Here is a 115697-nt window from a genome sequence, read left to right as displayed (position 1 = left end):
AGAGACTGAAAAATCAACCCAAGAGGGTGAAGCCAAAACGAAATGGGCTGGCTCACCCAAGTGTAAAGACCATGTGTAGGTTTGCTTCAGACAGGATGACATACAGAGGCTCTGCTCATCAAGGTTGGTCTTCACTGTCTCCGCTCTCTGCCAGCTCTGTCCTGGGGCAGGCTGTCCTCTCAAGGCTCTGTCTTCCCAGGTTCTTGCACAGCAGGGCAGAGAGAGAAGCTTTGTCTCAGCCATTGCAACAACAGTCCCATAGGCTGTAACGGAGTTACACATCCGTCTTTAAATAAAGTACTGTAGCCAGAGAAATGCGATAGGCTTTTGACCCAGGCCTAGGTCAAGTGCCCCACTGAGTCATGTTCCCCTACTGTGGGAGCACAGGGGCTGAGAGTGGCAGAAAGGTGGCCAAGATCAGGGTAAGAGTGCCAGAAGAAAGACAGTAATTGCTGAACAGTAAAAACTGCAGGCATGCCCAGTTCTAGGAACGATGGAGACACTGATGATGATGACATAGCCTAGTGGTAATGTTAAGATGTTAGTTGTAATGCTATGGTGATATAAGAGATGGTGCTTAGAATGCCCACCTCCTGGGGTGTCTGCACAGCCCTCAACCTTCACCTTCTCTAGAAAATGCCCTCCTCACATATAAAAGGGTAAGTCCTCACGGTTGGGTATGTTCAGTGTGACACAACATCTCCATGACCACAGCTCAGTGCTCCCCTTACAAGTGGCTAGAGGGACTCCTGCCCATTAAAGGGCCCCTGATATCAAAAGCATCCAAAAAGTCATTTAGTAAGGACCACCTGGGCATCTGTCACTCGGGACCCAGTGCTCAAGACTGCACAGTGTAAGCCATAATCCTCAATGTCTGCTGAGACCTAACACCAGTCAGTCCCAAAGAAACAAACACTTCTTCACATCTCTCACCATGTCCTCGAAACAAAAGAGGTTGTCATCCTAATGCCAGAAGATGTGCATTGCTGCTGACATTGCAGACAGCCACTGTCTGGAGTATGGGAAAGACTGGTGAAAGCACTTAGGTCAGAGAAAAATACAAATTAATTAACGTGTCAAGTCCTTCCTCTTGGAGAGCATGAATGTTGTGGATTCATCCACGAGGGAGTTTCCCAGCAAGTGCTAAGTGTCCATTTTCTTGCTTCACTTTGTGTTCCAGTGTGTAGTATTTGCCATAGTAGCATATGACGGCTGAAGGACCTCCTGAAGGTGCTTTTGGAGTCGTGGTGACGGAGGTGTAGGTGATGAGGCCTGGAGCAGAATATAGTGGGGGCTGCCCTCCTTCCAGTCCTTGCTTGGGTCCAGAAGACTTGAAGTCCAGCCGAGCCAACAGAGAAGCAAGGCAGGAAGGCCAGTGGGTAGTGAGAGCAGCCTGCCTGAGCCCCACACGAGCGGCAGAATGGAGGCAGGCAGTGCTGCTCCATGGCTAAGAGCCAGCTGGAGTCCCAGCTCTGCCAACTGCAAGCTGTGTGACCCTGGGTGAGTGGCTGCCTCTCCCTGCCAGTTTCCTCACCCACTTCACAGAAAGTTTTGCAGGAGTAAGCAAGGTACTGAGTGTAAAGCACTTAGCATAGTGCCTAGCACAGAGTAAGCACTCAATAAATGTATTTGGTTTTGTTGTTCTAACGCTAGGTCGTAAGCTCCTGGAAGCAGAATCCTATCTATTTTGTTCCTATTGTTCCTTGGCAACACGTAGGTGCTCCAGGAAAAGATGTTCAATGATACTTTCCTTCCCACCCCCGCAGCCCCTTCCCTACCCCACCGCAAGTACCGGGCAGTGGGTGCGCCTGCCGGCTCTGCCCAGAAGCCACACCCCTGCCAGGGAGAGTGGCGGGAGCCAGGCTATTGTTGTGGCCGAGATTCTTTCCGAAACGGAAGGCCCTGAATTAGGGGAGAGCGGCTCTAATCTCCGTGGGGCTCACACGTGGCCAGCGGAGGGGGGCTCTTCCTGTGGTGCTGGGGCTCACCCCTCCCCCTCTCTGAACTCTCCTCCTCTCACCGAACCCACGTCCCCTTCTCCGATTTGATGGAACCCCTGCACCCCATCTTCTCTCTTAGCCCTCCTGAGTGCCTCTCTCTCTCTCCCTGGCGCCCCTTCCCTGGCCTCTTGCCCTCACTGAGACCCTGGCTCCTGCTGTCCTCCTGGCCTCTTGCTCTCACCAACCCTCCCCCAACTCCCCTCTCCAGCCTCCCTACGCCCTCCCTCCCATCGCACCCTCATCAGAAATCCTCTTCAGACTCAGCTTGGATACTCTCTCCTCCTTGAAAGCTTCCCACCCTCCCTGAGGCAGAACAGATGCCCCCATGTCCCCTGCTTTGTTCGTCTCTGTTGCAGCAGCACTGCTCTCACTTGAGCTGTGATCAGTCCTTCACACCTCTGTGTCCCCCGACACCCCCACCCCTGCAGCAGGCCAAGCTCCCTGCCAGTAGAAGCCGGGTCTGACCCATCTGTTGACCCCACAGCATGGAGCAGTGTTCAGAATGATTTGTTGACAGCAGATGAGCATGAGACTGCTGGATTAGAAAAAAAAAAGACTTAGGCCCACGGTGTCAGGAAGGTGGTGAAGATCTAAGAGGCAGACTCCTCTGATGGTTACCAGCACCTGAGCCACTTCTCTGTGCCACACAAGAGCTGGTCTTATTCCCATCTTACACAGGAGGAAACTCAGAGATGTGTAGTTCCAGCTCAAAGCCACACAGCCCACAAGTGGCAGACCAGGGTTAGAATCAAAGGCACCGAGGTGTGGTTGGCTGTGGCAAGGGACCTGTAGCTGTCTGGTAAGGGGGGTAATACACATTTCTCCTCTGTGATGATGTGGATCTGGGGTCTGAGACTGGATCTGAAGGGTCTCCCTGACCTGTCTCATTGTTCTGACACTGACCAGAGCTGCACCCCATACATCACCCCCTCCTGGAAGGAGCCAGTTCTGACTCAGGCCCATTCCCGTCAATCCTAATCCTCAAGGTGATCTGGGAATGAGCTGGAAATAGGAAGGAAACATCCATCAGATTTGGCCTCCCCTCTCAACCGAGGTCCTGGCTCTAGGGCCGGAAGGAGCCACTTTAAGGATCTCCCTGGGGACCCATGACCAGAAAGACAGATGATCTGGTTCAAGGCAAGTGTGGCCAAGAGGCAGGCAGGCAGGCAGGCAGCTAGAGCTCCACCACACAGTCTCCCTGGCCTCATGCCGTCCTCTTTCAGGGCTTACTCCTTCAGGGATCTCTCACCCGAAAAGCCAACCCAGTCTGACCTCGCCCTCATGACCCTGCTCTCCAGTATGGTAGGGGTCTGTGTCTATTGACATCCTGGGATAGGGTACTGCCACCCCTCAGTCTGGGAGCTCCTGAGGGCGAGGTTGTGTCTCCCTGCTCTGACTGGGGGCCCCAGGGCTAGGGCTGTGTCTCCCCACTCTGATGCTCCTGACGAGAGGTGAGGTCACTTCTAGTCACCCTCATCAGACCAGGGGCTACCCCAGGCAGCACCTGTGTTGCACTCTGAATCCCCTCTTTGTGTCCTAGGTCCCTAGAAAAGAGCTGAGATGGAGGCCCCTGCTGCCCTTCCACCCAACCCGGATGCTCCTTTAAGACCAAAGGGATGGGGGTTGTATAAAAGTCAGACACAACAGCCCCATCCTCCCCCTTCTTCACAGGCCAGGTTTCCTGCCATTGACAGCATCCCAGCTGGGCCCTGCCCAGCCTCATGCTTAACCCCTTCATGACCCAGATCTCAGGGCTACTGGCCTGCACTCCCAAACTTCATCTAGAAAATTAGAATGAAAATACATATTTCATTGGGTTTTCAGGATTAAATGTGTTAATCATGGTGTGAAGTACTCAGAAGAATGCCTAGCATGTATTAGGCTCTCAATAAAAGCTAACTATTATTCCTAATTGTGTGAGCTTAGATAAGTCATTTCACCTATCTGAACCTCTGTCTCTTCAGTAGTCAAATGGAGAAAATAATAAAACATACTTCCCAAACATGGTCCTGGGGGTGAATTGTGATGGTGTACATGAAAGCATTTTGCAGAGTGCTGTAAGAACACAATATAGGACCATCATGGATGGAAAAAAAAAAACTTTCTTTAACTAGGTAATAAAAATCTCTTACCCAGAGATTGGCTTTCTGGTTTTCAGACTTATTACCTTACTTGATAGGCAGAGGGTGCAGTGGAAAGAATGGATTTGGGATTGGAATTAGGTAAAGCTCTCCCCGCTCCAAACCTGTTTCCTTAACTATCAAGTGCGGTGGTCACCCCTGCTGGGTTCTGTTTAGGGTCCTTGGGAGGAACAAAGATCAGAGAACACAGGTGTGAATGCGTTTGCAAACATTAAAAAGTGCTAGAAGGGAGGAAAAGGGATTTGTGAAAAGTGGCCAGACTGGGGGGAGCAGGGAGCTGCAGGGAGATGCCCTTTGGGTGGGGGCATTGATCTTTGAGCTCTGGATAGTGCAGTTTACCTGCTGGTACAAGGGGAGGAGTTCTCCTGACACCAGCACTGTGAGATGGGACTCCTCTTTGAAACATAGAGTGTCAGATAAGAAACTGTGCCAGCTCTTAGAAGTCCCCAGCGTGGGCAGAGAAGGAAGGATATCCTTTACCCAGGCGTGGCCCCAGAATCATTCCTTCATCATCTTCTTCCCAGCCAATCCCATTTGCCATCAGAGGACCTTGGGCAGAGGCACCTCCAGTAGGTTCTCTTGTGACCTTCATGTCAAGACATGCTGAGAGGGGCTCACCCTGCACATCTGCAGCACCACTGTCCCCACCCTTAGGTTGCAGATTCCTGGCCTCACCCCTGGGGAGAGCAAGCTTGATACCATCCACACACCCAGACCAGGACAGGTCTGAACCTGCTACAGAGGGGGAAAAAAAAGAACAGTTAACTAGAACTCTGCTATGCTTTCCCAATCTGAACTAAAAGGATCTGCCAAGGCCCAGCAGAGGGGGCTGACCCCACTGAATAGCATGTCCACACCCCAGGCCTCTGGAGGAAGCTTGGGAATCAGGAGACCTTGTTTGAGGTCCTGGCTGTACCCCAAGCTCACTGTGCCTCTGTGCAAATCACTTAAACTGCAAGGGCCTGTGTAAAATAAAGGAGCTGGACTTGATCCAAAAGCCTTCTCCAGCACTGAGACTTTGATCAGGAAGGAGTTAACGGAGGCCAGGCTCCAGGTCAGGAAGGCAAGGGTTAATCTGGTGTGTGTGTTGGGGGGGGGTGGAGGCTCTCTTGGCTTTTCCTGTGGAGAGTGAGGTTTGGCTGCCACCAAAGTTCCTTCCAGTCCCTGCTGTCCCTCCTGCCCTCAGTCAAGACCTGCCCAGAGACCCAGGCATTCAGCCTCCCTAGGCAGAGGTGAGTGTATCCTGAGCCCAAGACTGGGGTGGGAGGGCACCCAGGGACCCAAGGGCAAGGAGTCTGGCACCAAGCCAGTGAGCACTGTCCCCTAGCCTGTTTCCAGAGCCGAAGGCTTGGGCAAAGTTTGGACCACTCCCCAGTACTGGGAGAAGATAGGCAAAGGGATGGAGGGCACAGGAATGTCTGCCAGGCTGCTAGGGTGGAACGTCTGTGGTCAGGTACCAAGGCAGCCCGGAAGGCAGGGAAGAGGCAGTAGACAGCAAACTATTTTGGTCCCTGTGTTTAAGAACTTTTTATAGCCTCCTGCTCAGGGCTGGGAAGAGAAGGAGGGGATAGGAGGATACCCATGAGGTCAGACAAGCACAGTGCCCTCCTGGGACCTTGGAATCTGACCTATTGCTGGGTTTAGTCCTTGGGAGTCAGGAAAGAGGGCACTGCCAGGCTCTCCTTGCTACCTGGGTTCCCATTCATCAACTACCTATGAGGCTGACTTACCAAACACTAGATGGGTGTGTGTGTGTGTGTGTGTGTGTGTGTGTGAAGACTGAGCAGGGTGCGCTGGGGTGTGTGGGGTTGTTTGGCAGAGTCTCTGCCCCAGGGCTCCTCACCAGGGCTCCTCCTCCTCATCCCTGGCAAGTTCTGTTCCTTTGTCGCCTACAGACCTGAGGTCCCCTCAGCCCCTAGAACTGATGTGTCCCTCTCAGCTGAATGGAGGATGGGGGGAGTAGGGGAGCAGGGGTGGGGCGGAGTGTGCTGAGCCATGTGGGTGGCCCATTCTGTTACTACCAAGGGAACTGTCAGTTCTTGATTTACAACTCTTCCTGGCCCCCTTCCTCAGCAGAAGGGAGGTGGAGGAGAAGGGTCACGGGGTCTCAGGATGAAAAGGGGACAGGGACCCTGAGGGCAGATTTCTGGGAGTGCAGATTATTGGGAAGAATTAGTGGAAGGAACTTCTTACTGAAGTAAGGGGCCCATCTCTAATGGAAATTGCTTGGTTTTACAGCAGTAGGAATAGAAGCAAAATGTAGAGGAAAGTTCTGATATACAAGTTCATTCTGAACTAGTTATGGACCACAAAGGAAGAGACCTGGGTTCTAGTCCCAAGCCCTAACTCTCAGTAAGACCTAAACAAGCCCCCTCCTCTCCCAGGGCCAGTTTTCTCTTCTATGAAATGGAAATGCAGAGGTAATGTTTACAGTTGGGCATTCTGGAATTCCCTTGGCAGAGGCACAGAGTGGGTGGCAGCTAGCTGACATGACCTGGTGACCACCTCCCTCTCCTTTCCTGATGGCCCTGCTGGGCCTGGGCAGGGCAGTTGGCTGCAGTTACTGGAGGCTCCTACCCTGTGGTTATATCCCTGACCTCTGTGCTTGGGGGCGGGATGGGTGGAGCCAGCCTGTGGCTGGGAAGCATCCTTGTCTTGGACTCAAAGTTGCTAGGTTGGGAAGAGGTATTTTTTCCGGTTGAGGCCACTTTCCGGAATTGGGCTGGGAACAGCTGTATTTCCTTTTCCAAGTGTCCTACTTGCTGATGCCTGCTTGGCATGGCCCTGTGGCCATTCTGGGGCACCCTCAAAGGGGCATATGTTTCTAGGTGGCCAGGGAGCCCCTGCCCACTGTTTTTGAGGGATGGGAGGAAGGGATACCTGAGCCTCTGCCCTCTGGGTATGGCACTAGCTGACTTGGATGGGGGAGGGGCAGCTGGCTGATCCTATTCCCAGGAGTGCCTGCAGCAGAGGGGCAGGGACATCTACTCTCCCCCTGACCATTCCTTTTTCCCCCAGCAGGCCCTAGGGAGCCCCAGCCAATTTCTCTCTGCTCCTCAACTATCTGCCTATCTCCAGTTGCTTATGGAGCACTGTCCTGCCCAGCTCTGCTAAGATGCTCCTAGCCTCTCCCTCTACCCCGTCCAGGGGACGGACCCCCAGCGCCGTGGAGAGGCTGGAGGCCGACAAAGCCAAGTATGTCAAGACGCACCAGGTGATAGCGCGACGCCAAGAGCCAGCTCTGCGTGGAGGTCCCGGGCCGCTCACCCCGCACCCCTGCAACGAGCTGGGAACCCCTGCATCGCCCAGGACGCCCAGGCCCGCCCGCCGGGGCAGCGGCAGGCGGCTGCCAAGGCCTGACTCTCTCATCTTCTACCGCCAGAAGCGGGACTGCAAGGTTTCGGTGAACAAAGAGAACGCCAAGGGCCAGGGGCTGGTGCGGCGCCTTTTCCTGGGCTCCCCTCGAGACGCCACCTCGAGCAGCCCGGGCTCAACGGAGCGACCCGCAGCTTCTGGAGGTTGGGCCGCGCCCCAAGATGCCCCGGAGGCGGCGGGAAAGCGGGCATTGTGCCCCACATGCTCGCTGCCCCTGTCGGAGAAGGAGCGCTTCTTCAACTACTGCGGCCTGGAGCGCGCGCTGGTGGAGGTGTTGGGCGCCGAGCGCTTCTCTCCGCAGACCTGGGGCGCCGACGCCAGCCCCCACCCCGGAACGTCACCGCCGCCTGGCTCCGGGGACGCCAGCGACTGGACATCCAGCGATGGCGGCGCAGATCGCCCGGACGGTGCAGAGGGCGGCGGCTCGGAGGCTGCGGGCTCAGCCCGGGACGGGCGCCCCCAGGTGTCGGTAGTGGAGCGCAACGCGCGCGTCATCCAATGGCTATATGGCTGCCAGCGTGCCCGCGGCCCGCCGCGCGAGTCCGAGGTGTGACAGCTGCTGTTCGGGAGCGGGCTCTCGTGGAGTCTGGGATCCCGGGAAGCGCAAGGGGCGAGCGCGGGGCTGGACCCGGGCACCGGCAGGGACGCCGTGCCTCTGAAGCGCCGGGTGATTTGGGGCAAGCCCTTCCCTCTGGATCTCGGTTTCCCCTCTTGAACCTTGGGAGGATGGGACAAAATGATCCCGAAGGCCCTTCCCAGCACAGACGGCGGAGGGGGAGGGGGCGGGGGCGGCCTCTCGGCCCCTGTGGAGGCCGGGTCTGGCGAGTGAAGACAGGTGGGAGAACAGAGAACCTGCTGAATAAAGTCACAACGTTATTTAAAGGAGTCAGGAGGTTGGATTGGAGAGGAGATGCACGTGAATTTTGGAATGTGGGTTCCAGTATGACTGTGCAACCCTGGGCAAGCACTCAGCCTCTCGGAAACGCAGCTACACCCGTAGGTGATCAAAGAATTTTTGAAATGGTGATAAAGTGCTTGGCAAAGTTCCCAGCACATAGGAAGTGCTCAATAAATGAAGCCGCTGTTACCACAACCGACCCCCAGGTGGGTCCAAACTAGGGCTGGGAGTCAGGAATAGTGCTTTTGGGGAGTTTTGGCGAGGGGTCTGTTTCCGAATCTGGGGTTCACCGGCCCCTAAAAGGCTCCTCCTCCTGGAGTTTTGCTGTCCCTTTTGATTACTAGGTATTGTAGGGCTGAGATGTGGAGGATCCAGAACTGAGGACAATTAAGAAGGACCCTTCAAACTAGGATTTTGAAAACCCACAGCCTCACATCCTGTCACTGCTTCCCTTTCCCTCAAAGAAGCAGAAGGTCCCCTGTTTTCCTCACACATTTACACCTCTAAGTCTTTATTCACTATCCTCCTCCCTTTGCCTAGGTTACCTTCCCTTTTCTCTCTACTCATCCTTCTAAGATTACATATATGCATTCTCCCTCAGGAACTCTTGAATTTCTTAGTGGGCCTCATCTCTGAGCTCCCAAGTACAACCTTATTTCAGCCAACTAGTCATCTTATGTGGGGTCCGTTGGTATGGATCTGGGCTGCCGTTAGCCACTGACCTTCCTCTAGTCATGGGACAGCGCACGTAGCAGGGCCACAGACAAAGTTTGTCGACTTAAAAGGAGCTGAACAGGAAGGCGGGACGTGTCCTCTGGGGTTCCCCAGATTCCTGAAAAGTTGTACCCTAAATCGAGCACAGCCTATCCAGATACCTGGGATGTCTCTGCATATTTTATGCCTGTACGTTTGTAGGGGAGAAGGTGAGGACCACTCCAGCAGAACCCCGCCCTGAGGTTGTCCACCCCAAAGCAGCCTTTCCCGCCGTCTGGACAAAAGCACGCGGTCACACAAGGTGTCAGGCCAAGGTTTTTATCGCGGGAGGGGACAAGCGGGCGACCAGTTCGGCTGGCCGGCTAGTCGCCCTTGGGCGCAGCTTTCACTCTCATCTCGGCCAGTTTGTGGGTGAGGAAGCCCCACTTGAAACCAGCCGCGGGATCGGCTTCCCGCGGCTCGGGGCGCTCGGCAGCCTCGTCCCCGACTTCAGGGTCCGGCTCCAGGGTGGGTTCTGCGCCACGCAGCATGGACACCGCCGCCGCCTGCTGCTGCTGCCACCTGCTGGCGAACGAGTCCCAGAACCCCGGTCCGCGCGGCTCTGCCGCCGCCACCGCCGCCTCCGAGGCAGGCTGCGCCGCCAGGGGGCTGCGGAAAGGGGGCGTGGTCAGGGGGCTGGCCAACAGGCCCCAGAGAGGACAAAGGACAGGAGGCGGGTTCGATGGACAGTGGGGCCCCGGCGAGGTCAGGAACTGGAGGGGCCCGGGAGAGAGGGGGCCGGTCAGGACCTGGAGGCAAGGGGAGGGCTCAGAGGCACTGAGAAAGGGGGCTGGGGTGGGACAGGGTCAGGGGAGTAGATGAGGGATCTGGGAAGAGGAGGCCGGGATGAGTATTCCTGGGAAGAGAGACGGGATCAGGGGTTCAGGGAGGGAAACCCGGGCGAGGCCAGAGGAGGAGAGCCGGAGGCTCCGAGTTTGGGATGCTGGGGGAGGAGCCCTGGGAGAGGGGCGGGCCCGAGGATGCTGAGAGACAGTGGGACTGGATGGGGAGTTAGATAAGGGGGAGGGGGCAGGGTCAGACTCTGGAGGCTGTAGCCCGGGAAGACAAGAGTGAAGCCTTGAGGAGAGAGGCGGGGCGGTAACAAGTTTCTGGTTCTGGGATGGAGGGGTAGAGGGTTCAGAAAAATGAGAGATCCTGGGGAGATTGACAGGTGGAGCGATCCCAAGGGAAGCAGAAAAGCCTAGATCAGAGGCCTAGGGGAGATGGGGACTGGGAGGTAGCAGGAACATGTCGGGGGAAGGGCAATCCAGGAGTAGGAGCAGTGATAAGCCTTGAGGCTGAAGCCTCAGGTCTGAGGAAGTCCTTGAAGAGCTGGGAGGGAGAGGGATGAGCAGGGAGGGAGAAAAGGAACCGTGGGGCAGGGGAGATGGGAGAAAGGAATAGGGGAAGATGGACTGGGCTGGAGGAAAGGGCAGAGATGAAATGTGTGTCAGAGTAGAGTTCGGAGGAAGACAAGGCCCTGGGTCCGACGCCCCCCAAGACCCCAGCATAAAAGACCTGCTAAGACAGTCCCTAAACTAGTGTGCCTTGAGTCCTCAGGGAGCTCACTGATAATATACATCCCAGGACTCAGCCAACACCTGCTGAATCAGAATCTTTGAAGGAGGGTCTAGGAATTTATGTTCATCACAAGTTCCCTGGGAGGATGAGGGTTTAGACCAATACTTAGGAACCATTGATCTGAACCTCCCTCTGTTCAAACACCTAAAGCTTCTCTCCTGGGTACCCTGATTCTGGGCAGATGACCCCTCCCACGTGCATGGGGAGAGAGAGTCCATAATACCTTCTAGCATCTCAATCCCAACAGCTAGTAAATTCCTCATGAGATCTAACCTTATCTCCCAGATATGCTGATTTGGCCTCTTTCCTGCTGAAACAGAAACAGAAACAGCCAGGGGCTGGACCTCTCCTGTCCTCCCTGGTCAGTAAGACTAACAGACCAGAAGGAAAGGACATGGGAGATGGGGGATCCCAGGCCTGTCCCAGACTTCCCCACCACCACCACATATGCATAAACACACACACATACTGGTCAGCACAGGGCTCTGGTGGCAGCAGCTTGTCCTCATCTTCTTTGTTAAACAGAGATGACATTGTCAGCCAACCTTTCACCCCAACCCCTTGAACCTGGGAGGAAGGGGCTGGGAATCAGGGAGCCGCCCCAGCACCACCTCCCAGGACCCCACAGCAGCTTCTGCCAGGCTCCCCAGGGCAGGGGTGGATGAAGGGCGAACTTACCCGGCGGGCCAGCTGTGACATGGGATTGAAGGCCTCTTCAGTCGGTTCTGCCATCTCAGACTCCGCTAACGCTGGGTTCTCCCTCTGGGACACAAGACCGCTAACCAGCATAAGAGAGGCCCCAGAGGAATAGGACCTCTCTCCCCCACTACTAGCTTGGTACACACAGATCAGACACCTCAAACTTCACAGACAAACACACATATTGTGGCCCACTCACATCCTCCAAAAATACATAAGGTGTACCTCTACACAGTTACCAGTCACACACACACATTACCTGTAGAGGAAATCCCTGCAGACGCCCTTGAGCTCACATACGTGCCCACCCACAGACACATTCATACACACCCCAAAACGTGGACAAGGGCTTGCATGCCGACATGGCACACACCTGCACATGAGCAAGCCTCTGCATGACTACAGCCCTTCACCTGTACATAGATATACCTGCTGTGAGGCACCTACACAAGGACACTTACACAGTTACACCATTCACACCATTCACACCTGTGCACTTCCACAACTGCAGACAGCTGCACAGAGACCCACCTACAGCACACAAAACCTCTTCACCCCTCCACAGACACCACAACACAGATGCACATACACACACCCAAACATTATACCTGCAGGTGCCTGCATACCTCCAGAGACTTCTGCCCAAAATAGACACACCTGAAAGTTCACACCTGCACATACATCTTAACTGGGGATTCCACACCAACACCAGCCCCAATACTGACCCACAGATACTTCTATACAAGCTCAGCCCTGGACACCAACCTGTGTAGACACACACTTAATTCACACTCACATACACACACCCCAGAACTAGTTCCTGTCTCTGCCATACCTACTTGTGCAATTGCCACTTATCACAGCCTCCAGATATAAGACTGTTTTGGAGCCTTTTCATTTTTTTTTTTTAAATGTCAGGACAAATACGGTCCAAGTATGGCTCTGATCTGGTGCTGCTACAGTGACCCTCTGTGTACAAGTGTCACTTCCCCAACCTCCAGTACCAGGGGGCTTGCTTTCTCCCGAGGCAAATCATCTCATTTCTGCTCAGCTCTGCCCATTAGAAAGCTGAGGCAAGCTGAGTGTATCTGTGTGGGTTCTGCCCACAGGTCCTAAAAGGATTTCTTCCATGTGGCAGCACTTAAGATCTTTGGAGGCAGTGACCACTCCTCCAAGTCTTCTCTTCTTCCTTGGTTTCCTTAAATGTCCTGGCTTTCTGACACTGCACGCATCCCTCAATTGCCAGTTGTTTCTGCCCAAATCTCTTTCTCTCAGAGCCTGTCCCTTGCCCTTCTTTGTACCTTTCACTCCTGCTGCCCCTCTGCCATCCAGCAGGCAGGACAGTACCCACCTCCGCTGCCAGGTCCTCCTCAGATTCCCCACTCAGGGTCTGCAGTACTTTAGACTTGTAGGTTTTCCAGAAGGCCTGGTTCATGGCTGCAAGGGAAACGGGCCTGGCACCCAGGCACGGGAAGGTGGTGGCTGAGTGGACACCCAGTAGGTCTGGCTCCAGGAACTCAGTGAGGCTCAGAGCCTGCCCCAGGGATCAGATGACTTCATTAAAGATACACCAGCCTCCCCAGATGGCACAGTGCCCAGCAGGCAAACCCAATCCAAAGGAGTCTGTGGTAAAAGTCGGTGTCTGCCAACTTAGCCCCTGATCTTGACCCATATTGGCCAAGAATAATGAAGACATCTCTCTCCACAGAAGCCTCCTTCCTGAGCCCAGGAGTTCTTGAATTTGATCATTTGGAATGGCTCCAGAAAGATCCTCTTCCAGTCATGAAGTCCATTTACAAAGTCCTTAGGTTCAGGACCCACAGTGGTGCCCCTCTGACTATAGCTATATAGCTGTGCCCTCAACAGGGCCTTGCTCTATGTCCACACTCAGCCTCTGTGAAATAGAGTGGGAAGGTCCCAAGGCCCCCAGTCAGTGCCTTGGGCTTACATTTCACTGCTTTGTCTGGGCTGGAAACTGATTCCTCTCCCCAGGGATGCACGTGCCTGTCTCCCTGTTTCCTGGCAACACATTCCAAAAAACTAGGGCCCCTGAATTATTGCTGAGTTCCTTTGGTCAGCCTGGAAGGCACCAGGCTCTGGTGCATGGGGAAAAGCTCTCTGGCCCTCTCCCCACTGTGAGCACACAACACCTAGGTTGTACCTCTGCATTTGATGCTAGCCCATGCCTGGAAGCCCAGGGCTGAGAGAAAGGGGTCAAAGATAAGAGGTCTTTCTGTGAGTAGCTCCTTTTCTTGTGAGAGGAGCTGACCCCTCTTGAGTCTGACAGGATTCCTGAGAACTGTGATCTTTGGGGAGGAACACCCCTCCCTCCCAGATTTGGCTGAGGGGTGGGGGTGGATGAACGTTGGAGACCAGAGGGAATAACTGGGGAGGGGAAAGAAGTGGTGAGGGCTTTATGAGAGACTAGAGGTATCTCGGAAAGTGCTGTAGGGGCCGGGATTCCAAAACTTTGGAATATTCACTCTCATTCATTTATTAATATATTCGCATCACAGACATTTTTCAGTGCCTTCCAGAGATGTTCAAAGCACGCCCTCTCCAACGCAGAGTCTAAGATCTGGGAAGGGGTGAATAGGCCAGATTGAGATAGGTTGGGCCAGGTGGAGCGGGCAGGGCAGCGGACTGGCCTGAATTCCCCCAGAGCACGCACCACGCCCCTGCCCCTCCAGCAACGGAACAGGATTCTCTGTGGGGCCCCGCCTCAGCTCCATCACTGCCGTCGACGGCCGCTGGGGGGCGCTCAAGGAGCATCCCGCGCTAATGACGTCATCAGAGGCGGTCTGGCGGAGTCTCATTAGTCCCCCGGCGTCACTTGGCGTCATTGATCAGTCCGGAAGCGTCCACACGTGTTCTCCTAACTAGGATCTGGGACCCCTGGTCCCGCTGTCACCCTCCATGGGTCGCTCCCGCCGGACCGGCGCTCACCGAGCGCACTCCCTGGCCCGCCAGATGAAGGCGAAGCGGCGGCGGCCGGACCTAGATGAGATTCACCGCGAGCTGCGGCCCCAGGTTGCCTCACAGCCCCGTCCAGACCCGAGCAACGAGCCCGACCCTGACCTGCCAGGGGGCGGCCTGCATCGCTGTCTGGCCTGCGCGTGAGTCCCAGCCGGGCCTGGCCTGAGGAAGAAAAGGGTCCGCGGTACGGGCCGGGGGTGTGAGGTCCGGGCCCCGGGGCGCGCAGGGTCTCCTCTCCTGGGACCCGTGGGTCTGCCGGCACCCCATCCCTTCAAGCCTGGAGTTCGTCAGGGAACGAACTGGGGTCAGGGAGATAGGCGTATCTGAGAGGCATCACCTTCTCACTCTCCTCCTTACCCTCCATCCCTACAGGAGGTACTTCATCGATTCTGCCAACCTGAAGACTCACTTCCGATCCAAAGACCACAAGAAGAGGTATGAAGGAGTAGAAGAGGATTGATGGATGGGTGCCGGTCGGACAGGGCTGGCTTCTCGTTAGTGCTCAACTCCTATTCTTTTTCCCAGACTGAAGCAGCTGAGCGTGGAGCCCTACAGTCAAGAAGAGGCGGAGAGGGCGGCGGGTATGGGTTCCTATGTGCCTCCCCAGCGGCTGGCAGTGCCCACAGAAGTATCCACTGAAGCCTCTGAGATGGACACGTCTACCTGACATGGCCTGAGGATGCAAAGCAGAGGAGCTGCCCATGGACAATGATGCAAGGGCCAGGCTGGGAGAGACTGTGCCAGTCTCTCTTGGCCCTGGGTCTGGGATTTCGATGGCCTCTTCTGGGTGCCCTCCCTCCCAATAAAAGAACTGGATCAAGAAGGCTTTCCTCTGACTTTCTAACCTCCAGGCCACTCCCCCAAACTCCTGCCCTCCAAAAATTCCTCTACTACTCCTGCGTGCAGGGCCCAGGGTGTCTCCTCCCGACTTGATCCAGCTTTGGAACCTGCATCCTTCCCTTCCCTCAGGGGTCCTGGCATCTGAGTTGAAGCCCCCAGTTGGAACCCAAGTGTGTGGAGGGGTAGGATCAGGTTTATACTATCCTGCTTCCAATGAGGGCAGGGACTGACCCCCAGAAATGGAGATTCCTGAGATTGTAGCCTCTGCTGAGTCACCTACCCCCCCAGGACCCAGGTGAGAGGCCGCCCGCTTCATCATGGAGCCTGTGGCGGCCGCCGCTGCCCCACCATCTTCCAGACAGCATAGCAGGAGCCGCCCAGCCCAAGGACAGCCAGCAGTGCAGCCACAATCCCAGCCAGTGAACTCCGGGGCTCTGCCTTCAGCTCCCCGGCTATCTGCATCTGGAGGTGCACAGAGGGTCCGCTTGAGGGGTCAGTTGAGACCACTGGGAAGGTGGGGAGTGGAAGGGGGCTGAGAAGCTACTGGGGGAAGGAGATACAGATGCCATTGCTGGCCAGGGAGATTCCACCCCAATCCCTCTCGCTTCACTGCCCATCTGGGCCCTGGCCGCTCAGGCGGCAGGGAACGTGACAGCCTGGTTGCTGGGTGTCAACCTAGCCATGGTAGGGGGAGAAAGGGGTCGGTGCCAGAAACCGCTGGTTAGGGGCGCTTACCTGTAGCACTCGGAAGTAGCCAGGGGTCAGGCGCCGAAATCGCATGGTGGGTGCTGCTAGTCTCCCTGGTGTCCTGTGGGGTGGAAGCGGTAATGAGGACCAGGGGCGTTCAAGGTACCAGGAAGCGGAAATTGGGGCATAGAGTTTCCTGACCTCTCATACACAAGAGAGCCATGCCCTCGGAGGATGCTCACCAGTGTCTGCCTTCCCAGGTCTGTCAGGGGGCGGGGCAACTAGACCTTTAAATCTGTCCCTTCCCCCGCCTGCCCGCCCTGCCAGCCTTAGGAGCAGCTGTCAGGAGAGATCAGCATCAGGCCTGAGCAGCACCTCCCCCACCCACCAGGGAGTCCAGGCTGGGTAGGCAGGAGAGGCCTTGCCTCGTAGCATTCAGAAGTCTCAGACCTGGACCAGGTATGGAAGGGCCTCCCCAGCCCTGCTCCTGGCCCTATCCCTACCTCAGATGATTGGATGTCACCAGTTGGCTCTCAGCAAAGGAGGGGGTGGGTGCTTCTTAGTACCCCCCAGACAGGAGTAGGCCTTTTTCACTTGGTTTCTGTTAGGGCAATCACACCTGCCTTGGAGAAGGGTGCATTCCACCTCTTTCCCCAAGACGGAGTTCCTGTAGAGATACCCCTACCTCAGTTTGGGGACTATAATAAAAGATCTGAATCTACTGATTAAGAATGCTGTCCGAGGTGCGCTAAAAAATAGTAGCTGACTGTGCCGGGCATTGTTCTAAATACTTTATGTGGGTTATTTCACTTGGTATTGATTATCTCATAAAATGGGGAAAAAAGCATATTTTCAGAATAGCAGCATGTAGAGTATCAGCTTACAGAGAGAATGGAAGGACACCCAGAAAACTTAACAGTGGCCCACACTGGGGAATGGGATGAGGACATGCTGGGGAAAGGGCACGTCCTCCTTACACTTAATGACCCACTGTTACCTTTGAAATTTTTACAGCATATATGTCCAAAGAACTTTTATAAACTCATAAAACTACCTTCAAAATAGAAGCTGCAGTTTACTCTGTTCCTAGCTGCCTAGCCCTGCCAGTTGCTGGGGGCCAGAGTAGAGGCACTGGTGTAGTTGTTAGGCCCCCAGTCCTTTTGGGGGCATATGTGAATACAAGTGGTGAGTTCTTGTTCGTTTCTCTCCTACAAGATTGTGAGTTCAGGGAGGGTGGAGGCTGGCTGATTTCTCGCCTCTGTATCTTGTGCCAGTTCAGGGTCAGTGTTGAATGAAATCAGGATGGTGGAGATGGGTCTGTGTTTACTGGGTTTCCCAAGAGCGCCACAGGGAGGCTAATGTAGGAAGAGGCAAAAACATTAGAGGAGGAAGCAGCAAGGAGGAGTGTTGAAGGGATACACACCGTGAAGTGTGTGAAGTAAAGGACAAAGCCAGAGGTGAGGGCCGTGTTGCAAATTTGGAACCCACTTGTTTACAAATGAGGGAGCAAAGCCTGTGGGGACCTGGAGTCCCCTTGAAGGAGGCAGCCAATGATCTGCATTCATGTTTGATGCCACCTGTGAAGGGGGAATGGGATCAGCAGAGCTGGCCAAATTCCAGAGAATTCAATTTGTATGTGAAATTGTTAAATGATGACCATTAAAACACATTACATGGACATCCATGAGCCAAATTCAGACTTTGGGTCTCTGGGTTACAGTCAAGATCTTGACAGGCTTTGAAGGCCAGGTATTGGGGTGCCAGTAGAGATTCCAAGTTAGGTGACAGAGTCAGAGGGGGCAGGACTCTCAGACCCCTTCCTATGGAATTAAAGCAATAATAATAAATCAGCCTCATGTTATAGATTCCAAAATACTTAAAAGATATTGTCACAGAACTGAAGTCTAGACACCCCCCTTTTGGAGAGGAAGAAACAGGTTCAGAGAGGTGTAGGGGGTAATCTCAGTCACATAGCAAGTGGAACTGATTCTGTCTGATTCCAGAGTCCTGGGAGTCAGTCCCCTGGCCTGGGATGATCATGATGATAATGGCAAACACTTAGTATGCATCAGACACTGTTCTAAGAGGAAGGCTCTTAACTTGGGCTTCCCGATTCAGGGGGCCTACACACTTGGGTGGGAAAGAAATTATGTATTTATTTTCGCTAACCTCTAACCAAAATTTGCCATTTCCTTCTATATGGATAGAAGTATTAGCAGTATCTGTGGCTTCATCAGGAGAAATCACAGATATTTTCATATCAAATGGTAATTATTGAAAGTCTCTCAGAATATTACCTATGCTCATAACTATTTCAAAGTGGTGACAGTTATTAACACACTGCTAAATTTCACTCTGTTTCAGACACTCCAGAGACATAGCTGCTGTTGATTGTGCACAGTAGAGGGTCAGTGACCAAATGGTGAATCCATCTGTTCCCACACTGGTGACCCCAGCTTCTCCATTACTCTCTTGCATTCCCTGTCTTTAGTTGTTTGCTGATCAATTAGTGTGAGGAAGTGAGTCAAAGGCCACCCCCACAGTTCAGTGTTATTCATGCTGAGCAACAACACACTGATATCATTCGAAAAGGAAAATTTAAACTTGCCAGTCTTGTTATTTAATGCTAATAAATACATATTACTATGTCATAAATTTGTGATTTTTAATATATTTTGATGGTAATTGTCCTTGTAATCTTTAGCAGTTTGCTTTGTGCTTTTAAAAGCATCATTCTGAGAAAGGGTCCAGAGATTTCCCCAGACTGCCAAAAGGATCCCCAGTACAAAAAAAAAGACAGGGCTAAAAACCAGTTCTGAAGGTTTTAGAGCTGTTAACGCAGGTACTCTACACAGCAGCACTCTGAAATAGGACTGATTATATCCATTTTACAGATAGGGAAACTGATGCCTGGTGGGTAGCCCTTGGTCCCACAGCTAACAAGCTGCAGAGCCGGATTTTGCACCCAAGCTCTGGCTCCCTAACCTCTGTGCTTTGTTGCTCACTGCTCATTTTTTGGCCTCTTTTTGAGGAGCCTGAAGGTCAGGGTTTCACTTTGCCATCTGAGGTCAATTTTGGGCGGGGATCCCAAGGCCAGTTCCGAGGTCGCCTGGGTCACACACCAGTGGCACCGCCCCTGGTTGCCCTGGGATGCCTGAAGAGCTGAGCAGTAGGAGGACAGGCAGTAGGCCAATGGTTGTTGCAGCTCCTCACTTGGGCAGCCACGTGGGCTCAGGTATGCCAGTGGCTCCGCCCTGGGCCCAGCCCAGCCCCTCCCCAGCCAGGGCTCTGGGAGCGGAAATTCCTGTGTAGGCCAGACGGAACGGGTGTGGATCCCAGCTGCCGGACTTGGCCATGGAGCCAGTAGCGACCTGGACCCCCAGGAAAGTGGCGGCTTGGCTGAGAGGTGGGTGGGGCCGGGGCAGTGTTGGGCTTGAGAGGCAGTGGGACAGGGAGAGGAAAAGGAAAAATGACCTCTTGTGTCCGTCAGTTGGTTAGCAAGTCAACAAGTATTTATAGAGAGAGCTTCTGCCACGAACCTGGCAGAAGGATAGACGAGAAAACCTCGGGGTCCCTGGAGGAAACAGAAGGGGTCTCCCAAGAGGCTGCCAGGGTGGAAATGGGGAGGCAGTGGTTGTGTAATGAAAACAGAGGGTGTCTCCCCAGCAGGCACCACCCCCACTGTACGTCCTTCATCTTCCATCTACCCCAGGGCTCAGGGGGCTGTTACTAAACCCACTTTTCAGAAGCTGAAACTGATGCACAGAAACTGAGCCAGGAAGTGATTTGCTCAGGTTTTGGAAAAGGGCCGGCCCTGGTGTCTTTTCCCTTCTCCCCACCTTGAGGCTCCCAGTGAGAGAAGCAGAAGCCCCAGCCAGACTGAAGAGTTTGGTACAGCCCCATCCTAGGTCACAGGGGGAGATGAGCCTAGATGGATGAGAAAGGGCCTAGACTGCCGAGAGACTCAGAGGAGTAAAGACTCTTTGACATGCAGCTGGGAGGGCGTAGGTGAGTCAGGACATCCCTCCTCGAGAGGGGAGCTGGAGTACACAGATGATGAGGGGCAGACTCAGGGTGATCAGCCTCAGTAAAAGCAGGGATTCAGGGCCAGAGTCAGACTCTCAGACTGGGTTCCAGGCCCAGCCCCTCCACTCAACAGTTCTGTGACCACAGGTCTCAGTTTCCCTATCCATAAAGTGGAAAAGTTTCCCTACCCATGAAGTGTCTCATTTGGTCCACTTCTCCTGACAAGGGCCTGGCACGTGTAGCTCAATGTCAGGGTCTGTTTGGAGGGAGGCGACCCGGCACATTCACCGTACACAGGAGATCGTGATCATGTAGGAGAGGTTGATACTCTGGTGCAAGAGTTTATGGAGGTGCAGGGAACAGTGAGAGCAGCAGAGGCCCCCAACTGAGACTGGGGAGTTGTGGAAGGCTTCCTGGAGGGAGTTAGATGAAAAAGGACATGAAAAGCTGGAAGAGCAGTCCAGGCAGAAGGAATAGCACATGCGAGGCAAAAGAGCATTCCAGGAGCTGCAGGGAGTTAGCGCTCTGGTTCTGAAGTGCTGAGTTTGAGGGGCTGGGCCAAGAGATGAGGCTGAAGAGGCAGGTGGTGGTCTGATCAGACAGGGCCTTGTAGATCATGGTAAAGAGCCTGGCAATAATAATATGGGGGCTGTTATTGACTGTCTACCATAAACCAAAAGAAGAGGCCAAGTGCTTGACATGTGTCATGACATTTAATACATATGATTCGAAGGCAGGGGTTTTTACTACCCTCATTTTATAGGTGAGGAAATTGAGACACAGAGTAACTAAGTTACTTGTTCAAGTGCTATCACTTAGGTCTCCTGACTCCATAGTCCCCTCAAGCATGACTTGAGCAAGCATCAGAACACCTGGAGGATCTGTTAAAACGCAGACTGCTGGGCCTTGCTCCTGAGTTCTGATTCAGCAGGTGGGGGGTGGGCGTGGGCGGAGAATTTGTATCTCTAACAGGTTCTCCAGTGAGGCCGCTGCTGCTGGTCTGGGGACCATCCTTTGAGAGCTGCTGCCCTATACTATCCTACTTCTCAACTCAGTATCCTTATCCGTGAACTGGGTCTCAGAATTGTCATTAGGACAAGAGCTTTGCAGGAGTGAAGAAGTGACTGGAAAGTCCTTGACACCCCCTGGTTCCCCCTACGCTGACCACCCTCCCACCCCTCCAGGCCTCGATGATTCCCTGCAGGACTATTGCTTTGAGGACTGGGAGCTGCCTGGCAAGTACCTGCTCCAGCTCTGTCCCCGAAGCCTGGAGGCTCTAACTGTGTGGCCTCTGGGCCACCAGGAGCTCATCCTGGAAGGGGTGGAGCAGCTCCGGGCCCTGGTGAGTGAATGGTGGCCACATTGGCTGCAGCTTCTACCCACCTTGGGGGTGCTGATGGGGGGCCGGCCGCTGCCAGGAATTAACCTGCCCCTTCTCTGGCACAGAGCTCCGGGCTCCAGTCAGAGAACCTGCAGAGCCTGACAGAAGGGCTGCTGGAGAGGATCCAGGCATTTCAGAGCTTAGTCCAAGGTCACCTGGGGGGCTGTGCCGAGACCCCTGCGAATGTCCTCAGCGCAGCCGTGGAGCTGGTGCAAGAGGCCCGTTCCCTCCTCTTCTGGCTCAACAGGTACCTTAGGCTTTTCCCAGGGTCTGAGTTACTGGTAAGAGGACCTGTTTCATCTTTGGGCTCCTCCAGGCCCTGGGAGAGAAAAATAGAGTTTGGCTTTTGTTCAGATATGGTGCAGCTGGGCAAAGAGGCTAATTGGTCTGTGCAGGAGCATTGGGATGCCTGGGTTCCCAACCCATCTCCAGCTTGTAATCATGACAGTCATATCAACAACACTGCATAGAGAGCTTCTCCATTCCCTTCACTGGCTGCTGCTTGTCTCATAAGTCCTAGCGCTAATGTCACCTCCTCAGGGAAGCCTTCCCTGTTGTACACTCTCAGAGCTCCCTATGCTTCACAGCAGAAGTTAAATCATTATTGATGTAACTAGATGTGTAACATCTGTCTCTCCAGTGCCTAAAACAGGGTCTGGCATGTAGTAGGTGCTTGACAGATAAGTCCTATGCTAAAATCTTTAGCTGTATCAGTCATCTTTACCCCAGACCAAAGCCCATCAGAGTGGGTATTACCCCCAACTCTCAGATGCATAATCAGCTCAGAGTGGTTCAGTGACTTGACTGGTAAGCTCAGTCCCCTAACCATTGCTTTATCCTTCCCCCTGCCAGGTACCTCTTCTCCCACTTAAATGACTTCTCATCCTGCCAGGAGATTGGGGAGTTGTGCAGGGAGCTGGGCCAGGCCTTGCAGGAGGTAGGAGAACCAGGGGCCAGGCTTGGCCCTGACCGTAGAGACCAAGTCAGGGTAGAGCTTTTTATAACTTGTGAATCAGCACAGGATTGAATGTGAGAGCAGAAAGAGGAGAGGGCAGAAAGGGAGGAGGCACAGCCACTGGGTAGGGGGCGTTGGGGGGGTCAGTGGCTCCTAACTGATAGGGCAACTCAGGAAGTTTGTCTCTCAGGAAGGGGAGGGGCCAGGGAGGGCATGTGTGGTGATTTCTGGGGGCCTGGCATCAGGGGGAAAGAGATCTTGGGGCCAAAGCTTTGGGGCCATGTCATTCTGGGAAGGGGGACAGGGTACAGGATGCAGGGAGGGACTGCAGGGACTCCCCTGCCCTCGGGGGAAGGCAGTGCCCCCTACTCAGGGTAGGCCTCTGCTCTCACTCTGCTTTCCAGGACTGTCCAGCGGCTGAGAAGGAGAGCAAAGTCCTGAGGATTGTGAGTATTAGGGGGGTGAGTGGGATGTGGAGATGGGGTGGGATGGGGCTCAGGCTAGACACACTGCTCTTCCCATGCCAGTGCAGCCACGTAGTTGGGATCTGCCACAGCATCCTGAGCTACAGCCCGGAGGAGCTGCGGGAGCAGAGGGCTGTGCTGGAGCGCGTGCCGCTGGATGATCCTTCGGTGAGCCTGACCTCTCAACTCTCACCTCTGTCACCTCAGCAGCTATGTCTTGGCCCTGAAATCTGGTGCTAGGTTTCCAAAGAATCCTATACCGTTATAGCTGGAAAGCCTTTTTTATACGAATGTTAATGGCCCAGAGGACTTCCCTGGGGTCTCGCTGTCATAACCCCCTTCTCCAGTCCTGGGGGGCTGCAGCTTGTGTGGTCTCAGGTGACACATCCCAGCCGTGAGACATGCACCTGGCAGGTTAGGGGAGAGGGAAAAGGACATGACCTTTCTCTGCTTTAATCTTTGACCAGTTAGGAAAACCAGAGGCCCCAACCCTGCCCTGTCCCACTCCATCCCTGCTCAGCCCATAAGAACGTGGAGAGGGAGCTGCTGCGGGAGCCAGATGGGGTTCTGAATCTCATACCTTGAAAGTCAGCAACCTGCTCCCCTTGGCCCTTGTCGGAGGAGAGGGCAGAGCCCAAAGAGGAGTGGCAGCAAGTTGGAAGGCACACAGCAAGTTGGGTGGTGCCACCCTGAGGCCAGCTCTCCGCTGTCCCACCCACCTACCAGTCTTGGTGCCCAGTGAGGTCTGGCCGTTAATCCTGAGGCCCCTACACCCTCAGTGACTACAGCTTCTATCTCGCAGGGCCTGGAGATCCACACCACCAGCAACTGCCTGCACTTCGTGTCTCGAGTGGGCCCCCAGGTAAGAGCCCTGCACCCTTCTCAGCTGCCCACCCCCACAACACTCTTATATGCCGGCCAAGCCAGCTTCCGGCCCCCCGAGGGTGCACCTTCTGAGCCCCCCCACCCTATACCAGGTCCCGGACGACTTCCAGCTTCAGATTCTTCCTGGAGACGAGATTGTCCAGGTCAATGAGCAGGTGGTGGTGAGTGAGGGAAGGGACATGATGGGAGGAAGGGCTTCCGAGTAGAACCCAGGCTGGTGGATAAGGAGGTTCCCTGGGGGAGACCAGGGTTATGGGAGCTGCCGTCCATGAGGTGAGCCACCTTACACAGGCCAGAGGGGCTCGTGGAGGCTTCCTGGAGTAGGACGAGGGGGAGGCTGAGAGAGCGCTCTGTGGGCAAGGGCTGCTGGGTTGCTTCAGAGCCTCCTGCCAAGTCCAGAGTCCCTGCCCTGCCCCCTGCCCTGTCCCCCAGGTGGGCTGGCCCCATAAGAACGTGGTGAGGGAGCTGCTGCGGGAGCCAGACGGGGTCAGCTTAGTGCTGAAGAAGGTCCCAGTCCCAGAGACACCCCCACAGGTACCTGCTGCTGAAACCTGTTCCCTGCCTGCTTTCAGGCCCTGTCTGTTGCCAGCTCCATCACTCTGTTTCTGATTGTTTTTTAGACCCCTCCTCAGGCCCTGAGCTCCTCACACCCAGTGAGCCCATCACTGGCTCCAGCCCCACTGTCTCCCAGGTAACAGGCTCGGCCTGGGGTGCGTCTTGGTGGGTGAGCCATGGCTCACCTCATCTCTCCCTGATCTCTCCAGGGCCCTGTCTGAAGATGTCTTTGCCTTTGACCTGACTTCAAACCCAAGTCCTGGGCCCAGCCCTGCTGCCTGGACAGGTAACTTCTGAGCTCCACCAGTTGGCAGATTCCCCAGGCAAGGCATACGGGGTGCCTGGCTCTGATCCTGGCCCCTGACACCCCCACCTAACCACTGGGCCTGGGGCTGAACTCATAAACCCTTCCTCTCTCTCCTCTTTCCCTGACAGACTCGACTTCCTTTGACCCCGAGCCCCTGCCCGGCCCACCAGCACCCCCAGCCACACTCCCAACAGGGGTAGCAGACACCCCGGAGCCCCTAGAGCACCTTGACAAGGTAAAGCTCAGGGGCTCAGCAAGAGGGGGTGTGTGGCTCTGGACAGACCCTTCTCTAACCTCCTGCGGTCCTTTCAGAGTCCTGTCCTTGGTCGCAAAAAATCAAAAGGTATGAGACACTTGACTGGGTGTGTTTGGGCGGGGGGGCCCTGGTATAGGAGCTCTTAGAAATCTGCAGTGCTGAGCAAGACTACTCCACACACACACTTCACACACAGCCTCTCCTGGAAACAGCTCTGTTTCTGGGGTCAGATAGACCTGTGCTCCAGCCTGGGCCTCTCGCCAGTTCTGTGACTTTGGGCTAACAGCTCCTCCTCTAATCTTTGGTTTCCTTGTCTCTAAAATGGGAAGAGGCATCCCCACCCAAGAGCTGACACAGTAACATTCCAAGCACAGAGCATGGGTTCAGAATACCAGCTGAGGGTGCTCGTGGAGGGCAAGGGAGCAGGTCTGAGGGTCTGGGTTGCCTCGCCAGCCCCTCACCAACCGGCTGTGCTATGCTGCTGCAGGCGTGGCGACACAGCTGAGCCGCCGGCGGGTGTCCTGCCGGGAGCTGGGCCGGCCTGACTGTGACGGCTGGCTCCTGCTGCGCAAGGTGCCAGGGGGCTTCATGGGCCCGCGCTGGCGCCGCTGCTGGTTTGTGCTCAAGGGACACACGCTCTACTGGTACCGCCAGCCCCAGGTGAGACCCCATACACGTACACACACACACAGAGGTAAGCAAGTGAGTCACCTCAGGGCCATGGCTTTTGTCCCTCCTCCACCATCCACTTCCATCTGTGGTCACAGGTGGATCCCAGACCCTCCTGGGCCCCAGTGTTCCTATCTGTAAAATGCAGGCACTCTTCAGAGAGAAATGAGTTACTGTGTGTGTAAAAGCAGCCTGGAAAAGGTATCAGAGGCCGTGTAGAATCACTTTAATTCTGCCCGCCTTTCCTTCCTCTTCTGTTAATCTGTTCATCCTAGTGATGGGCTGTTCAAGCAATTGTTTATTCATTCAGTTAACATTCAGGGGGCTACTGTGCACCCAGCTCTGGGCTGGGCACTGGAACACAGGGAAGCATTGGACCATTCCTGTTACCCAGGCCACTGGGTGAGAGGGATGGATACACACCCGGGGACAATACCAGAACACAAGCTATGATGGAGGAAGAGTTCAGGGGTGGGTCGGAGTCCAGCAAAGGTGGCCAGTCCACCTGAGGCATTACAAAGACTTCCTGAGAAATCCATACCTAAGGGTTAGTCAGATGGAAAGGAGAAAGGAGACCAGGCAGGGAGAAGAGCATTTGCAAAGCTTAGTGGTATGAAGCAGCTTTGTCTGTGTTGTTGATGCAGCAAATGCAAGAGCAAGCTCCTCTTCTCTGGCTGTTTCTCTGGATGTCTTGGGCTCCCCTTTCCAGGCTCAGAGGCACACCATGGTCACCATCTTGCCCCCACCCCAGATTCCTGCCCTGAACTTTGGGCACTTAAAGATTTGTAGTTAGAGAGCCCAGGAGAGCCCTCTCCCCTCCCCTGCACTCAGGAGCCTGATCAGGCCTCAAGGGTGTTCGGGCTTCAAGCTGACCCTCACACTGTGATCCCTCCAGGATGAGAAGGCTGAGGGCCTCATCAATGTCTCCAACTACAGCCTGGAAAGTGGACAAGATCAGAAGAAAAAATAGTTAAGTCCTGGGGTGTGACAGGCTAGGAGTGGGGAGAGAAAGGGAGAGGTGGGTGTCAGGAGGGCCAAGGTGAGGGCAGCAGGTAGCTGGGATTCCCAGTCTAGCCTCTCTGAGTTCTGGGTGGGCACCCCCCGGTGAGTGAAGCCCCTCTGCTCCTTGGCAGTGTGTTCCAGCTCACCCATGACGTGTATAAACCCTTCATCTTTGCTGCTGATACCCTGATGGATCTGAGCATGTGAGTGTTACCTGCTTCAACCTGCTCCCCCACTCCCAACTCCCAGCTTGGGAGCCTGAGCTTAGGAGCCTGGATTCGGATCCCAGCTCTCTGACAGCAATTGGTCAAGACACTCACTTCTCTACGCCTCAGTTTCATCTACTATCAAATGGACTAATAAGAGTTCGTATCTCTCAGGGTTGCTCTGAGGATTAAATTAGTTGATACAGGTGAAAGGTCCTGGCATACTTTAAATGGAAACTCCCTGAGACCCGTTTGCCCCTCTGCAGGTGGGTGCGCCATCTCATTACTTGCATTTCCAAGTACCAATCTCCAGGCCGGACCCCCCTGCCCCGAGAGGAAGGTGGGTATCTCACAGGGGTGGGTCTCACCTGGTTTCACCTGAGCCTCCGCCTTCCCTGGGATGGGGGCTGGGACTTAATTCCCCAAGTCCACTCCCTTGGTTCCCAAAACCCTATGAAGCATAGTAGCTCCCCAACTGCTCCTGTCCACCCCAGACTGCTACAGCGAGACGGAAGCAGAAGACCCTGACGATGAGGCTGGAACCCTCTCTGCCTCTGTGAGTTGGGGGTTGGTGGAGACTGGCGGCGGCGGGGGGCGGGGAGGGGGTACGGCTGTTAAATAGCAGTGCATGGAGCTCAGACTGATAATCTCTTATCCTTCCGCCCTGTCTGCAGCCCAGCCCGGCCCAGGCTGGGAATCTACTCCACAGAGACACATCACCCGCCACCACTCCCACGCAGGGCAGCCCGCGGACCTCCTTTGGCCCTCTGACAGGTGCCGTGTCCGGGTTGGGAGCAGAGATGAAGGGCTGGGGGCTGGGGCGGGCACACACTCATCCTGCTCTCCCCCTCCCACAGACAGCAGCGAAGGGGCACTGGAAGGAATGGTACGGGGCTTGAGGCACGGTGGCGTGTCCCTCCTGGGCCAGCCTCAGCCCTTCACTCACGAGCAATGGCGGAGCTCTTTCCTGCGGCGCAACCGGGACCCGCAGCTCAACGAGCGAGCGCACCGCGTTCGGGCGCTGCAGAGCACGCTCAAGGTCAGCGGGGGGTGCTGGGGCTTTCGGCTGGGTTCCTGGCCCTCGGCTCTGGGGTCTGCTGTGGTCCGGGCCAAGTTCTAGGTTCCTGGAACTGGGCTCTTGATTTGAAGATGGGGGCTGGACCAGGCCAGATGCTAGATTCTAGGCCCTGGACTCCAGAGCTAGCTCCGGACTCGAACTCTCCCCACTCGCTGGGTGATCATGGCCCCTTAGGCCCTACTTCTCTTCCAGGCAAAGCTGCAGGAGCTGCAGGCCCTTGAGGAAGTACTAGGGGACCCCGAGCTGACTGGAGAGAAATTCCGCCGCTGGAAGGAGCAGAACCAGGAGCTCTACTCAGAGGGCCTGGGGGCCTGGGGAGTGGGGCAGGCTGAGGGCAGCTCCCAAGTCCTGAACTCTGACTCTAGAGAACAGTCTTCCCACCCCGTGCCCTCTGACCCTGAGGAGCACTCTCATCTGTGCCCCCTGACCCCAGAGAGCGACCTACGACCTCCTGACCTCTAACCCTAGCCAGTACCCTAATTCCTGATCTCTGGCCTTGATGACCACCTCAACCCCCAGCCTCTGACAGGTCTAGGACCCAGCATCCCTGGATTCTCTTCCAGGTTGGAAGTAGTGCTAGTCTATGGTTTCACTCTAAGCTGACCTCCTTTGCCTGAGCTTCTGCCATTTCTGTTCCTCTCGCCCCTGGAGTAGGGTGAAATGAAGTGAGCTTTGTGCCAACGAAGGAGCGGGAGGCTGGGCTGAAAGAACTCTCTCCCACCCCGTGCTCTGACCTGTGGGGGCACAGACATTCCCCCTCCATCCCTCGGCACTTCTTCCTTCCCCAAACCAGTCTGTGTGGGCATTCTTCACTTTACACAGGAGACTCTTTTAACCAAATAAAGTCAGTTCCTCTAACACGAACCTATGCATGCCTTTGACTTCCATATTATAATCTGGAATCTGCTTCCCAGAGGGCTCTGGGGTGAAAAGCTGTCAGATAGGGGTGAATGCGCTTGATAACTAGCCCACTGCACAGCCCACCAGCCTGGACTCTGTACCCAAAGCTTGCCAGGACGGATTGCTGATCTGTGGCTGGTGAGGGCTTCTCATGCCCATCTCTCCCTAACTCTTCAGAGACCAGACGGTGCCCTCCTCCCCTATCTCCAGGAGCAGGACAAAGTGAGAAATTGAGACCAGCTTTCACTCTACAGATGGGGAAACATACCTCACATGGAAATGCAGGGCGGGCAGCCCTGGAGATGGGTGGTGGGATGGGTAGCCTGTGGGCAGGGGTGCAGGCTGAGGTCTGCTAGGAAGGCCCAAGAAAGAAACACCTTTCTCTTCTCTCCCTGGCCTAGTCTCACCTCCAGCTCCTCGATGCAGAGCAAGGACATACCCCTGTGTCTCCAATTAGGCTGCACAGGAGACGTAACCTGCTCTCATCAACCTCTGACCTCTGACCCTACCCAGCCCCATGGTGTCTGTGGCCTTATCTGTGGGGCATGGAGGGGAGGCAGTGGGAAGATCTTCTCTTAGTATGGGAATTCCTTGGTGGAATGCAGACAGATAGAGGTCACAGAGTCCTCTATGATATCACTGCGAGGGGAGCAGGACTGCTTAGAATGAAGTTTCTTTGACGAGTGGAGGTAGACTAAGCAACTATGGCAGATAACCAAAGGATGTGGTGGCAGCATTGGACAGACACCAGCAATATCAAACCTTTGAACCACATGGTAGGCAGCCCCTACCTGGCTCCACTGCCCCAGCTGGGCATCCTAGGGTGGGTTGGGGCACTGGAGGACCATTCTGGGTCCAAGAGGGCAGTGGATGTACTGATGGGCCCTCCCCACACCCTTGCAGAGGGCCATTCATGAGCCCCACAACCGGCCAGAGGAGCAGGTGTTCATCAACCGCCGAGACATCACTAGCAAAAAGGTAGGGACGACCTTAAGGGGCTGCAGCCTATGGGGGGGCCTGCAGCAATCCTCACCCCTACAGTGACCCTTCTGCAGCTGTGACCCCACCCCCTATGGTATATTAGTAACCTCCTGGCTGTGCCCCTCACAGGAGTCCCTATATAATGACAGTGACTCCCCAGCAGAGAGTCCAAAAGAGTCTGCCTTGCAATGACCCCAACAAAGATCCCCTGGAAGTGACTCACTTTTAGTGGCCATTTAGGTTGTGACCTCTACACTGATGCCCCCATCCCATAATCCCTTCTCAGACAATCTTTCCCCTAGAGTGGCCCCCAAAGGTTCCCATTCACTGAGAGCAAATGTCCAGGCAGAGGCCTCCTATGGTGATGCCTGCCTGAAGGAAGGTCCCCCGCCCTCTCCCAGGATGCCTGGGACATACAGGAGTTCATCACTTGCATGTACGTCAAGCAGCTGCTCCGACACTCGGCCTTCCAGCTGCTGCTGGCCATGTTGCTGGTGATCAACGCCATCACCATCGCTCTCCGCACCAACTCCATCCTTGGCCAGGTGGGACTCCAGCCTGACCTCTGCCCCTGCTGATCTAACAGGGGCCTGGGCAAGGCACTTCCCTTTCTGGGCCTCAGACTCCTCATCTGTTCATGATGGTTGGATTGGATGCTCTTCAAGAGGGTCTCTAGACCCTCTTCCAGGGGTCTAGTGATCAAGAAAGACTTCATGGTAGAGGGGGCCCAGCTTTGATAAATGCATTGGATTTGCAGAGGAAGGGCAAGAGAAAGACAGAGGAAGGCAAATGGGTGCCTCATGGGGAAGGGTATCCCATTTTACTCAATAGTCACTGAGAGAGAATCACTCTGCACTGGACACTGCACTCAGTGCCAGGGTTCCAGGAACAGACACAACAGACCCAGTTCTGTCACAGACAGGTACAAACATGTAATTACGAGTGCCTGGGTGTCACAGAGTATGTAGAGGCTCAAAGGAGGCATCGGGCCTAATCTGGGGGAGCCAGAGAAGTCTTCCTGGAGAAAGGGACATTTAAGCTGAGAGAAAAGAATGAGTAGGAGCTGGCCAGGCAGAGAGGTGGGGAGGAGTGTTTTGGGCAGAAAGAAACAGCATGGAAGTGAGTTCTGTGTGTCTGGCTTGGAGTCCACTATGACTTGAGTCTTATCCTTGATGGATGAGGAGTATACCACATACATGAATGCTATTGAAAATCAATATTTTTTAAACATCCAAGGTGGTGACTGATGAGTCCAGAGAGGTGGCAACAACCAGATCACAGAGGGTCTTTAAGTAATGTTAAGGAGGATTGGGCTTTATCCTACATCATTGGAAAGCCAAAGTTTAAAGTATGAAAGTGACATGACCAGAAATGTATTTTAGAAAACTTACATGGGTTGCCACAGTGTGGACTGTGGAAGGGAGAGACTGAGAATGGGGGAATATGGAGCAAGCAGGACATGTTGCAGATGCTTAGGTGAAAGATGATGGGGCTTGGATGGGGACAATGGCAGTGGAGGGAAAGAGGTTATATGCATTTGAAATTCACTAGGAGTCAGATCCATAGGCCTTCCTGATTGATTTTCTTTATAGCGAACCCTTAAAGAGCAGTTACTACAGGTTACTTTAACATTGGTCATTGTCTCACACATGGAGGAAAAGGGAGTGCAGGAAGTTATGTTTCTGACTCAAGCAACTGTGTAGGGATGGTGCTGTTTTTTGGGACGTGGGGACATAGGGAGAGCAGGTTTGGGGAGGACACTGAGGTCAGTTTGAATTCTGTAGTGTTTGATGCGCCCATGCAATATCCACACAGAGATGTTAATAAGTTGCTGGTGATGAAATCTGAAGCACCACAAAGAGCACTCGGGTAGAGGTGGCAACCTGAGAATGACCAGTATCTAGATGAATGGTTGCCAAAGCTAACGGGATGGATGAGTTTGCCTGGGAGAGAGTGTTAAGTGAACAGAAAGCCAAGACAGAGCTCTGAGGAGTGTCTCCACATAGAGAGCAGAAAATAGAGGAGAGGTGCAAAAGGATACTGAGGAGGAGTGGCCAGGGGCACAGAGGAACCCCAGGTGCACTATCAAGGAAGGGGCGCAGGGTCAGAGGTTGCTGGGAGACAAGGTACAATAAGGACCATGAAGCATCCCTTGGATTTAGCTCTTGTGACCTTGACAAGAGCTGCCTCTGATATGGTAGAAGCAGACACCTAATTGCCAAGGTTTGCAGAATGAGTTGACTAGTGGGAAGATTGCAACCTATCAGTGGATCATGAAATCAGTTCAGAGCGCAGATACCAGCATTTTTATGTAGAATGTAAAAGAATAGAAATTGTGTGTGTGTGCGCGCGCATATGAGCAAAAGAGAGAGCGGGGAGGGAGAGGGCAAGCCAGCATTATGATGTAAAATGTAAAATATATTTACGTTGAGTCCTAGTCAAAAATGCTAAAAACCCTGATATAGGATATGGGCTCATAAAGGTCAAATCCTAGAAGCCTGTGAATGCCAGGCTGGTTTTGAACCTTATCCTGTAGGCCATAGAGAACCATGGAAAGTTTGTGGGTAGAGAAGGCAACTCTGATTTAGCCATAGATGCTCCTGATTTAAAGAAGACAGGGGGACATTTGGGAAGCTCTTTCAATAAATAGTGAGGAGAGCCTATTGCCTCCAGTGACCAGCAGAGTGGAGCTGAAGGGACAGAAAAGGGGAAAGAAAGCCCTTCCTTATAGGCAGACATCCATGGCCCATGATACCCTTTGGGAATTTGGAACAGGCAGGGAATCCATAATCTTTAGCTTCCATCTGAGTTAAAGGAGCTCTGCCCAGCCTCACATTGGCCAGTGGATGGGGGTGGTGGCAAGGTGTGGGGAGCAGGAGGCTTCCACGTGTGGCTGTGAGACTTGAGACACTGTCTTTGGGCCATGAAGGTGAAGAAAAGGAGGAGTCCAGGTAACTTTGGTAACTGCCACGGTGCAGTTAGGGCTGGGAGCTGTTCATGTCACAAACTATAGCAGGGTCACAGCTTAATGGGAGATTGGGTGAAAGTGAGTTGGATTTTAAACAGAATTCAGAGTCATCCATCCATCAATCCAGCTACCCAGGGAACGTGTCTTGGACTCACGAATGGGGAGGATACCCAGGAGTTTGGTCAGGCTTGGCCTGAGGGATTTGGGAACTGGAGCAGCAGGAATGGTTGAGACAACCAGAGAAGCAAGGGTGGGTCTTGGTGTCCTCCATCTCAAGGGCCAGGACTTTCCTTCCCAATCCTGGAGTCTATTCTGCCTTTCCTCCACCTCCCTTTTCCTACTCTAGAGGTTAGGAGCAAAGATTTGTAGTCAGACAACAACCTTATCACTAGCTGTCTGACCTTGGGCACCTCTCTGATTCCTCAAGTGTAAGATGGGAATATAAAACCTACTGTATAGGCACAATGGTAATGGTAAGATGAAATAATACATTTGTGGCCTTAGCACAATGCCTGGTACATACATGGAAGGTGTGCTCTAAAGGAAGCTACAAAGATGCTCAGGATGAAGAACAGCAGGAATCCAGGCCTTCCCTCCCCTGCAGACATCCCTTCTCCCTCATCTTGCCCAGGCCCCACTCCACTGACCTCTCTGCCCTTCTTTTTCTCTGTCTTCCACATAGAAACACTATGAGTTGTTCTCTACCATAGATGACATTGTGTTGACCACCCTTATCTTTGAGCTTCTCCTTGGCTGGTTAAATGGCTTCTGGATTTTCTGGAAGGTGAGATCCTGGGCCCTTCCTGCCATCACCTCTATTCCTCCTTAGGGACTATACTCCGCCTAGGCCTAACCCCTGCACACCTGACCCTATAAACTGAGGGGGGTGTGTGTGTGTGCATGCAGAGAGAGAGACTGACTACTTGTGAGGTGTCTGTGACACGGCAGAAAGTAACTCTTGTACAAGTAGTGTGGCCTCCTGGGTTCCAATACCTGATCCAGCCTTCTGCAGTTCTGTGATCTTGGGAAAACCTTGATTTCCTTATCTGAGAAATGCAATCGAGAGTATCCATCTTAATTTACAGAGTTCAAGAGCAGGAATCAGCAAAGATTTTCTGTGAAGGGTATTGACCTTAAAAATAAAACAATTATTTTACTAGCAAAAATGGGTTTATTTGGAAATAGCAGAGGAATTGCAATTCAGGACAAGCAAGCTACAGCAAAAGCAATAGGCAAGTCCAACAAACAAAGAACGTTATTTTATGGAGAAAAAGGAGGAAGGTGGGAGGGGTTGTTTTGAACTAAAGTTCATTGGAGAAAAATGAGAGATCAAGGTGATGATGGTTTCTCATTGGCTGGGATGCTGGAATAGCTGATTTCTTGCAGGAAATGGAGTGTACCTCTTTTCCTGTTGGGGCCTGTAACTGATAATTGTTTCCTGTTGATGATTCTTCTGCTGAGGTTGGGGGCTGAAACTGACCATTCTTCCTGTAATTGACATCTAGTGATAACTGTGTGAGAGCTCCCTCTTCTGGCCCACCAACTCCACTGTAGTGAGGTTTCCTTTTATTAATTCTCACAAGGGCCAGCTTTGTGGGCCATCCAGTGTCTGTTACAACCACTAACTTCTGCTGTGGGAGCACAAAAGCAGCCATAGACAGTACATAGACAAATGAGCATGGCTGTGTTCCAAATAAAATTTATTTGTGGACACAGAAATTTGAACTTTATATAAATTTCACATCACAAGATATTGTTCTTTCAATTTCCCTTCAACCATTTAAAAATATAAAAATCATTCTAAGCCTGAGAGTCTCACAAAAAAAGGGCTGCTGGCCAGATTTGGCCCTTGGGCTGTAGTTTGCTGACCCCTGTTTTGGAGAGTATCAAAAAGCCGTCTGGGTGGGAACAGATCTAAACATTACATAAAATGAGATAAAAACTCAAACAGGACTTCTAGAGTCAAAGGATTTCTGGAGTCAAGGGATTTCTCTTGCCTTTGAGCATGTGCAAAAAGAGGCTTTAAAGGAAACCTATCAAGTCTTTATACCTTTCATAAAAGGGAAGCATCATTTAAATACCACGGCGGGGGGCGTGTATAGCTCAGTGGTAGAGCGCATCCTTAGCATGCCCCAGGTTCTGGGTTCAATCTCCAGTACCTCCATTTGAGTAAACAAATACATACATACATTACCAGGACAACCAATTAGAACTACAAGCTTTCCAGGAGTTAGAGGTGTCACTTCATAGAACACAGAGTGCAGAACAGTATTTCTGAAGTCCACATGTCTTAAAGACTGCTTTGTGAAAACAGCACTTGAGAGGATGTTTATTAACAGATAATAGAACAGGATGATTCATGTTTGCATGTGTCCACAGTGGAGACGAGAATAGGCACCATGCTGCTTTTTTTGGGAAGGGAGGCACCATGCTTTTTGTGAACATTTCAATGCACCACTTTTTCAGAACTTGTTATAGGATATTTGCAGACATTTTCTTTTTCCTTTTTTCTTTAAAACATTTTTTTACTGAGTTATAGTCATTTTACAATGTGCTGTCAAATTCCAATGTACAGCACAATTTTTCAGTTATACATTAACATACATATATTCATTGTCACATTTTTTTTCACTGTGAGCTACCACAAAATCTTGTATCAGACATTTTCATAAGAGACAGCATTTCTTCCTTCATGTAGACCTGAGATTTCTTTCAGCAGTGGTTAGGAGGGCTTGCACTTTCAAGGCTAAGCGTTTTGCTAGCATAGGAGAACTGGAGCCAGCCTGAGTATCTTGTGTTTCTTCAAGCCACTCTGCTCATCCCCTCAAGGACAAGGTTTCTCAGCTTCAGCACTGTTGACATTTTGGCCTGGATAATTCTTTGTTGTGGGGGATTGTCCTGTGCATTGTAGGATGTTTGGCAGCATTCCTGGCTTCTACCCACCAGATGTCGTTAGCGCACCTTCCTGGTTGTGAAATCAAAAATGTCCCCAGACATAGCCAAATGTTCTCTGGAGGGCAAAATCACCCTCCAGAACCAATGTCCCAAACCCTAACCTTCATCTGAGGCCAGGCTCCTAGAACCAAAAGCCAGGGCTTGTTAGAGGCTGTTTCTGCTGCCTTCCTCCCTACCCCCATCCCCTCCCCTGGTACCAGTGTACAAAGACGGCTCCCTGTTGAATGGGCAGACAGAAAGGGAAGCCAAGGGGAGGGAAAGGGAGAATGTAGAGAAGGGAAGAAAGTCTACAAGTTAATTTCTCAAATATCACCCAGCCACATGGGGTTCCCCAAAGTTTTGCCCCCAGCTCTCCCTTTTCCACTGCCCTAATGTGGCTCCTCCGTCCTCCTTATCTCCACAATCTATTAATTACTATTTCACCACCTAAATATTTCTCAGATTTCTCGCTGCCTCTCCATCTCTGCTACCCCTACTAGCTCTTGCCTTGTCTTCTCTCACCAGGATGTTGCTACGGCTTTCTGTGTACCCGACCTGCCATCAAAGTGATTTTCCCAAGGCCCAGGACAAAGTACCCTTAAATTACTGCAGTGGCTCCCTATTGCTTATAGGATCAGGTCTAAATGCCTTATTGTGTTTAAGGTCTTCTGTTATGTGGCCCTTGCTTACTTTTGCAGCCTCATCACTCTTGGCCTCACCCTTGGGTGTTCCAGCTACATCAAGCTGCTTGTAGTGGCATTTCCCTGATATGTACATGCACACGCGCCTGTGCGCGTGCACACACACGCATACACACACACACACACACACACTCTGCTGTTTCTCACCTTCATGCCTTTGTCCATGCTGACCCCTGGTCTATGAAAGCTCCCTGCTGCTTATTCACTTGCTTTACTCCTACTTACAGCTTAAGATTCATTCAGGTGTCTTCTCTTCCAGGCAGTCTTCCTGTCTCTCTCAGGCTAGGTTAGTTGTTGCTTTGTGACCCCCAATACTGTGTACTTACCTCTCGCCTGGAGTTAAAATGTGCTGTCTATCCACCTCCTTCAAAATAGTCTGTGAGCCTAGCAGGGCAGGAATCCTCTGTCTTCAGGATCTGATTCAAGGTGTAGCATATAGTAGGAGCTTAAAGCTGAATGGATAGAGGGATGGATCTTAGACAGACTTGTGTCTCCTTGTGTCTGTGATTAGGCACCAATACTTTGAAAGTGAGACACCAGGAGGGCTTGTGTTTATTGGACTGTCCAGTAAACTTAGGACCATTTTTGTCCATTAAAATGGTTTTCTTTTTGAATATTTAATGCAGCTACATATTGGTCAAAATTATATTGAAAGGCACAGACAGAATTCTTGCTTCCACTCCTGTCCCTTCATCTTTCCCCACCCCTACCCTCTTCAGATAATCTTTGTTATTTATAGTCTCTTGTTTATCCTCCTAGTGTTTATTTTGCAATCATAAGCAAATATGTATTATTTTTAGTCCTCCCTTTCCTAACAGTGGCATACTGTAGACACTGTTCTGCACTTTACTTTTGTCACTTAATGGGTCTTTTGCTATCAGTACATAGAGATCTTTCTCATTTTCTTTCTATTCTACACTGTATCCCATTGAATGAATGTGCAGTAGTGTATTCAACCACGTCCCAGTCGATTGCTGGACACTTTAGTTGTTTTCAGCCTCCTTCAAATGTCATTTTGTACGTGTACCAGAGTTTACGTGAGTTGGATTTCTAGAAGTGGGATCACTGGTGAAAGGTAAATAGAGATCATTTCTTACAACAAATTCCTCTCTGTGGTGGCTGCACTTGAATTTTTCATACCTGTGAGTTTCTTTTCTTCATCCCCATCCTAAAGGAGTTTGTGCTGTATTGGACAAAGGTCTTGCAAAATGTCTTTCTTTCTTCTACAGTGAGAGCTAGATCACCTCTGAGCTGGCTGTGGAAGCACTGCTCCTTAATGTTTTTATCAGTTTAATTTTTTTAATTTTTAACTTTTTTTAATGGACGTACTGGGGATTACTAAGCATGTGTTCTACCACTGAGCTATCTCTCTCCCCCCAGTATTTATTTTCATCTTATTATTAATGGGAGTGTGTGTTACACAAAACTGGAGCATCCAGATACTTTCAGGTCATCTGACTGCAGGGCAAGGCCATTGTCAGTAGTGTACTAGCCAAGGTGGGTGCTCAGCTTAGGAACTGACTGTGTGTGTTTGAGAGACTCCATTGTGTGTTTCAGGGACTGCACATGGCTGTTGACACGTATGTGAGACAGTGAGCACATGCATGTTTTATGGCATGTTTGGGGCCACAGCAGGATGAGTAACAGCGGTGGATGGCCTATGACTGGCCCTTCTCTGAGAAGGCCACTGATGCCCCCATCCCTGGGGTGTAGGGAGGGCAGACCCATGAAGTCCCCATGGGCAGGGCCTGACAGACCATGCTGGGGCTGGCCCACCCCCCAGGACGGCTGGAACATCCTCAACTTCCTTATCATCTTTATCTTGCTCCTGGGATTCTTCATTCGTGAACTCAATAATATCTCTATCACCTACACCCTCAGGTAAGCAGGGAACTTGGAGAAAATAAGGGACCTGCCCTGGGAAAGAGACAACAGATTGTTAGCAGGTGGGGATCAGCCCTACCTTTCTGGGCGGGGAGGGATGATGAGGAGGAGGGGTCTGGGAAGGGCCAAGGGGCGCTCCTCAGAGGCTCTGCCACAGGGTGCTTCGTCTGGTGCATGTCTGCATGGCGGTGGAGCCCCTGGCCCGGATCGTCCGCGTCATCCTGCAGTCAGTGCCCGACATGGCCAATATCATGGCCCTCATCCTCTTCTTCATGCTGGTCAGTGCCCTCCCCCACCAGTAGCTCCCTTTCCCTGGACAGGCCTGTGGGTCACTAGGGATGCAGGGGTGCCTGGAGAAGAAGAGAGGCAATGGGCCTGAGTCCCTGTGGTTCCCTCGGCAACTGTTTTGCATGTCCTATCTCTAGTGCCCTTGGGTGAAGTCTGGGCGGTCTCTGGTCTCTCTGACAGGTGTTCTCTGTATTTGGGGTCACTCTCTTTGGTGCATTCGTGCCCATGCATTTCCAGAACATGCAAGTTGCCCTGTATACCCTCTTTATCTGCATCACCCAGGATGGCTGGGTGGACATCTACAGTGATTTTCAGTGAGTGCCCATGGGCTTTGTGGGGGAAGCCCAGCTCAGCCAAGCAAGGCAGGGACTGGGGCTCCCAGGGGGCAAAAAGCTGACTGGGGAGGGAGAAGGGCTGTCAATGAGACTGCAGCTCCAGGGCTTGAGATGAAGACCGTCCAGCAGGAGGGGGGTTCCTGGGGTTTTAAACTGGAGAAAAGGAGACTCCCTGGAGCTGGGGTCTGTGGGTTTATAGTCTATTTTAAGCCCCTTCCCCTTGAAACCCCACCCATTCAAGATCCCATTGCAGGCCTGTTTTGGAGATTTCTTCCATCGTACTAAACAGTTGGACAGCTAGGCCTTGGGCAAGGGAGCAGGTCGGTGGTTGCACTGGGGTTTCCAGGGCAGCCTCGCAGCTGCACTGGAGCCCCCGGGCTGCCTGGACTCCTGGGAACTTAGGGTTTCATTTTATTCATTCTGAGACCCACTGCCCAAGGTCATTTTTGGCCACAGATGGCTACCTGGGTTCTGGTCTTTACCTCTTTCCCATTAAGTCTAAACACTATTTGTTTCCAGTCCACTCCCCTGACTGATTTCCTTTTATCTCCTTTGTGTGAGAGTAGAAGCCCAGTTGGTAAGGGGCTTCTGCACTCATTTCTCATTATGATGCAGGCAGTGGGGAAATCATAGAGTGTGCAATAAAAGTGGGCTGGGCTTTTAAGTCTTTGCTCCACCGCACTAGTCATGCAACCTTCTGAGCCTGTGTTTCCTCATCCATCAACTGAGGATTATAATACAGTATTAACTGTGTCATGGATTGCCATGAGGATTAGTAGAGACTGGCATGATATATACACACAGACACACACACACAGACACACCACAGCAAGAAAGAGAGAGAAAACTATTATTTGGGAAAATATTTTATGGGAGATTTAAAACAGGTATTAACAGTGGGTGGGCTTTTTTTTCCTGTGATATTTTTCTTCTGATCTTTCTATAATGAGCTTGAATTACTTTGTATAATTAGAACAACATAAATAAAGAGTATTACCAATAGATTAAACTTGATAATGCTGATGTACAAATCCCCACCTTGCAGGGCTGGCTTGAGGACCGCCCACTGCCTGGCAGTACAGCTGGTGCTCAGTAAAGAGCAGCTGCAGGGATTATTAGGAGTAAGGCGTTAGATCTGCACAACAGCAGTGAGGCACAGAAGTCCCAGTAGGCCTTGAGATAATTTCCCCATCTCATAGATGAGGAAATGGAGGCCCAAAGGGCCAAGGAGGTGATAGGGCCCCTGACTGCCATCTCCAGGATGGAGAAAAGGGAGTACGCAATGGAGATTGGGGGCGCCATCTACTTTGCCATCTTCATCACCATTGGTGCCTTCATTGGCATCAACCTGTTGGTCGTCGTGGTAACCACCAATCTGGAGCAAATGATGAAGGCAGGAGAGCAGGGGCAGCAGCGTCAAATAGCCTTCAGTGAGGTGAGTGAGACGGGGAAGGCAGAGGGGGGAAGAGGGAGAGTGTATATGAATGCTGACTTGAGAGTGGCTGTGTGTGTGTGTGTGTGCACGCGCGCGTGCACACTCACATGCACACTCATACACTTGAGGGTCTGGAGAAAGCAAAGCCTGAGACCTGGGGGCAGATCCCCCATCTTGAGTGTCAATTCTCCAGCTGGGGCTTCGGAGGGATGTGGAGGTCCTAGATGTCTAGTTCTATGGCAACTCAAAACTGAGCAGCTGGGTGACCTTAGGGCATTTAGTCAATCTAAGCCTCAATTTCTTCTCCTATAAAATGGAAATAACAATAGTACTTACTTTATAGGGCTATTTTGAGAATTTCATGGATAAATGAATAGCACTTGGCATATATTAAGAGCTCAGTAAATGTTAGCTACAGTTTTATTCATTCAGGGATAGAAATTCTAAAAGGCTGGGGAGTATAGGATGGAGTGCTACCCAGTGTTGAGGGTTGTGGGCTGTGACTTGAGACTAGACGGGGCTTCAGAAGTTTGCTGGGTAGGATTTATTAGGAGTGACATGAGGGAGGGGGTAAGTTTTGAAAACAGGTTATCAATTTCTAAAGAGGTGTAGGATAGGCTTGGCATTTGGAGGTGAGGTCCCACAGCAAAGTAGGGAGGCTAATATTGGTTGGAGCTGAAATGAGAGACATTAGAACCCTGCTGTCCTGAGTGTCATCCTCCCGAAAGCCAAGCAGGAAGGGGTCAGGGGAGAGGAAGTACCAGCTGAGCTGTCCTCCCCTCTCCATTTCCCCCTCCCCAGACAGGCGATGGCGAGGGAATCTGGAATAACCAGCTGTCACTGGTGCACTGTGTGGTCGCCCGTTTGGAGAAACCTGGTGTCTCCCAGGAGCCGCTTGTGCGGGGCCCCCTGTCGAACCTCTCGGAAAACACATGCGACAACTTTTGCTTGATGCTCGAGGCAATACAGGAGAACCAGATGCAGTACAAGGAGATCCGAGATGAGCTCAACACGTAGGGCGGGTACTGGGGGTACCCCCAAGTCTCATGAGTCAGGGCTGAGTGGAGCCTCAGATTCTTCTGGCCTCATGCCTTCATCATTTTATAATGCAGACCCTGGTGCCCAGAGAGGTTAAGTGACTTGCCCAGGTTTCCCCAGCCTTTCGGTGGAGGAGCTGGAATCCAGACCTCCCGGGTTCTCCCACCTCACAGGAGCCTCGAGCCTCAGTCTGGGTCTCTATCAGAGTAAAGCAGGAGGGCGAAGAGGAGTGGTCACCAGGGAAGACATGGGAGGGCTGCCCTCCAACCCCCACCCTTGGGACGCATTTACCTCTCCACCTTCAGGATAGTGAACGAGGTACACTCCATCCGCTTCAACCAGGAGCTGGAGGAGGAGCTGAAGCACAGGTATGTGTCCTGGAGCCTGTCAGAGAGCGTGCCCTCCATGGACATCCAGCAAGACTTAATCACCGCGCTCATCACCAGGGAAAAGGTTAGTCATGAGAGACAAAATTAACAAATAATACCTAGATTTGAAAAATAAAATCAAGAAAGTTATCAAATTTCAGATGTCACCAATTAAAGGGATCTCCATTATTCTATATACCCCTTAGAATAAGAAAGACTCAAAGATCTCAGAGATATTGAAATGGCGAGGAGGCAAGAATATATGGTTTAGGAATACAGCCATGTATTCCATGAGAAATAGGTAATAGTTCAAATTGGTTATGTCTATAGAGCAGAAATCCAAGTGAGGAAGGCTGCTATTTTTGTTACAGTTTTTGTTTGACTGGTTGACTTTTAAAAATAGCATGTGTATAACTTTGTTATTAAGGGTTTATTAAATTTTAAATAAATAAATAAGAAAATAGTATATATCACAACCTCCAATTAAAAAAAAAACAGGGAAAATGTGCGGCTTCCCAGCTTCCCTTTCCTACCCAATCACTGCTCATCCGACCACCCTGCCCAGTTCAGCCTCTGCCCCCATTAGCCAAGGTTTCTGTCTGTTCCAAGATCTGGTCCACCCTCTAGATTACCAAGCACCCCAGCAGTCACCGCCAGTCTGGTTAGGTTCCAACCTTGCCTTTTCCAGGAGGCCCTGGCCCTCCTGTACGGTTCCACCTACTGAGCCGTCTGGGTTTTAGGTGTCCTCAAAACCACACTTTATTAGTGGGGCTTGAGCTACTGATTCCCTGCTTAATGGCAGATACTTATTCCCACTGGGGTCATAGGACCCTCAGGTCCTGTCTAGGGTGCATAAAAGCAGCCTCCTCCTGAGGGAGGAAGATTCTAGGGAGAAAAAGGACACACTCCCACGTTATTTAGGTTCTTTCTCTGCTTCCCACACCATCTGACTGGGAGCATTGTGAATGTCCACAGCCTGGGTTCCCACACTCAGAGAGGAGACTAGGCAGGCTAGAGTTAGACATGAAAAACTTCCCTGGGAAGCCTCAATGGGCAGCTGTTGAAGCCAGAGGAAGGGAGTAAGAGTGCATCTGCCATGTCAGGGTTGGGGAATTGACAAGACCTCTTGGTTTGCAGGTTCAGGAATCCAACACAAATTTACTCCTTAACAAACATAAGGCCAGCCGCTGAGAGCGCAGGATTGGAGCCAAGGGGCATGAGCACGCACATCCAACTGCTGCATCTCCCTGCATCACTAGCATGACTTGGCACAGCCTGGCCTGAGCCCAACCTCTCCCTTATACCTAGGCAGATGCCTAGGGATGTAAAGGGGGCGGCATCTCCAGGGCTTGTGCCTGTGAACCCCAGGTCCAGAGGAGCCAGGTTGGAGAAGGATGCTGGATGAGAGTGGGAGCCCTACAGCAAGGATGAGCACAGAAGGGGGTGTTGACCAAGGCAGCCGGGGTCCTAAGGATGAGCATCCCTGGTCCCTTGCCAGACCAGAGTTAGGTAGGGTCTAAGTGGGCCTAAGCAGCAAGAAGAAAAAGGTGAGGCCAGTGTGGCCAGGTATCTGTGTGTTGACAATAAAGTTTTGTGTTGGGATCAATGTGTGTGAGTGGTGGATCTCTCTAAGCCCTTGGGGCAACCTTGCCCCTCAAAAGCCTGATATCCAACGGGAGAGTCACTGGCTGTCCTCCAGAGCTTCCAGTCTAGTGGGAGAGAGAAACCACACCCTGAAAATTTCTGACTTTAGTGATAGAGATCTAGTTCCTGTCCTTGGGGTCCTAAATTCTGGGGGTGAAAGCCTGGGCCTCATGGTTGGAAATGGCTCTCTGTTGAAGGAGACAGCTCTACCCTCTCTCTCTGTTTGGAGGTAGAGACCAGTCCTCATTCTGAGGAGTTCTAGTCTGATGGGGTCACCATTTTCCAAGTCATGCATGTACAGGAAGCTCCATCCTGGGACAAAAGAAGAATGACTGGGCAAAGTGTGGATCCTGGCAGGCTCTCTGGAGGAGAAGAGCACTGAAGCTTCCTGGAAGGCAGCAGGAGGAATTTGAGGGTCAGGTGAATGAAATCTGGTGGAGAACTTGGGACCTGTGAGACCTCTTCAGAACCTTCACACCAAAGACCATTGAGAACCACAGCAGGTTCCTGAGGCAGGCAATGCAGAGTCTGAGGAAGCTGTGAACAGTCCTGGGCACTACCAACAGCTTCCTTGGAGGATTCCTGTCCTTGGGCAAGTCACTGGGCCTCATTTTCCCCATCTGTGCAATGGGGAGAAGATAAGATTGATCACCAGCTCTAAAATCAAATGGCAAGCTCTCAGCCCCCAGAGTTGGGAGACTGAAGAGATCAGCCCTATGGCTGAGACTCAGGTTCCCTGATGTTGGGTGAGGGGAAGGGAAGGCTGGAAGGCCCAGCTGTTCAGCAAAGACTAACAATTAGAGACCTTGGGGATATTCACCATCTGGAATGGGAGTCCCCAGAGACGCACTGATTGCAGCTGGTGGGAAACTCCACCCTCCATCCCTTCCCACCAGCACTGGTTCCAGCCCTGCAAAGCCCCCTGGGGCCTGCTGGGAAGGAATCTGGACAACTGGGGATGGGGTGGTATATTCAGCAGACAGGTGAGAGGTGGCACCAGTGCCAGCAGTGCCTCACTGCTTGGAGCTGCTGTCTGTTCTCCTGTTCCAGCCAGGACCCCTTCCCAGGACCTTCCAGGACCATCAACCGGCAGAACAATGGGCAGCCAGTGGCTTTTGCTGCTGCTGCTGCTGCTGCTGCTGCTGCTGCTGCTGCTGCTGCTGCTGCTGCTATTTATTGAAGATGGAGCCCTCAGTCTGCCTGGTGAGTATCCACATACACTCTTTCCATCCGTCCTTCTCTGGGAGCCCTCACAGCTCTTCTTCTGGCTCGCCAGGGAGGGGAAGAAGGTGGTGGAAGATCAGGCAGTGTGCCCAGGAGGATCTTACAATGTGAGCACAGCTATCCTTCACCCCACCCCTAAATTGTCTGAAAGGCTTGGGGCACCAATGAGTTTAGAGGCAGGAACATGATGGCATGAACTCTCAGGGGTTTCTGGCTTTACCCATCCATCCTCATCCAGGATACTGTCTTTTTCTGTCCACTCCCTCCATTTTGTCTGTCATCTCAGCTGTCTCCCCTTTTCTGTCTGTCCTTTCTACTGGGGCTGGGCCAATAGCTCAAGGGTTCAAAAGGCTAATTCCCTCTCAATCTGGCCCAGAACTGAAGGCCCAGGGGCTTGGACCACTGCTGCCCTCCCCTGCCCTACTCCAGCGCCTCACTGAGCCCAGTGTAGGAGTGCAGCCCTGGGTCCTGAGCTCTTAGGTCAGTAAGGGGGAAGATATTGGGAGAAGGCAAGAAATTGCATGTCTCAGCAATCCCATGAGTCATGACATTTTCCAAGGACAGGAGTATCCTTGGCAAAGCACCCGGGAAGCAGATACCAATTTTAATAAGAGGCGAAGAAGGGGATAATCATTACCAATAGCAGGTTCTACTTATATGCTAAGCACTGTGCTAAGTGCTTCATATGCATTATCTCATTTAATTCTCATGACCATCAGTGAGGTGGGTACTGTTAGCGTTGCTGTTTTACAGTGGAGGAAACTGAGGCTCAGAGACATGAAGTGATTTGTCCCCTCAACGCAGAGCTGGGATTCTGTTCCAGGTCTGACTTTAGAGTCCAGGTCACACTCCATTGCTTCTCAAAGGAGTTGCTATGGGCAGGAGACCTCAATATCATATAAGTGTCCATTCTCACCAAACATCTTATTGTGACACACTTCCAGTCAAAATCCCAACGTGGTTTTTTTTTTTATAGAAGTTGATTAGTGGATTCTAATACATATAAGTAAGGAAGAACAAAAACCAAGATAAATTTTGAAGAGCAAGATGGGAGACTCACTCTACCAGATACTGAGACTTACATTAAAGTAACAGTAAGATAATAAGATAATGTGGTGTTGGTGCAGCAATAGACAAGTGAACCAACGGAATGAAAGAGCAGGGAAATCGGTCTGGATCCGTAATGACAGACAACATGACAAATCGATCAGTGGGGAAAGGATGGATTTTTTCATAAGGCGGCAGGGACAACTGGTGAACCACATGGATAAAACATAAAATCAAATCCAGTGGAAACATCTCTTCCTGCAAATAAAAACTCGAGACCTCTGTAACAAGACATCTGTTCCTTTCAGCCTAGAATTTTGTTGCAGACAGATCCATGGATTACTAGAGTTTAGAAGACTCCCACAATATTAAGCCTGAGTCCCTCACTGTGCTGAGGGGGACATGGACACACTAAGAGGGGTGACGTCTTCCCCAAGATTACATGGCAAGTCAGTAGTAGAGCCAGGTCTAGGGTCTAGATTTCCCATAATCTTTCCATGTATCGTGGCCAGCTCTCCTGCCCTATTGTGACCCCATAGCTCCACACAGGTCTAGAAGAAAGTAGGGGTCAGATGGAAGAAGCAGAAGCCAGATGGGGGAAGGGGTTGGGAGAAGGGTCAGTGCCTCTTCAGAGCTAGGTTGTGGAAAGGACAAGCCCATCAACTGGACTGGGTCACCTCCAGTTTTCTGAATTAGTCCTTTGACAACTGCCATTAAGTGATGAGGCATCAGGTGATGGACCTATTTCTGCCCATTGCCCAGGGGAAAAGAAAAGGTTTCTAAGGGATCCAGCTCAGTGTAGCTGATTTGTGCCTTTCCCTGTAGAGAGAGTAGCTGGCTCAGCCATGAGAATGAAGTTATATTTTTGTGAGGCAGTGCAGTGTGCTGGGAAGACATTGACATCCGGGAACTGATGGATCTGGTTTCAAATGCAGTGCTGCCACTTCCTGGCTGTGTGACCTTGAACAGATGACTTCACCTGCCTGAGCCTCAGTTTCTTCATGCATAAGTAGAAATAATAGTCCTTACCTTGGGATGGATGTGAGGATTCAATGCACCAAGGCTTTTGCATTGAAGCAGCCCCTTACCCAGACTAGGTGAAAAACTGAAAGATGTCATAAATATACTTGAGTGCTAATGCACTAAATGAAGCACTTGGCTTGGAATTAGGGGTCACATTGTACAAAAAAATTGTATATCTTTAAATATTGGGATCACAATGCAGTAAGAAACTCACATCAGAAAAGGTATCAAGAAATCAAAGATTGAGTGCAATAACAGATTTCCATCTTTTGCTGACTCTATTTCCAGAATAGTCCTTGAGCGGAATGAGACATACTTGCCAGAACCAGTTAAATTCCCTCTCCCTGACATGCACCAGCTGAGATCTATTAGCACAGAGCTAGCGCATAAATGAATGCAAGCCAGTAATAATGTAGTTGACAAGGATATTTTTATTGAATCTTCCAATAAGGATACTTGGTAAGTGAGAACATCTGAGGACAACAGTGCATTGGTGGAGGAGACAGGTGTATTGGTTTCTTTTTGTTTGTTTGTTTTATAGGCATTATGACAACCTGGGGGGTCAGCTACGATAACCTCCACAAACAACTCTGTGACCCTGGGAACTGTGGCACGTTTATCCACAATTTCAGCTTCATACAACAACGGGAGAGACAATGTCCCTGCACTTCCATCCAACACCTCACTGACCACCAGCAGGACAGCAACGTCTGAGTCCCAGAAGCATATAACACTAGCTACTTCTCCCACTTCACCACGAGCCAGCAGCAGATAACCCCAGTACGTGAGACTCAGGAGAAGAGATTAAATACCCCTACCACCACAACGTCCAAGGGCACAGAACTGCCAGATTCCATGATGATGTCTATATTGAAGGACCAGGGAGGGACATCCAGAAACACAGCCTCATCCAGCATGGCCACTTCAGCTAACAGCTCAAAACAGAATCAGAGTGCTCCAACTGCAGCCCCGTTAGCATCAAGCTCCAGAGTCAATGGATTGGGCTCATCAGTGTCTGCTAACTCTCCAAAGCCAGCCACAATCACAGCTCCAGTAGCACCAAACATACCAGGCAAGGATGTTACTTCATCAGGGTCCACGACAATCACTGTCTCTGAGAAGTTAGCTACAATGATACCCCCAACAACATCAAACAAAATCACTGATGTGAAAGAATCTTCACTTGTGACAACCAGTGCAGTTACCCATACCACTTCACTAAACACAACCACCCTAGGGGTAACTCTTCTTGGAACAAACACATCTGGGGCTCAGGAAGGGGTAACTGCAGCTGCACCGCCAAGTCCAACAACAGCCTGCACGATGAGCGTGCTGTCGGAAAGCCATCAGAACACCATCAAACAAACACCTTCCCAGCCGGTGGAATCAACCCCCAGTGCTGGCACTATAATGACCCAGTCACCTGAGACAACAGCTGCTCATTCAACGGCCCTTAACCCCAGCAACTTGGGGACAAGAGAATCCTCGGCCATGACTGGGACCAATCAAACCTCCCCTAAGCACAACAAGAGCAGTAGTCTGGGAGCAAGAGTCTGCGCTTTGGTTGAGTACCCAGCTGATGGAGTTTGCATGTGCAATGATAGCTACTATGCCCACTCAGGTAAGTCTGAGAAACTTGTATCTGAACAGCAAAGAACCCTCCACAACTCTGTGAAGGCCCAGACAAACGCACGTCCAAAGGGTATGGGAGGGCCGGCGAGGTTTGGCCAGACACTGACATCTAAAGAGTCCATCTGGGTAGAGGTGATTTCTAGTGAGAGGAAAGGTAGCTGGACATATGAATTTGTTTTAGTTCAGGCTGCTATAACAAAATACCATGTGCTATGTGTCTTACGAACAACAGAAACCTCTCTCACATTTCTGGAGGCTGGAAGCCCAAGACCAAGGCACCAGGAGGTTTGGTATCTGGTGAGGGCCCACATTCTGGTTCATAGAAGACAGCTGTCCTCTTGGTGTGTCCTCACATAATGGAAGGGGCAAGGGAGCTCTCTGGGGTCTTTTATAAGGGCACTAGTCTCACACAGGAGGGCTCCACCCTCATGACCTAATCACCTCCCCTAGGCCCCACCTCCTCATACCATCACATCGGGTGTTAGGATTTAACACATGGATTTTGGGGTGGACGCAAACATTCAGTCTACAGAAATGTTTTACACTAGTATTTCCATAATGTTTTATTTTTTAATGACTAACTGTAAGTGGTTCATCCCAACTTCGACAGAAAATATAGAAAGAGCAGGCCTAGAAAGAAGGGAAGGGCTAAGTATTAGTTTCTCCTTCATCACCCAAAAGCACTGGTACAAGGCACGTATCAGGGCACTGGGTGGTGCCAGGGGCAGAAAATCAACGCTAATTGACTGGAGCAAATTAATTAAGTAAGTAATTTTAAAAATTGAAAACATGAAACAAAAAATTTGTTGACTCATGAGACTAAGAATTACTGAAGAGGATTTGAAGACTCTGACCCCTCTCCCTCATGGCTCTCAAAGGTGCTCCCTCCCTCCTATCCCTCAGCGCTGTCTCTTCAGGAGTTTAGGACAAGACAGAATGAACCACCAATTTCAAGCAGTTTAGGGACCTCAAAACTCCCCCAAGGCCCAGACTACCTTTTGAAATGAGAAGGAAATCAAAGAACAAAACAAATTAATATCTCCAAAAATAATCTTGCAAGGCAAGTAACAGAAACCAAAGGGGCTGGTGAAAGAGAAACAAAGGAATTTATTATAAGGGCATCTCATGAAGCCCGAGGGCAGGCTCCAGCCAGGTTCTCCAGGGATTGGGACTTGGAACTGAATGTGGTCAAAAGCAAGGAGTCCCCTCCCCTTACCTTCTCCCCTTCTGTACCTTGTTCCTCTCTCCGTACACTGGTTTTTCCCATCTCTCAGCCCACGTGGCAAAAGATGGCTGCCTCACAACTCTCAAGCTTTCTATCACCTCCTTCCAGGCTCAGTTCCTGGGAAAGAGATTCTGAGTGGACCAGCTAAGGCCAGGGATAAGGGGCCCCCAGGGCAATTATGGCAGAGGCGTCTCACCTCTTGTGAGGCAGAGTCTTTGTTTAAGGGAGTCATCGTGGGTTGGGCTAATATCCCCACAGTGTCTCCTCCACCCAGATAAGACCTAGTACCCCTGCCCATGGCATCATCCTAGGAAACTCAGGAGGCCCCTGCTCTGGCTGTTGTCCTCCTGCAGAACTACCCAGGGTGTTGGTGGCCCTGCACTGCCAGCAGCAGAAAATTGAGGTGGTCCTGAGCAGCTGCTTCCTGAAGACTCACCACTGGGTGCTGGAGGAAGGCGTCATTTCAGGATGCTCCAGTGTCAGAAAGACAAAGGAGGGTCGCAGTGTCCAGGTCTTTGTGGTGGAGAAGGATGGTACTTGCGGACTCCGCCCCTTTGTGAGCAAGCTGGGAGGGGCCACCTGATAAGAAGCTGGGGCCTATGCATGTTTCGGGGGAGGGACTGGGAAATGAATATGTTGGTACTTGTTGTCACTTTATTTCCATTTGACTAAGGAATAATTCTCTGCAATGGAGTCAAGTTCTAGCCATCAGATCAGTCTTCTGGGGAGGAAGAGTCCATGTTGTACCTCATTAGATTTGGAATGCCCTTATAAATGGTTGCCATGTTTGATGGACTGGGAAATCGGTTTCCAAACTTGTCAGCCACAGAATCCCTTAAAATAATAACTACCATAACCAGAACCAATATTTATTGATTTCTTCCCATGTGCCATGTACTGTGGGTCAAAATCTTTTCTTCATGTACTATCTCACTAAATCTTCACAATGATCATGTGATGTTCCCATTTACAGATAAGCAATCTAAGGCTCAGAGGAGCTGAGGGATTTTCCCAAGTCACACAACTAGTTATTAACAGAGCCGGTTTGTGCTTCTAACTGCTCACTGTGCTGCCATCTCCTTTCCTTAGAAGGGATTTTACATAAAAGCCAAATGTAAAAATAAATATGTAAAAGCAAGGTAGCTCTGATTGAATGGGGGAGGAGGAAGAGTGCCCTGCTGGGGTCAGCTTTTCCCCAACACATAGGACAGCTTTAACGCCCCTTTGAAGAGGCTCTGCAGCTCCCTGGGCTTGATGATATAGTTCCTCCAGGGTCTTCTGTTATCTCCAGCTCTGCCACCCAGAGATTCATGGGATCTCTTGCTTAGGTCATGAAACAGAGTTAGAAGTTTCAACCTGCAATAGCTAAGTCCATGGCACTGCCCCTGGAATTCTCTTGTCAGTGTTCTTTTTAATAAAATGTTTGATTTATAGCAACAAAACAAATTATTTTGATTGTTTTTAAAAAATCCTATGGAAACAATGAAATATCAAAAAGATAATCCAAATCTTGGGATAGGGACTAGGACCTGGTAATTTTAACAGGCCTCACAGTGATTCTTTTATTCATTTTTTCCAAGAGATTTTAAAATGCACATTGAAATTTGAGACTCCCCAGCACAGAGGTGAAGAACATGGGCTCTGGGATCAGAGAGACATTGAATTCTGGTTCTGTTACTTGCTTTGGCAAATTTTTAAATTTTCTAAGCCTCAGTTTACTCTTCTGTAAAATGGGACTAATAACAGAACCCTCTACAGAGAGTTGTGATCAGGCCACAGTGCCTGGAATACTACCCATGCTCAGTAAACTTTAGCCATTATTTTTATTTAAATAAACAACTTACAGCCAATGAGAATGGGAGAAGGTGGAGATCTGAGGGTAATGGCTGCCTCCTTGTTTTTTTTCTAGACCAACAATAGCCACGCCCTTTATTCTCTGGATGAAGCTTCTGCAGGTCCTCCTTAACCTCACCAATACTGACTACACAACGCTTAGCTTCAGCTGCACGTACCCTCTGGTGGTGAATGTCAGCCAGACTCACCCCTACCCAGTGGTCTCCTTCCCGTGAGTTCTTTTCTATCAGCTGCCTCTCGTATTGGTTGCTGTGGAGGCTCTCAAGTTCCCATTGCTACCTATAATCCAGGCAAAAGGATTCAGCACCCTCAGGATGTTGGCTCCCCGCCATGCCCACCCACCAGTCGTAGGGACCTCTTAGATTGAGACTCAGAGTATTCTCATGAAAGAAGAAGATGCTCTATAAAGTAATGCATTATGAGTTGTTTATGTAACTTACCTTGAGGTAGGATGGCTTGGATGGCTTCAAGGGTCCTAGGTCAGGGGATCTATGAGGTGGCCCCTCACTTTTTAGGAGGTCCAGGAGGAAGATTAGCAGATTTTCTCCTCCCCTCCCCTAGTTCTCTATGGCTACCAGTGCTCAGTGACATTGGGTGCAAGGCAGAAGGAGAATGATGCCCCTCCCTCTAGGGTTTTGTGGTAAGTGTCTCATTTCTGTCCCTCTCCAGATACATCACCATCTATTTTCCAGGCACTGGGGACACCACTGTCATCCTGAGCATCTTCACAGACCCCCAGCTCTCATCTCCACTTGAGAACAGACCAGCTCCCCTTGGCAAGCCTCTCTACGTGGTCCTCAGAGCCACAAGCAGTGATCCAGACAGATTTGCCCCGGTAGCCAATGAGGTCTTTGCCAGCTCGAGTCTCCAGGACAGGTGCTGTTAAGGCCAGGTACCACTTTGTGAAAGAGAGGTGAGTATCTGTTGGGCCCTGGTAACCTTCTTTCAATGCCAGACTAGCTCTTGGACTATAGCTTGTACTGGATGCTTTTGTACCCATGAGCACAGATTCTGTCATTCTTCTCTATATCCCTGGTACATTTAAATGCTGGGAAAAAATAAGTGCTGAGTGAATATTTGTTGAATAAATACAAGTATTATTATCATTCCCATTTTCAGATGAATAAATTAAGGCATAGGGAGATTATGGTCAGTCCAAGATTACAGCCAATTAATGACATTCATTCCTTTTATTCTTTCCTCAATTATTGAGGGCCTACAATGATAAAAAACAAAAATGAAACTAACATTTCCGGGTGATATACACTATGTAATAATTTTGACATTTACTCCATGCCAGGCATTGTTCAAATCACTTCACATGTATTAATACACTTAAGCCTCACAAAACACTGTATGGGATAGTGATGTTCTCATTCCTATTTTATAGATGGAGAAACTTCGGCTCAGTTCACATAACTGGTAAGTGACAAGACCCTGCTAAGTGTTGGGCCGAACCTTCACCCTCAACAGCTCATGGTCTAGGAGAAGAGCTGGGTTCATCAACATTAACAAGCCTTCATAAAGCACAGTGAATCATTCATTACCTCATTTATTCCTGAAAACAACCCTGTGGAGTGTTATATCCCCCACTTTACAGATTAGAGGGGATTGCAGAGGGTTCAGAGTTTAAATGACTAGTTTAAGGACATAGTGCTGGTCTACTCATGTTCCAGAGTCCAGATTCTGAAATATCACCAAATCCATCCTAGCATGCAATTCTTCCTTTGTCAGGAGAAAACAGAACCTAGTGATTAAGGGTATGGGTGGACACTGCAGCCAGGCTGCTACCTGAAGAAACTTGGGTAATCTTCTTAACCTCTCTGAGTCTCAGTGTCCTCATCTTTCAAAAGGAAAGGCACCATCAAGGGGGAAGCTAGAAAGGATTTATTGATGGTAAACTTGTGCCCTGGAATAAAAAACGCAGGGTTAAAAAGACTAAATGGGCTTTGGGAAGTACAAGAGACAGAGTTCAGAGAGGTGATTCCTTAATGCCCAGGAGAGGTAGCATCTGTGTGGACAGGTATCTAAGTGGGAAGGTAATTTGCTGTCCCTTAGGCTTTTACATTGGCTGTTTTCTCTTCCTGGAATCCTCAACTCCCTGATACTCATATGGAAAATTCTCATCTCCTTCAAGTCTTTGCTAAAATGTCCCCATTTCAATGAAGCCTACCCCATCCATGCTATTTAAAATTGCAACTATCCTCCACTAGATCCCTGTTTCTTTCTTCTATCTACTTATCATCTCCTACTATACACTATATTACATGAGATCATTTACTTTTCTTTATTGTTATTTATTGTCTGTCTCCTCTCACCCACAGAAGAATAGGACGTTTGGTCTATTTTGTTTGCTCACATTCCCTCATTTTCCCAAGTACCTAGAATGGAGCCTGTGTATCATAAGAATTTCTTTCTGCCTGAGGACTCTACACCATAGGCCTATCTAAGTATAATCCGTTATACTATAGTAAGGGGTTACATTTAGGTTATTGTTATCTCAAAAAAAGTCACCATGACAATAGCGTGGACAGTTGAGGCCATTGTGTCCAAATTCTTGAGCTTATAACTTTCTATGTCTACCAGACTTTGCCACCAGTAACAGGTTTCCTTTTTAAATTTGGAGCAGTTATTGCTAATACATGATCACTGATTAACTATGCCCAGGTTCTTGTACTAAAAAGACAGAGCCTTAGCAAAAATAAAGAAAAGAAAAATACAAGGTCATCTTGTCATGATTTACTACGACTACACCATCAAAATAATAATAGTGAGAAGTAAGAGGGGAAGGAGAAGAAAGGAAAACACTGGAGAGAAAAAATGTAAAAAGAAAAAAGGAAGAGAGAAAGAGAAAGAGAGGAAGCAAGGGAAGAAGGAGGAAAAAGAGAGAGAATTAAAAAGAGAAAGAAAGAAAAAGAGAGAGCGAAAAAGAAAGATAAAATTATTGTCGTTCTCCTAGGATTGACGTGAGGATGAAATGAAATAACGCATGTAAATTCTCAGTACGAGACCCAACATCTACACCTACACAGGACAAACAAAAAAGGGGAATCAGTGTTTGCGGGGAGCTCCTAACAGTGGGTGACGCCGCCTCTCCCCACAGCTGCCCAGTCAGTAACCCCGGCTGCTCTGGGGCCTGCGGGCCAATGGGGCCTCTCTGGAGGTGACTCTGGCCTTCAACCTGTTCCGCTTCTCGACCAGCTCTATCTGCACGGCCGAGTGACCCTGTGCGACAAGTGGGCGGGACGCCCGTGTCAGCCAGTGAGTGGGGCAGCCCTGGGCTCCCGGCAGCCTGCGCAGCCTCTGCCTGGCGGCACTGGGTGGCGCGCTGGGGAGCGGGACTCCCAGTGGAGCCCTCTTCCTGGGGGCGGGACTAAGGAGGAGCCTGAAGGATGGCCGTGTTGGGGATTGGTCTATCCTGCCGGGGGCGGGGATGAGGGCGGGGCCGAGGGCAGGTCGGGGACCTGAGGATTGAACTAAAGGACAGGATTTTCGTGGACTCCCTGGGTTTACCTGGGGGGTCTCAGGCAAAGGCCTGTCCAGGCTGAGGCAGGGAAGGACCTCGCTACCCTTCTGCTGTGTCCACGCAGACCTGTAGTCAGAAGAGTCCGCCTGGGGTGAATCGAGCTTGGGAGATGTCAGTTTGGAAGGGCCTGGAGAGCGACGCCGGCTGGAAGGTGTTCGGGCCCATCCGATTTAGTGGTAACTGGACCATTTGGGGGTCTCCCTGACTCCTCTTCTAGATCCTCCCATTGATCTCCTCCGAGATCCCGACCCTTCACTGAGCTCCCTCCTACCTAGTATCCATAGACTCCTTCTTCAATTCAACCCAAGCCCATATCCTCCTCGGCTCCTTCTTTGCTCTGGAGTGGTCTCCTCCCTTCACCCAGTCCCAGAGGGACTTCTCTCCTCCCATTCTCATCTTTCCTGCCACACCAGATCACTCTTCTCCCAGTCTGTTTGTCTCTGTGCCAGCCTGCTTTTGTAAATTCTCTTGTTTGTCTGAACAGTCTCTCCCTTCTTTCTATCTTGTGACAACATTCCAAAGCTCCGATCCTCACAGGAAAGCTTATCTTCTTCGTAAGACTGTTCTTATTACAGGCAGAAGGTTCATCATCACATCTTTCTGAGTCCCTGCTTCAACAAGGGGTCACCTTTTGCCCAATCTTGAAATGATGGCAGTGTGCTGGCCTTGTAATTTCAGAATGCCTCCTTCAGATGTCTTTCTTCCTTTGTGGTTTCAGAGCCCAGTGCCTCCAGCAGCAGGACTTTGGCAGGTTGGTACACAGGGATGGCTGTGAGGAAATTCTGAGGTTGCATTAGGGTCTGGGGGTGCACACTGGCTTCTGGCAGGTGCTGGTCTTGGATCCTGTCTGCTCAACAATATGTGACCTGGGAGAAGTCAGTTACCCTAAGGCTTAGCTTCCTCGGCAGTATATGGCAGAGTTGTCATTGTGAGGTTGTTGCTTGGTTGTCATAGTCAGAGTTTTATCCTTCATCAGAACCTGAGGCTATCCAGAGATGATTTAGAATAGGGGTTGAAATTTCAAGAGATAAGTCTAGGAAGGCAACAAGTTGGGGGATCGAGTGAGGCCCACAATGATCTAGAGAATTCATCTCTGTATCTCCATGCATCTCAACCCCTAGTCTAACAGAAGGACTGGCACAGTCCCAGGAAATCTTTGTTGAAAGAATGAATGATTTTCTAAATAATCCTCAAAGTGGAGTATCTAAGACTAAAAACGTTTCTCAGGCTCTCAAAGCCACCTAATCCAGTTGTATAATCATTTCTTTCTTTCCTGCAGGAGCCTGGATGGCCAGGTTTCTTGTGATGGTGATAGGCTGGATGCTGGGGTAAAATCCTGCACAGACACTTCCCCAACTCTAACTCTTAGCCTTTAGTTTAGTTGTCTGAGGCAAGAGTGGGGTGGAGGAAGATTGATAGAGAGGCATGTCTGTCCTCTTGTTAGGGACCAGAGAGGTTGGGGGTGAAGGTGGAATCCATGTGTGACCCAACTACTGTCTGGTAAGGAATGTGGCCCCTGAGCCTTAGGCAGTGCTTCCTCATCCCACCTTCCCTTCTCATCTCTGGAACTCTTCCAAGGGTGGGATCAGGCAGCTCAGTATGGTAGAGGGTAGGGCAGAGGATATGGCCAAATAAATAGTAGGTAATTTTCCTTCTTTGTCTGACTCCTTTTCTGTATTTTGGGACCACAAAGCTTCAAGGCCTCATGAGGAATGAGGGGTGTGTGTGTGTGTGTGTGTGTGTGTGTGTGTGTGTGTGTACATATGAGAAGTCACTCTTCTCTATGGGTCTCAGTTCTGCCATTTATAAAATAAAAGACTTTGATCAAATGATTTCTGCTTCAACATGGGGACTCTATTGCTCTCATACCAGGGAAAGTTCTTGGGCCTTGGCCACCTGGTTCCAAGTCTTCTTTCTTCTGCAAAATGGGCAAGAGCATTCAATTTCAGAATTAGGATTAAATGGATCCATATAATATTCTGACCATTAATTATTTCCAACCTCATTAACTCCCCCTTCCTAATAGAAGGTGGATACAGGCAGCAATGTGCTATCATTTATTCATTCAAAAACAGGTTGGAATCTACTATGTTGGGCCCTGGGGATTCAACAGTACACAAGATACAGGCTTTGACCTTACAGAGAGGAGAGTTGAGTGCAGGAAGCAAGTGAAGTGGACTGGGAAGCAGGACAGGCTTTAGAAGCTGACAGAGGTGGCACTTTCACAAAATCACAAGAAGGCCCTGTACCTCTTTTGTTTTTTCACTTTTGAAATACTACTTTGATTGATATCTATGATAATTTTAGAGATTAATTTCTTCAGAAAATATATTGTTACAAGCAACAAAATAACAATTAAACTTAACAATCTTAACATTTCATTTGCAACAACTTTTCTTATCATTTAATGGTTTAACAGCTCCAGAAAAAAATTCAGTTAAATGATCAACCCATATTATTTTTTCATGTACATAAAAATCACAGATTTATTAAATCACTACAATTAATGACATTTCATTGGGAATTCATATTGACTTTATATTTCTGGAGTAGACCATTTAAATATCTCTGTTAACAAAAACATTAACACTTGCCCCTATTTATATCCTAAAGGATAAGAGCAAAATATTATTGACTATATTATGCTTAAGTTTCTCAAAAAGAAAACACGATGAAACAAAATTAACAGGGAAGCTATTGATTTTAAACTTTTCTTAGTTGACCACATTAAAGAAGTCTCTATGCTGTGTCACAATAGGTGCTTATAAAATAATCCACCTGACAACACTAAATGCATGTGAAAGTAGCTCTAACTACATGATTACAAAGATGCAGTTACTTTCTCTCTTTCTTTGATTAAATTGGGGTGGGACCAACTCTAGTCCTTTTTCAGTCATGTCAGATGATAGTTCCATTGATTTTTTATTGAATATGCAAATTTTAAAATAATAAAGTAATTGAAGATTGACTACCTCATAACTAAAAATTGTGAATATTCTCTGAAATTAGAACCAAAAGTCTTTGTTAAAATATCAACGAGGAATCATTCACATTTGAAAATTGGTACCATGATAATGGAGTTGCTTTTAAAATATAGATACCCATTGGAGACAACTGTACAAATGTACTCTTTGCCAATTGTAAATTTAAATCTCTTAAAACACTTCCACTGTTTCCACTCTGGTTTCTCTTCCATTCTCCACATCAGCTCTTCAAATCTTCCTCATTCTTCTCAGTCCTCTACATGCCCCGTTCCCTCCCTCCTTACAGATGCTTTTCACCACAGAAATAGAAGCCATCAAGTTGGTGTGCCCACCACCCTACTTCTTATCTACCAGTCCACAAATTTATTCACTTAGACACCTATCCTTACCATTTATATTTTAATAAAAGCTTCTGGTCTTAATTTCAGAGAATACTCCCTATATTTATCTGCCATATCCTACCCAGGTTCATTATCTATTAAATCTGCTATTTTCTGCCTTCTGTATTCTTACCTTAAAAGGTTATAAGAGAGGGCGAGTGATAAAGCTTTGGAGCACATACCCAGAGCCCTTCCTCTAGAGTGAATTTGATCCTGTAATTAACTCTTTAAGTCTGGTTCTTCGATCACACTTCTTTTTCCTTCTAGTTTTATTGGTTATAACTCACATACAGCACTGTATAAGTTTAAGGTATACAGTATAACGCTCTGACTTACATCCCTCCTGAAATGATTATCATAATGAGTTTAGTGAACATCCATCATCTCATATAGATGCAAAATTAAATAGAAAAAATTTTTTCCTTGTGATGAGAACTCAGGATTTACTCTTAACTTTCATATATAAAATACAGCAGTGTTAATTATATTTACCACAATGTTTCATACAATTTTTTAATGCCTCTCCCTCCCAAGACAGGTTTCCAGTACCTACAATTTTACTATTCGATAGGGTTGTTCCTCCTTTTAAAGAATTTTCAGTCTGATTCTTCAAGTATATATTAATGCAAATGAACTTAGTTCCTTTTTCTAGGGACCGAGCTTGAGTAGGGAGGTAAGCCTGATTCCTTCCTCTTCTACCTGAGTCCTGGTCAGACTGACCACTGAGTCTAACCCAGACAAAGTCCTGACCCTGACAAGGCAGTGAACCTGGCCACAGCCTAACTCCTGGTCACAACATGACCCGCTGCTTCAGGTGGGAGTACTGATAAGTGGTGGGAAATGAGAGAATGGGCAGGTTGAGTGGGATCCCCGAATCATTTGCTCTGGCTACTAGCTTCTCCATCTCCAAAGGCCCAAGCAAGCCACTCCAGGCCCTGGGGAGCAGGGCTCCGCCCAGAGACGAGACCCGCCAAAGGGCAGAGAAGACCGCCGAGAGAGGCGACGGCGTCATGCGCAGAGAGATCCGTCCTGTCTCCGCGCCCAGGGCAGCGTGCAGGGGCGGGACACCGGCGCGGCCCGACTCCTGATTGGTCGAAAGCGGGCTGAAAGGGGCGGGGCCGCGGCGGTGCGCGCTCTGAGGCGCGCGGCCTGGCGGGTGTGTAACGGCCGTTAGGCGAGCCAAGGGAGCGAACCGCCGCCCGCGGCTGACGTACCTGGCCGTAGTTGGTGTCCCTGAGTGAGGGATTTCGCCTCTCGCTTTCAGGCTCACGTAAGTCCTCCTCCCTTCGGGGGCCCCCGTCGGACTGACAGACCCTGTCTCCTCCAGCGGAGCCTGAGGCGCGCTAGACCTACCTCCGTGGGGAGGGTGGGGGAGCCGCGGGAGAGAGAAGCGCATGCGCAGAGCGACTGAGCGGTTCCCCTTGGGTCTCTGACTGCCCCGGCTTTCTAGAATAATGCCCTCCACACCCCACACACCCTCCAGGGCTCGGTCGCCTCCCTGCCCTCTTCGGCTTGCTCTCTCGCCGTCACTCCACCGCAGTTGCAGGACCGCTAAAAGACGGGCCATGTGCCGGTCCCCGGGGGCGCGGCAGGAGGCGAGTTCCTCACCCTCCGGGAGCGCACAGTCCCGGGAGAGGAGTAGATGTCCGGCGGGTGATTGCTCGGCCAGCACTCAGTAGCGCCGGGTGGACGAGTACAGGGAGCGCAGAACAGAACGACGGAGTCTGAGGGGGCGGGGAGCCCTCCCCGTGGAAGTGAAGTTTGAGCCGAAATTTGGAGAATGAATAGAGAACCAAGGTTGGGGGACAGAGAACACTCGTGAAGGCTCTAGGCTGGAGTTTCTGGGCCGGCGCGCTTTTGCTTTCCACGGGATATTTGACAGGGTCTGGAGACATTTTTGATTCTCACAACTCAGAGATTGTTCCTGGCATCAGGTGGGCAGAAGTTAGGGGTGCTCCTAAACAGCCCACAGTGTACAGGACAGTCCCGCATCAAAGACTTATCCGACCTCCAGTGTCAGGAGTACTGAGATTAGGGTACCCTGCTATAGACAAAGAGGAGCTGGTTCTTTGGATGAACGGAAAGTTTAGTGTGTTAAAGCTTATTTATGTAATAGAGGGTATTACAGCACTAAACTTAACAGCACAATAAACCGGGAGGATGAGAACCCTGTTTGTCTTTTACACCAGTCTGTTTCCACCACGTGGCGCAGAGCCAGGCAGATAGTAGGCACTCAGTAAATTTTACTTAAGGAATTGAGTACTGTGTGCTAGGGAGGAAGGAGTGTTACAAGGACGATTAAGATAACCATGCCTCATTACTTGCCCTTGGGCCCTGTCTGTTTTATAGTGATCTGGCGGTGGTGTGTGTCTCAGGCTTGTTCTTTGTAAAGGCAACATCTTGGCAAGGATTTGGCTTCTTTTTCTTTAGGTCTGGTTTAATAAATGATCAATGCGATGAAAATAATGTGATAGTGTGAGATTCTTAATGTGTCTGTGTCAGCTGTCTGTGTATCCCTTCAAATCCTCTCCTATCTTGATGTGGTTCTCTCTACAACTGCCAGGTGTGTTCCACACTAAGATTATAATTCTTCAAGGGGAGAAATATAACAGTCAAAATTTAATTCTTGGGTAGCAACTTGGCAAATAGAGCCTGGGTGGTGACCAAGGGCAAAGTAAAGAAATTATATGAGCTGCCCCTGCTCCTAACTGCTTTGGAGCTTGCAGCTCTGGCTATGTCTGAGGCAGAAACTACAACTTGTGGCACCTTAGTAACTTCCTTTATTTATTCTGTCATACACAGACAGAATACTGACTATACTATAATATTAGAGCACAGTCCTGACTTTGAAACTTCTTCCTAACTGTACAGCCTTCACCTCTAATCCTTTATTTTGTCATCCATAAAATGAGAGTAATACTAGTAACTATCTCATAGGTTTGATGTAAGCATTAGACATAAGACTGTAGACATAAGATACTGTAGAGTCTTTAGCTCAGTGCTTGATGGGTCGTGAGGACAGGCATACCTCGGAGATATTGCAGGTAGGGTTCCAGACCACCGCAATAAATTAAATATTGCAAAAAGTGAGCCACACAATTTTTTGGTTTCCCCATGCTTATTGAAGTCTTGTTTACACTATACTGTAATCTATTAAGTATACAATAGCATTCTGTCTTTTTAAAATGTATGTGCCTTAAATAAAAAATATTGCTAAAACATGCTAACCATCATCTGCACCTCCAATCTTTTTGCTAATGGGGATCCTGCTGATGACTGAAGATTGGGGTGGCTGTGGCAATTTCTTAAAATAAGATAGCAGTTAAGTTTGCTGCATCAGTTGCCTCTTCCTTTCATGAATGATTTTTCTGTAACATGAAGTGCTGTTTGATAGTATTTTCCCCACAGTGAAACTTCTTTCAAAATTGGAATCTATCCTCAAACCCTGCTGCTGCTTTACCAATTAAGTTTATGTAATATTCTAAGTCCTTTGTTGGCATTTCAGCAGTCTTGACAACATCTTCACTAGGAACCACTTTCTGTGTTTATCCACAAGAAGCAACTCCTCATCTGTTAGCTTTATCATGAGTTCGCAGCAATTCAGTCACATCTTCAGACTCCGCTTCTAATTCTAGTCCTGTTGCTATTTCCACCACATCTATAGTTACAATGGTAATATCAAAGATCACTGATCACAGATCACCGTAACGTATTTAAGAATGATTTTTAAAAAGTTTGTAATATTTTGAGAATTACCAAAATGTGACACAGACATGAAGTGAGCAAATGATGTTGGAAAAAATGGCACCCATAGACTTGCTTGATGCAGGGTTGCCACAAATCTTCAAGTTGTAAAAAATGCAGTAAAAAGATGTATGCTTGTGCTGAATACATGTTAAATTTGTTGAATGAATGAATAGTTCTGTAATTTAAAGGGCTTTGAAAATAGAAACTATCAATGTTGGGTGCTTTTTTTTTTCTTTCTGCCTCCGTTCGTTCTTACCTTTTTGGCTGTATAACTGGCTATTTGTGTTTCCTCTTATACATTCATTTCTCTCACTTTTATCTCACAAAGTCTGTCTCCTTCAAATGGTCCTAAAAATTTCCACCAGTAGCCCATCTACTTCTGAAAATTGTAGGAAGAAATTCAGAGTTATTTATTCTGTAGTTTTTCTCCTTGTGGGAGTTTTTTTTTTTAATTGAGATATAAGTCATTACCGTAAAATTCAATTTTACATGTATACAACTCAGAAGTTTTAGTATATTCAAAAGCTTGGCAACCATCATCACTATGTAATCTCAGAAAATTTTGATTACCCTGGCAAGAAACCCCATACCATTAGCAGTCACTCCCCATATCCCCCCTCCCCACACTCCTCTTAGTCCCTAGCAACCACTAATCTACTGTCTGTATGGATTTGCCAATTCTGGACATTTCATATAAATGGAATCATACAACATATAGCCTTTTGTGTTTGGCTTCTTTCACTTGGCCTAATATTTTCATTGTTCTTCCATGTTGTAGCATGTATCAGTATTTCATTCCTTTTTGTTGCCTAATAATACTCCGTTGTGCATTTATACCACATTTTATTTATCCATCAGCTAATGGACATTTAAGTTCTTTCTACTTTTTGGTTACTATAAATAATACTGCTATATACATTCATGTACAAGATTTTGTGTTGACATATGTTTTTATTTCTCTTGAATATATACCTAGGAGTGGAATTCCTGAGTCATAGGGTAACTCCATGTTTAACTGAGAGTTCTTTTGTCATTCTATTTTCAGCTTCTCTGAATTTGGTAAGGTCTCAGAATCAGTAGACCTTCCATTTTGTTTTTTTTTTTAAAGAAAGGGGTGAAAAAAAGTGTTTTGATATTGACTATTTGATATCACTAGTAGGTAGGTAATCCTGTGTTACCATTACAACATCAACTGATACTAGCCATAAATAGAAGCGTTTTTTGTTGTTGTTGTTGTTGTTGTTGTTGTTGTTGTTGTTGTTGTTTTAACTGAACAAAGCTTCTCTTACCCAGTATGTGGAGATCTGGGATTTTAGGGGATGATACAATTTCTGTTGTAGATGCAATGAGGGTTTGGGTTGTTGTTACTAAGAGAAAACCGTAGAGGTCAGTAAAGCACATTAGAGAAATAGTGCTATATAGCTTTTTTTTTCTTTTCCAGAGTTAAATTTCACCTCGAAGAGTTGTATTCTGTGGATAGGGTTTGTTCCAAACTTCTGGGGCTCTTATCAATTCAAAGTTTCTAGGAGAGGGTATAGCTCAGGGGTAGAGTGTGTGCCTAGCATGCACATGGTCCTGGGTTCAATCCTCAGTACCTCCACATAAATAAATAAATAAAAACCTAATTACCTCCCCCCAAAACAAATTAAAAATAAAAATACAAAGTTGCTAAATTCATACTTTATCTTCCAGGGACCATACTTTGTCACTTTTTAATTCATATAAACTGCCAAGTATAATAAAACTATTAATTAAGCACTTAATATGTGTCAGACACTGTTGTAAGTTAATTCTAAATGAATTAGAATGAATTAGGTCCTATCTTTATCCTTGTTTTTATATGAAGGAACTGAGGCACAGAGATATTAAGAAATTTAATTTGCCCAAGGTTACACAGCTAATAAATTAAGTCTTCAAACCCAAACTGTCTGATCAAGAGTCAATACTCTGAACCACTTCTATGTACTTCCTTTCAAAGTGCTGTGCATATATAAGATATTATTATTATTTGCTATTATTGATTACAATTAAAGGTTTTGTTTACACAGATAGTAATCAGACTTCTGAATTCTCAGAATCTACCATTAGAGTAAATATAAATGTTTTAAGGAATGGGGAAATGAGAAGAAAACCTCATGTTCCTATCTGAGGATTGGGATTCTGCTTATGACCAAGAATTCTGTTCATCTTTGTGCATCATATGGCTAGCTTTCATCACTGGAGGAATTGGGGAATTCATTTTATGTTATTTGTAGTTGAAGCTGTAATATTTCACTCTTGGTTTGGTTATTTAGTTCTATTTCCATCCCACCCTTTCATCCTGTTTCCCTGGGTAAGAAGATCCATGGCATTATTTATTAATTAAAAGTAACACTATTTTTAATTTTTGCAACAGTTGGAGGGATTCTAGGACCCTATGGGATCAGTATTGGGAATCTCTTTGGTTCTAGGTTTTCTCTTCTTGCTTTAGGAAGAGAAGTGGGATGGAGTATTGAGTTGCTTTGCCTTAAAAATTCTTAGGAGTAAAACATGTGGAATAACACTTGAATACTCTGTGTTTTTGAGAGTTTCAGTTGAATGGGAACAAGTTACAGGGAATTAAAAAATAGTGGAAAGATCTAACTGGTTCCTTCATTCTACAGCTGGCTCAAATAACTGTTAATGGCCATGCAGGAGAAATACCCAAGTGAAAGGATCTCTCATGCCACCTCACCAGGTGAGTAGTCAAAGTTTTCCAGGTTAAATTCTGACCTTTGCTCATTTATTTTATAACAGAAATGTCATGTAAGAGAAATACTGAGCAAACAGGCATTCACTGAAATGCTGATACTAAAAGAACAAAAATGACATGGGACTACATTGAATGGAAAAATAGTTCTTTCCAAGAAAACAACTATTTATCTCTGGTCTTACATGGCTTCCAACAAAGACCACGTGATTGCTTGGGAGGGGAGGACACATAAAGGATTGGAACAAAATGACTTTGGGACATAGTTCTATTTGAAATCAGAAAAACACAGCATAAATTACTGTGTTCTGTGTTGTCTTTGTAAGTCCTGTGGGTGGGTCAGTCATCTGCTAGCCCACAAAGATTGGAATTCTTCTTGGATGCCAGCAGTCTGACTTGTATTGTCACTAGAGACTCAGTAATTTATTTCTAGAATGGATTTACAGGATTTTGAAAGCTCAGTAGATATCCTAAGTTGATATATTAAAAGTGTGTGTATATATTATATATAGAGAGAAAAACATATACATGCATACATACACTCAATAGACAATATAAGTACATATGGTATATTCAGATAGGAAGTAGCATTTTAGAAAAATAACTTGAATTCTGGGGTATTTATGAAGAAAGGGTACATTTTATTGAACTGAAGGTCTGTTTTATTTAACTTCAAAATCCCACCGTGCCTCATAGTAGACATTTAGTAGATATTTGTTATGTTCTCCTTGGCACATTACCTTGCATATAGTAAGCACTTTGACAAGCGTTTGTTGAATAAATTCAAGATTCGTTCAGCAAATATTTATTGAACATCTGCTATGTGCCACGCACTGTCTAGGGCTGAATTGTCCAATTTCTTATGATAATTATGTGTGTAATGCAAGTTTTTGGAATGTAGCAGTTCCTAACAAACTCACTGCTTTTCTGATGGCTTTGTTTTCAATAGTCTCTCATTAGATTAATAATGGTCTTAATATATGATGAGGATGCTGCTAATAGGACATGTGACATAACACAAAAAAATTTCAGCTTTCAAACTTGAATTTTGAAATTATCACAAGTCTCTATAACTATACCAAAACATATTTTTATTTTACTATGTATCTCTTTTAGAATTGATGTTTGGAGTGGGTAGATAGAAAAGTGGTAGTGGTGAAGAATGGAAGATTAGTAGTAGAAACAGGGAGTGGTTTCCAGTGGAGGCCAGGAACATGGTAGTAGAGGCCCTCAATCGATTTTCACTATTTCAAAAGACCTGACAGATTGTACACTGACTAAAGAGATAATGCCATATAGACTCACCAAGAGGTCAAATTTCTTTGCTTCTGGATAGAATTCTACTAATTTAGTATAGCAATACTGGCTAGTCCTATGCTGATAAGAAGGTCTCATTTTTGGCTAGTTTCCTTTTAAAGATTGTTACAGATTACTGCATGTGTAAAGATTCTTTGAAATAAGGCAGTCCACTGACACCCAAAGAATAAAAGGACTTTTAAGGGAAAGTGAGGTTGTCTTCAGTAGGAAGAAGAAGAAAGGGTAGCCAAAGAAAGGAGCAGAAATAGAAGAAAGTAGGTTCAAAAGATGGGAGAAGCACTAAATTCGGAAGAAGGGAGGGAATAAGTTGAAGTGTTCAAATATCACTTGATTCCCACTAGATCATGGAGTCTACAGAACCATAGTTCCTAATCTCAACTCAAACTCTGATACTTTAAATGGATATGTAACTGCCATTACCTGTTTGTTTGTTTATATGGATCATCAGGTAAAGTTTAGAAAAACTATAATGATTTTAAAAAAATAATTTGAATTTAAGTCTTTGCTAGTATGTTAGTAAATCAAGTATTTATTGAACACTTCCTGTCTACTAGCCCTAAAACAGCAAACTAATAAAGTCAAATAAATCTTTTCTCAGTCTTGTTTCATTTTACCTGCTCAGAAATTTTAGTAGTTTCTTTGCATTGCCCCCTAAAATTCTTCAGATTGACTTATAAGACTCACCTTGATCTGGATTCACCCTGCCCATGAGAGTACCGTGATTCAGTCAGATAATGGTTTTCAAGAGGGAACTGGAATACCTATTACCCTGTGGAGCATTTGGAAACATACGGGGTATTTTCAGCTTTCACAGTGATGGTGTGATGTAGTGGGTTTTATTGGCATTAGTGGTTGGGGATAAGGAATGCTAAGCCATCCAGTAGCATATAGACTATACACTGAAGAATCATCATGCCCAGAATGCCACAAGCACCTGTTGAGAAACCCTGTAAGAGCAAAGAATATGGGTATTGGAATCAGAACAACCTGGGTTCAAATCTCACCTCTTTTCTCTGTAAAATAGGGGTAATAATTCTTTTTAGTAAGTATGTAAATGAGATCATGTAAAGTGCTGTGGCTTCTAGATTTCAAAGAATGAAGTTGCTATCAACTATTACTGTCCTAGTACCCCTGGATTCTTGGTAGGTCTTATTTTTGTCTTTGAATATTCTTACCTCTTGTGCTATTTCCATTTAAAATTAACTAATTCGGAGAATGGCTATAGCTCAATGGTAGAGCGCATGCCTTGTATGCACAAGGTCCTGGGTTCACTCCCCAGAACCTCTGTTAAATTTTTAAATAATGAAGTAACATTTTTTAAAAAAATTAACCAATTCAGAGTAGCTGAAATAGGCACAGAAAGAAAGAAAGGAGTGGGGTACCACTATTCTCTCACAGGTTTGAGTGAATTTTTATGAACAGTCTTGTCGAGTTACATGAGCTGGTTCACACTAAAGGTAGGAAACTCCACATTTCAGGTTCCAGTGTGATTCAGAAGGGCAGTTCCATGGGGACTGAATGGCAGACCCCGGTTATCTCGGAGGCCTTTCGGAGCCGCTTCAGCCGCTGTTCAAGTGTAGCTGACAGTGGGGACACAGCCATTGGCACATCGTGCTCAGACATTGCGGAGGGTAAGTTTGGACTAATGATATGATTACCAATATGTGTTGTCATTTTCAAATTGTGTTCCAAGTATACTGTTATTTCCAGAATATTCATATAAGGAGGGAAGGTATAGTTCATTGGTAGATTGCATGCTTAGCATGCACAAGGACCTGGGTTCTATCACCAGTCCCTCTATTAAATAAAATAATCAATAAATCAATCAATCAAATCACCTCCCCTCAAAAAGCAAAATAAAAAAACCCCAGAATATTCATATAAGTAAGTCCATTCAGTCAAGGAGTTTGCTCGATTCTTCTTACCTTGTGCTTCTCACAGCTGTTCCCTTCCTCTCAACTTTTCCTGTTTGTCTTATCTGAAACAACTTTCTAATAGGTTTCTTGGCCTTAAGTCTTTCCCTCTCCTGCCAGATTAATCTTTGTTAAAGCCTGATTCCATAGTTTCCTTTTCCTGCAAATCCTCGATTGTTTCTATTACTTGGAAAATGAAAGTCAGAGGCCTCAGTTCTGTGATCTGGCCCTATCCCATCCACCCATTCAGATATATTTCTTACTGTCACCAGGTCTTAACTATGCTATGAAAGCACAGAACTTTTTTTTTTAACCTGAGCTCCTTCCTTTGTGTGGTTTCCATCTCTTCTTGCCCCTGCCAGCTATGCTGATCTTATTTTTCATGATTTAGTGAAGTGTCTGACAAGACTTTTCCCATCCATTCCTCCCATTACTGATCTTCCTTTTTGCAATCTTATATCTTTGTTTTTTTTCTGCCACTTGTTTTTGCACTTGAATTAAGTAATAACTGTCAGGGAGTACTTTACAAGAGTTTGTTTTTTTTTTTTCATTTAGATGGTGGATTCCTAAGGAACAGAAAACTTATTGATAATAATTACTCTTTATCAAATACTTTATGATGGATACTGTACTAAATTTTTTCTACATTTTTTATTAATACCTTTGAGAACTCTATGAAATATTTTATTTACATTCTGTAGATGAGAAAGCTGAATTTCAAAGTGATTAAATGAGTTGATTAAAGTTACAAAACTAGTTACCTTGGTATTTTATCAGATGTCGTACCCACTCGGATGGCTATAATCAAAAATAATAATAAGTGTTGGTGAGAATGTAGAGAAACTGGAACCTTTATACATTGCTGGTGGGAATGTAAAATGTTGCAGCTTTGGAAAGCAGTTTGGCAGTTCCTTAAAAGGTTAAACATGGAGTTGCCTTATGACTCAACAAATCTACTTCTAGGTATATGTAAAAAAATGATGAAAACATACATCCAGACAAAAACTTGTACATGAATGTTTATAGCAGCATTATTCAAAATAGCCAAAAAATGGAAACAACCCAGTGTCTATTAGTTGACAAATAGAGGAGTAAAATGCGGTATATCCATATGATAGACTATTATTCAACAATAAAAAGAAATGAAGTACTAATACACCCACAAAATGGATGAGCTTTAAAAACATTTATGCTTCCCTACAAGTAAAAGTCCAGGACTGGATAGCTTCACTGGGAAATTCTACCAGATATACAAAGAAGAACTCATACCAGTCCTTCTCAAACTCTTCCAGAAGATTGAAAAGGAGAGAATACTCCCAAACTCATTCTGTGAAGCCACCATCACCCTGATACCAAAACCAGGCAAAGACTCCACCAAAAAAGAGAATTACAGACCAATATCACTTATGAATATAGATGCAAAAAACCTTACCAATATATTAGCAAATAGAATCCAACAGCACATAAAAAGATTATACATCATGATCAAGTGGGGTTCATCCCAGGGACACAAGGGTGGCTCAACAAGCACAAATCAATCAGTGTAATACATCACATCGACAAGAGAAAGGACAAAAACCACATGATCATCTCAATAGATGCAGACAAAGCATTTGAGGAAATTCAACACCCATTTATGATTAAAAACTGTCACCAAAGTGGGTATAGAGGGAACATATCTCAACATAATAAAAGCTATATGTGACAAACCTACAGCCAGCATGGTACTCAACGGTGAAAAACTCAAAAGCTTCCCACTAAAATCTGGGACAAGACAAGGCTGCCCACTATCACCACTCCTATTCAACATAGTCTTGGAAGTCCTAGCCACAGCAAACAGGCAAGAGAGAAATAAAAGGGATCCAAATTGGAAAAGAAGAGGTAAAAGTGTCACTATATGCAGATGACTTGATACTATATTTAGAAAACCCTACAAGGTCCACACAAAAACTACTAGAAATAATTGAAGAATTCAGCAAGGTAGCGGGTTACAAGACTAATGTTCAAAAATCAGTTGCATTTCTTTACACTAACGATGAATCAACAGAAAAAGAAAGTAAAGAAACAATCCCCTTTAAAATAGCACCCAAAGTAATAAAATACCTAGGAGTAAATCTAACCAAGGAGGTGAAAGACTTATACATGGAAAACTATAAAACACAGATTAAGGAAATTAAAGAAGACTTTAAAAAAAATGAAAGATATCCCATGCTCCTGGATTGGAAGAATGAATATTGTTAAAATGGTCATACTGCCCAAGGCAATCTACTGATTTAATGCAATCTCTATCAAATTACCCAGGACATATTTCACAGAACTAGAACAAATAAAATTTATATGGAATCACAAAAGAGCTAGAATTGCCAAAGCATTACTGAAGAAAAAGAAAGAGGCTGGAGTAATAACTCCCAGACTTCAGACAATACTATAGAGCTACAGTAATCAAAACAGCATGGTATTGGTATAAAAACAGACATATGGACCAATGGAACAGAATAAAGAGCCCAGAAATGAACCCACAAACTTTTGGTCAACTAATCTTCGACAAAGGAGGCAAGAATATACAGTGGAATAAAGACAGTCTTTTCAGCAAATGGTGTTGGGAAAACTGGACAGCAGCATGTAAATCAGTGAAGCTAGAACACTCCCTTATACCATACACAAAAACAAACTCAAAATGGATCAAAGACTTAAACATAAGACAAGATATAGTAAACCTCCCAGAAGAAAATATAGGCAAAACATTATCTGACATACATCTCAAAAATGTTCTCCTAGAACAGTCTACTCAAGCAATAGAAATAAAAGCAAGGATAAACAAATGGGACCTAATTAAACTTACAAGCTTCTGCACAGCAAAGGAAACCATAAATAAAACAAAACGACAACCTACAGAATGGGAGAAAATTTTTGCAAATGAAACCAACAAAGGCTTGATCTCTGGAATATATAAGCAGCTCGTATGACTTAATAAGAAAAAAATAAACAACCCAATCCAAAAATGGACAGAAGACCTAAACAAGCAATTCTCCAAGGAAGCAAAACAAATGATCAATAGGCACGTGAAAAAATGTTCAATATCACTAATTATCAGAGAAATGCAAATCAAAACTACAATGAGGAATCACCTCACAGCAGTCAGAATGACTGTCCACAAACGACAAATGCTGGAGAGGCTGTGGAGAAAAGGGAACCCTCCTACACTGCTGGTGGGAATGCAGGTTGGTGCAACCACTGTGTAAAACAGTACGGAGGTTCCTCAAAATACTAGGAATAGACTTATCATATGACCCAGTAATCCTGCTCCTGGGCATCTATCCAGAAGGAACCCTACTTCAAAAAGACACCTGCACCCCAGTGTTCATAGCAGCACTATTTACAATAGCCAAGACATGGAAACAGCCTAAATGTCCATCGACAGATGACTGGATAAAGAAGATGTGGTGTATTTATACAATGGAATACTATTCAGCCATAAAAACCAACAACATAACGCCATTTGCAGCAACATGGATGTTCCTGGAGAATGTCATTCTAAGTGAAGTAAGCCAGAAAGAGAAAGAAGAATATCATATGAGATCGCTCATATGTGGAATCTAAAAAAAGAAAAAAAAAGAACATAAATACAAAACAGAAACAGACTCATAGACATAGAATACAAACTTGTGGTTGCCAAGGGGGCGGGGGGTGGGAAGGGACAAACTGGGATTTCAAAATGTAGAATAGATAAACAAGATTATACTGTAAAGCACAGGGAAATATATACAAGATCTTGTGGTAGCTCACATTGAAAAAAAATGTGGCAGTGAATATATGTATGTTTATGTATAACTGAAAAATTGTGCTCTATGCTGGAATTTGACACAACATTGTAAAATGACTATAACTCAATAAAAAATGTTTTTAAAAAACTAAAAAAATAAAACCTTAAAAAATTTTTATGCTAAGTAAAAAAAGCCAGGCACAAAAGACCACACATATATATTATATGACTTCACTTGTATGAAATGTCCAAAATAGGCTGATCTGTATAGAGACAGAAAGTAGATTTGGTGTTTGCCTAAGACTAGGGAAGTTAGAGGATATAGAGCATGACTACTAAAGGGTTAAATGGTTTCTTTTGGAGATGATGAAAATGTTCTAAAATTGATTGTATTGATGGTTACACAACTCTGTGAATATACTAAAAACCATTAAATTGTACATTTTGAGTGGGTAAAAATTGTATGGTATATGAATTTTATCTCAGGAAGGCTGTTTAAAAAAAGAATAGAAATGTTTGGAAAAAATAAAAGGAGAATGAAAAGGAACAAAACAAAGCAACAGTGTCTACTACTAGTACTGACTCAGACACCTGGCATTAAATTTTAATACTTTAATAGCTGCGTGTTTATGGGCACAATGTTCAGTAAATATTGAGTAGAATTGAATCTTAGATTTCAAGGTAGCTAAGACTTTAAAAATCACTTAATCTAGTTCCTTTTTGCAGATGAGTTACAAAAATTCCCCAAGGGGTTAAGTAACTTTCCTCATGTCATACAACTAACCAGAGTCAGGTCTCCGAACTGTAGTGTTCTTTCCATCACTTGTGTAATCAAAAGTGTTACTGTCGATGTAGTTGTGACTTGTTAAGTTTGTGTCTACATGTGCAGTCATGGGACTTTTTTCATTTTGACTAAATAATAGGCCTTTTTAAAATCAAACAATGGTCTGGATTTTTCCCCCTGTTGAATTGACTGGCTGTATTTCATTCAGTCAAATTGTTGCACAGATTGTGTGTGACTCTGTGTACTTTTTATTCCTATGGAGAATATTTCCATAGCATTCTTTTTAAATTGTAGCCTTGACATAGTGGCCAAAGCCATTGGTCTGTAAGTTGTTTAAAAAGAATCTAAGGTGTCTTTTCTGCTATGTTTGTTATATACCATGGTCTTAGTCTTATTTATGAATCTAGCTTGGTTTATTTGGAGCCCAGCAGATAAGAACACATATGACTGGTATAAAATATAGTCCATAGTTGCATCTTTAAATTGAACAGGATTTCGATTCCATCCTTCGCTAGTATTCTCAAGGGAGAAGATAGAGATGGGTACTGGAGAGTTCAGACGGCATTCGGCTTTTTGCTGAAGACTGAAACAGTCACTGGCTTAATTCAGACTATCATACTTCCATAAGCCAGTAAAATATGTAGGCAGAAGTGACCACAATTCACAATAGCTTAATCTATCCCTTACAAAGAAAGGAGGGTAGCTAGAAAGAATAAGTTGCTTTTGGGAGTGAGGGTGGAGGTTGGAGAGGAGGGCGTGTGGTTGAGGAGAGGAGAGATTTAGAAATATATCCTTGAAGTGCCAAAAACCTAATGATTTTGGGAACTGTAAACTTCTCTAGATAAAAATCACATATCCTGTACAATAAATTCGGAAAGCCTTTGAAAATTGTAAAAGATAATGGCCCTTTTGAAAATGTGTGTTGCTCTTTTGTTTCAGAATGTTCTAAAACACAAACCAGACTTAAAGTGTAATGTAACTTGATATTTTATAGCAGTTTGTCAGAATGATGCAGTTTTCTTAATATAAATAGATAAACACAATAGAAAAGTGACAAAGACTTCACTTTATTCTATCATCCAGTCACACTCAGTAGAAAATTAGAAAAACCATGTTCTCTTGGGCAGTTGGTACCTTTCTTCCTGGCTTTGATTTTGGCAATACTGCTTTGGGGATTATGGAATCAAAGCTGAATTTATTGAGTCCTGAGAAAGTGGTGCTATGGTTGGAGAATGGAAAGTGTTGCTAAATTCATCACAGTAGCCTTTCTATACCACAGTCTTACTGTCCTCTGTTCCATAATTATATTTCGGGAATGTGGACCCTTGGTGAAAGCCAATATTATGGTGTCATTATGGAAGATTTCAAGTAGGGAGTTTATAGTCTTAGAAGTCTTCATTACCATCAGTCTATCTTAACAACTCTGTTGGCTAGTTCTATACTTACATTTTGGGACATCAAAAATGATGTTCTTTGACTCTGAAATGTCCTTCTTTCTTGGTGTTGAGAAGCTGATGCATGTTATCAAAAAATCACTAGTGGTTTTGTTTGTTGTTTGTTTTTAGTATGGCCTTTTATATATCTCCAAGATCATCTGAGTAGAGGAAATTAAATACTCTGCATATATTATAAGGGATAATTTGGCTTGCCCATGTTTTTAAAGAGCTGCTTACAGACCCATGTGAGAAGATAACTGATTATACTCATATAGTTCTGGGAAAGTTTAGTGTCTGTCCCCATTAGCCGAGTGTTATGTGTTAGTTGGTGAAAAATAAAAAAAGAAACAAATTGAGGTCTGCCCTTCTTCATGGTAGACGTGTTTGGTTTGGAAAAAATACTGGAGATAGTTGAAAAAGGAAGACATTTATATTCCTTGTTCCCTTTAGTCAGTTTTCTGCCTGCTGAAAGTAACAGGTATGTTTCCTCATATTCCTGTCTTGTTGTTTGCTTGCAGCCCACTGCCCCACGGTATACTGTGACCTTGTCCTCTTTAGAGTAGCACTTTGAAAGTTATAAATATGTAGAAATGTGAACCTTCTGTGGGCTAATCAGAGAGTTGTCTCCCAAGACTAGGCAGGAGCTAAAGGAAACAAATCCAGTCTAAAGGAAAAGTGAAAAAACCACAGTTGTATACAACCGAAAGGAAAAGTAAAAGGCAAAATGTAAAAATAGAGGATTTCAGTGTTTACCCACTTGAGACTGCTCACTGTGCTAGAGTGAAACCTGAGAGTTACTAAGAATAACTTCACATATCCCAGCAGTCAAATCTGGTGTGTGGGAGAGAGAACAGAATCCTGATTCAGATGCTGTGCTCCCTGCCCTGGATACAGAGCAGCACCATCCAGTTCGCCTTATTCTTCGGATAGTTTAGAGTCATTGCTCTCCTTCACTGGGGAGCTTTTGGTGGTCACAGAGGATTCTGGCAGCCCTTGGAAAGGACATTTTTATTAGACTGGATTATAGCTTAGAGTTGCCCAGCTCTTAGAAGAGTAGGACCTAATCCATTTCCCTTAAGTAAGTGATTTTTTTTTTAAAGTTCAGTTTTTAGCTTTGTTGACTGGCAAGATTTTTTATTCAAATACAAAGGACAGTGTAGGTTAAAAGTGAAGCCGGTATTGCCTTTTGTTGGTTTGCCTTGTGAATGGCATTTGAGATCTTAGAACACACGTCTCCCAGTTAGGCTGCCGTGTTTTTCTGTCTGATACTTGTGATGACAGTGCCCTCTCTGCCTGGTCTCAGGACAGGCAGAGAATGTCTGGCATACAGCCAAACTCAAGAAAACTTGCTGCTTCAGTTTTGACTTATGGAAAACTATTCTCTCCACAGATTTTTGCAGCTCAAGTAGCAGCCCTTCTTTCCAGCCCATCAAAAGCCACGTAACCATTCCAACAGCCCATGTGATGCCTTCTACTTTGGGGACCTCTCCTGCCAAGCCAAATTCTTCTGCTGGACCCTCTTCTTCCAAACTTCCTTTGTCAGGGTTGGCTGAAAGTGTGGGGATGACAAGAAATGGAGACCTCGGTGCAATGAAACGTTCTCCAGGCCTGTCTAGAGATTTCATGTATCTTTGTGGTGCTGCCGGAGAAAATGGAGTTGAGCAGTCCTGGTTTCCAGCAGTGGGCCATGAAAGAGAAGAAGAGGTGAGGAAGTTTGATATTCCCAATATGGAATCCACCCTCAATCAGTCAGCAATGATGGAGACACTTTATTCAGATCCCCACTACCAAGTCTACTTCCACAACCCAAGAACTGACACAAATAAGGAGCTATACAAAGTGTTGCCTGAGACCAAGAAGGCACCAGGCAGTGGAGCAGTGTGTGAGCGGAATGGACCGCACTCCAGCAGCAGTGGGGTTCTCCCTTTGGGACTCCAGCCTGCTCCTGGGCTCTCCAAGCTTCTGCCCTCTCAGGTGTGGCAGCCGAATCCTGACCCTTGGCATCCCCGAGAGCGATCTTGTGAGCTCAGCACTTGTCGACAGCAGCTGGAGTTGATCCGTTTACAGATGGAACAAATGCAGGTAGAGGCCCTTTCCTTGGACTTTGCAGCTTCTGTTCTGAACTTAGAACTGTATGAGTTTTGTCCTGTAAGTTTTGACTCTAAAGAAAACATTTGTCAGGGAGGACGTTTATAGATAGAAAATGAAGTCTTATGAATGCCATCAAATCTGTTGGTGGTCTAATTAAACACGAGGTAATTCTCCAAAGTAGAGGGTTACAAAGGAAAATTAGGACACCAACACTGATTGTGTATGTATATACTTAACGTCAAGTCACTAGACTAGGTATTTTAACATACAGAGTCTTATTTAATCCTTGTGTAACACTCTGATGAGGTAAATATAGAATTTACCAGGTTCTTAGAATAAGTAATCTGTCCAGGGTCACAGAGCTGGTTAAGTGGGAGAGCTCTAGGGTTCAAAAACCATCTTTGGATCACGTGTTCTTTCCACTTTACCACTTTTGTGTTTTTAAAAAAAGTCTTTGTGCTGCTTATGAGTGAGAAGGAAGGAAGCAGGACACATTCTCCTTTCCTGGTTAGTGAGGACATTTAGCTCCTTGGTTTGCTTCTCTTGACAGATAATGAAAGATAACTGACCTTTTCTTAGAAACTAGAGCCTTTCTGAGCAGGGAGTGTCCAGTTGGCAGAAGACTCCAGGCAGGTTCTTTCCAGTCATGCATCAGAGCTAAAATTATTTCATAAACACTGAGCTTTCTCAGGCTGAGCCAAAGTAAGCCTTGACTGCAGACCCAGCTGGGTACTGCTCAGGTGTTTTCAGGTGCCTGTAGGTCAAGATCAAGCCCCTCTGGTCCTGCACATCTTTCAGCTTCAGAATGGAGCCATCTGCCACCATCCTGCTGCTTTTGCTCCTTCATTGCCCACGTTAGAGCCAGCACAGTGGATCAGCATCTTGAACAGTAACGAACATCTTCTGAAGGAAAAGGAACTCCTTATTGACAAGTAAGTGGGCAAGGCGTGTCATAGTGCCAGCCTCTCTTCTCGCAGCTCCCACTAATGAGTTCTCCCCAAGAGCAGCACAGCCCCTCTGTTTAGGCCCCCAGCTTTGCCTCATGATAGAGCTGCATTGATAAGCAGCCTAGTCCTGAATCTGACTGTTGTGCTAGGCCAGTTGCATATCTCTGCAGGGGCTGTGGGGAGTGCCTAAAGGAGGCAGCTGGTTCTTACAACTAGTCTTTCTTTATTTCCCTTCAGTCAGTTTTCTCATTTGTTCTTCCTCCTTCAGCAAAACAGCACTGCCCAGAATCCAAGGTCTTTGCTTACTATGTATGGATTGTACCTTTCTAAGGAAAGTGGGGGCTCATATTGCAAGTAGGTTTGTTTCAGTACCCTGGACCTCATTCTGTTCTGGCTTGCGCAGGCAGAGGAAACATATCTCTCAGCTGGAGCAGAAAGTGCGAGAGAGCGAACTACAAGTCCACAGTGCTCTTTTGGGCCACCCTGCCCCCTTTGGGGATGTCTGCTTGCTGAGGCTGCAGGTAAGCCTTGGCAGCCAGGATGGCATTCTGTTTGTCATAAGTCAGTATCTTCCCTGTTGGGTACTGTTGGGTATCCAGGAGTTAGAAAATGGACCAAGTAATGTAAAGGGTCCCTGCCCTCAAAGAGTAAACATCCTAATTATAATTCTGCCTTGTGGGGGCAGAAAAGGCTTGAGAGTAGAATCAGGTGGATGTCCAGGTGCCTTGGTGTCAGGACATACTTGGGAGAAAAGGCAGAGCAGGGTACATAGTACAATCCTAGAGTTGGGTGATGTTCTGAGAAGTCTTAATCTACCAGCCCTGGCCAAATGGAGGGAGAAGCAGAGGTAACAAGAGATTTAGAGCCGTTCTCACTTTTATTCTTCCACATCTAGGAGCAACTGAAAGAAACCATATTCTCACTGGCTCTAAAAGAAACCTGCTTTATTGACCAAGCTTATTCTTATTTGGGCTTTGGAGTGATGGTTATTAGGTGGATTATAGTACTATGTTGGCTTTGCCACCTAGTGGGCCTGTTAAGACAATGTTCCATCTTGTAGAATCAGAATGATAGAGTGAGAAAAGGTGTTAGATAAAAATCTTGTTCAGTCCTCTAATATACTGATGAAAAAATTGAAGCCCAAGGAGGAGGAAGAATTTGCCTAAAGTTATAAGGAGAATGAGTGCAGGAAAACCAGGCCTTGAGCCCAGGTCTTCTGATGTATTGTCCTGTGTTCCTGCGTTATACTATAACTTAATTATTGCTTTGAGCCAGTGGTTCTGAAATGTGAGTGTGCATCAGAATCACCTGGAAGGCTTGTTAAAACAGATTATTGAGACCCGTCTCCAGAGTTTCTGATTCATTGGGCCTGGGTATTGGGCTTAATAATTTGCATTTCTGACAAATTCTTAGGTGATGCTGAAGCTGTTAGTCCTAGGACCACACTTTGAGAAGCACTACTTGAAGAAATTCTTAGGGAAGGATTATATTTGACCACAAAGTATAGTAGGGATAAGTAAAGTACATGGGACTGTAAGGGTAAAGAATAGTCATGTATTGAGGATCTTCCTGCAGGAATTGCAACGAGAGAACACTTTCTTACGTGCACAGTTTGCACAGAAGACAGAAGCCTTGAGCAAAGAAAAGATTGAGCTTGAAAAGAAACTCTCTGCTTCAGAAGTTGAAGTCCAGCTCATCAGAGAGTCACTCAAAGTGGCATTGCAGAAGCATTCAGAGGAGGGGAAGAAACAGGAAGAAAGGGTGAGTTAAGGAGCTGGTAGATTTCTAGCTCACAACAGATTTGACAGTCAGCCTTCTCCTACCAAACCCTAATCTGTTTCTGGCCCCTACTTTTGGAACCTGGAGAAGCCAACTGGGTGAGTCACCCTACATTGACTTCTCATGCAGAACTGGTCTATTAGAAATGGGGCCCCTTCCTTCTGCTTCATCTTCACAAAACTGCCACAGACAGGGAAAGCTGTATAATCAATCCCTCACTGTCCCAGGCTGTAATGGGCCACCAGCTGGCCTGGGTGGAAAACCAGCCTGGGCAGTCACCAGATGATACTGCTGCAAGATGTTTAAACACCAGTGGTACATCCTTCAGTCTGGTTTCTCCTCATTCTGCCATTTGGGGGTTTTTACATTTTTACCAGTGTTCTTTGAATTGCCTTAGAGTGAAATGGGTTATCACAGAAGGAGCTAAATCTTTTGGTTCTGTTTACAGGTTCTAATTCTTGGGAGACCAGTTTAGTAATGTTTAGTTCTGGACCACTTGCATCAAAGTCAGCTAAAGCAGTGTTTCTTTCTTTCTTTTTTTTTTTTTTTTAAGCAGTGCTTCTTAAACTGTGATGTGCTTAAGAATCATTTGGAGATTTTGGTAAAACAGATTCAGTAGTTCTGGGAAGGGAGGGGGCCCAAGATCCTGCATTTCTAATAAGCTCCCAGGTGATGTTGGTGCCACTGGTACAGCACAGACTTAGAGGCTTGTTAAAAAAGAAACTTTAATCAAAATAATACATGTATCTAAGTTAAATAACCAACATGTTATCAAATACCAACATGTTTATAGTAAAAATTAGTGGTTCTGTACCCAGCCTTACTCCACAAAGGTATCTGTCCTCAATTCTTTTCTTTCTCCTGATATATACCTCTGTATTTCTGAATAGTATCTTTATATTGTATTTTTTGCTGGATTTGTTTCATGGATCCAATATCTTCTCTGTTATAATATTGATTATACATTTTGGGATATCTGTATCTGCTTATAGTGTTGTTCTTGTTTCCTTCAGGTCCTTTTTATTTTGTTTTGGTGTCTTTCATGTTAGAGGCTTGGTGATCCTTCAACGAATGAGTACTCATATTTAAGAATGTAGTGTTTTAAAGCTGCATGGAAACTCTGGGTTCGTGGTAATTGCCTGGTGTTGTAGGATGATCAGACTTACATGGCCCTTTTCACTTGGGAACCCTCAAATTTCAGTATCTGAATGTCCTTATCTCACTCCCTCTAGAAAAGAATTTTCAGCTGCCTGGTGGGGGAGGCTTGGGACAGGAATGCTTTTGGTCTTTGGGTTCTCAGCACTGAGAAGGAGATTAGGTTTAGAGCCCCACAGTTCTGTACATAGGTTTTTACTTATTTTCAACCCAGTGCTTCACTCTCTCTCCCTGCCATGACTGATATCCCTGACTGGACTCTCTCATTTGAATTAACCAGATACTAAATCTCCAGTCTCCTGTTTGGGAAACCTAGGGTGAGAATGGTATCCAGCTAACCTGAATATAGACTTACAGTGAACCCCCTATTTTTTAAGTCTATAGCTAATACCTACCTGCCTCGGGTACCTGGTGCTTCGAGTATAGAGGTTCTTGCAGGTTGTGAAGGGCACATTGTTTTCCAAATTGTCTGTAACACCCACTACAGATTATAATTCCTCTGCTCCAAGTCATTTATGCCCCCCCACCCACCCACTTTTACCTTCTGAAAATATGTTGAAATCTCTTGTATACTTTTGTCTCTTCCTCTGTTGACTTTTATGTATTAGTGCTTCATTTCCCTCCTATCATAGGTTTTAGAGATGTTTTCGAAAGGAGAGAAGATAAACATCTCTGGCCAGTCCACCACTTTTTTAGTTCAAAGTTGGTTACCAGCATTTTCAGTAAGATTCCCAGGTGACTGTGATGCTTGTTAAAATGTGAGAATCACTGGAGAATCACATGGAGCTTGAAGAGTACAGATTGTACCTGGGGTAAAGCTTTTGACTGATTTTCAAGGATCTCTCTTAGTTCTTTGTTACCTTTGGATTAAATCAGGTCTGTGTGTCTTTGGCACAAGTAAATAGTCTTTGGCACTGCCTTATCTTTTCTCTGCTTTCTCTTACTTCCTTCAGCTTCCTTTTTCATAAGTCAAATAAAAAGCTATAATAGTGAAAATTTCCATTCATCAAATCTTCATTGATTCTCTGCTCAGTGCCAAGCATTGAGCTATGTGTTGGGCATATGATAATAAGCAAGATGGACCCAGCCCCTCCTCTCAAGGAGTCTACAGTCTCATTAGCCCTTCTAGATGATTGCTTAGCTTTACATTATATGTGGTGTTTAGGGAAGAATGCATTACCTATCTCACCAGAACAGACCAGACTGGTTGTATGTCTACAAGGAAGTTATATATACTGTTGCAGTTCAGTTCTGATGCAGACCACCTAGAGTTAGCATCAGACTCCACAGGTTTAAGAGCTTGATCCCCCTAAAAAATGCTTAACTTCAGATGCCAGCAGCACATTTTGGGTTCCCCAGGCCTCCTATACTTATGACCAACCAGGTTCAATAATTCACCTGAGTAACTCAGAACCCAGCAAAGTGCTATATTTAGGATTACAGTTTTAATATAAAGATACAAACCAGGACAAGCCAAGTGAAAAGATAAATAGGACAGGATCTGGGAAAGTCCTGAAAGCAGAGTTTCTATACCTTTTCCCCCATGGAATCAGGGCCTGTCACCCTCCTGTCACATCCATATCACTTCCAACCAGGAAGCTCCACTGAGCTTCAGTGTCCAGAGTTTTTTAATTGGATTTTATTATGTAGGCATGATTGACCTCAATCTCCAGTCCTTTCCCCTTCCTCACAGGAAGTTGGGCTCAACTCTATTTGTCTTTATAGTGACCAGCCCCCATTCTGAGTCATCTCATTAGCAGAAATGCATTTATGGTGGGCTTGGGCCCACTGTGGATAACAAAGACCCTCCTTTTCTATTACTTGGGAAATTCTATGAGGTTTTTTGTTTGTTTTGTTTTTTGGTTTTTTTGAGTAAGGGTAGATTTATTTAGAGAGATACATACTACATAGAGTAGAGGCTGTTTCAGAAGGTGCTAAGAGTTTAGAAGTTACCTCTCAGGGACCTGGGACAAAGACCAGAGAAGTTCTTTATTATACAGTAGAGCTACCAATTTTTAAAAACTTCCCAAGGAGCTTTTCTCCCTTGCCCTTGATTGGAAAGTTCTTATATGTTAACTCTGTAGTTTATGCCCTAATCTCAAATGGCAAAATTTGATCAGATTCCTGCCTTAATTGTAGTAGAAAACATACACAGCCCTAAGGGCAAAGACAGTGGTCACTTGGAAAAAAGCTGATGTTCAAGGTCGTAGAGGAGTCAGTGGAGACAAGATTCTTGATATTTCTTTTCCTAGGTCAAGGGTCGTGATAAGCATATTAATAATTTGAAAAAGAAATGTCAGAAGGAATCAGAGCAGAACCGGGAGAAGCAGCAACGTATTGAGACCTTGGAGCGCTACCTGGCTGACCTGCCCACCCTGGAAGACCATCAGAAGCAGAGCCAGCAGGTAGCAGCAATGTGGGGCAAGCAGGGGGACTGTTCAGCCTCTGCTACGTGCAGTTACCCTGTGGCTTCCTGAAAGGAAAGTCCCAAAGGAGTCATGTCCAGACTCACATCACAACTGAACTGCAAATTTTTTAAGATATTCAGACAGAATCTTCCTTGGCTTGTTGACCTAAGCATGGAATCCTGTCTTTCAGCTTAAGGATTCTGAGTTGAAGAGCACAGAGCTGCAGGAGAGAGTGACTGAGCTGGAGAGTTTGCTGGAGGAGACCCAGGCAGCCTGCAGAGAGAAGGAGGTTCAACTGGAAAGCCTCAGACAGAGGGAAGCAGAATTCTCTACTAGACATAGGTGAATACTCCTGTGGGGATGAGGAAAGAAGTGGAGAGCTAGGTTCTGATTCTGGCTCCCCACTCACTACCTGTGTGACTTTAGACAAATCCCTTTACTTCTCTGAGCTTCATTTTCTTTGAATTATAAGTAACAGGAAAGCTGCTTATGGGCAAGGATATGTCTTTGACATAGAATGTGGGAGGTGCAGTGGGGTTTGTCCCTGTATCCTTTGGAAGGATCCAACCCAGTGCCTGGCATAGTAATACTGGATAATAATCCTTGAATATATATGTGTTGAATGGACAGGAGTACTTTATAAACTGGAAAATGAGTATCTGTATATTTGCAAAAGTAGATCCTAGTGCTGAGTACTGAGGTTATCCACATTTTGAACCTTATAAGATAAAGACTACCAGGAGCATCTGTTTCTCCTTAGCCTTAGGGATTGTTCTCAATTGCCAGAGCAGGTTCTGAGAACAAAACAAGATGCCATAATTACTCTCAGGGTGTCTTGAGAGCCTCCTCCATATTAATAGCAGTTCCTGAAAATGTGGTGGCTATGTTTCAACAGCCTCTTGGACCAAATCCAGTTTCTAATGGGATGGATTGGATTTCTCATCCCATATTCAACCACAGTGACCCTGTTGTTTATCTCAGCAGATGGGCCGTGATGAAAGTGTGGGGATTCATGGGATCAGACTTGTTGGAAGCGGAAGCAAGGATAGGGGACAAAGTTGGCTCTGCACCAGACTGCAAAGAAAAATATTTTTTTGATATTTTTCAAAATTTCTGCAATGTAGATGTATGACTTTTTATAATTTAAATACATGTGATGAATGTTTATTTTTAAATATCAAAACAAAGAATAAAAGCCTTGGGCAGGTAGAGAATTGGTGACACATCATATGAATGCTGGCTGTTAGGGAAGGGAACTAACCTAGACTGAGCAAGCAGCTTCTGTGTGGCACTCCCTCCATTACAACAGACAGACCTGAGACATTATCCCCTACTATGGCTTGGAAGGGCCTGAGTCTCTTGCCTCAAAACATACAATAAATAGCAGAATCAGGAGTCAAAGCCACATCTCTCTTCCTTTAGAGTTCTTAAGAGATCACTATCTTTCAGCCTGCAAGATAAGCAGTGTGTGGAGGAGGCCAGTGGAGAAGGTCCAGCTCAACTGAGAGAAGATTCCAAAGTGAAAATGGAGTCCTGGCAGAAGGAATGTGATTCCCTTCGGAAGGTGACTGAGGATGTCCAGGCTGTAACAGGGGGTAGGCTTAGACAAAAGAAAAGATTGTGTATTGGTAAGGAACCATGAGCCACTTAGGATCTGCTACCCAGAGCTTTTCTCTATTTTCCAAGAAGTTGCCCCTGCATAATAAATTTCCATTTTAGATGTTCATCCTTATGATAGGCAAGCAAAGTTAGGGAGGACATGAACATCCAGACTTGATGCTCCAAAGTTGTGCACTAAAGGTTGGTGCACTTCATTCATGGCTCAAGCCCTATACAGGATCTCTTGCATTGGGCAGAGTTCTAACCAGAGAGATGGCCCTTCTCAGCAGAGAAGAAGGAACCCTGGGCCTGCCAGTGAGATTGAAAGTCAGCAAAAAAGACTCAGAAATGGTTCGGAGGAAACCTGAGGTCTCAAAGGACAGGAAACTGGGCCTGTTTAGCTCTCTTCTTGGATAGTCAGTGTGACCAAAACTATAAGTAATGATAACTTTCATAGCCTTGGATAGGGCAGGCTTCAGTAATTTTTAGCCATGTCCTTTATCAGAGAACCAGAATGTACACTGGCTTTATATGAAATTGATTCCACTGTCCTACAGTCATCATGGTGGGAGTGTCTCTCTCCACCCTACTTCCCCATGGTCGTCATAGATTTCTCTTTGTTTAAACTTCTTTGTGGCTGGAGCACACGAATGTGAAACTAGTTAATCAGGATAGAGTCTGGGTTATATGTCTGTAGGTAGAGCTAACTTGTCTTCACCCTGTTCTCACTATTGACCGGCTGTAGCCTAATAGCCAGACCACAGATCATAGTGTAGCCTCTTGCCCTCTGACCTCACTGTCAGCATGTGCTTACAGCCTTCCGTGATAACTTTGCCTTTCAGATTGTGGAGAAGCAACAGCAGAAGATTGACCAGTTGCATTCACAAGTACAGGTGAGCTGGAGTCCTTGGGACATGGTGGGCAGGATTTAATGGTGGAATCTCTGAAATTCAGCCAACACTTTATTCTATGCTATGCAATTTGCTTGGTGTTAGGTGTACAAGAATGAGACCCAATCAGTGCTTATAGCCTACAGCCTTTTTGGGAAGAGGTTTCAGCACAGTACTGAGAGAGCAATGTCCATATTACCCTGGGGGAGCATAGAAGGGTCAGTGGAAGTGGGGAGGCCAAGGAAGCGTTTCTGGAGATCATGAACCTTGAAGGACGAGGAGGAGTTAGCCAGGCAAAGAAGAGGAGTGGGATAGGATGGTATTGGAATTCCTGATAGAAGGAACAGCATGGTAGGTACATGAAGGCATGAAACAGCAGGGTTTGCATGTGAAGCTGCAAGCAGTTTGGTATTGTTGAAGTAAGTAAGATGAATGAGAACTGGGCTATGGGAGGGGTCTGTCTATCCTACTAAGTTAGCTTTTATTTTTTAGGTAGGTGATAGGAATCGACATTTAGTCAGGGTGTGATGTGGTCAGGTTTACAACTCAGGCTTGAGTGTGGAAGATGATTGGCACTTGGAGAGAGGCAAGGCTAGAGGCCAGTGGACTGTTGCAGAAATCCTAGCAAAAGATGATGAAGGATGATGCACAAGGCAGCACAGCAAGGAGGAGATGTGAAGGGACAGATTTAAATGAATTTTAGGAGGTAAAATTGAGAGGAATCAGTGACTGACAGAATGTAGGGGGTTGAAGAATAAGGAAAAATCAGACAACTGGTTTCTATTTTGGGCCAGAGTGGGAGTGTCCTTAATTGGGTTCGCCAAGAAATCCTAAGTACACCAGGTTCACTTAGGTTCTCTTTAGACCCTAAAAGACGTTTTCATACCAAAATGGGTGAGATGCACTCACTCCGAGGAACAACTGAAAGCTGCAGTCCTACCTTTGCCACTACGTGGGTTTGTTTAGCTCATGTATTTCAAGTCTTGTAAGGAGATAGTCAAGCCTAGTGAGTGTTTATATCCATTCAAAATCCCAGGATTTTAGTAGAGTTTTTAATGGATCTCAAAGTATCCTTCCTGGAACCCTGAGGTTCCACAATATTTTTTTTTGGAGGGATTAAGTTGTTTTTATTATTATTATTATTATTATTATTATTATTATTATTATTATTATTGTCATCATCATCATCATCATCATCATCATCATCATCATCATTAGAGGTACTGGGGCTTGAACCCAGGATCTCATGCATGCTAAGCACGCACCCTACCACTGAGCTAAACACCCCCCCCAGCATTTTAAATGGTACACTTATTCATGATGAGACGTCTCAAACAAATTAAAATGTCAGGTGAATTTGGTGGAATTAGGTGGATTCAAAGTTGTGATGGGTATTTTGTGGTGGCGAGATGTTCTCCTTGGCTGTAAAGTTTTATATTAATACAAAATAGAAAAATTCAGAAATATTATTTATACTTTAGTTGTTCAAATCAGTTTCCAAATGCGGGGGTGGAGGTGGGGAGGAATTAGAATGAATAGAATGAGACGCAGAAGATAACAGATATAAATACCTCCCTCCCCTGACCCTGACTACCCCTACACACAAACACACATATACACAGATACACATTATAACTAGATAGGTGCTGTGAGAGTGCTCTCTCACATCTCTCATCTCTGTCTGAAGCATTTCATATACAGTATTGTCAAGGGCATTTGGCTGTGAGCTCCTCAAAGATAGAAACTGTTTGGTATTCTTTTCAGTATCCCAGTGCCTGTCAATAGTAAGTGCTCAATAAATAATTGAACTCAATTGGACGTTCCTTGCCCTCAGTAAAGTTATGGTCTAGTGGAGGGGAGGAACCATATGCACAGCCAATGAATGTACTCATGAGCCATCATGGAGGTAGGGCAAGGTTGGGATTGGATCCGATTTGCAGATTGAGGAAGACTCAGGTGGGCCTAGGAGGTTTCCTGGGTGACAGACAGATCAGAGGAGCAGTCTGGGCAAAGGGGAAGAGAAGTGAACAACAGCACTGGAGCTGGAATCTCTGGGGTTGAAAGCCAGTCAGTCACTTCGTGTGGCTGGAGTGGAGGCTATGTGGAGGGATAAAAAGAGATACGGATCGAAAAGTAGGTAAGGGTCAGACTGTCCTGGAATGCCCTGCTGAGGACCTGGCCTTTATTGGTACATGGTCAGTGGCTAGAAGAAGGTTTTGGAGGGAAGTCACAGATCAGGGCTGTTCTAAAATAATCTCTTAGCAACAGTGCATGGGCGGGGTGAAGCTTTACTATAGAGTCCAGACCAGAGACAGTATGGTCTGAAACAGACTTGTTACCCCTGATGTGTTCTTTCACTCTCCTTGCTCTGGAATTCAGAGCCTAGAGCAAGAAGTAGCTCAGGAAGAAGGAACAAGCCAGGCCCTGAAAGAAGAGGCCCAACGGAGGGAGACAGCCCTGCAGCAGCTGCGTACAGCTGTGAAAGAGGTGAGCAGCATCAGTGAGGCCTCTTGGTACTGCCTTTACAAACCTGATTTCTCTGTGTATCCTCCCCAGCCCTCCTCCCACAAGAGTTCCCATGTTTGAGAGATCCCTGCTAAGCTTTTTTTGACAGAGGAGTAAGAAGATACATTGCATCATCCTTTATATTAAAGGTTGTAATCCTGTCTTTGAGTGGCCGTAATTACCCAGGAGGGCTTTTTGGATATAGAAAACCATTCTCTTATTTTGTCTTCCTGCAGCCACAGGTTTGTGGGGTTGGTTGGGGATGAAGGGTTCAAGAAGACTGAAGGTTTGGTGATCCTCATGGAGTAAACAGCTGTCAGCAGGGGGCAGCCAAGTTCACTGGACAAGTGCCCAGGAAGGGGTCTCCCAGAGCTAAGATTGTCACGTGGCCCAGTGTGGGTGAAGGGCTGGGACTGGAGGAGGAACTCTATTCAGTGTCTTTAAAACAGAGTAGACGTAGGAAGGGAAGGAGAATGCATTAAGTTGTTCTGGGAAAAAGGAGGGAAAAAGACACAGATACACATTAATAGCTGGTTTATGTAGTGAAGCCTGACTCTACTGAGGTGAAGATCTGAAAAGGCAGAACACATTCCAGCACTGTGTCCTCCAGGTCCCCAGCTTCTCCAGCCCACCCACACAGTGGCCGCTAGCTGTCGTGTTGTCTTTGTTTTGTTTTGTTTTGAGATGGGAGGTAATTGGGTTTATTCATTTATTTTAGTTTTTTTTTAATGGAGGTACTGGGTATTGAACCCAGGACCTTGTGCATTTATTCTAAGCATGTACTCTACCACTGAACTATACCCTCCCCCCATGTCATATTATCTTTCTTGCCCCCTTTATTCCTCTGACACACTCTGATCAGGCTGGCTGGTGGCCACTTTTGTCAGGGTGGCAGGGAGAGATTGAAACCAGTGTCTCCTCAGATTTCACGTTAAGCCTTCTCTAATAGCCTGGCTAACAGAGTTGGCTGAGGGACTGGCTTCAGATAGAGTTCCGAGGGTTAGGAGTATCTTCTGGTTCCTGAACAGAAACCGGGAGGCTGATGACTCAGTCTGCTAGGGAGCAGCTTCCTCTCCAATGCTGCAGCCCTGTGGGCCCAGCCTATCTGCAGGAGAAACTAGGGCTGATACTGGGGAGGAAGGGGGAAGTGCATAGCCTATTGGGTAGAGGTGGGGAGGAGGTGGGGACATGGCCTTTGACTCATAGTTTCTCGTCCACACACATATATCCACATTCATGGACGGGTACTTCCCTTTTCCCTGGGCCTGGGTTAATGTGTTCACCTGTCTGTCTGCTCAGCTTTCAGTACAGAACCAGGACCTGATTGAAAAGAATCTCACGCTCCAAGAACACCTGCGGCAGGCCCAACCAGGGTCCCCATCTTCATCAGACACAGCCCAGCTGGCATTTGAGCTGCACCAGGAATTGGCCAGTTGTCTTCAAGATCTGCAGGCTGTCTGTAGCATTGTGACCCAGAGGGCCCAGGGCCGTGACCCCAATCTCTCCCTGCTCCTGGGCATTCACTGTGAGTCCTTAGGCCAGTCTGGGATACAGGAAAGAGTAGCTTTCATTCTGCTCTCACTCCTATGCACTTTTCCTGTCCTTATGGCAATGTGTGAACCAGGCTCCATGGGCCTGGTCACCACCCTCTGGGAGTTTATGTGTTTTGAAGAGTAGCCATTGGGTAAATCTGTTTTGGAAACAGACATCCTTTTGGGGTACCTGGATGCAAGACAGAGAAAAAGTGGCCACTAGGAAGCAAGCTTTCACCCCATTATCCCTAGCTGTTTTTTAAAAAGTGCCGTGTTCTAAGACTCTGGACCTCAGAGTACTGCCTGTTCATACTGCCCCCTCCACATAAAAGTATCTCCTGACTGACTTACTAATAATATTCTCTCTAAATGCTCTCCTCCCCCAGCTGCACAGCACCCAGGGACTCACCTAGATTTGCAGAAGCCAGATGTGATCAGGAGGAAACTAGAAGAGGTTCAACAGCTACGCCGTGACATTGAGGACTTAAGGACCATCATGTCAGACAGATACGCCCAGGACATGGGAGAAAACTGTGTCACACAGTGAGGAATGCTGGGGGTGGGACAGGCTGTATTCCCCTAGGGAGAATCTGGTCTGTTGAAAGCCTGGTCTAGCAGGTCCTGCCCTGACAATCTCTTGCCTCCTATCTGCTGCTATTCCCAGAGAGAAGGGGTGGAGGGGAGGTACAAGCCTGCATCTAGGGCCAAGGGCTGATTAGAGAATTTTGTTTGTCCTGCCCTGCACTGGCTTTGCTTTGTTGGATTGCATTTCTCCTGTCATCCTGATTCACCCTTTGAGGGTGAGTTACTAATTAACTTTTGCAGGTGAACTGGTAAGTCCTCACAGACTATTCCTAGCCACAGACTGACGTCACAGGCAAACAGGCTGCTCACCTCCCTTCTCCATCCTTTGGGGTGGATCCACATTCATTCCCTCTCCATACCTTGGTATTGGTGATGCCCAGAGTTCTTTAGAGGGGCTGGGAATGGCTGAATACCAGTAACAACGGCCATTTGAGAATTCTCAGGCCCCATGTATCAGCCTTCCTGGGAACTGAGTTGGCTCTGGCTTTTCTTAGGCCCAGTTCCTCTGCTTCTTCCTCAGGGCTCTTGTCCTCACAGATGCCTCAGGGTGATCTATTCATTAGCAAAGTACTCACTTGGGGGCCTAGGGATTATAACGAGGACCTCTTTATATGTGCTGCCATGCCCTTTACAGGAGACCCTACTCTAGTCGCCCTGTGCCCTAGTCATGTGGTTAGCACAGCCCCCTTCTCCTTTGTTCTCAGGCCAGCTGGGCAGCTCCTTTCTTGGGCTTTGAGTGCAAACTCTTCTCTATGGTTCTGGGTTTGGGCAGGATTTTCCCCCAGGATACCACAGGGCAACTGTCAAGCTGCTCACCCCCTTCCCTGAGGGCTCAGCCAGTGCTCAGCCTTCTGATTTGTGCCTCTCTTGCATTTGGGGTTGTGTGTCCTTTCCTTTTCCTGCTCTAGGCTCCTTGAGAGGTCAGAGTACCCAGTATAGGTCAGCTTTAAGATACAGCTTTCAATGTTTTCTGTTGTTTGTTTCTCTGGGGCCTTTGGACCCTCTGCTTTCTGGTTTCTCTTGCCTCCTTGTTGAGGGAGCTTCTCACAATTGTTTGTATCTGGTTGTTGGGCCAGCCCCCAACCTCCTCTAGATCTGGAGCCAGGCCAAGCCAGGGCTGTGTGTGGGTAGCGGGGAGCACTGAGCAGTTCAGGAGCCCAGAGTCAGCCACTGGGAGATTCTTGCTAAGCTTTGGACTGGCAGGGCAGCGTCCTGGACCTCACTCCTGGGCCTGAATGAGACTCTTAAGTGTTTTTACAAGTCTGTGTTTTATTTATGGAGTGACTTATCCCTTCCATTCAGAACAGCCCCACCCAGCCAGTCCTCTCAGCCTCTGGGCTCCTGCCTCCTGAAAACAGAGCTGCCTGGTTGGTCTCCACCCTGTATTGGGAGCCCAGCCACTATGCTCACGGGTATTTTTCCTCATAAAGTTTATAAGCAGTTATTTATATGAATCCTTGTTATGTCAACTGGTTTGTATTGCCTATTTTGATTACAAAATAAAAATTTAACAGACTCTTCAGTTTTCCATTGCCTTCCATCACCATCGTCTTTACTCCACCCCTCAGTTTGGATGGTTGGAGCCAAAACCTGGGTGTTTAGCCAAGTTCCCCAAACAGCAGCAAGGAGGGAACTTTGGCAAGTCCAGCCTCATGTCTGTTTCTCTACCACTTCTGCTCCTCTGTTGTTCTGTGGGGATAAATAAGATCTTTTCCTACACCACTTTTCTAATGGGCAAAACTGCCCTGAGTCATAGAGTAAGTTTGTCATTGCAAAGACTTTCAGTGAGCCCCTGAGAAGGAAATCTGCTGTCTGTGGGTTGCTGTAAGGAAGTGGTTTCCCCAGAGCAAGGCAGGGCATTGTGCTTGCCTCAAGGAGCTAGGGTTGTCTTCCTGGGCTATGCTCGGAACCCTGGACCTGGGAGGGCTTCTGAAGGGCTGCATGTCCAACCCCAGGCAGATAGTTGAGTCTGAAGTTGGGCCGGTTGCTGGAGTCTGCTCCTTCTGAACCCCTTGCATTTTGCCAGCAGTAAGTTTTGGAGTGCCATCTGCAGCATGGAGTTGGGGTGGGGCTGGGACCACACCAGGCCCAGCTGTGATCTTTAACAAGGGCCCAGACTCTCAGCAGTCTTGACACCAACCTCTGGCTCCCTGAGCATGTAGTCCTGCCACCACCATGCCTTGTCTAAACCTGCCTATCTGAGCCAAGAGGAAATTTGGGGGAAAATTTAAGCAGGGGCTGTCTCTGCTGTGGTGTGCCTCCTACCCTGCGGGGTTAGCTATGTGTGGCTGGCCCCTGGGGAAATGTGTGTGTTGGAGAGCCCCTTGGGGCAAGGTTTGCTAGCTGGCGAACTTTAGGTTTGAAAACAGCCGAAGCTTTAAAAGCCCAGAGCTGAGCAGCGCTGTCGTGGCACCGGGGATTGGTAGTTCGGTGCAGAAAACCCAGGCGAGGCTGAGGAGGAGGCCTCTGGCAAACACTCACCCCCGCCCTCCCTGGCCTTTCTTGCCATCAGGTCGCACTCCAACCTCACATTGTGAGCCGTACGGGCAGTCTTGCGTGGGGCTGGGGTCCTCCAAAAGGAAGGGGAGGAGAACAGAGGGGGCCGGCGGTGCGTGGGGCGGGGTCGCGTAGGCCCCGCCCCAGCCGCGCGCCTGTCCACACCGCCCATTGGTCCCGAGAGCGGTGACTCGCGTGCTGAGCAGGAAGGAAACCGCTCCCGAGCTCGGCGGCCTCATCTCCAGGCCCTGCAGCTGCTGCCACCGCCGCCCGTCCGCCCGTCGGCCCGTTGGTCTACCCGCAGCATGAGCGGCCTGCGCGTCTACAGCACATCGGTCACCGGCTCCCGCGAAGTGAGTGCACGCCCTGGGCCCGCGCTGGGCACGGGTGGTGGTCCGGGTCCTCAGGAGCCGGTGCCCGGGACCCGCCCCCGCCCTGGGTGCGGGGCATGGCCTCCAGGGTTGGGTGGGGAGCAGGATACACGGTCCCATCCTGAACACCTTTTGGACATCCTGGGCCCTATGCACCCCCACTACCAGGCTGATCCTTGACCATGTCCTTATCTTGCCCTTCCCCTTCTCTACTGAGTGTGTACCTGGGGTGGAGGTGGCCCCTTACCAGCCTTCACCCAGGCCTGCCCTGCCTTCTCCTCACTGAGCTCCTGGCTCTCCCCACCCTGCATTTATCTCACTTCGCTTCATTCTGACTCCCCTACCTATGGTTGGTGATCCCTCTCATTCTGCTCCACCACAAGCCTGACTCATCCTACCAACTCCTAGTGGCCAGAAGCTTCCCCTAGGGTGTGGAGGGGGACAGAGGGACAAAAGCTCCTGGCCACAAGCCCTTTCTCTCTGTCCAGAGTTCCCCTCATAAACTCTCCAGTTTGCTCACTAACCCCTGCCTGCCCTCTGCACCCAGATCAAGTCCCAGCAGAGCGAGGTGACCCGCATCCTGGATGGGAAGCGCATCCAGTACCAGCTAGTGGACATCTCCCAGGACAACGCCCTGCGGGATGAGATGCGAGCCCTGGCGGGCAACCCCAAGGCTACCCCACCCCAGATTGTCAACGGGGACCAGTACTGTGGGGTATGGCCCGGGGGCTGGGGGTGGAGGAGTGTTGTAGGAGGATGCCAGCCAGAGTCGGATCTGAGACAACGCACCAGCACTCAGGTGACCACCTTTCATCCCCTCCCTCAGGACTATGAGCTCTTCGTGGAGGCTGTGGAACAAAACACACTGCAGGAGTTCCTGAAACTGGCCTGAGCCAAGTCAGCCTATTGGACTTCCCGTCACCACATCCCCCACCAGCCATCAACCCAGCCATGAAGGACCTTGTGACCAACTCCCTATTATTCCTAACCTTCTGACTTTGGAGCCCCTCCCCACAACCCAAGACCGTTCTCCTCCCCTAACTGTAGCCCCCTCTCCTCCATTCAAAGGCAACATTCCTTACCCACTAGTCTTAGAAATTGTCTTAAGCAACAGCCCAAGTGCCAGCTGTCCTCAGCCAGGCCCTGAGGCTGCCACCCTGCCTGGCACTGGCTGATGGGCACCTTTGGTGGTTCCATTAGCCAGGGCTCTGCCAAAGGCCCCGCAGTCCCTGTCCAGGAGCACCACAGAAACAATTAAATGTCCCATTCCATTGGCACTGTGTCTTTCTGGTGTGGCCTGGGCATCCTGGGTTCCTGCTCTGAGCAAGGCTGGAAGATGTGACTGTGCCGAGGCTGTGCTCCTATGGGCAGATGGATAGAGCTATCCCATGTATGTCACCTGTGTGTGTGATAGTGCATGTGTTTGGGTATATGTCCAGCACACACATCTGTGTGGACCGAGTTTCTTGAGACCATATGGGTGAGTCACCCTCCAACTCACATGCATGTGATGAAGCGTGTGCCTTGGTGTGGACTGTATGTTTGCATGCCAGTTAACTCGGCTATGCCTTGCTGCCACCTGCCCATGTCCCAACCGATCCGCTAGATGTGGGTGCGTCATGGAAATGCCTACTGCCTGCAGTTCTGCCAGGGTGGGGATAGTGGCTTTGTTGCATAGTGTTGAGGAAGTGTCCCCACATGCTTGTTCTGTGCATGTTTGTGTGCAGGGATCTACTGGCTGTACATTTGCACGTGAGATGCTGCTACCCCAGCTGAGGCTGGGCTGGGGCCAGCCCTCCCGCCCCTCTATCCGCTTAGCCTTTCTGGGCAGAAAGAGGAACCTAGAAGACAAAGACCCAGCAGCCAGGCCCGCCAGCTGGGGCTCGAATTACAGAGAGGGCGGGTCGGCGCCGCCCCCTCCTCGGCGAGCTAGGGCTGCTGGGCTGCACCGCGAAGAGAGTCTCCCGAAGCAGCCGGAGTAGGGGCGGGCACTTTATTCGGGGTCAGGGGCGGGCAGCGGGGCCTGGCGCGCCCGAAGCAGCAGCGCAGCGTTGGGCACCAGGCCCGCGGCCTGCAGTGTGAGAGCGTCGTCGTGGTAGACTGTGGGCGGAAACGTGCTGAAAATTTCAAAGGTGGCGGCATCCACGGCCCTGGGGACCGGACAGGACTGAACGAATCAGGCCGGGTCGTGGGGCCAAAGCCTCCCTGCAGCCTCCAGCCCTGCCCCGTGCCCACCTGGCCTGTGCAAGCAGGGCACGTAAGTCGCCAACAGTGTCTTCGGGCCGCATCAGCAGCAGGAAGGCCTGCTCACCATTCTCAGACTTGATGCGCAGCATGGAGAGCCGGGGCACTGGCGACTCCGGCGACTCCTGGCTCCTGCGGGCTCAAAATCTGTCTATCCCCCATTGGTGGCCCAACCCCAAGGTCCTCCTCTCCACTCTGCCCTCACCTCTCACGCTCAGCAGCCAAGGCAGGTGTCTCCACCACAATCTCCTGGATCCGGGCAGGCAATGGGCAGCAGTTCTGGAAGGCACCAATGGAGTGGACAGAGCCTAGGGCCCTGCCAGAGTCACACCCTCCCCCCAACACTTACAGGGTATTTCTCCCTCACCTGGGATGGATGAGACCAAAGAGCCAAAGCGGAGGGGGGGTGGATGTTCTGTGTAAATGGGCCCAAGGAAGGAAAATGGAAGGGAACCTTTGGGAGGTGGCCCCATCATTCCCTTCCCTCATGCTAGTGGGGGAGACAGTACCCCACACAGTGACCAGTTTGGATGCCTAACCCAGCATGGGTCAGGGAGGGCTCCCCTGGGGCAGTGACACCTGAGCTGTGACTGAAGGATGAGGAGTCCCTGGAAATGGAGTGGGGGAACAAGGATGTTCCAGACAGCACGGGTCAGGGGGAAGGCTTCTGAGAAGAGGTACTATATTTGGGAAAGTGTCAGCAGTTCATGTGGCTGAAGTTGGGAATCAGGTTAGACCAGAAGAAAAGGTTGGAGGTGGGAAGGGGACCAGCAAGGAATGTCTGGCCTTACCTAAGAACCGTTGGAAGTTTTCAAGAGGGAAGAGCCAAGATCCAATTTACATTTTTAAAAGAGCACAGAGCCTGCTGGGGGAGGATGGTTGGCAGGGCAGGGGTGAAGGTGGGAGGCCAGTGACAGGCCACTGCAGTTGTCTGGGAGTGGACACTCTGGAGCCCAGACTAGGACGGTGAGCGGTGGGAATGGAGAGAAGAGATGGATTCAGAAGTTCTGGGGATTGGACAGATCTGACAGGACTGGGCCATGTGTGGTGAAGGCAAAGTCCTGGGAACCCTGGGTTTGGTACCTTTCACAGGTGGAGATGGAGTAGGAGTAGCAGGATGGGGAGTGAGGAGGAGGCGACGGGTTCTATGAAGGCCAGGAAGGGGTATCCAGGATTGAAATGGGTATTTTGGTCTGGACCTCAAGAGGATGGCCTGGACTTGGGCTCACCCCACACCTAGACTCCTCTGACTTTCCCCCTTTTATAGCCATGCCCCAGCATTGGCCAGCTGCTCCCTGGGTCCTCCCTCACCAGCTCCATCATTTCCAAGAGACAGTGGAACAGCCCTGAGGGACTCACCTCTCCATCCAGGCTATCCTCAGGGGACCCAAGCCTGAGCCTCCAGATAAGCCACTGCTCTGGTAAGCTGGGCTAGGGTTGATGGTAAAGCCCCCCAAGAAGGCTAGGGGAGCCATGGCTGGCCTCACCTGCAAGGTGTCCCGGATGGGGCCTCGGACGTCAATCACCTCGCCTTGTCGGATCACACACTTGGGGAGCCTATTCAGAAACTTCTCAGCAGTCATCCTGGAGCCTGCAGGGCATTGGGATCCTTGGCCTGGGGCAGGGACTGAGTGATGGTGGAGGCAGCCACCTGGAGCTTGTCCTGAACAGTGCCCCCACCACCTGGCTCAGCCTCAGGGCTGAGCTCACCTGGGTGCTCCATCTTGTCCGAGGGCTTTCGAATCCTCTGCCAGCCTACCACACGGCCCTCGCCTGGGAACAGGTCCAGCCCATTCTCTGGGTAGACCTGGTTGCGCAGGTCACTCACCTGGCAAGAAGGAAGGGAAACAGCAGCAGGCACAGCTCTTCAGCCCTGGGCTCCATCCCACCCCTGCTTGCCCAAACTGAGGCCCCAGGAATAGGCCCATGGGATGGTCTGATGCAATCCCCGTTTTACAGATGAGGAAGCTGAGGCCCTGGCAGAGAGCGAGAGAGCTGCAGTACATTCTACTCTCACCAACCTGGGCCCTGCTCTTCCTGCAAGCTCCTCTCATCATGCTGGCTGGAGCCACAGTACTGACATCCTTCTCACAGAGCCCCTCTCAGGAGCCGACCAGGAGGGAAGGGATGAGGTAGTTAGGAGAGGACAAAGCCCGTCTTGGCGTGAATTGCCTCAAACACCCCCGGTCATGACTCACGCTATTTTCCAAGCCCTGGTGGCACACACTCCCTCACATGCCCTCATTGTGGAACCAACGCACCAGCCTCTGGGGCACTGCCTCATGTGCTCCCATCACGGCACTCATCTCCCCACCCACCGCCCCCCAGCAGGGGGCCGGCTCCATTTCACATCCTTTGGTCCCAACATTTGCCCACCATGGCACTGCCTTTCACCCCAACCAAGCAGCTCCAGGAACCTCTGGAGGAAGTCAGGCCACTTTTGCATGGACCCTTCACCATTCCTGTGGGGCTGTCTAGGTATCCAGAATGCTCAGGAGGAGGGGCAGTCGTCCCATGCAACTGAAGGCTGTGCCTTCAGGATACCAGCAGGGGGCGCTGCCTGCTGCTCGGCGACACACCTCAGCTGCTGATGTAGCAACTGTGGCCACTGCAGCCTCCCCACTCCCTTCTCGGCTGTTTCAGGCTCATCCTCCTTCTGGAGGTCATCAGACAGGGGTTCCATGAGGTGAGGCACTGGCCTCTAGTCTCAGACTAGATGATGCCTGAGGAAGCACCCCCACCTGCTCCAAAATCGCCACACAGGGAGTGGGTGGTTTGAGGATCAGCCCATCACCTTAAAGGGGACCCCATCAGGGTACAGCTGCTGGAGCTCTGCAGGAAAGAAGCCATCCAGTATGTCTCGGAGGCAGCGCTGCACGGGAAGAGGTAGGGTGAGACCTGGCTGGACCTGTCTGGTGCCCTCCACCTTGCTTTCCATCTAGATGGCAGGCCCTGGGCTTACTCTGTGGACTACATTCTGGAAATAGAGCCCCAGGACTTGGGGGCAGGAGGGGAGAGCTCTGCAAGTTGTACATGAGCCTGGGTGCCAGGGTGAGCTGCACCCCATCGTCTGTGGCTACTGGTGAGCAGAGGTGGGCGACCAGAGCAGCCTGAGGGTACACAGGGCTGTCTCCCCTCCCCGCCACGCCTACCTGTGTGGAGGGATCACAGAAAGGCCGGAAGGGCCCATCGAACATCACGATGCCATTCCGGTACAGCTTCAGTGGGATTGGCTCAAGGCCATGGTGCATCACTCTGCCGGGCACTGGCGTCACCTGGGTTTCACTGTCTATCGCCAGTAGATCCTTCAGGCTGGCCAGCAGCCTGTCAAAGTCCACCTCGGGGGGTACCAGTGAGTCCCCTGGCAAAGAGGATAGACACCCATGAGTCTCTCTTCATGGATGCTGTGTGCTCTAGAGCCCTGGTTTCTGTGGCCCCTTCCCATGCTGGCTGGGGTTCTTAGCATCTCCTTAAGTGACCATCTGGGGAGGAAGGACAACATTAGATAATAATAATCACTGTCTTTTATTGAGCATTTACTTTGTGCTAGGGGTTTAGTATCTATTATCCCACTCTCTCTTCATACCAACACTATGCTGTAAGGGTTCTAATCACCCCTACTTTTCAGATTAGGAAACTAAAGGTTAAAGATAATGGCTAGCCTAGGGGCACATGCAGTCAGTGGCAGGAACAGAATCAGATCCCAGGTCAGACGTACCAGGTACCATGTTAGCAGCTGAAAAGCACAGCGCAGAGTTCCCATCTGTCTGGGTTCAAATTCCAGCTCCTCCACTTCTACCCTCGTGACTTTGGTCAGGTCATTTAATGCTCTGCACCACAGCATTCTCTTAGAAGCAGATGATAATAGTACCAGGATGGCTGTGAGGGTGACCATTCCAAGATGACCATGGAAGGGTTTGGAACAAGCATTCCGTCCATGTTAGTTATTGTTACCAACTCTACTGTGCACAAATGGATGTCAGGCTAACCCCGAGGCCATGAGGCAGGGGTTATTTATCTCCATTTTACACATGAGCAAACAGGCCCAGAGATGAAAAATAACTTGCCCAGGCCACTTGGCAAGTTAGAAGAGGAGAATGCCTGGAGTCTGTTTTTCCCACCCATCTGCACCATCAGGAGAGGGAGGTTGGGGTAGGGACAGATGGCTATTAGAGAGGATGTCAGGACAGCTGCTGGACAGAACAGATATGAGAGAGAGACCTTGGGTTGCACATCTATTTCTGGGTCACAGACTCCTTTGACAAGCTAACTGCTTTGGCCTCCACTTCTGAGAAATGTGTTGTATATACAACTGTTCATAGGGGTGCAGATGGGGTGGTAGAGATAGTCAGGGCAGATGCCAGAGCAGAAAGGGTAGAGGGCAGGTGGGATGCTGGTGGGGGACAGTCCTTGGTGAGATCTGGCCCCCTAGTAAATCATCTGTTAGGGTGTAACCCTACAAAACACCCGTGACTTTCTGGGCCTTCTTGGAAGATGTTTTTCATCAGGACAGCCAGGCTGTGGCAGGATGTGGGTCAGGACTCTGGGGACCCAATTCCTTTCCCCATAGTGGTACATTGGCTGTACCGGGGAAGTACAGATGTGGGTGGCCCTGTTTCCTGTTGCCTTTGAGGCTGCTGAAACGGTAGGCCCCAGCTGGCCTTCTCCTCTCCCCTACATTTCCTACCACTGCAGGGGCTGCACATGCCCCCCACTTCTTTCTGGGGTCTCTTAGAGTCCCTGAGACTCCCAAGAAAAACTCACAGAACATCCTGGGCCTCCCTGGTATGAGTCAGAACAGTATCAAGACACTATCTTCCTTTAACAACTTACTACTTTCAGAACACCTTGGTAAACCTAAAACTAACAGAAAAGCTCATCTCATTCAATGCCTGCTCCCATCCCTATATTCTTACAGATGGTTAATCTAGGCCTCAAGGTCAGATGACCTGGCCCAAGCAGGCCACATGGAGCAGAGCCAAGAGGACCACTCAGACATGCTGACTGCTAATCCAGTTGCCTCCTGGGGCCTGAGCTTTCTCAGGGAGCTGATGGGTTGACAGGGGAAAGGGCAGGTAGAAGCCTAGGGAAGGATGTCAAGAAGCAATGAAAGGGAAAAGAAAAGTTTGCCTAGAAAATCAGCTCAAAGGCTCTCAGCCAGGGCTAGAGGTGAAGAAATGAAAGCAAGGTGGGCCGGGCAGGTATCAGATGCAGCAGAGCAGAGGCAAGACAAGGGGCCAAGGAGAAGGAACCACAGCTCTGGTCAAATCAAGGCTAAGAGAATAAGGCAGGAAGAGCCTGGCATCGCCACCTCGCAGCTGGGAATGCCCAGAGAAGCCTGGACCCATGCAGCAGGTCACATGGGAGAAGGCAGGTCAGAGGTCAAAGTGAGGCATTTCCTCTCTGAGCCACAGCTTTCCCTTCCAGGGATCTGGAGTCTTCATCCTACCCACAAGGTCCAGGTGTGAACTGACTGTAATGATGACTCAGTGTCTACTACCTGCCAGCACCTAGAGACAGGTGTTCCTACTCCCATTTTACAGATGAGGAAATTGGGCCTTGTAAGGTAACATACCCCAGGTCACACAGCTTGCAAGGCCCAGTGACACAGCCTCTGTCCTCAGTGACCACGCAGGCTGCCTCTCAGGGTTAGCTCCTCAGACACTGCTCACTGGTGTTCCTTTCCAACGAGGGGGGCAGTGCAGGGAGATCATCTCTGAGGCCTCATCCGAATTGTGAGAGCCCATGATTTTATTAAAAAGGGGAGTAGTGAGGCTTGGAGATCAAGGCTGAGCTCTCTGGCCCAACTCCTAAGGCCTCAAAGCCCTGGCGCTCCAGCCTGCCCTCAACATGCTCCCCACTCACACTCTGGAGCCACACTGCCAGGGCTGCCACTTCCAAGGTGTGTGACCTTGGGCACGTGGGCCAATGGCTCTGGGCCTCAGCTTCCTCTTCTATAAAATGAGGACAGTAACAGTCCCCACTTCACACAGTTGCTGTGAGGCTCAGAGGAAGTGCCTGGTACACAGTGGCTGTTGCTGTCACTAACACCCCACCCTCCTGTCATCATGGGACTCAAGGCACTCCCTCACCATCTCCCTGGAGAGACCTTGCCAGGAACCCCTCCACCTGAGCCTGAGACCCTGTCCCTCTTGGGTTCCTGGAGCCCTTGGGCTCACTCACTTGCAGTCATCACAGGCTGGTGTCATTCTCTGTTTGCTTATTTGTCTTTCCAACTGCACTGGGGACTACTTGAATGCAGGCTGGAGCATCTGGCCCCAGGCCTGGCCCAGAGTGGGTGCTCAAGCCCTGGATCCATCCCTCTGTCCTGCCATCCAGCAAGTCTGTCTGGAGCACCCAGTGCACTCTCCTAGGGTGACTTTCCCTGAGAGTCGTGGCCATGCCTCTACCGAGCCCTGCCCTCCTCAGGCTCACACTTGAGGGAAAGAGACAGTGACAAACGGTGACAATCACATGTGATAAGTGCCACGGTGGGGCTGCAGGGCCCAGAGGAGGGCCAGACCCTGCCACTACCCACAGGTGAGTGGTGGGCCCACCCCAGGCTCCTTACCATCACAGGAGGACCACTTGCCACTGTGAAATCCCAAGATGGTGCCTGAGGCACCCCAGCACACCCCTCCCAGCACCGCAGGCAAAGGCTGTTGAACAGGAAACAGATGCACTATTTCCACACACCTGCAAGCTGGGCCCTGCTCGGAGGACTTCACCTACAGTTGCTCCACTCTTTAGAGGAGCCGGCTGAGAGAAATTGGGCCTTGAGAGTCTGGTCACCTCCGGGGCCACAAGCAGCCTGTGACACAGGCAGGATTTGACCTCTCTGGCTCCTGCTCTTGAGCATCGTGTTGCCCAGCCCACTCAACCTGTGCATAGGATCATCCCAGCAGACTGGGACCCGCCAGGCCAGGGCGCCCAGGCACGGCCCGCCATCACTTGCATGTACACATGCCCTGGCCTTTGGGCCAAGCCCTGTGCTGGGCACTCTGGAGCATAGCGGGGGCCAAGCGACAGATGGACATGTGACTATTCACCTACCACGTAGGAGCCCGTGAGAACACTCTACGTGCACGATGGCATTCAGTCCTCCCGGTGGCCTGGGGGTCAATCACATCATCTCCTCACTTCACAGATGAGGATGTGGACTCAGGTGAAGCAGTTTTCCCACACAGGGTCCGACCTGACTCAGGCCCCCCTCCTCAGCCAGAGCCTTTAAGGCTTTCACTCTAACACTGAGCCCCTAACCGCATACCCAGGGCAGCTGCAGGGCGGCATAGTGCCTGACACCGAGCAGGCACTCCACCCACATTTGCTGAGCTTAGCTTCAAAGGAGGGTAGAAAAGGAGGCAAGGCACCTGGGGTACACAGCACAGGTCTGAGCTGGTGGGAGTGAGAGTGGGAGGAGCCCAGCTTGCCTGGGGTCTAGGCCAGGCCAATTCCAGGGGCTCAAGGGCAGCCCAGGGACAAGTGAAGCTGGCTGCAGCCACAGAAGAGTCAGCGTGGCTTCCAGAGCAAGAGCAGCAGGGGTGGGAAGAGGTTCCCACACAGATGCAGGAGCCTGGGGCTTGGGGGGAAGGGGAAGATGAGGAAGAGGGCAGGAACTTGGTAAGGGGTGGGTGGAGCTCAAAGGGGGCAAAGAGTCAGAGTCGGCTGGAGCTCTCAGCCCTGAGGCTAAATACCTGACCCAAAGGTGGTGTGACCAGAGCAGAACTGCCTCTTTCATGTCTCCGCATACCCTGAAGCACCTGGCAGGGCATCCTATCCCATGCTTAATATACCAGTGGGAAGGGTAGGAAGGGGTGGGAGGCCTGAGGCCAAGCCCTTGCAAAGCTTCCTCTCTGCTGGGCCCCTCTTCCCTAAGGCAAGAGTCCCAGTCTCCAGAGCACTTGAATCAGCCCCAGTTTGCCCAATACAGATGCCCCAGCTCACCTATCCATGGACCTGCTGCCCCAGGGCCTATGGGGAGTGGTACTCAACTGAAGGAGAGTCAAAAAAACAAGCCAGAGCATCAGGGCCAGCCTGAGGCTGGCTTCGTGGACCCGAAGGCCCTTGGGGCAGGAGCAGGCTGGCACTTGGGGACAAGGCTGTGGGGAGAGGATGGGAAGGAGCCAGAAAAGGGGGGAGTCCCAGAAGGAAAAGCTACTAGAAATGAAAAACATGTTGTTCATCTGGTAGAAGAGCTAAATCAAGGCCCCTCCATGTTGGATAATCAAAGAGCAAAAGAAGAGGACACACAGAGGGAGCTTGTGGCCTGGCGGCTTTCACAAGTGGCTTCAGAGCCATAGTACTCTGCGCATAAACAAACAACACAAAGCAGAGTGGGGGCTGCTCTCTTCTTTGAGGGGAGAATCCACAGAGCCAGGTCTGGAAACCAGCTGTCTGGTCTGACCCCTTCCCCAAAGGAGCAGGGAGGCCCCCAATGACCAGGAGGAAGGCTCCCTCCAAAAAGCCAGCAAAGCCTCAGCCCTCACCACACAGGGGCTGGGGTGGGGCTTGGGGGGTGCAGTGTTGGCAGGCCTCTGGCCCTAGATCCCAGCAACCAACTTTCTTACAGCTTCTAGCAGTCACCTGCCAGAGTCTCACCTCTCACCCGGGCAGTGGTTCCCTGGAGAACTTCCCACAGCATTCAGCCCAGGGCTCAGCTCCCAGCATGACCCAGGTGCCAGGCTGCTCCCCAGCTTTGCCATGTCCCAAGTGGGCTTAGTATCGTCCCCCACAGCCATGTGCCCCAAGGTCATCCCTGATTCCTCCCACACCCTCCCTAATATACAATCAACCACCAAGGCCACGGATTCCCCTCCTAAATTCTGCTCTGCCCCTTCTCACCAGCCCCACCAGCATCATCCTCATGCTGGGCATCATCTCATCTTTTGCCCGGATGACTGTAACTGCCTCTCAGGGGGCTCTCAGCCTTAAGTCTTACCTCCTTCACTCAAAAGTCTTCAGACTCTTAAGTGCCTCAGTTTCCCTGCCTGGAAAATGGAATAATCCCTGGCCCATGTCAAAGCTATTTATGAAAACGCTTTGAAAGCAGCAAGTGTGGTACAAATGGGAAGTGATGTTTTTGGAACAAGAGTGAGGGGTTGTGCCCCAAGATTTAAGGGGTCTGGCCAAAGTGTAAGAAGTGGGACTCTCATGTTTTCAGTCTGGGTTTTTGCCAAGCAGGAAACTTACGAAACCAAGAGCATGCTGTCATCTTTCAGTCTCCTCAGGAGCCATACTAACGCTCCCATGAGACAACCACTGCCTTCTGACAGCGGAAAACAATAAGAGCTCCCAGTTGTGAGGCTGACAACATGCAAGACCAGGCTGGGTGCTGTGTCCAAACCACTGACTCCTTGTAACCCCATGGGGAAGAGTGCACCCCCATCTACTGATGAAGAACTGGAGGCTCAGAGAATGGAAGTCGAGTGCCCAAGCCACACCTGGAATAGGTGGTGGAGTGAGGTGAGGACCCAGGTGTGAACAACTCCAGAGCCTGGAAAAGTACTTTCTGGGCAACGACCTCTATTCTTTGAAAAGAATGGACCCAGCTTTCAGAAATGGCCAGTTCTAAGTCCCCAAATCTCCAGACTGCATCCCTCGGGATAATAGCAGTTAAGTTAAAAATAAAAAGTGGTGGAGTCCCATAAAAGCAGGTAGATTTCAACAGTTTGCTCTAAATGAACCTGGAGAGGGAGTCCAAAGAGGGGGTCGAGCCCTTGGACTGAGGGGCAGCTTCCAAAGCAGAGGGGCTGCTTTTAAAGGCCACAGCTTTTGGATGGGTGACATTTTGTAAACTATGGTGCCTGAGACAAATGAGGTCTTATTGCGTCTTCTATCTCTGGAGCCTTAGAAAGACGAGCACAAAGAGTCTAGATTAGGCGGTCAGTGATGGAGGCGGAAGCCCTTCCTTCCTGCCCCTGTGTCAGGGACACTGTGTAGGAGGTCTTGGGACACCTCGTGCTGGGAAGTAGGTGCACGAATGAGACGGCCTCTGAACAGCTGCGGGCCATCAGAAGCTGACGGAGAATTCCCTTCACAGGAGGGACCGGGGTAGACTCCCAACTCTACCTGGCTTCCAGAACTTCTTGGCTGTCATCCAGTCCCTCTCGCCATCCTCTGAGTCTGTCTGGTCCTCCGAGTCCTCCTGATCCATGGGCTCGCCCACCCACTGCAGGCCATAGTCACCGAGAAACCGCTGGGGGAGAGAAGAGGGAGACGGGGGGCCCTGTCAGCTCAGCCTCTCCCTGGAGAAAAGGCACCATCAGCCCAGCCCCCAGCCTCGGACCTCAGCTCCCAGAGCCGACTGGATAGAGGAGACTGGCCAGAGGTCTTGGCCACTTCCTGGCTGTGACCTGGGGAAGCCACTTCGCCACCTAGAGCCTCAGGCTCCTCCTTGTAAAATGGAGTTGACAGCGCCTGCCCCATGAGCTCATGAGGACCACTAAGATAATCCACATCATGTACTTTGCACAGGGCATAAGGAGGAACTCCCTAAAGGCAGCCATTATGGAGGTGGGGAGCCATGAGGGTGTGGCTGGCAGTGACACACCGCTCTGCAGGTCTGAGAGGACATGTCCACCCACACGTGGCCTTTGCCATGGGGAAACTTCCCACTGCTGCTCCCTCATCTCCCTTCCTCTCCTCAACCCACTCCAGCCTGGCCTCCATCTCCACAACTCACTGAACCTACAGCACAAGCAACCAGCCCAGTGCCCAACCCAGTGGGCACACTTCTGTCTTCACCTCTGGCAACATATGCTCTTCCTTTTCAGCTTCAAATTTCTACCCTTAGATGTCTAACAGGCCTCTCAAAATGAACTTGGCCCAAACAGTCATGATTCCCTGCCCCAACCTCCCAAACCTCTTCCCTTCTGGCCTTCTGGTCTCAGTCAGTGGCACCCCCTCCACCTGGGCCTCATCCATAACCCGTTCCTCCCCTACCCCGCCACAACCCACAAAGCCCGTGGCACCACCTCCAAATCAGACTCCGTCTACTGCGCTGCCTCTCCTCTCATTCAAGCCCAGTCATCTCCCTCCTGGAACTCAAGCTGTGCTTCTACCTGCCTTCCCCGCCCACTCCTCTATCTGAAATCCTCCTGTGCTTTCCCATTCCTGAGCATTCTTCCCCACAACCCCACCCCAACTGCCAGCGCCCCAACCCCACCCCAACTGCCAGCGCCCCAACCCCACCCCCGAGGCCTCTTCCTCTCCCTTTTGCACCCCACAACCCCACCACAAGCCAAGCCTGTGTGATGGGGGGGCTTTCATCTCTTCAGCCTGGATCCTCTTTCCCTGGCCCGGCCTTGTCTTCTAGACCTCTTGCCCAATGTCACCCCGTAGAGTGGCCCAAGTCCCAGCCAGGCTCTACTGTGTCACCCATTCAACTATCTCGTTGTACTCCATCCATACTTGTGTATCTTCCTATGTACTTGTTTATGTGTCTGTCCCCTCCAGACTGTCAGCCCCATGAGGACTGCGACCCCATCTAACTCCCAGTGCCAAGAGACACTCTGTATGAGTCTGTTAAATTAATGAAGCAATAAATATGTGAATGCTGTACACGTGGGAGCTGCGATGCCCTTGCCCTGAGGCTCTGGGTGGGGCAGCCCTCACCGACTATGGCAGCTGCTCAGAGAAGCCCCACGGGCTGCCAGCAGTCCCAGCAGGCCACTCAGGGAGCAGCTGTTTACCCACAGCCCAAGGTATGAACACATCTGGGTGGGAGGGGCCCTCAGCTGCAGCTGCAGCTTGGGGGTTTGCTTCTGTGGTCTTAAATTAGGTTGGAAGAGGGAGAGGTTAGACCCCAGAAAGAACTTCTGGAGGGGCCAGTGAGAGAGTGGGGGGCACTGAGGAAGCGTGCATGCCCAGGACCCTCCCTTAAGCCTAGGGTCCCTCCAGTTCAAGCCTTGCTGAGTGAATGGGGGCAAAAAAGGTGGCACTGGGTGAGTGAGGTGCCACATTCAAAGGCAAGGGATGGCAGTGACCAATGTAGTAAACACATATGTCGAGGCACCAGGCTAGGTCCTGGGCGTGCAGCAATGAACAGGAGAAAGGTGGTCCCTCCCATCCTCATGGAGTCCACAGTCCCCTGGAGAAGAGAGATGCGGCGCTAAGAAAGCTCAGGACTGAGAAATTGCCCTGTCAGAGGTTGAGGAAGAGCCCCCACCTCAACTTGAGACTGAGGATGAGTGAAAACTGACCAGGGGAAGGTGGAAAAAAATATTTCAGGCAGAGGGAACAGCATGGACCAAGGTCCTGAGGTGGGAAAGAGCTCGATGTGGTCAAAGAACGAGAGGCAGGTCCCCGTGGCTGGAAGGGAGAGTGGTTCAGGACCAGACTGAGGAAGAAGGCAGAGGCTAGCCCAAGCCCAGAAGGGGGTGTGCTAGAACGGACACCTCCCTGGCTCTTTGAAGTCCCAGTAGTCCTGAGTAAGGAAACAGTGCAGGGCACCCGCATGGGATGTGCAGTGAGGAGGGCCCAGAGAGGTGGGCTCTGACCCAGCGCCTGGGGGCAGGCAGCCCTGGGCCGCCACCTCCCTCACCTCCATCTCCGTGACCTGCCGCTGAAGCTGTGCGCACCTCGTCTCCAGCTCCTCCTGCCGCTGCAGGGTCCCCTGGCCTTCAGGGAAAGATGGGGAAGGGTTCCACTGCCCCAGGACAGAGGCTGCCAGGCCACCTCTGGCCTCGACCAGAGCTCTGGCCTGAGTGTCATCTGGGGAAGCTGCTCCTTGAGGACTTGAGGAGTCCCCCGAGAACTGTCTCTTGTCCCCTCCCCCTGCCCTTGGGAGGGGACGCCCTGACTAACTCTCAGGAGACCACCCCCTCACCCCACCCCCAGAGCAAGGTTCCTGAGGGGCTGCATTTCTCTCACGCTTTCAGTGGCAGGCCCTGTGCCCAGTGCTGGGCTAGAGCCGCACTCAGGGGACTCCGCCCCACACAGAAGGGCACAGTCCTGGGTGTGTCACTGCTCCTCTGGGCTCCGCAGTCCAGACCCCACCACAGGACTCAGGTTGATGCTCTTGGAACCCTGATACCTAGGGGTTGCTGGCCCCAGGGAGGTGCAACAGGAGGGCCTCTTACCCTGGTGCTCCTGAAGGGTCTCCACCAATTCTTCCAGGGCCCGTATCTTCCGATCCTGCAGCAACAAGGCGGGAGAGGAGCAGGCCTGATGGTTCCCAGAGCCCAACGGAGCCCCTTCCAGACGGGACAAGCCAGGATTTTTGCCTGTGGGGGCACTGGGGAGACTGCAGCCCCTGCCCCACTTTGGCACAGCCACCGCTCCTGTACTTCAGGTGATCCCTGTGATTCCACTGAGGTGAGGGAAGGGTGAGGGGCACCCCCAAGTGCCCAGCACTCAGCAGCCACCACTGCCGCCCAGTCCAAGGTCTACGGGCCTTGCTCAGCTGTGAAGATCCTGAGCCTCTCTGCTCAGGTCACAGGGATCCAGATCGGTCCCAGGCAAGGATTGGCCCTCAGGCTGGGCAGTGTGGTGGGAGAGATGGTTCTAGAACCCATCCACCCTGGCCGATTGCAACAGTAGCCTCATTGGCCTTCCCAGCCCAGGCCCTTCCACCCCTCAGACAAGCCCCTGGCCCTCTCCCCACTGGGGTCCTACCTTGGACAGCATCTCGTCAGTCTGGGCCTTCATCTGCCGCTCCAGATCCTGCACCTTCCTGGTCAGGGTGGCCATCAGCTCCGAGTCGTGGAACACAGGGACTGCCAACCAGACAAAGCCTTAGAGCCCAGGCCTGGAGCTGAGGCTGAGGTATGGGGAGGGGGGAGGTCCCGGGGAGGGGGATCGATCCCCAAGAGCCAAAATAAGAGTGATAACAACAGTTTCCAACTAGACCATGGGGACTGTCCTAAAACTTTTCATAATAAATCAGCTTTTCTGAGGAAAGGAACTACTCGGGAAATTGAGGCACAGAGATTCAGTAACGTGTCCCAGGTGTACGAGCACGTGGTACAACACATGAGTCACGTCACAGGTGACAGCACGTGAGGATCTCCCTGAGGCTGAGTGCAGAGAGAGGGGAAAACAGGCCGGGGGAATGTCACACGGAAAAGCTGAACTAGCAGGGAGCCAAGGGGGCCAGGCCTGGGAGGCAGGAGGACATCTGGGAGGCAGAGTCATGGAGGCCAAGAGCCTGGGGATGTTCTGAGAAGAGGGAACAGGGAACACTGTGGAATGTTTCCATGCAGGGAAGTGAGACAGGACAGACAAGTCCTTATTTGTGGCCTTGGTGGGAACAGATGGCTGGCTGGTTGTGGGCTGAGGAGTGACAGCAGGGAGAAGCGGAGAGGCTCGTGGATGACAGCTCTCTACCAGGAAGCTGCTATTGCAGTGTCCCCATCTGGGGTGATGGAGATGCTGGCTTTGCGACTGAATGGCTTTGGGGCCAGGCTCCTCCTGTCTCCTTTTCCACCTCAGCCCCCTCCCTACCTGTAGAGTCGGGGGGGGGGGGGTTGGTGGAGGATTGTCTTATCGAATTCTCACCTCAACATGCTGACCTAGGTGTTCCCATCCCCACTTCACACAGGAAGAGATGGAGACAGAGACAGGAAGCTGCCTACCCAAGACAGCACAGCTAGTGGAAAATTCTAACCCCATCCCCAGCTCCTCTAGTCTCCCAGCGCTCCACACAACTCACCCTGCCCGCCCACGTCTCCCCTTCGCCCAGGCCTGCTCAGTCCTGCCTCCTCTGGGAAGCCACCCCAGTGAGCCCCATCCCACTTTGGGCACCTCCATAATTGCAGCGTTGCCATAGCCCTTTGGAGGCATTGTGGGCCAGGCCAGGGGGGCTGCCTAGGGGACTCTGGGCCTGGCCCAGGGCCCTGCGGAAGCAGGAAGTGGATGGCTGGAGGCTGAACTGCACCCTCAGGCCCTTCATTCCTCTCGGACCCTGAATCATGGACCCACTGACGTCATACTTGATGGTGACTCCAGTCGGGTTAAGGGTGCCAGCCACAGCCTGGCCTGGGGCTTGGCCAGACCTCCTGAGCAAAGGGTGGGGCCCAAGTGTCAAACCAGGCTCTGGACAGGTCTGGTGTGCAGCCACATGGCCAGTCAGCCAGGAGTAGGAGTGCTGCCTCAGATTTAGCAGGCGAGAGCAGGTGCCATGCCTCCCAGGGACCCCCTTTCCCCGGGGCCCTCTCCAGGGACCCAGATCCCTTTGGGCCTCTGCTCTCACCTTGCCTACTCACAGGGGCACCTATGCCACCATAGCAGGAAGGGACAGAGGTCCTTTCTTCCGAGCCATGTGCGTCATTCAGCATGTCCACCTCATCTTCTGCAGACAGGGATGCCCAGGTCACTGCTCTGGGGCTGAGGCCCAGAGGAAATGGGCCTTGAGCCTTGGCCAAGATGAAGCAGCCTGTACTCTGTCCCCCAAGCATGTGAGGATAGAAAACTTGGGACACTGGGGAGCAAGAATCCAGCCAGAACAGGCCGCTTCTTGGAGTTCTCCTAGCCCAGCTCCTGGGGGGACCTGAGTGGCCAATGCCAGAACCACAGTGGAGGCAAGAGTGGGGTTGGGATGCAAAGGTCTGAGCCTGCAGGAGGCAGGGCGGCAAAGTGAGGACAGGGCTTCAGGGAGCAAAGGCTGTAGTGGGCTGGAGATGGCTATCAGGGGAAGGCAGGCTGGGGTCTGGCCCCCTCATGGCCAACCCCACAGTGCATGGAGGGGTTCAAATATAGTGATGACATCTCCGCTAAGGATGTAAGGTCTTCTAATCTGGGAGCTGCAGGTAACACTGGAGTTGGCCAGCTACTTTGGCTGTCAGGGGGGTTCATCATGCCCTTTCTCTCCATCCGCCCAAGTGCAAGGACCCTCGGCAGGTGGGAGGTGAGGGGGACATGGGGCAGAGCCCACACTTACCACTTCCGTAGATTTTTATCCCTCGCCTCCTGGGAATGGGGCAGGAAGGAGAAGGAAGACAGACAAGTTAGGACCCCCTGGGTTGCCATCCGGGGGAGGCTCTGGCACCACGTCCTCAGCCAAGCCTGAAGAAGATGGCGCGAGGCCTCTGCTTCCTGAGGACATCTGCCCCAAATTCCATCCCAGCCAGGGGTGAGCCAAGGCGCAGGCCTCAGGGCGTCCGACTCGTCCCAGTGGAGGAGGACAGGAAACGAGCTGAAGGGCAGTGTTGGGCAGAAGATGACAAGAGTCTCCAGGCACAGCAGCGTGGCCCCAGCTCTGCCCTGACACGGCCGCAGGGCCCCAGGCCTGTCACCTAACCTCTCTGGGTCCCCTCGGCCATGACGTGAACGACTCAGAGTGGGGCTGAGAAGAGCAACATAAAAAACGCTTTGAAAAGATGACAGTGGTAGATGAAGAGGGTTCCTTTCCTGAGAGCCCAGCACATGGCCAGGCACAGAACAGGTGCGTCATCAGTGTTTGCAGAACTAATCCAGGAAACGAATAAACGGATGGATGCTGAGCCCCCACAGCCCACACCTCACTGGAGGGCACAGCCCAGTGTGAGCTTAGATGCAAGGAGAGCCTCCCAGAAGAAGTACGAGAAAGATAAGGATTTCAAGGAAAGATACATAACTTTTTACTGTTTTCCCCAAGATGCTAGGAGCCCATCTCCTAGTCCATGGGAGGGGCCAGGATGAGGGAGGGGCCTGGACACAAAGACCCCGCGAGGCCAGCTCCTTACCCAGGAGTCACAGGCTCTGACTGCAGAGGCACTCTCCGGGGCTTGCCAAGGGAGGCCAAAGGTGAGCTCATGGTTCTGCTTACAGATTCTAGCTGTCAGGAACTCCCTGAGAAGAAAGAAGGAAGTCAGCCCTTGAGGACAGTCCGTCAGGACCAGGGAATGACCTGAAACTTCCTCTTCTCTTGTTACTTTTCCCAGGAGGGAGCACCATCCAGGGAGCAGCACTGCTCACTTCTTCCCACTGCCCATGCAGAAGCTTCTAGAGGCAGCCTGGCCTCTGGATCCCTGTGTCTGATGTACACCTGCACCACTGGATATCCAGCTCTCTGCTCTGATCCTGGAGGCCTCTGGCCTAGCAGTGCTTGGGAAAGGGCGATGGGGTGCAGAGATGGGCTAGAAGACTGGGACTTCCCCAAACTTAGAGCCCGGGCACAAGACCACTCAGGAGGCCTGGACCTTTTGTCCATCTATCAAGGAGCTGGTCAACACAAAGCTCAGGTGTCCCCTCCCCTCCTTCCAGAACCCAAGTGCTACCTCTCTCAGAGTCAGAGAGGGGCAAACCAAAGGCAGGATTCCACTAAGACACAGTCTGCACGGCAGGGAGAACAAGAACACAGGCTCTGGGTACGTTGTGCCATCCACCAGCGAAACCTGTGCCCCAGTTCCTTTAGTTTAAAGTGGAGATGGTAATAGAACCAGCCAGTTGGGGTTAACACACATAAAGCATCTACAGTGCTGCACTCAAAGAAGTACTTAAAAATACGACTCGTGGTTGTTGTTACTGGCACGTAGAGGGCACTCAGAAATGTTGGTTTCCCTTCCAACCCTCTTCTTTCTGGAAAGATGAATGAACACCAGGGATGGAATTAAAGGCCCCTACTCTATTCAGTGAATTGAGTAGCTAATATCTAGATGTTAGCTAATATTATGTGGCTAATATCTAGAAATTCTAGATTCAAATGACCTCCATCAGGGCCCAAATCAAGTCTTTTGTTCCACTTTGGAAATGTGTGGCACTGGCCTCCACCCTGCCCCTGAATCTACTCAGTAAAGGCAGCCTCCTCAGTCTTCACTCTGGAGTTTGGGACTCATGCCCCGCCCCCTTCTCAGCGGTGCCCTCCAAGGACCAAGTTAGAGTTTCCTCACCTCCATCATCCAGCCTCCCAAATCTGCTCCCAGTTTGCTCAGCTTCTGCCCAATTGTCCAAGCATCCTCAAGGTTTGTGTGGCCAAATGTGACAGGCCTTGTGGGGTCCCTTCACTAGTCTCCACAGCTGCCAGAGGGATCTTCTTAAACACAAAGCTGTCATATCACTTGCCTGCTAAAAACTCCAAATGGCTCCTTCTCATTCACAGAAAAAAATTCAAAATTCCTTAACATGGATGATCTGGTCCCTGCCTGTGTCTCTGGACCTCACCCTCCATCACCCAGAGCCCCCAACCCTGCCCTACACTTAAGCCACTCTGAACGGTCAGCCTTGAAATGCACCAGGCCTTTGCACACATATCTCCCCAGGCCTGAACCCCCCCTCACTGGAATGCTCTCTCCATTCTGACTCACAGCTTTCCCTTGGCTGGCTAACTCCTTTTCTCTTTTCAGTTTGATTTTATTTGTTCTTTAGTTATATTTTAACTTTTTACTTTAAAATTATTATAGATTCATGGGAAATTAGGACAACAGTAGAGGGGTCTTATGTACCCATCACCCAGTTTCCCCCAATAGTCACATTTTACATAGCAATATCAAAATCAGGCAATTGACACTGTACAATTTGTTTCTCATTCATTCTATGACGTTTCATCCCCTGTATAGATTCTGTGTGACCACAACTGCAATCAAGGTAAGTACAAAACTATTCCATCACCACAAAGATCTCCCTCATGCTACTCCTTTAGTCACATCCATCTTGCTCCCCACCGCCATCCCTAACCCCTAGCAACCACTACTGTCTTTCATCTCTATGATTTTCTTACTTCAAGAATGTTATATAAATGGAATCAAATAGCAAGTGATTTTTTTTAAAAAAAAAAAGCTTTATCAAAATATAATTCACATACTTAACTCTTTTAAAGTATACTGTTCACTGGTCCTTAGTGTATTCAGACTTATGAAACCATCATCACAATCAATTTTGAAACATTTTTATCACACTAAAAAGCCCCAGGCACTGCACCTTTTGTGGCTGAAACTGCCCTGTGTGAACTCCCACCAGACCTGATTATCCCTCCCTTCTCCAAATTCTTATAACCATAATCACCTCTCAAAAAGAAACTGGTCAAAAAAGACAGACATTAACAAGCATTGGTGAGGATGAGGGGACACTGGAAATTTTGCTGGAATGTAAAATGGTGCAGCTGCTGTGGAACAGTCTGGCAGTTCCTCTAAAGATTAAACAGTTATGGCCCAGCAATTCCACTCCTAGGTATATACCCAAGAGAAATGAAAACTTAAATCCACACAAAAATTTGTATAACTGTTCATAGCAGCATTATTCATAATAGCCAAAAAGTGGAAACAACCCAAATATTCATCAACCAATGAATGAATAAACACATGTAGTATATCCTTACAACAGAATCTTGGCAACAAAAAAAGAAATGAAATACATGCTACAATGTGAATGGACCTTGCGAACATTATGCTAAGGGGAAGAAATCAGTCACAAAAGACCACCAATTGTTATGATTCCATTTATATGAAATGTCCAGAATGGGTAAATCTATAGAGACAAAGTAGATTTGTGGTTGCCTAGGGTTGGAGGAGTTAGGAGGAGATGGGGGGTGGGGGTTGTGGACAGCTAAAGGATACAGGGTTACCTTTTGAGCTGACGAAAATGTTCTAAAATTGTGGCGATGCCTGCAGTAACTCTATGAATATACTAAAAACAACTAAAATTTACATTGTAAAGGTGTGAAATATGTAGTATGTGACTTACATTTATCATACGAAAAAAAAGGACCTGGTCTCCAAAACAAACCTAACATCTTCCCTCAAAAAAAGCTCCTCCCACGTCCCCCTTCTTAATGGGAGCCCATCATCCAAACACAGTTTTCCCTCCTTTCCCTCTTACTTCCATCAGTTAAACTCTGCACGTCTCACACACATAGCTCCTGCTTTCCATGGGCACTGTTGGCCATCCTAGCAGGGCTCTCACTGCCCTTCTTTGTGGCTGTCACAACGGCCCAAAACTGATTTACTTCCCTGCTTCTCACTCCAGGCCAATCCAACACACTATCTCCAGACCAGTTTTCCCATGGATTACAGAAGACCCCTAAGAACGACTGTGTTTTCCCATCAGCCCAGTGACTCCTGAGAGCGGGGTTGCTTCCCCTTCCCTCAGACTGGAGACCCTGAGGACAAAGCCCCGTCCACTCCCTTCACTTTGGGGGCTTCCGGGATGGGCTGTGCCTCCCGCCTCAGGCAGGTGCCATAAAGGTTGGCCTGTCTGCCCCTTCAGACTCAGGCTTTGAGGGGAAAGCTCTGTCGTACTCCGCTACATCTTTGGGACCCAAATTCATCCCCCAACAGGCCCCACTGCTCTCCAGCACCGACACGAACCAGCCGGCTGCACGCCTTCACTCTCTAAATCTGCTGAAAGCGCTCAAGGCGCGAATCCCACCACCATCCAGCCCGGCCCTGGGAGCCGCGTCACTGCTCCCGCCTCCACACACAGCCATGGTAGGCAGGGGCCTGAATCCGCTCCCAGGACGCGGGGAACCTGTAGGAGAGCCGGGCTACGGGGCTGACGAGCCCTCGGGGCTTTCGCGGCTAAAGCCCTAGCCCGCGTAGGGGCTTCTAAGAGCAGAAACGTCTGGGGCTGAGACTCACCGCGCAGGGCCGCCGAGCTGCCTGCAGCGCCGCCATCTTGTTGTCACGCGGTTTCCCAGGCGACCAGGGCCCGTGCGCTTCTCATTGGCTAATTCGAGAGGGCCTCTGAGCAACCAGCAAGCAGTGGAGGCGGGTACAGCCGCCTGTGCTCAAATTCTATTGGCCCACGGAGTCTAAACTCTTCGCGGGATACCAAAAATCCCAGAATCCACCGCTCTGAGCGGACTCCAGGTGTGGGGAAAGCGGAGGACCTGTCGTACCACTGGGAGGCAGAGAAAGCGGAGAGCGTGGGGTTAATTAGATTCATGAAGCTGCTGGAAGTCTCTGGACCTGAATGTATAATCGCGACAATGCCCCTGTTTTGCTAAATTGATTTTGGGAGAAATTGCATTTATCCCTCTGAGCCTCTTCCCATCTGATCAATACAGTACTTTGAATGAGTTCTTTTGAGCATGAATTGAAATGATGTAGGTACTTTAATAAATTTTTTTCTTTTTGTTTTTTATTGAAGTGTAGCGGATTTACATTGTTAGTTTCAGCTGTACAGCAAAGCGATTCAGTTACACATACTTTTTTTGTTGTTGTTCAGAATCTTTTCCAGTGTTTCTTAAATTTGAATTTCTCTGCTAAATTCTTGACCAGCTGGCGCTGGCACCCAGCAGGACCCTGAGGGTGGTGAGGCACCCAACCCCTGCCTCTTGTTTATGGTTAAAGCTGAAGACTCTCAGGCCTCCCTGAGTCACAAAAGAGCATGCTCAAGCAGTTGATGATTAGGCTGTTATTTTACAGATACTGTAACTACTACCATGTAGG

The 115697-nt window shown here is 49.1% G+C and overlaps 9 protein-coding genes across 24 annotated transcripts; 6 read left to right on the top strand and 3 right to left on the bottom strand.

Moving 5' to 3' along the window:
* The first annotated feature begins 5278 nt into the window (after positions 1 to 5278).
* Positions 5279 to 8398, top strand: FAM110D (family with sequence similarity 110 member D). 2 transcript variants are annotated; one of them, XM_031683860.2, is made up of 2 exons: positions 5279 to 5373; positions 7160 to 8218. In XM_031683860.2, exon 2 carries the CDS (start codon positions 7257 to 7259, stop codon positions 8067 to 8069), a length of 813 nt encoding a protein of 270 aa, XP_031539720.1. In that variant the 5' UTR covers positions 5279 to 5373; positions 7160 to 7256; the 3' UTR covers positions 8070 to 8218. The 2 variants fall into 2 exon arrangements, with proteins under 2 accessions (XP_031539720.1, XP_031539721.1); XM_031683861.2 differs by having other exon boundaries at positions 5293 to 5373; positions 7163 to 8398.
* A 1032-nt stretch (positions 8399 to 9430) lies between these two features.
* On the bottom strand, positions 9431 to 12882 carry C13H1orf232 (chromosome 13 C1orf232 homolog). Its single transcript, XM_031683862.2, has 4 exons — positions 12799 to 12882; positions 11427 to 11510; positions 11218 to 11315; positions 9431 to 9776 (listed from the first exon to the last, which is right to left on the bottom strand). Exons 1-4 carry the CDS (start codon positions 12880 to 12882, stop codon positions 9491 to 9493), a joined length of 552 nt encoding a protein of 183 aa, XP_031539722.1. The 3' UTR covers positions 9431 to 9490.
* A 1043-nt stretch (positions 12883 to 13925) lies between these two features.
* Positions 13926 to 27817, bottom strand: ZNF593OS (ZNF593 opposite strand). 4 transcript variants are annotated; one of them, XM_072975068.1, is made up of 6 exons: positions 27603 to 27817; positions 21513 to 21676; positions 15999 to 16071; positions 15544 to 15725; positions 14781 to 14972; positions 13926 to 14585 (listed from the first exon to the last, which is right to left on the bottom strand). In XM_072975068.1, exons 3-4 carry the CDS (start codon positions 16041 to 16043, stop codon positions 15579 to 15581), a joined length of 192 nt encoding a protein of 63 aa, XP_072831169.1. In that variant the 5' UTR covers positions 16044 to 16071; positions 21513 to 21676; positions 27603 to 27817; the 3' UTR covers positions 13926 to 14585; positions 14781 to 14972; positions 15544 to 15578. The 4 variants fall into 4 exon arrangements, with proteins under 4 accessions (XP_072831169.1, XP_072831166.1, XP_072831168.1 ...); XM_072975065.1 differs by lacking the exons at positions 21513 to 21676; positions 27603 to 27817 and adding an exon at positions 21360 to 21446; XM_072975067.1 differs by lacking the exons at positions 21513 to 21676; positions 27603 to 27817 and adding an exon at positions 17374 to 17475.
* On the top strand, positions 14364 to 15246 carry ZNF593 (zinc finger protein 593). Its single transcript, XM_006196808.4, has 3 exons — positions 14364 to 14563; positions 14796 to 14858; positions 14949 to 15246. Exons 1-3 carry the CDS (start codon positions 14364 to 14366, stop codon positions 15088 to 15090), a joined length of 405 nt encoding a protein of 134 aa, XP_006196870.2. The 3' UTR covers positions 15091 to 15246.
* Positions 19227 to 28598, top strand: CNKSR1 (connector enhancer of kinase suppressor of Ras 1). Of its 2 annotated transcripts, none has more exons than XM_006196809.4 (21): positions 19227 to 19356; positions 21161 to 21318; positions 21423 to 21604; positions 22210 to 22294; positions 22717 to 22758; positions 22840 to 22944; positions 23579 to 23638; positions 23754 to 23822; positions 24094 to 24195; positions 24282 to 24352; positions 24426 to 24502; positions 24652 to 24758; positions 24836 to 24866; positions 25267 to 25439; positions 26344 to 26417; positions 26582 to 26653; positions 26923 to 26996; positions 27151 to 27212; positions 27331 to 27430; positions 27514 to 27695; positions 27927 to 28598. In XM_006196809.4, the coding sequence occupies exons 1-21, from the start codon at positions 19305 to 19307 to the stop codon at positions 28194 to 28196; spliced, it is 2148 nt and encodes a 715-aa protein (XP_006196871.2). In that variant the 5' UTR covers positions 19227 to 19304; the 3' UTR covers positions 28197 to 28598. The 2 variants fall into 2 exon arrangements, with proteins under 2 accessions (XP_006196871.2, XP_015095573.2); XM_015240087.3 differs by having other exon boundaries at positions 23754 to 23855.
* Positions 28599 to 29180: 582 nt separating this feature from the next.
* CATSPER4 (cation channel sperm associated 4) lies at positions 29181 to 43172 on the top strand. 2 transcript variants are annotated; one of them, XM_006196810.4, is made up of 11 exons: positions 29181 to 29410; positions 29538 to 29612; positions 30017 to 30160; positions 33266 to 33367; positions 38002 to 38099; positions 38260 to 38380; positions 38571 to 38704; positions 39986 to 40160; positions 40962 to 41173; positions 41504 to 41651; positions 42704 to 43172. In XM_006196810.4, the coding sequence occupies exons 1-11, from the start codon at positions 29339 to 29341 to the stop codon at positions 42755 to 42757; spliced, it is 1335 nt and encodes a 444-aa protein (XP_006196872.1). In that variant the 5' UTR covers positions 29181 to 29338; the 3' UTR covers positions 42758 to 43172. The 2 variants fall into 2 exon arrangements, with proteins under 2 accessions (XP_006196872.1, XP_072831165.1); XM_072975064.1 differs by lacking the exon at positions 42704 to 43172 and having other exon boundaries at positions 40962 to 41182; positions 41504 to 41592.
* A 16064-nt stretch (positions 43173 to 59236) lies between these two features.
* CEP85 (centrosomal protein 85) lies at positions 59237 to 89390 on the top strand. Its single transcript, XM_006196811.4, has 14 exons — positions 59237 to 59375; positions 64495 to 64568; positions 67376 to 67528; positions 75184 to 75875; positions 76683 to 76816; positions 77235 to 77352; positions 78407 to 78592; positions 82018 to 82170; positions 82364 to 82515; positions 83623 to 83737; positions 84615 to 84665; positions 87042 to 87149; positions 88467 to 88692; positions 89086 to 89390. The coding sequence occupies exons 2-14, from the start codon at positions 64514 to 64516 to the stop codon at positions 89244 to 89246; spliced, it is 2304 nt and encodes a 767-aa protein (XP_006196873.1). The 5' UTR covers positions 59237 to 59375; positions 64495 to 64513; the 3' UTR covers positions 89247 to 89390.
* A 2460-nt stretch (positions 89391 to 91850) lies between these two features.
* SH3BGRL3 (SH3 domain binding glutamate rich protein like 3) lies at positions 91851 to 93428 on the top strand. The gene is made up of 3 exons (XM_006196813.3): positions 91851 to 92133; positions 92699 to 92866; positions 92978 to 93428. Exons 1-3 carry the CDS (start codon positions 92086 to 92088, stop codon positions 93041 to 93043), a joined length of 282 nt encoding a protein of 93 aa, XP_006196875.1. The 5' UTR covers positions 91851 to 92085; the 3' UTR covers positions 93044 to 93428.
* Positions 93429 to 94130: 702 nt separating this feature from the next.
* Positions 94131 to 114944, bottom strand: UBXN11 (UBX domain protein 11). 10 transcript variants are annotated; one of them, XR_012079380.1, is made up of 15 exons: positions 114885 to 114944; positions 111057 to 111162; positions 110273 to 110301; positions 109586 to 109684; positions 108010 to 108110; positions 107475 to 107529; positions 106937 to 107013; positions 104464 to 104590; positions 97548 to 97756; positions 97190 to 97267; positions 96106 to 96223; positions 95883 to 95986; positions 94601 to 94703; positions 94387 to 94527; positions 94131 to 94301 (listed from the first exon to the last, which is right to left on the bottom strand). XR_012079380.1 is itself a non-coding variant. In XM_015240138.3 (15 exons), the coding sequence occupies exons 2-15, from the start codon at positions 111125 to 111127 to the stop codon at positions 94145 to 94147; spliced, it is 1440 nt and encodes a 479-aa protein (XP_015095624.1). In that variant the 5' UTR covers positions 111128 to 111162; positions 114885 to 114944; the 3' UTR covers positions 94131 to 94144. The 10 variants fall into 10 exon arrangements, 5 of the variants coding, with proteins under 5 accessions (XP_015095624.1, XP_072831162.1, XP_072831163.1 ...); XR_012079382.1 differs by having other exon boundaries at positions 94387 to 94520; XR_012079381.1 differs by having other exon boundaries at positions 94387 to 94520; positions 94601 to 94674.
* Between the last annotated feature and the right edge of the window lie 753 nt (positions 114945 to 115697).

This window comes from Vicugna pacos, chromosome 13 (assembly GCF_048564905.1).
Source record: "Vicugna pacos chromosome 13, VicPac4, whole genome shotgun sequence".
Lineage (NCBI taxonomy): Eukaryota > Metazoa > Chordata > Mammalia > Artiodactyla > Camelidae > Vicugna > Vicugna pacos.
Note: the sequence above shows the minus strand (reverse complement) of the source record. Positions and strands in the feature narration are given on the sequence as shown.

What these genes read in the sequence shown, in the direction of transcription:
- FAM110D (XM_031683861.2), top strand. Translation starts at nt 7,257, where the DNA reads ATGCTCCTAGCCTCTCCCTCTACCCCGTCCAGGGGACGGACCCCCAGC.
- C13H1orf232 (XM_031683862.2), bottom strand. Translation starts at nt 12,882, where the DNA reads ATGAACCAGGCCTTCTGGAAAACCTACAAGTCTAAAGTACTGCAGACC. An exon ending in AGGAGGACCTGGCAGCGGAG is followed by an intron (nt 11,511 to 12,798) that starts GTGGGTACTGTC and finishes CTTGTGTCCCAG; the next exon opens with AGGGAGAACCCAGCGTTAGC. An exon ending in CCAGAGCCCTGTGCTGACCA is followed by an intron (nt 9,777 to 11,217) that starts GTATGTGTGTGT and finishes CCCTTTCCGCAG; the next exon opens with CCCCCTGGCGGCGCAGCCTG.
- ZNF593 (XM_006196808.4), top strand. Translation starts at nt 14,364, where the DNA reads ATGGGTCGCTCCCGCCGGACCGGCGCTCACCGAGCGCACTCCCTGGCC. An exon ending in CATCGCTGTCTGGCCTGCGC is followed by an intron (nt 14,564 to 14,795) that starts GTGAGTCCCAGC and finishes CCATCCCTACAG; the next exon opens with GAGGTACTTCATCGATTCTG. An exon ending in TCCAAAGACCACAAGAAGAG is followed by an intron (nt 14,859 to 14,948) that starts GTATGAAGGAGT and finishes TCTTTTTCCCAG; the next exon opens with ACTGAAGCAGCTGAGCGTGG.
- ZNF593OS (XM_072975068.1), bottom strand. Translation starts at nt 16,043, where the DNA reads ATGCGATTTCGGCGCCTGACCCCTGGCTACTTCCGAGTGCTACAG. An exon ending in GCTACTTCCGAGTGCTACAG is followed by an intron (nt 15,726 to 15,998) that starts GTAAGCGCCCCT and finishes GTGCACCTCCAG; the next exon opens with ATGCAGATAGCCGGGGAGCT.
- CNKSR1 (XM_015240087.3), top strand. Translation starts at nt 19,305, where the DNA reads ATGGAGCCAGTAGCGACCTGGACCCCCAGGAAAGTGGCGGCTTGGCTG. An exon ending in TGCCGCTGGATGATCCTTCG is followed by an intron (nt 22,945 to 23,578) that starts GTGAGCCTGACC and finishes TCTATCTCGCAG; the next exon opens with GGCCTGGAGATCCACACCAC. An exon ending in CTCCTTTGGCCCTCTGACAG is followed by an intron (nt 27,431 to 27,513) that starts GTGCCGTGTCCG and finishes CCCCTCCCACAG; the next exon opens with ACAGCAGCGAAGGGGCACTG.
- CATSPER4 (XM_006196810.4), top strand. Translation starts at nt 29,339, where the DNA reads ATGGCAGATAACCAAAGGATGTGGTGGCAGCATTGGACAGACACCAGC. An exon ending in TCAAACCTTTGAACCACATG is followed by an intron (nt 29,411 to 29,537) that starts GTAGGCAGCCCC and finishes ACACCCTTGCAG; the next exon opens with AGGGCCATTCATGAGCCCCA. An exon ending in TCATCCTCTTCTTCATGCTG is followed by an intron (nt 38,381 to 38,570) that starts GTCAGTGCCCTC and finishes TCTCTCTGACAG; the next exon opens with GTGTTCTCTGTATTTGGGGT.
- CEP85 (XM_006196811.4), top strand. Translation starts at nt 64,514, where the DNA reads ATGGCCATGCAGGAGAAATACCCAAGTGAAAGGATCTCTCATGCCACC. An exon ending in GGAAGAAACAGGAAGAAAGG is followed by an intron (nt 78,593 to 82,017) that starts GTGAGTTAAGGA and finishes TTCTTTTCCTAG; the next exon opens with GTCAAGGGTCGTGATAAGCA. An exon ending in ATCAGAAGCAGAGCCAGCAG is followed by an intron (nt 82,171 to 82,363) that starts GTAGCAGCAATG and finishes CCTGTCTTTCAG; the next exon opens with CTTAAGGATTCTGAGTTGAA.
- SH3BGRL3 (XM_006196813.3), top strand. Translation starts at nt 92,086, where the DNA reads ATGAGCGGCCTGCGCGTCTACAGCACATCGGTCACCGGCTCCCGCGAA. An exon ending in CGGTCACCGGCTCCCGCGAA is followed by an intron (nt 92,134 to 92,698) that starts GTGAGTGCACGC and finishes CTCTGCACCCAG; the next exon opens with ATCAAGTCCCAGCAGAGCGA. An exon ending in ACGGGGACCAGTACTGTGGG is followed by an intron (nt 92,867 to 92,977) that starts GTATGGCCCGGG and finishes CCCCTCCCTCAG; the next exon opens with GACTATGAGCTCTTCGTGGA.
- UBXN11 (XM_015240138.3), bottom strand. Translation starts at nt 111,127, where the DNA reads ATGAGCTCACCTTTGGCCTCCCTTGGCAAGCCCCGGAGAGTGCCTCTG. An exon ending in TGCCCCTGTGAGTAGGCAAG is followed by an intron (nt 108,111 to 109,585) that starts GTGAGAGCAGAG and finishes TCTGGTTGGCAG; the next exon opens with TCCCTGTGTTCCACGACTCG. An exon ending in GGCAGGTCACGGAGATGGAG is followed by an intron (nt 104,591 to 106,936) that starts GTGAGGGAGGTG and finishes TCTCTCCCCCAG; the next exon opens with CGGTTTCTCGGTGACTATGG.